At 40.6% G+C, this 114,818-nt stretch overlaps 5 protein-coding genes across 18 annotated transcripts; 1 reads left to right on the top strand and 4 right to left on the bottom strand.

Moving 5' to 3' along the window:
• Window positions 1-3,279: 3,279 nt before the first annotated feature.
• On the bottom strand, window positions 3,280-16,978 carry LOC121947007 (histone-lysine N-methyltransferase SUV39H1-like). Of its 4 annotated transcripts, none has more exons than XM_042491869.2 (6): window positions 16,858-16,978; window positions 15,733-15,878; window positions 13,368-14,027; window positions 8,450-8,596; window positions 5,221-5,350; window positions 3,280-3,927 (listed from the first exon to the last, which is right to left on the bottom strand). In XM_042491869.2, exons 1-6 carry the CDS (start codon window positions 16,874-16,876, stop codon window positions 3,794-3,796), a joined length of 1,236 nt encoding a protein of 411 aa, XP_042347803.1. In that variant the 5' UTR covers window positions 16,877-16,978; the 3' UTR covers window positions 3,280-3,793. The 4 variants fall into 4 exon arrangements, with proteins under 4 accessions (XP_042347803.1, XP_042347802.1, XP_087938816.1 ...); XM_042491868.2 differs by having other exon boundaries at window positions 15,733-15,881; window positions 16,858-16,974; XM_088082690.1 differs by lacking the exon at window positions 16,858-16,978 and adding an exon at window positions 16,675-16,839 and having other exon boundaries at window positions 15,733-15,881.
• A 2,026-nt stretch (window positions 16,979-19,004) lies between these two features.
• Window positions 19,005-30,854, bottom strand: LOC121946586 (organic solute transporter subunit alpha). Of its 2 annotated transcripts, none has more exons than XM_088082688.1 (8): window positions 30,791-30,854; window positions 30,592-30,691; window positions 28,257-28,408; window positions 28,036-28,109; window positions 24,861-25,016; window positions 23,730-23,838; window positions 22,907-23,159; window positions 19,005-20,572 (listed from the first exon to the last, which is right to left on the bottom strand). In XM_088082688.1, the coding sequence occupies exons 2-8, from the start codon at window positions 30,656-30,658 to the stop codon at window positions 20,145-20,147; spliced, it is 1,239 nt and encodes a 412-aa protein (XP_087938814.1). In that variant the 5' UTR covers window positions 30,659-30,691; window positions 30,791-30,854; the 3' UTR covers window positions 19,005-20,144. The 2 variants fall into 2 exon arrangements, with proteins under 2 accessions (XP_087938814.1, XP_087938815.1); XM_088082689.1 differs by having other exon boundaries at window positions 23,730-23,835.
• A 2,471-nt stretch (window positions 30,855-33,325) lies between these two features.
• On the bottom strand, window positions 33,326-53,408 carry LOC121946928 (protein-serine O-palmitoleoyltransferase porcupine-like). 2 transcript variants are annotated; one of them, XM_042491760.2, is made up of 13 exons: window positions 53,285-53,408; window positions 52,341-52,483; window positions 51,985-52,177; window positions 51,154-51,197; window positions 49,439-49,620; window positions 49,219-49,349; window positions 47,723-47,848; window positions 46,112-46,212; window positions 44,566-44,642; window positions 43,965-44,028; window positions 43,397-43,482; window positions 34,702-34,812; window positions 33,326-34,202 (listed from the first exon to the last, which is right to left on the bottom strand). In XM_042491760.2, exons 2-13 carry the CDS (start codon window positions 52,474-52,476, stop codon window positions 34,101-34,103), a joined length of 1,353 nt encoding a protein of 450 aa, XP_042347694.1. In that variant the 5' UTR covers window positions 52,477-52,483; window positions 53,285-53,408; the 3' UTR covers window positions 33,326-34,100. The 2 variants fall into 2 exon arrangements, with proteins under 2 accessions (XP_042347694.1, XP_087938813.1); XM_088082687.1 differs by having other exon boundaries at window positions 53,200-53,357.
• Window positions 53,409-63,035: 9,627 nt separating this feature from the next.
• Window positions 63,036-91,903, top strand: myt1a (myelin transcription factor 1a). 9 transcript variants are annotated; one of them, XM_088082684.1, is made up of 23 exons: window positions 63,036-63,320; window positions 64,744-64,827; window positions 64,921-64,975; window positions 65,766-65,808; window positions 65,901-65,969; window positions 67,057-67,301; window positions 69,170-70,255; window positions 71,873-71,992; window positions 72,368-72,458; window positions 72,914-73,027; window positions 73,143-73,360; window positions 74,894-75,096; window positions 75,218-75,433; window positions 75,517-75,665; window positions 77,595-77,657; window positions 79,247-79,315; window positions 79,594-79,656; window positions 79,749-79,832; window positions 81,907-82,128; window positions 82,221-82,312; window positions 82,601-82,704; window positions 83,449-83,592; window positions 90,790-91,903. In XM_088082684.1, exons 3-23 carry the CDS (start codon window positions 64,921-64,923, stop codon window positions 90,931-90,933), a joined length of 3,594 nt encoding a protein of 1,197 aa, XP_087938810.1. In that variant the 5' UTR covers window positions 63,036-63,320; window positions 64,744-64,827; the 3' UTR covers window positions 90,934-91,903. The 9 variants fall into 9 exon arrangements, with proteins under 9 accessions (XP_087938810.1, XP_087938811.1, XP_042347796.2 ...); XM_042491862.2 differs by having other exon boundaries at window positions 63,037-63,320; window positions 65,904-65,969; window positions 90,790-91,902; XM_088082685.1 differs by lacking the exon at window positions 64,744-64,827.
• A 1,259-nt stretch (window positions 91,904-93,162) lies between these two features.
• asxl1 (ASXL transcriptional regulator 1) lies at window positions 93,163-113,899 on the bottom strand. The gene is given in 12 exon segments (XM_042491441.2): window positions 93,163-96,166; window positions 96,259-96,308; window positions 96,311-97,266; window positions 97,580-97,685; window positions 100,121-100,217; window positions 102,635-102,801; window positions 103,392-103,476; window positions 103,646-103,815; window positions 104,984-105,185; window positions 107,195-107,314; window positions 109,831-109,914; window positions 113,520-113,899. Coding segments are annotated over 12 exon segments (4,659 nt in total). The 5' UTR covers window positions 113,577-113,899; the 3' UTR covers window positions 93,163-93,601.
• Between the last annotated feature and the right edge of the window lie 919 nt (window positions 113,900-114,818).

Raw genomic sequence — 114,818 nt, 5'->3', positions numbered from 1 at the left:
TTAACTGACAATTAGGTTTTTACAGTGAACTCAAGTAAATTGACTTTCAGCTGCTTTCAGCAATTACACATCAACTGATTTGAAAGAATTAAAAAGCTTGTGAAAAATGTCCAAGGTACAATTCTGCAACATAATTGTTTTTTTGTTTTTTTTCATTGTTTATTTTATTTGTTAAATAATTTTCAGATCATTTTCTTGCACTTTTTACTATTTCCTTGCTCTATTGATTATTATCACAGTTACATGTATATATTATAAATATTTTTTAAACTAATTTTCAGGTAATTTTCTTTTGCTTCTTATGAATTTCTTGTTCCAGTTTTGGTTCTTTGGTTGCTAATTGCATTTTCTTAAGAAATCAAGCAAATTTGCTCAGGTTTCAAAGGGTTAAAGAGAAACAGACAGAGACCAGACTCCCTCAGGTCACATTTGGGCATCAGTATTGTTATCAGAAAGACTTGGGTTGAGAAATCACTTGATTTTTGCCATCATGAAACACATGAAGAATAAGAGCCAGGCATTTTCCAAACTACCTGGCTGACACGGCCTGTTCACCTTCCATTGACATCCACCACCTGTGTCTCTTCACCTGGAGCTCAGGAAGTCCTGATCCTCCAAATCCCACAAATCCAAAGCAATCCCTGCCACATGAGGTGAGGCAGACACTCTTACGGTTAGATGGTTGACTTATACCAAGGACACACTGAACTCCAGTCTGGCCTACATTGTCAGCCAGTGCTGTCCTGGTAGCTGATGAGGTGGCTGCACTACCAGGCAGATGGGTGGGTTACTGAAGAGGAAGTGGATATTCAAATATATATTCCAGTGGGTTTTGAATGATAGTTGGGTATACTGTAAACGGCCAGAGAAATACTTCACTTCACTGCTGTTCTCATTGGAGGAGCTATGAGAGCTGCACTAACAAAACCATCATTAAGCTTATTGGCACACTTCGTCTATGATGCTAATCACCATTAGTTTACTCAAGCTCATCCACATTCAGTATGTACCAAACCACCAGATGGCATCCCCGATGGTTCCGGTAATCCATGGTTGCTGTTTGTGGAATGATTAAACTGCAATTTTGGGCTTCCGTTGTTTTACAGATTAATTACACATAATTTTTAAATATTGACACAATTTGTAAATGGTAAAATGGTAAATGGACTGCACTTGTATAGCGCTTTTCTAGCCTTTTTGACCACTCAAAGCACTTTCACACTACATGTCACATTCACACACTGGTGGCCGAGGCTACCGTACATGGTGCCACCTGCTACTCAGTAATCATTCACACACACTCACACTCCAAAAAAGCAGCATTGGGAGCAATTTGGGGTTCAGTATCTTGCCCAAGTATACTTCAACATGTTGCCTGGAAGAGCCAGGGATCGAACAGCTGACCTTCCAATTAGAGGACAACCCAGTCTATTTCTGATCCACAGCCAGCCCTGATGTGTTCTTCTTCCATCCTCTATTTCTAACCTGTAGAACATGACCCACCCACTGATGGAACCCTGCTATTTGTTGGTTCAAGCTAAAAACCAAGTCTTCAGGTTCTGAACCTATTTATTTTTGGTCGAAATGCTCTGAAGCGTCAACTTTTACTTAGCCCACCTCAGACATGATTTCAGCATTTTGCTGCTCTTGCCCCATGTTTTCTGTCCACCTTTTGTTCTGATAAATTATGTCAGTATGAAAATAACCAGTGTTTATGGGGCTCTTCCAGCAAACAGCAAGTAGTTAGAAACACTGTTTGCTGCAAGCATGATAAGTTCGGCAAAGAGTAATTTATGTCGTATCAACTAAACTAAGAAACTGCACTACTTACCATAACTTTAAGAGAATTCTCAAGGTCTGACTTTTAATCTGACGAGCACTTGTTTTTTTTTTTTTTTTTTTTTGGCAACTTTCTTTTTTTCTTAAAATGTTTTTTTTTTCTTTGAAAGATGTGGGCTTTTTTTTAAAAAGGAAAATACTTTTGACAGGTTTTTTTGCCTTTAAAATTTTGGAGCAATTTCTTTTCTTTTAATTTGGCTATTGTTTGCCTTAAACCAAAAATGACACCATTTATCACAGCTAGAACTGTAAAAACAAACACATCATGTGTTATTGTAGAGGTGTGTGGAACAATATTCCCAGTCCAAAATTAGTTTTTCAAAACTTTTCCAGGCTTGGAAATGCTATTCGCAAAGTCCATGACTTTTTCAGGTTTTTCATGACCTGAACCCCTATTTGGTGCCCTTGGCCAGACCACCCCCCCAGGGTCCACACACACACAAAGTGGCTTGCTAGCTTGTTGCTAACTTGTCTCATGTCCTTTGCCCACTGCAAGATTGTCAGCTTTGCATGGCTTTGGTATGTGTGACGTATTTACTGGACAGTTTTTGGGAAGGGGAAGAACTGCAATGTAAAGGATACTCTACAGTGAGCAGGTCATGATGTGAAATGAACCCTGCCAGGGTGATGCACGTCCGTTACACAGTAAAGGATACTGCATCTCCCTGAAGGGGTTTATTTACCCATAGAAACTGTTTGTTATTCATGGATGCAGTCTTTGTCCAACTGAGAATTCACAAAGCCATGTAATGAATACAGTGAACACAGTGGTAAAGCATGGAGGAGGTTGGCTGCATCTGTAAACTCATAACATGACTTTGAAAAGTATTGGTGGACTGATGCTTTGCTTCATTTTCATTTGTCATGTATTATTTTGTCATCCCATTTCATCTGCAGGGTCACCTGCCCTTCCTGAACATGTCTGCAAAACATCAATTAACATTTTCTACATTTTATTTTCTAATCATGTTTTATAAAGCAAGTGTCGTATTAGAACAGTTGACGTATTTTTGAGTTGTTCTACAAGAGCGTGTCTACAGGTATCAGACACTTTTTTAAAAAAAAAAAAAAGATTTAATTTTTAACCAAATTTAAGATCAATTTTTTTGGCAAATTGTCTCTTTCTTAGAAAGCATCCTAGGTAAGTATGGTGAGATGGCAGAGGCGGGTTTGGTATAGGAATATTGCTATTAGAGGGAGTTGGGTTCATCTACATTTTCTCACCAGGTACATTTGAGACATTAAGGACCCGCAGACACACTATACAAAGAAATAGAAATGCCAACAATTGTACTCCAGGAAGTGACTTCAAACACTTTCTGTATAATGTGCTAATAGCTATAACTGGTCAAAAGCACCACCCAGTGGTTAAAAGTGTTGAATGCTATTAAAGTGAGGATTAAAACGTTGCATGAAAGCACAAAAGTATGAAGGCGTCAGTTCAATATAAAGCCATTTATTTACATTGTTTTTGTTCTCCACCTATAAGAAAGTCACACCCTCAAGCACTAATAACTAAAATGTTTATATATACACACACTGTAAAAGAATCATCTATTTAATGTTGCAGAGAAAGCAACCACTGAAAATATTTGACTTAAAAAGGTAAATGGTTGTTTAATCTTGTGCTGCACTCTTTGGGGATGGGCTAATATGCATGCTCGCATATCTATTTTTATAGTAGATATTTTAAATTGTTGGAATAAGGAATTCAGATAATCCACTGATACAGCCTTCAATACATTAGAAACCAAGAAACTCCGCATTCTATAAAAAAAAATCATAAGACTGAAACTCTGGATTATGGTCTTGAATCATAAAGTTTGTTATCATAACGTGAGTTTTTGATGGTAAATTTCAGCATATAAAAAACAAAAAGGAAACAGAAATTCATATACAAATCAAACAAATTGTCCCTGTCTTCTCAAAGCTGACTGTTCTCTGCAGTTCTTTGTCAGAACAGGTATTTCCGACAGGAGTCCGATCCACACCGACACTCCACTCGAATTCTCTTCTTCGGGGAGCTGGGGAGCCCTGCCAGACTAAAACTGGAATCCATCTTGGTGCTCTCTGTGTCGACAGGGTCAACTGGAAACAGAAAGGAGTTAGGTTGGAGAGGGCTTAGCTGAAAAGCCAGCAACTTTGCTTGAACACGAGCCCTCACAAATGTATCCTCCCATACAGACTGCTGTTAAGGGCACAGTCTGGGTGATGGTGTCCTTTCCTTCAAGGCATCTTTACACACTCAAGAAGTAGAATTAGTGAATTCGGTTAAAAAACAAAAACTCCTAACTCTGTAACTATTACCACGGTGTTTAATGAAAATTAGTAATATTTTTTTATATTTTAGGGCTGAAGAGCCATCTACATGAGCTGTTCTCTCTGCCCGGCCTGAGCAACACAACAGCAACGGCATACATGAAACACTGAGCCATTACACTGTCCCCATAATGTCATACCAACAGTCTAATGACAGAGTTGAGCTGTTGATAAACTTTGGGTAACTTTAGCTGTGTGATGCTTACAGTTATTCCTGTCAGCTTGTGTGACAGTCACAGGTGCAGCGGCAGTCTCATGATAAACAGAGAGAAAGGGGGTGTGGGCAAATTGATACGCTAAATGTAGCTCTAGAATAAAATGAGATTTTACCCATATTAAATAGTCACATTTGCAGTAAAGTTGTAGTGACTGGACGAAATTGCAAGTTTGTGCAGAATTCACAGGGATTGGCTGAATTTGCATTAGTTGTTGCAACATTGTGAAATCCTGAAGGGACTGATTAGTAGATTTACTTAAGTAGAGGGTCTAGATACTTTTGCCACCACTGTCTGTCACTATCAACATCACCGGGCTGAGGGGACAAAACCCAGTCAAGTTCAGTAAAAAATGGCTCAGACTTTTGGTTATCTTTATTTTTGCAGACATCAGTCTATTAAAATATGCCAAGATCTGCCCAGATACTGATCTGGGATCAGCTCGGAACAATACTACACTGTTGTTAGTGAGACCTGCTTGTTTAGTGACCACAGTAGGAAGAACTGGATATCATTATTCCATGGGTGTGTAGTCACAGGACTAGACTGTGAAACTATTTATTTATTTATTTATTTTAGATTATGGTTTGGGCGTTTTTGCCCTTAATCAATGGGACAGTTTTAAGCATGAAAGGGGGAGAGAGAGGGTACAACATGCAGCAAAGGGCCAAGGCCAGAATTGAACCCGTGGCCACTGAAGCAAGGACACAGTCTCTGTACACGGGCCGCCCGATCCACCACTAAGCCACCAGGCGCCCCCTCTCTGACTGTCTCTTACAGCTTCTCTCATATCAGCTTTTGTGCCAACACTAAATTGAAAATAAATCAGTTCAATAAAGGCACTTACTTTGCATCTTGTAGTCAAAGGTGAGCTCCTCTCCTGCCCGAATAGACCGTGTTGAAAATAGGGCGATTCTTGGGAGCCTCTCATCAATGTTGTCGATGAACACATTAAAAACCTGCAGGTTGGGGTTACACTGCAAAAAGAACAAAAGTTGTGTCAGGGGCCTTTCCGACTATGCTTTCAAACAGAAAGTAATAGCATAATTCCGATGTGTAAGAGCTGCGGAGGGGATAATTTATGCACACACTGCTAGTAACGTCATCTACAAGTCACTGGAGGTTAGTCCTTTATTTGACATGCTGCTGTGCATCCAGAGACTTTTGATTCTGTTTAAAGACACAACTGAACAGATGTAAAATTCTCTCCAACAGGATGTATCCACATAAAAATAATCAAACAGACAAGGGACGATGGTAGGATGTGCCTGGGTCAGTTGTGACCAAGTTAGGTTTTTTTGAATGTCAAAAACTGAAATGATAAACATTGCCAAAAGATATTTTTTACTATATTAATGGTAATTTTTCAACAAACACAAATTAACAAAAACTAAACAACATTTTTGAATAGTGTAGTGGGTGATGAGGACAACTCTTGATAAGAAGATATTCAAATACCTACCCAAAACTGAAACTTCTTTTGGAGATTCCTTAGATGAACCTCGGGGTCAGCTAATGGACCTAACTGCCTTATTGAACTTACGACTCTTTTAAGCAGAACTAAATTACGTAAGATTTTATTGCCCGACCAACAGTTTGAGTTAACTTACGACTCATTTGGGGCAAGGAGCTGTCAACTGAGCTCCTGCAAAGACTCAGGGAGACATCAGGAGATCCCTACATCATAGAAACTGACAATTTATGCTTTTGTTTTGCGCAACCAACACGTGACATACCCACACATCTCCAGACTGTAAGAGAGGACCACATTAACAGATTTCGTATTCAAAGTAAAACATACTTTGAAATGTTGTGTGGAGGTCTCATACCTACAGAACTGGAACTTTGCTTACATGCCGATTTTGAGGCCAAACTCACAAACAAAAAGCTGTGCCTGTGTGTGTGTGTGTATGTGTGTGTGTGTGTGTGTGTGTGTGTGTGTGTGTGTGTGTGTGTGTGTGTGGAGGGGTGTGACCTTTCGTAACCCTCTGCCAGCAGCACTGCTACACACTGAATGGAAAGACTCTTATGCAGACTTGCATTTTGATATGCATCTTCTTTATCTGTAGCATAATTATCCTTCCTTTACACTGTTGTGTACAGATGCTGTATTGTTTTATAATCGTGTGAATTGTGATTTTCTAATTATAGGTTTTGTTAATAGACCTTTGGTCATATTAAGTACTTTCATACTTTGTTATATTTTGATGCTAGTACTTGTATACCTTTACTCAAATAAGATCTTTAATAACCTTTAATTATATCAGAGTGTTTTGATACCGTAGTATTACACTTACTTATTTTAACACATATTCATTATGTATGTTAAATGTGGTTATTACTACCATTACTGTTTTCCTTAGTTAATGATCTGCCAAAGAATTATTTGGTTTTCTCATAAGTGTTTGGTATCACTCAGCAGAGATCGTGGTTTTAAATATTGAAGATTTGAAAGCCTGTAGTGAACTTTGTCAACACTTAAGGAAGAAATTAGATCTAGACAGTTAAAACAGTAGAAGTGATAGAAGGGAGGAGTGTATTTTTCCTGTTTTGATGGTCAAGCACCACACCCCTTTTATAACCCCAGTGAAGATGAAGGACTTTAGCTCTTGGCGCTTTTTCGGCTTTGTGCTTTTGGACTTTTGCCCCCACCCCCACACCCCTACACCCCCTCCTCAAAGGCAGGGGTGTGGGGGGGATGCCTGCTTGTGCTGCAGCCTTGAGATGCTGTGAGCTGCTGTTAATCTACCTTGAAAGGAAGAACTTCTGAAACAGTCCGTGCTACACATGTTCTAAATGAAGATTTAGAACCAGAGGACTTTGTACGAGAGAGACTGTGAGACAAAGAGAGACTTCGAATGAAACAAAACCTGATAAGCTGTCATCATGATCTCATCTCAGCCACATGAGGTGTCAGAAGATGATCCAGCTGTTTATGGAGTGAGAGAGATAGAGGAATCGAACTCAAGCCAAGTTTGCAACGTTCAAACTAATCAAGGCCAGCCACCGGAACCACACGAGCGTAACCGAGCTGCCCGTCCAGTGTCCTCACAAAGGCCACACTGCAACTTTCCAGAGTGAACCTTTTCCCTGGCATCGAGACTTCTGAGGAAGGTGAAACGATCTTTCCTGTGCTTTTATGGGGTTGATGCTTTTAAATGATCGGGACACACAGGAAGTGTTAGACCTAGGTTAGGATCTCCCATTAATACGATTATGGGTTATTCTCTGATCAGGCCTCTTCTTTATCTTTTCCCTCAATGATTTATGGGATAGGTTGCCTCTCTGCTGTTGATCAATGCTTGACATTACCTTTTCTTTGATCTTAACTTTTCATCTGCTTGACCATCTTGCACTATTTCAGTGCACCTGATCAGGTCCAGATGTCACATCTAAATTCCTCCCTGGTTTTCATCCCCTCATTTTTATTTTTGCTTCATTTATGAGTTTATTTTTTATTTAGTCATTTTATTCACTGTTTCATCATTTATCTATACTTATTCTTAAACTCATTCAGTTGTAGTCTTTCTATGAGTTTTGCTGTGTAGTGAGTAGTTTAATAAACCTTTCATTTATAAAGACACTTGATCTTGTGATGTTTGTGTGTATAATGTCAGGTCCCCTGTACACCTGGAAAAAGAACTCTGTAGCAAACTTCAAATTATGAGACTAGATTAATTTAAAAGGCAACATGGTCTATCAACCTTTCTGTTTTAATGGGTGGTGCTCCGAGGTTTTAAACTCTAATTTTTAATGTAAACTTATTGTTCCTGATAGCCAAAGTTGAGTCCCATTACTCTACTTCATGTTTCTGAGTCATAATTTTGCAGTATGAGTTATAGTTACGTATTTTGATATTTATTAATTAATTAATTAATACTTTTAATTAATTGCTAATTAATTAATAAGTCCCCTATTTAAACTGCTACAATAGGTAGCTATAATGTCTGGCCCATCAACATTTCCTGGTTTTAAGTGCTGGCCCAAATGAATGTGAAATTGAACAGCCCCACCAGAGGACAAAGAGTAACCTCTGAACCAAGCTGCTACTCTGTAACCTGTGTAAAGACACTCACGCTGTGGTTGACAAAGTGGGAGATGTTGCCTTGGTGAGCTGCGTCCACTGTGTACACGTCCTCCACATAGTCCAGGTCAAACAGATAAGTAGAGCCTTGGCGGTCATACACGTGACCTCTCCTCTCTGCTTCGTCTGTTGTGATGATCTGGAGGACAGAAAACACGACATCACTGGAACAAAAGCGAAAAAACAAATCAAAAAAACATTTCCACTTCAAATATTTACTAGAACGAAATATGGACACTGAGTAACTACAAAAAAAAAATCTGTACATCTACCTGAGGAGCACTGCAAACAATAAGTCCACCTGTGTTGGGGGTTTGTTTGTGCTGACATATTTGTCAGAGGTGGTAAATTAACCGTGTATTGAATAGAGGTGGGCAGATCCATACCAAAATACAGATACTCTCCATACTACATTTTCATTATAAAAATCAACAGGATCGATACCAAAAAGGGGATTTGTTTCTCTCTTCTACTCTTTTCCTTCTCCTGCTCCCCCACTGCTCCATTGTTGTCTGCATTTAAACTAAATACAGCAGACCCAGCAACATCTTCTTAGTTTCATTTTCACCTGATGTCCGCAGGAGGAGGAAGGTAAAGTCGCCTCCCAGCCCTCCCGTTTATTGCTCGTGGCTGGCATGGACTCTCAACTGTACCATAAATAGAACCACATGCATGTCCGCAAAAATTGTAGCAGTCCGCAAACAGTCAATGCAGGAAGTACGCCCGAGCTAAGCGTCATACACGCATCACGGTGTGCACCCTGACTAGTTTAATCCAACACATAATAGCTGTGATAGCTTCATAAAAGAGGAATAAAATCAGGAGGAGAAAGCATGCTGCAAGAGAAAAAAAGAGAGGCGGAGCGAAAAGCCTGAGCATCCAGACTGCTGCCAGAGAGACAGAGTTCACTGACAGAGTCCGTTCACACAGACTTTTTTTTATTATATAAAAGTATCGTATCAGTAACGGTGATACTGACCCTGAATTACTTGTTATCAGATCAAAACGAAGGATGGGCGACATATACAGTATGTTTCGGGCATCGCGGCGTTTGCCACGTACGATACATAAAGTTACTATATTGCGTACATCAAGCAAATGTTGGGTAGTTTTTATAACATAACATACATATAACATTTATATATATATATATAGCCACCGACTTTTAGGTTCTCTTGCTCTTTCCTACGACTCTCTGCCTCTCACCGAAACACACACAAACCAGGACTCCAGACCGTGACTATTTAGTCACATTTTGCAACCATGGAGCACTGTCTGAACTGGAGAGCTGTCAGTTTGTTTCCAGCTTACAGAGAATACATTATCAAGTTAAACGGCGCTGTGGTAATAGTGTAGCTTAAGAGTACTGGTGGCTGTAGTGCGAGCAAGTGGGGCATGTTTGTATCTGCAGAGCTCCGATTGTGACTATTAAATCACATTTTGCAACCATGGAACATTAGAGCAACTTCCAAATATTAGTAATATATAAACTGGAGAGCTGTTAGTTTGCTGCCCGCTCACAAATGAATGAATGATTACTCACGGATTAAAGGTGCCGCGGTATCTGTTTCACTGTATCTAACGCTAACGTCCAACTGTAGAACGGAAGCTTCAAGTCCACAGCAAAACATCAACACTTCCTGTCTGAGGCGAACCGGTTCTTCAAAATAAAAGTACCATGGGTTCCGCTGTGATTTAATTATAACAACACTTTTTCAATTTTCATTACAAAAGTACTTTATGGAAATTCCTTGTAACTGCATTATGTTAAATGTTATTATAAGTTATTATTATATGACAATAGCTACTTTAACTTTATCGTAAATGCAGTCCATTCAATAGTTTTGTATTTTAGTAGTTAAGTAAATTTTAAATTATATTGATATATCTTGAATCCTATATACCCTTTAAATATTGTGATATTATTTCAAAGCCATACCACCCAGCCCTAATCGGAACCATTTTTTGTGTCATCACCTAGCTCAAGTATCGAATATATTCAAGGTATTTCTAGTGTGTTTTTCCCATCATTTACAAGAATGGGTAAAAAAAATATTAGACACACCTTTCCATAGAACACCTAACTTCTCTAAATAACCAATTACATCAGGAATTCTTCGTTTGATTTTGATCTTTTTTTATGTGGAAAATATCAGCCAACAAAACTGACATCTTGAAGCAGAAAAAAGGGATATATCTCAGTCAAGTTCTTTGCTCAAATCTAAATCAAATTTAAATGATCATAAATATTGATTAAATATGTATCTGACACACAAAGACTGCAGTCTTCTTAATTAGTCACATCTTATTTTTTCATAAGCTATTTGATCCTGAATCAAAACTACTACCTTGTTATGCTTCAATTATTGATGTAATACTGAGCAAAGTTTAACTTGAGGAAGAGAAACTGACATGAACAGATGAGGTAGAGAAGACCTACCCCTGTGTTGAAGCTGTTGGAACTACAGAAACATTCAGTGCACTCTGTGTTAAACAGCCGCGTATGGAACGAAGCTTCTTTTTATCTCATGAACAATCTTTGACTAAAAACAGACACCAGTTTGCAGGGAGCACAAAAACCCACCTGTCCTCAAGTTACTCACAGGGTTGTTATTTTGTATGAGCCCCTACTACTGGAGACCTTTGTTATTTTCACTCTCATAACAAGCGAACTGCTGCACTGTACAGCTGGGGTATGCAATTTTCTGGGCTTCAGAGAGCTGCAGACGAGCAGGTGTCAGGTCTGTGCAGAGCACAGAACAAAAACATAGTCACATCACCGACAGAACCATTATAACAAGTTTCACTCTCAGTGGGTTCTGTAAGATGAAACATATTCTTTAAATAATTGAAGTTACAAGACTCCAATGTATTCATGATTTCAACACGGATTAGTTGTTTACAATGTAGATATTTTCAAAAACTAAAAAAAAGTTTTTACTCATAAAATCAAAACTAGAAATGTCTAGTTTTATTCTTTGTCATTCTGGTCAAATGTTTGAGCACAACAAGCTGAGGCGCCATGCATATGTATAGTGAGAATAGGATGTTCACTAGCTGTGAGTCGACACACACAGAGGTAAGAACAAAATCAGCTGGAATGCACCTGTCCTGAATCTGATGGTAGTTTTGCAAGTACACTTATTTTATACACAGGATAAGAACGTTTCTATGCACATATTAGTAAATGAGGCCTATTTTAGTGATTACAATTGACAATCTCAGCTGCTATGATAATATTAATAGATGGATAATGGAGAAGTGTCTGGCAGCTTAGGTTTTCCTGAGTTAGGGAGACAATTACTGATCCCAACTCAAAATTACAAAGATGTTTGTTTGCCTCAAACCTCCCTGCCTCCATTTCAAAATAAAAGCCCTGTGATAACGTCTCTGTTGACAGAATCCCATCAGTTGTTGACACAAGTTTTCTTATTATTATTATTTTATTTTTATATTTGCAGGCTCGTGCTGTTGACAATGAAGGAGCTTGCATGACTTCATAAATGAGTGGAATTTGAGCTTATAAATGTGAATTTAATACTTTCACAGGAAATTTGATATATGCAATTAATTCTGTTTAATTTATCACAGAGCATGTTATTAGATTTTTTTTAATTGCTCGATATCCCTAATTTATTATATTTATATATTTAAGTACACTTTAAACTGTGAAGAGTTAATATCACATTCAATTTCAAGTTAAATTTGCCTTTACAAATAAAAATTTATTGTTATCCAGCATCTTTTTGTGCTTTCTTTAAAAAAAAAAAAAAAGTATTGGTTCAGGCACCACTAAGGCACCGTTTGAAAAGTATTTTATAAGCACTGGTAAAAACAAAAATAATAATAAACCATTGTCAGCTTTCATCATTATATCCAATAGGACATGTGTGAAATGTTGCCATAATTAGAGTGTGGATTATTGAGTAATGGCCGAAAACATTTTTATGAGGTCTCAGTGTCCTCAAGAAGTAAAGTTGTTGAGGAGACTTAAATGTATTTTTTGGGTGTTATAACAGTTCATGTAAACTTCAGGGATTGTTTTCACAAAGCTTCCTAGTACAAAGAGTTGCTCCTACTGACAAAATTCTTAGACAATTCTTATAATTGTGACATGTTCTAGGAATTTCTCCTTAAAGTTGAGACAAGGCCCTGGTAAAGATAAACCGTTATTCACAAAGCATCTTAGTCCTTTGAGAGCTCCTAAGGTGAAAACTGTTAGGAGTAGGACTTTTTAGAGACTTAGGAGTTTCTTAGGCAGAGGAGAAAATGGTGGAAAGAAAAAGAGGAAGGAGAGATATTCTCCAAATGCTGGATGGCAGTGAGTAAGAGAGATGACATCGTGCAGGAATAATGGCTGTAGGTGATCAGACTATCTCACATCTCTCACCCAACGCAATAAGGATATAATGCCTAAAATAAAGTGAGCACAACATAAAGATATCTGGTAACTATAAAAATGCAGCAGTGCAGCAGTGTGATCACATAAACAGTGTAGTCTCATATTGTGATGCAGTTTATTTTATTTCCACAGGGAGTCCACAACTTGCAGGCTCACAGAGGGGTGTGTTTGTGACAACCAATCACATCTTTAAAAAAAATGCATCACACCTTGCAGCAGGGTCAACCATACCTCCTTACTAAGATTAAAGTTTCTGTCCCTTTCTCACTTAGAGTCACTCTGAGAATTTTCTTAAATCTCTCCTACGCTAGGAGTCCTTGCCAGAAGTTTTTAGGCTAATTCAGAATGTTCTAAGAGTATTATCAGCATGTTTGTGAATACAGGCCCTGGACAGTTTGGTGTGTTTTATGACTTTGGATGGCTTTTGGGTGATTAGAAAGCTTCACTGAGCCAAAAAGTTAAAAATTACAAGACAGAATGACTTATATTGTGTCTGAGCAGGTCTTACCTCTCCCACGTACTCCATGACGAATGTGTTCTTCTTTATGTGCTGCAGCGTGCGGACACCCCATCCCCGGCCATTCTCTGTCTTAAAGATGCACAGGTCAAACTGAATGCCCTTCTGCACCACTCTGTTAGGACAATCGGGGCAACAGCTGCATCGGGAGTTACACTCATATATGGGCTGTCCCGGCCGGATCCGGACCTGCCCCTTGTCATTGTAGGCCATGCGGTGCAGGGAGGCCCCTGGGCAGCAGCCATTTATTGGCTCCTCTAAACAATTCTTACACTCACAGCCAACAGCCATCTCATCTAACACAATACCCGCGCCTACTTTGTAGTTGTTGATGTAGGTGAAGTCTTTTGGGGGGCCCTCAAAGTCCACTTCGTTGATGACAAAAATGCGACCTGGGTGGTTGCGTGTCTGGTTCAAATGGGCCTCCCAGCGCCGCAGTTTTTGACGGAGTTTGGCTTTCTGGAGCAGGAATGAGGAAACGTCCTTATCCAGTTTTTTAGGGATGCAGCGTCTCTTGTGGCGCCTCAGCTCCTGATCCAGGTCCAAGTGGAACTGTTTCATTAGTTTGGCACATTTGAGGTTCCTCTTGGGTTCCCAGGTGTTATCAGACTCAGGGAAGCCCCTCCACTTAACCAGGTAGAACTCCTCATCCTGAAACACACAACAACTTCAGTTAGGGGCAATTCTGGATTCTTTCTCATTTATGTATCCTTTTCTTTATCAACACAGACAAGCGTTGGTGGTGGTTTAACAACTCACAGCCCCAAACCAGCACACCAGGCTTAATATTTAAGATATCCGATTACAATGATTCAAACTATTAGTATTGGATTAAATGTTTATTTTTGCAGCATCTAATAAAATCCGTTTCTCTTTAGTGCACGGTTACTTCAGTTTCTGCACTTATCTCGCTTTGCCTACTGAAAGCTTTCACTCTCAACACTAGTTAATTTCCTTTAAAAAAAAATCATGATAAAGGGGCTGTAATGTTGCATTCCAGTTTAAGTCAGAGGTTGGAATTTTCCAGATGAAATTTCCAACTTCTGACCTCCAAGTGCTCCAGGTGCACGATGGCATAAAAAACAAAAGCATGGCTGACCATGACAAACTGATGTTTCTTTGGCAGGTGTAAACACAATAGAACTCTCGGCAGTGCAGCCTCTTTGCAAAAACAAGACAGAGGATGGAAAACGAGGCAGAAGGTAACAGACACTACGATACATTTTACATTACAGCACCTGGAATAGTTAGAAATGTTTCTAAATATTCCATTCACTAACCTAATACAAATACCGTAGTCCATATAACCCCCTTCCCTATTGACCAAAATGTACAAGAGAAGAATATAATATACAATTTAATACATAAACAAGTCTTAACATTGGGGCTGTCAAAGTTAATGCGTTAATTATATATAAATATATATATTATATATACGTATACATACATACATACATACATACACACACACACACACACACACACATATACATACATATATATATATATATATATATACATATATATATATATATATATATATATATATATATATATATATACATATATATATATATACATACATATATATATCGATACACTGGAGTATCACAATTTTATGTTTTGGGCTACAGTGTATTTGAAAATCAATACTGCATCACTAATAATAAGCTCACATGTGTGGTGTTTAAATCCCCAGCTGCTAAATAGCAGTGCTGTAATTCATCTTCAGTTATATGACTCTACCACTCCAACCTTACAATATATCACTAGCCTGTTACAGGGGCTGTGATAAATACACATCCTACTGTTCTGATTGCATTACAAAGTTAACCGTTTCTCCTCAAATCTTATGCAAATGGTGGTGTTCTTTATGATGGTTTTCCTTAAAATTGGATTTAAATATACCACAATACATTGCCTTGCTTACAGTATTGCAATATATTCCAATATACTAAATTGTAACCTCTGTGTTGTGATGTGTATAAGATGACCAGATTTATTCAGATACACCATCCATACAACAGCAAAGACGCAAAAAGTCAACAGCAAGGGCTGCTGCTTTCACAAGTAGTGCAAAGTTGATTTCCTTTTCACTAAAAATGAAACAGTTGCGTTTTTCATGTGTGTATTTGTTTTTTTCTGAACAACCAATGTGATGCAAGGAGCAGCTGGTCCCCAGGTATCTTCACATTCCCTAATCTGGCTCCTATTCAAAAAGTTTGGACACCTCTGACATAAGTCAATGCACAGTGCACAGGCTATGTAATGCATATGTCTTGCACTGACAGTGTACCATAAATGAGCAGAGCTGTTAGTAAACAGTCAGGTGGTATAATACTGATAGACATTTTACCTTCGTCTTCTTGTAGTCGCAGAGGAATTCCACATCATACTCATTGATGTTGGCTTTGTTCACCCCAAGCTCTTTACAGTGGAGCTTCTCTGCACGACACAGGGCTTCCAGCTCATCCCAGGACATCTTCCAAGGCACGCTGCATTCTGCTGCAACACAGTAACTCACTCAACAATAGTGACCAACGCAGCGAGGCTACACCAAACTCCACTTAAAAGTCAGTCGATTTAAACGGCCACTCTTACTGTTGGAGGCGCAAAGCAACATCACATGACTACTGACATTGCCTGGATACATGGGGAAATTCGGCGTATACATAAACCAGTGAGGAGTGCTTTAATTCTATAAAATCTAATTTTCAATCTGATAACTCCGCTTTTTAGCGCCAAACACGGCAGTTACGGATGGTACTGAGACAGAGGAGCGCAAGTTAAAAGCAGTCTTTATCAATCTAAGTGCTGCTTAGTACAATAACAGTTATGTTAATTGGCAAGAAAACGTTTGTCTCTGATGTACAACTTTGCTTTTCAATTTGTGAGGCTTCCTTATAAACAGAGAATAACCGCCTCGTGCTTTAAAGAGAAACGTCATTGGAAAGATGTCCCACAGAAGGAAACTGAGGCTTCAGCCAACTTTCGATGTAGAATGCTCGCATAACATTTCACAAACATCACCGAAGCATCAAATGAGCCCAACAAACATACATCTCCATTTTAACATTTCCGTGGTGCTGCATGGTGCCTGAAGCTTAACGTTAACAGTATCGCCCGCTAAAGCACGCAGCCAGCCCCTGACATGCAAAGCGCTAAACTAACTTATCCCTCTATGCTTTCTCAAACAGATATTATATTCCTGAGTTTACTCAAAGTTCACTCGCACATAATGACATCACAAAATAAGCTACATTAAACTGCACAAGTAACAATACTTCGGACAACTAACTTGGTTTCCTTGAGTCGCCATAATGTACAACCCCACAGCTCTCGTTCATGCTGTGTGAGCTCGAGGACAAGAGAGCGTGCATATTTGAGGTCTTTAAGGGATTTGCGCTTAAACTAAACCAAATAACAAAAGTAAATAAGCAAACTATGTAACATAAAATCATTTGTAGTCCTCATGAGTTACCTTTCAAATTTTCCGCCATGTTTTCCACACAGCCGCCAAAATAGGAGAATCAACATTGGTGGGGAGGATCCTGCTGCAGAGCAGACTGTAGCGGTTGCTGATTGGATGAGCGCCATTGGTCAGCCCTGTCATTTGTTCAGATGTAGTCAGGAGGGGTCTGCCAGAAGACGTAAAAGTTACGTCACGCCATGTAGGTCGGGTCTACCATGTTCCGAGTGCCGCGCGCTGCCGCCGGCAGCCCTTCAGTCCAAAAATGGGACAGTTTCCAGTGTGCAGGCTTGTGAGTGAGACCGCACCGGGGTCTGTCCAAAGCCCCGGGCTGCCGGGCTAGGAACGTTACCGTTTAAGTGTAAAAGGTTACAAAGTAGCCCACAAGTTACCCTAGTACAAAATGTTATAGGGTAAATAATGTAGCCTAACAATTTAAATTACTTCATCAAACTAACATAACTTATTAAGTTTGATCTATTTTTGATCAGTTCAAACTTCTTTATGAACAGCAATCAGCCCACACAGGTGGCACTGAAAAAACGAGGTAGCAGGCTCCCTCCAAGAATGCAATTTAAGTAGTAATAATAATAGGCTAATAATAATAATAATAATAATAATAATAATAATATTAACACCACACAAGTGGAAACCAAAAGTGAAACTAAATATAAGGATATATAGTAGTGCAACTTATAATAAAGGAAAAAATATAATAAAATATAAATCAGTTGTAGCATGATTACACAAAATTTAACAGGAATGTGCTGTTGTAAAATAAATAATTATGTATATGACTTTTCTAACGTATGTTTTAAATTTGACAATAAAGCTGAAAAATATAAATAGGCTACTCCAACACTGCAAAAAGATGGAAAGCTACAGAAAGTATTTTCCATGAGCTTTTTCTTACCTAAAAGAATACATCTGAATGCAACCCCTTTTTAATCACCAACACGTTTGTTGATAAGTTAATTACATATGTTTTCTCAGTAACTGCTACGATTACAATTACATTTATTTTGTAATTAAAGTACATGTAACTTTACTCCCCAACACTGGAAGGTTGTCCCGATATGGTTTAGGTTTTTTTATGCTTTACCACTGTGGAAGACATTAACACAGCATGGTCCTTGGAACATATTAGCCCAGTCCAAAAATTATTTCACACAGCGTGACCTCAACCCCACATCCTCTTTTGATGTCTTACTAAGTTACTTATTTCACCAATGGGAGTAAACAATGTTTGTATACAAATGTTCAGGCTCATAACACTGGTAAGCAAAAGCATCATTCTCATCACACAAAATATAGCGCTAGCAATGCTAGCTGTGGTCATGGTGAGCTGTCAGGCTGCACATATTGATAAAAATAAACTGATCAACAATCAGAAAAAGGGTTATCGACCCACACTCTGAGGAAACCACACATATAGTTACTTAGGCAAAACATAGGCAATGCCAAAGACCATGCTATCTGATCCTGGTCGGTAATGTTACACAGTGAAGCACAGCTGGAGAACAGCTGTGAAAAGATGGAACTGATATCTACAGCTCAGTTCCCACTAGTGGAAAAGTTAGTTATTGATTATTGATCTATAATGCAGTTCTAACTGGGGGAAATGTTCATTGTAGACATTTGCAAAAGCTTTTCATTACTGTAAATATGTCTCATATCATTAAGAAAAGGTTTTTCAGAGGACTGCAGGAGGAATACATCGCAGGGGAAGTTGGAGGCATGGAATCAGAGTGGGCCATGTTCAAAGCCTCCATTGTGGGAGTGGCTGCTGGGAGTTGTGGTGAAAAGGTTGTCTGTGCATGCCACAGCAGCAACCAAAAAAAACACTGGTGTACATCAGGGCTAAAAGAGGCTGTCCATCCAACTGACCAAAGAGTGGGGCCTCTTTTTGAGCTGCAACTTCTTTATGCATGAGATGCAGTATTGCTTTCTTACTATGGCAAAGACCTGATGACTTTCTTACATAGCCATGGCTGAAAAAAAGGAAGTGTTTGCTGTTCCGCTGTCTTTGGCAAACTAGCTCAAAATCATTCAACTAATGATTTCCTCTAAATGCATTCCATGTGTCCATAGTATGAGTAGAAACCTGTATTCTGGTGAGTGCAGACACAGGGCTTCACTGAACTAAAAAATACAAAATGTCAGTTTCTCTCTTTAGTGTTTTTTTCTCACAGGAGAGTACAGAAAATGTGATTTGCACAACTGATATGTATGCTGTAGCACACAAAACAAAGATAAAGGTAGAAGAAGGAAAGTAGAAGGTAGATATATTAAAAATGAAATTGCATTTGTCCTTGATCCTGCTACATCTTTGGAGTTGAAGGATGACTTGATTAAAACCAGCAGCTACTATGAAAATTCCATCCAGTTGCTCAGGCATGATGCTGCAGTGCATTTTTTGAATTTGCATCAGTCTTGTGTCCTTATAGATCCCACCAAGGTCCACCCATGAATGAGCCTCAATCACATCTCATCCACTCTATTCTCCTGCGACCGGACATTAGCCAGAAGAAGGTTTGGTAATGGAATGGCTCTCGCTCCAAGTCGGTTCAGCCTCGCCCTGATGTCAGCTCTCCTCCCTCTCTCCATCCAGCACATGCTGATGAAAGATAAAATTTCAGTTGTATTTGAAATGTTGAGTGAGCGTACAAACTGTCTATGCTTAGGGAGAGAGAACCATCATTGTCGTGTCACTGCACAGATGTGTGGCCTTTTCGCACACATTCACTTGAATGTCCAAAATGAATTTCTCCTGAGGGAGACAGTAAAGGCTATTCTATATATAAATCAAAATGTGGTAGATGCATTCATTGAAAAGTTATGAAGTGCTCTCCAAGCCACACATCAGTAAGAGGCAATGCAGCAATACAGTAAATCTGTCCGTCGTTGTAAAGGGTTTCCAAAGGACGACAGTTTCAAGTTGTTTGCAATCCTAGGTTATGTTTTTATGTATTCACTGTGCCTTTTATTTTACACAAATTATGTCAGTTAGTGTGTGACATAAGAAAACACTCACATTGTGATTAAAAAGAGCTAGAAGCAGCAACCTTTTCTCATGACTTTTACACTGATGAGACCAAGTGGTGAATATTTCCTTTTTCTGTTGCAGCTTTTGGCAGCAGTGTACAGTTCACACAGTTTCCTGCATGTTACAGAAGTATGTGTGTCACTCTTTGCTCCATTTAAGTCCTTAGGCTCCCTCAAACACTCAAGTCAATATAGACCTGCAGTGGTTGAGATGAGACTCTTTTAGTGCTTTATTAAACGGCTTCAATAGTTGGTCAAACCAAAGTGGCATCCTTAAAGTCCTCATAGTTAATATCAGCCCTGACAGAAATGTGGGTCAGATGTACAGCATGTTCCTGGGCAGACCTGGGCTCCACTGATCCTGGCCTGCCCAGCTGCTGGGCTCTGGCCTGAGGCTGAGGGAAGGGGAATCCATCCAGAGGAGCATGCTCTATCCTGCACAGGCTGTCCTCGCTGTCACTGCTGTAGCTGGGATTGGAGGCGCTGATGAGGCGGTGGCCGAGCGGGCCAGACTTGTGATGTGTCACCTGAACATCATCTGTTTGAACGGCCTTTTCTATCTGCAAGACAGTGATGGGCCCCTCCACATCCTCCAACACACTGGGCTCCACCTTACGGAAAGTGTGGCGGGCGTACAGACCGATGCAGAACATCTCCACAATCACACAGTAGTGGTAGATCACTGCAGTCAGACAGAGAACACAAGACGCAGGTTTGAAAGGCATCAACAGCCAATGATTACAAACAGTTTTTATAGAGGAAACTGCCGCATGTATCGTCTCAGTCTCAGCTTCTCTGGTAAAAGGAACTTCATAAAATTCTTTTAATTTGTTAACTGAATTAACCTTTTGAAATCTGAGCAACTTGGCATGATGTCTTTCAAAAACATGTAAGGAAGGCAATGAGCAACTTAACAAGAAGTAAATAAAATATAGCATATAGCATGTTTTCTTACTTTTCCCTTTTCTCCTAAAACATTTTATGAGTGGTCGAGACTGAGCACTCTGACCAGGTAAGAGAAAAAACATCTCATTTTCAAAGGCCACAAAATTTTGGCCAGCACAAGGCAAAATACGTGAAAAAATGCATGAATATTATTTAATCACATTTAGATTATATTTCAGAGTAATTAGAATGACTGCATTATTAAATTTGCAGGCTAAAAAAATACTACTATTCTTGGTCCACTGATCCCAGTTACTGTGATTTCAGTTACTGTGCATGCCTCTGACCAGAGATGGAGTGTAAGTGAGTATATTTAGTCAAGTACTGTACTAAAGTACAATTCTGAGAAACTTTTACTTTACTTGAGTATTTTAATCTCATGCGACTTCCCACTTCTGCTCCACTATACTTCAAAGGGAAACATTGTACTTTTACTCCATAACTATCATTAGATTACTAATTTACAAATTAACATTTTTGTGCAAAAAGTGTAGTGCAGCTGAAACAATTAGTTGATTAATTTAGAAATGAATTGGGAACTATGTTTTTTTTATAATCGAGTAATTCATTTTTCATGCAAAGTTATGCATGTGTTAGAATTTGCTGCTTTTCCTTTTATTATTTTACTTTTAATACTCAAAAACATGTCCCTGGTTGTACATGCAGTAACATTTTTAATGCCGAGCTTTTACTGGTAACAGAGTATATATACAGTGTGGTGTTTGTACTTTAACTTAAAGGATTCAAATATGTTATGTTATTTCCTAGTCAACCTCTACCAATTTCTTGCAATTTGCTCATTGCCTTTTCCCATGTTTTTGGAGAGAATTCAACCTTTTTGCTTAAGTGTCAAAGGTTAAAGAAATTTAACTAAATTAAATTAAATTGAAATTTTAGTTTTTAAGTATGAAAATGAGTGCACTGTCCTTAAAGGTGCAACATATACTTCAGTCAGTGATTTTCTACAATTTAAAGAGTGCCTTCTCAATCACATTTCCAGTGTCTGCATAATCATGAATTTTCATGTGATTGTTTTATCAGTTTCATCATCTGAACATTTCTGTTATGGTTTACATGGACTGTTGTGTGCAGCACAAAATGTATAACTGCAGATGCAGCGACTGCATATGTCCACAAAAGGTGTGAACACGCTAATGTCTGCAGACACTTAGTGTAGTGTATATAAGCACGCCTTGGTTTAACTAGAATGTATGAGAATAGACAAGACCATATGAGAATAGAATGTGAATGTGTGCTATGTGCCTTGGAATAGTCGAGAAGACTGTGTGTCACACAGGCTGCCGTCCTCCTTGAGCCATTGACAATAAAATATCAGGTTGGACACAAGTTAATTACATGTTCCTTGTCTCTCGATCTGTGTGTGTGATGATGAGAAACAGGAAGTATCCCATGATTGTTCCACTGGAAGGGATTGCTGCCTCAATAATGTTACATCATGTTTCAGCAAACATGCAATTAATGGCAACAAAAGACAGAAATACAGTAATATTTAAATTTGAGTTAACACGCTAATCATGATGTGATTAAAGGTCATACATAATGCTTTTTATTTTTTTTAAATCGGGCAATCATGGCTGACATTCCTGTCTTTAAGACAGCCTCAAGCAAGTCCTGTTGCCTGCAATATAGCACCTAGAATGATAACAGATAGTTGTATAGGTGGGCAGATGTAACCTCTGTCTCTGGCGTCAGATGTAAGCAGCCTCCATGATCATTCTCCGGCTGTCCACTGACTCCTGGTTGTTGAGTCAGTTGAAAGCTAGATTGTGGACCTTGAGGTGAGATTGTCACACATACTGATCACAAGAGTAAGAATGAACCTCTCTGCTCGTGCTGATGTGAAGTGCTTGGCTGTGATAGGACAATGCATGTAAAGTCCTCTATTGTACGCAAATTGGAATGTTAGGCTAATTGAGCATCTCGGAAAATAATAAGCTGGTTTGGAAAACCCAGTTACACATGATCTGCTAGTTTTTCTCCTAAACTTCAGATGGAGTGATAACAGGATTTGAGACTGAGGTTGAAGGACGCCAGATGTGCTGTGACTTACACTGGGACCTGGTCAGGACAGAGAAAGGAGGTGTGCAGGGGATAACATCCAGAGCACCCATGGTCTCCAAGATGCCACTCTGCAGGCCACACAGCACCAACACCACAATGATGCAGATGAACTTGGCTCTCAGTCCATATCCGTGTAGAGCACTCTTAGTGGCTTTGTAAAAGAGAAGGTGGCCGTAGAAGGACACAAAGGTTGACACACATATGATCCCATTCACATACAGGTTGGGGTTGACTGAGTCCACCTGGAGAACAAGAAGGAGCTGTTTGGAGCAGGATCTGCTCAAAAGTACACAGTCAGACAATCATAGCAGACAATTTCAATTCTTGCCCGTTTAAATGGAATCAGCATTATAGCTTCAGCATGCTGTAAGCAGGACTTCAGTCATTCAGTCAAGTCTTGTTTATGTTTTACCAGTTTTCACCTGATCAGGCTAGCTATTAAAGACTGAACATCATCACTAATGACAAGATGATTGTTTTTACAAAGGTACACCATCTACACATAACTTTAAACAAGTTATAAGTTATTTGCTAACCTAATATTTTGACAACGTTTTAATAAAATAATAAAGCACTGAAAAATCAATCCACTGTCAACTAGCAGTCTACTGGGGAAAAAAAAAAAGAAATAGGAATACAAGAATTTAGCAAATGCTTCACACAACAGCTTTCTTTAAGCAGAATGGGTAGAAAAAAGGGGCTGGGGAAAATTACAGATCCTCCAAAATATAACACATTACATCCCCACAGACTACAGCTTGACCAATTACTGCTCGATTAAACACATTTCAAGGGTTAAATAAATGACTTACATCACCATAGTCATACTGTTCATCTGTCCACAGGACCAGAGTGACAAAGAACAAGATACTCCGGACAACAGAGAGCTGCAGCACAGCAGCCATCATCCAGCCTCGGCTGCTGTTCACACAAGAGAAGGGACAAAGCTTTAATATGTTAGCAGCATGTCAGGTCACATGGCCCTCATACAATCATGCAACTAACAGGATTTTATACTAATATAAACAGTTAAAAATACATGTATGCCCATGCGTGCACTCAATCCATCCATTTTCTGATGCTTGTTTTATGTTTTACGGGGTTTCATCATTACTACAAATGCAACCGTAGGAAATATCTTACTACCACTATCCTATCCTCATTCATACTTTAAGAAGCTACAAACTATATTCAGCCACACAATAACAGGGTTCCTTCAGATTTAGGCCAGTTAGATTTAAGATCTTTTGAGACTTTTTGTAATGCCACTTGGAAGGAAATTTAGGACCATTTTCACAGCAACCAAAATTGAATTGAATTGTTTGAGGACAATTAGCCCAGTTTTTTTTATTGTGACATAAACATGAGTTTTTTGTGATGTTCATGTGAAAAAAATGGCAGATTTTAAATATTTATAATACTAAAATAAAATTAAAAAAAAATATTGCCAGTTATTTTTAAATTTTACAATGCAACATCAGGAAAAAAAACTGTCCCATTTCCCATAACTGAGCTTATACCAGTTAAGTCCTTATTTTAAGATTAATTAATTTGAAACCTTTTTTAAGACTTTTTAAGGATTTACTGGAACCCTGAATAAGCCTGATGGGTGCTGTGTTGTTGGTAATCAGTAATCATAAAACCATAAAATAAATAGGTAAATTAAAATCCAAAACATTGCATTAGCAATATAGATAGGACACTAGCACCTAGAGAGGAATTAGCACCAATATTAAACCATGCACTTGATAAAGTGTTTGCTTTTGAAAACGTCTGCTCTGTTGCACATTAATTTAACCTGCTGCGCAGCCCGTTGTGCTTTTGTTGTGAGTTTAATGTGGCATACAGCATCAGGATATGTGCTGTTTTTGATGTTGTTGTTTAAAAACATTGTTAGCAGGGTAAAAGTTTTCTTATGTTGGCTCCACACTCCTGGTGTGTACCTGTTGATGGCCACCATTGGCAGGCAGCAGCAGCAGCAACAGGGAAAGGGATCTGGAGATACCCGCTGTCCAGACAGGGCAGCCAGCATACGAGCTTTCCCTCCAAAGAAGTCTGTGATCAGTCCCATGAATTTTAGCAAGGTGATGGAGTGATACCTGCACAGACATACACCATCAGGCAGGAACAGTAAAGTACAACAGATGGGATTACAGTCTTTTATTACAGTTTTATATTTATGGTAGCATCCTATGGGAATGTTTGCTTTAATTACTTATAATTATGATTTATTACGGGGACATATTATGCTCATTTTTAGGTTCATACTTGTATTTTGGGTTTCTGCCAGAACATGCTTTAATGTTCCATAAACACATTATTTTTCTCATGCAGTCTATGCTTGACCATCTATATTGAAAAGAGTCTAAAACTGGGTTTAATCTTTCGAAAACTCACAGAGCACAAGTTTACAGAGGTGATCTGAATATATATGCAGCCCTGGAGTAAAAGTTGTCTCTCAGTCTGTTTGTTATGTTTTTTTTTTTTTTGTCCTGCAGTTTGCCAGACAGCAGCAGTTCAAACAGGAAGTGGCCGGTGTTCGTTATCTCTGGTTATGCTGTCTGTCTTTCTGTATGCTTTTGGTATAGAGGGTGGCCGGTTGTGGAAGCTTCATCGCAACAACAGGCTGCGCTGCCCTCCCCGAGCTGTGCAGGTCTTTTCTGTCAGCAGCTCTGCAGCTGGTGCACCACAATGTGACGCTGTTTGTCAGGATGATTTCATCTGTGCTCCAGTAGAAGTTTAGCAGCAGCTCCTGTGCCTGTTTCAGCTCCCAGAGGAAGAGGAGTCTTTTTAAACAGCAGTGAGGTGTTGATGGTCCACGTCAGCTGTTTTAACAAGGTGACTCCAAGGAACGTCAGGTTTTCCACAGTTTCTAATATCTCTCCGTGTGTGGAGGGGACGTATATTTTGCCACACCAAGCCTATGGTCAGCCGTCCGCCTATGTTGTGGCAGGGGACGAGCATCTGCGGCCCTCTTTGCTGAAATGTCCCCCACACCGTTGGCCCTCATTGACACTTGTCATCTTTTTTTCTGCTGATTCAGCATGTTAAATCGGCATAAAAGCCCATCAGTGAATTAAATCAGCACATCAGGTTCAGCGCGGTGCACAAGAAGAGAAATGGAAGTAAGAAATGCAACAAAGAGCTAAAGTCCAGAGGGAGTGAGGTGGAAACAAACTTGTTCTATAAGATCATATAGTTTTTCTTTAGCCATTGAGTTCTTTAGCAGAAACATGTCCTGATGGTTTGTGTTGTTGGCAAATATGTTTGTTCTTTCAACATTAGATTGTGTTGTACATGTGCTACCTGGCTAAGTAGCGTCATGACTTTCCTCTGGTTTCCTGTTTTGAAACAGCAAGGTTCCTTCAATGCTAGTTCACTGATGTGGGTTTGGTGTGTCACAGCCTTTAGCCCTCTGAAGTCTATTATCATCTCTTTTGTTCTTGAAGTGTTTAGGATCATGGTTGTGCTGTTGCTGTGATCCTGCCTGTGGCTGCACCTGGATTGTGGGTCTTGGTTGCACGGAGGCTGTGTTCCTACTCGACGCCAACTACTACTGCCATTATTTTTAGTTATTATTATATGCCTCCACTATAAATACACACATTACTGTTATTGCCACATACATAAACTACGATGTTTGCATGTTATATTATATGCTATCATAAATTACATTTACACAATTGTTATATGTATCCTATGTATCATTTTTTGTCTACTGTAATTTTACTGTTCTTTATTGCATCTATACGGTGGCTGCTGTTTCAGCCGCATTTAGTTGTGTCTTTTTCCCTGTTTTTCCCCTTCATGTTCTCCCCCTTCCTTTTCCCTCACTTGATCCTCCTGTGTGTCCTGTGTTTGTGTGTGTAAGTTGGTGGCCGTTACCCTGATTGGTGGTTGAGACGCACCTACTCCAAATCATCTCATCATTGGCAGCATCTAAGCCTGGACTCTCCACCACTTTGATGCCAGATAGTTCCGTCTCTACCGGTGACTCTCAAGCCTCCTAGACATTTTGATCGCCTGTGTTTTTTGACCTTGTGTTTTTGTCTTGTCTTGTGCTCACCATTGTCTTCTGTTGTTTGCTCAGTTCTCCTGCGTCTCACTGCCTGCCGACAACGCCACCGCTACCACAAACCTCCATGCCAATCATCTGCTGCAGGAGACTTCCGGTCCACCTCACCCAGCCTGTCCTCGTCTCCAGACCGCCTGACTGCTTCCCCCCTCGACCTACCTTCATCCCTTACTCCAATAAATCCTGTCTTTACTCCACCACTAACTTCTGTTTTTGGGTTCGCCAGAAAACAACCCCTAACATCTATTGCACGTCTGTCTACCCCTGAAGAGGGATCCTTCCTCAGTCGCTCTTCCTGTCACTAGACTGCCTGGTTTTATGTGAGGAGTCTTTACATCATTGAAATACTTTTTTAAATATATCTGTCAACACTCCAGCTCACGATCAGCACATGCTTTCAGTACCCAGCCAGGCGCTCCATCTGGGCCAGCTGCTGTGCTCACGTTGACTTTCTTGGATACAGTCCTCACCTGAAGTTGCTGAAGGAACCAGTAGGGATTCATCATCAACTGGGTTAGAAAGATGGCAAAGAACCGGTCAAGGACTCCCTGCAGTGTGGCGTCATCATTTGGCAGCCGATTAGTTTTGAAGTCCGTCTGTGCCTTGATGCCATTCCACAAACTACGAGATTTTTTGTCATCAAATTGTTTTTCACTGCACAGTTTGTATTTGCATTACATCTCCCTGATACCTCTCCAGAGTTTCCCCAGTGCCTCACTGTTGAAAACAAACAAGGTTATGCAGCAGATCCAGGCTGTCCTGACTGGGATGGCCAAGCAAGGCCCTCCTGTAGTGAAACAGCACCATAAATTACATTCATTCATGAAAGAAAGTCGATTAAAAAAAAAATTAACTCATTTGCCTAATAAGTCCCCTTTTATTAAATGTTTTGTCCTAAAGTGCTCACTATATGTGAGTTGGGTTCTTACTGTTTTTATTTTGTGTAATCTCCCCAAACAAAATTCCCATCAACGATGTTGCCATGACAATAAAACTTATAAATAAAAATTTAAATCTTTGAATCTCAAGACCTGTGAACTCACAGTGAGGCAATGAAATTACACAGCGAGGAGGAGCGTGGCACATACAGCGCTATGAGGGATGTCAAGGCAAATACCTGAGATAAAAAGAACATTCAAAGATTCAGACACAAGTGCACCAAAACAAATTCAAGGTGCTTCAGATTTACAGTTTTTTGTTGCACTGAGAGAAGTCCGGCTGTCAGAGGAGGAGTTATGTGTGAGAATAAGGAGGTTGATGTTACCGGGTACATTCCTAATATCCATAGGTAGAGCTGTTTTCGTCTGGACGAGGGAATGTTGCGCACGAAGAAGCCCACCTCCTCCAGAAACACTCCCAATAAAATGACGGCTAGGCCAGCCGGGATGAGGAAGAGCCACAGCTCATCTTTAATGGCTGAGAAAAGACAAGTCAAAGGCTGATCTAAGACATACTTTTCACCGTTTCCTACTGCCTGATAATCACGCTGAACCTTTTGTTTCACTTTCATTCAGCCTAAAAAGTGACATATCAAAATAGGAGCTGTGGTAGCAGTTTTTTGCCATGTTGTTTGAAGCAATATGTTGATATGGTAAATTAACTGCACTTGTATAGAGCTTTTCTAGTCTTCCGACCATGTAAAGCGCTTTTTTGCACTACATGTCACATTCACCAATTCATACACACATTTACTCACTGGTGACCAAGGCTACCGTAGAAGGTGCCACCTGCTACTCAGTAACAAATTGCATGCACTCACATGCCGATCATCATCAGTAGCAATGGGGTTCAGTATCTTGCCCAAGGATACTTTGACATGTTGACTGGAGGAGCCAGGGATTGAACTACTGATCACCCAATTAGTGGACGACCTGCTCTACCTCTGAGTCACAGCCTCCTTGGAGTTGTTATGTCCATGAAGGCATTCTTTTAACTTTTATTTTAGTGATTGTTTTATTTATTTCACTTAATTTCACCTTTTGTTACTCCCTCTAATGTCTGGCTCACTTTGTCCCATGTTATATAACTTTAATTTGCTTTTATTGATATTTTATTTTTTTTATCATTCTGTAACATTTTTTTGTTTCTGTAAAGCACTTTGTAGCTTTGTTATGAAAAGTGTTCTATATAATACAGTTTATTGTTGGAATTATTATTAATTAATTATGTTTTTTCCCATGTGTCTGTAGGCTTCCTGTTTTGTAGTGTAAGCTCGTTTACAGTGGTATACTTCCCTTAGGCATTCTAGTTCACTTTAAACACAATATGATTATATCATTGAACATGGCCAAAATATATGGCTGAACTTTTCTCCACTTTCCCCACAACACTGAGATGATGCTGATGGTAATACAAGCTGCACCTGTATTTTTATGGTATTTGTCCTCCACAATAGCTACTGACCCATTTATACAATACTAAGTATGGCTAAGAAAAATGGCAACATGATGCTCTGACATATTTTTTAAAATATATAGTTTGATATGTGTCCTTTTCTCCTGAAATACAGAGGTGGACAGGTGGGATCCAAGAGACTAATATTTTTACATCAGCATTGGGTTAAATGACTAAATTTGAAATGAATGGAAGGTTTTTACTCTGATTGAACATATAGCTATTTTTTTTAGAATAATGGTACAGAAAAAGTTTACAGAAAAAAAACTCTGAATTCTTCAGTTCAGCTGTTTCAGAAGAAAAGAAAACATATCAATCTATGGAACATAGATATTCAGATTATGTTGCCATTATTACTGAGCCCTAGTCCCACAAAATGTTTGAAACACTGTGAAATGGTGATGATGATCTTTTTTTTAATTTTCATTTTTATTCCTGTTTTAATTTAAAAGTAATTCCTTATGTGTCATGTCTTGTTTTACTCTCTTTGTGATGGTCTCCCTCAGCCTAATTACTTTCACCTGTCCCTTAGGAGCTTTGGCCTCCCTGACGCCCTCCCTTCCTTGTGTATTATACATAATCTGTGTTCTCCCTGTTTCAGTGTCAGATCGTCCGCGTTTGTTGCTGATCTTCCCTGTGTCCCTCATGTCATCTTGTTTGTTCCTAGTTTTTGAACGTGTATTATATTTAGTCTGTTCCTTCAGTTTTTGTTGCCTGCTGTCTCCCTCTCTGGAGCCAGCTTGTCATTAATGCTCGCTTTTTTAACTGACGTCGACCAACCAAAATAAGTTTTAAAGGTCCTCAACTTCTGACAAATTTTTTTTTTAAAAAAATCAGCAACCATTTACTTTAAAAACAAAAACACTAAAACCAAAAGCCACTAATATTTATGCTTCACATAACAAAATTCTGTTTCACACTTCCACTTAGTAATTCAGTGCAAGTCAACTAATAAAAACTGTAAAATAATAAGCTGATAAATAAGAGCACTGATAAATAAGATAAATCACACTAAAAAAGAACATATGTGTGTGCATGTGTAACAGATCTCCCACTTAAACTAGCGACATTTATCAAAATAAGCCAGGCTTTTCCTTTATCTGCCTTGATGGAATACCCTTCTGAAATTGAGATTTTTTATTAATCTGGTGAATGTCATCACCACTGATAATTCAGCTACTGCAGAGGCAGAGCGCTTCACTTACCAGAGAAGAATTGTGATGACAGAGGGATCTCGGGCCCAATCCAGCTACAGTTGGCCCCTTTTCCCATCCTCTAGATTGCGATGCACTCCACTCTGTCTACCTGTCACACAACAAACACAGACAAGCTTATGTTTGACAGTCAGCGTCATAAACCTGCTGTTGATCAATGACCAACTGAACGACACGGTACCAGACTAACCTTGTAACTGCACAGATGAGAGGCCTGGGTGTCTGTGACGCTTTCCACGCCAGTCTGTCCCGTTGTTTCCGTGTTGACGATTTCTGACTGGAGACATTAATGATTTACTAGATAGGGAAGTGGATGGGTGGGATCCAAGTCCATTCTGTAGGACACTAGAAGTTCTTCTAAGAAGAACAAGTCATTAAAAACCTGTATGGGTCAGTTAAAGCTTCAGATAATCCATATTTTAATAGAAACAATGGGTTAAATGACTAAAAGAGAGAAATAAGAAAAGCTTTTTAGTTTGATTGAGCATAGAGCTAATTGTTTTAGATTTATAGCACAATTACTGCAGCTGTTGTCAAGAAAAGCTCTGATCTGTACACTATCTGCTGGGCTGCAAAGACCACACACACACACACACACACAGTTAGAGGCCAGTTGCTATAAACCTTTGAGACCTTTCAAAAACATGGAAAGAAAGAAAGAAAGAAAAAGAAAGAAAGAAAGGCATCTGAAAGCTGCTATAAACCTTTAAGACCTTTCAAAAACATGCAAAGAAAGAAAGAAAGAAAGGCATCTGAAAGCTGCTATAAACCTTTAAGACCTTTCAAAAACATGCAAAGAAAGAAAGAAAGAAAGGCATATGAAAGTAGCACAAGAAAAGTGATTTTGATCCAGGTTTCAAGGGGTTAATTGAATTGTAACCATGCACTGCATTTAGCAGCGCACTCCTCATCACATGCTCAGCCCTCACTATGGCCAGTCGGAGCCAAAAGCACTACATGCTTTACTTTGATTCTACACTGAACAAAAAACTTAAACGCAATACTTTTGTTCCCATTTTTCAGAGATTTAAGTTCAGGATATTCAACTTTTTCATGCACTCAATAGATAGCCTATGTGTTTCTCCAAGTTTAGCCAAAAATATGTTAAAATTCATGTTAGTGAGCACTTCTCCTTTTCCAAGATAAACCATCCGCCTGACAGGTATGACACGTGGTGTTATCAAACTGCATATTTTAGAGTGTTTTATTGTGACCGTCCCCAGACACACCTGTGTGGTAATGATGGTTTAATCAGCCACATCTGTCAGCTGGATGGATTTTTTAGAAAAATGAGAAGAGCTCACTAACATGGATTTTAACATATTTTTGACCAACTTAGAGAAAAAACATAGGCTATTCATTGAGTTCATGAAAAAGCCCTAACCCTTACCTTAAACCTGTGAAAAATGGGAGTAAAAACCTAAGTATTTTAAAACTTCTGTTCCGTCTATTACTTGAGTCACATATGTTATATCTTATTTAGGTTAACCAGCAAATGGCAACCTAAAGCAAAGTACACTATTCAGAACTTGTTCACACCTCATGCTTGTTTTGCTAGCTGTTACCATGTGGCATGGAGCTTGACTGAGCATGTTAACTGAGGAGTTTTAATTCTTCTATTTCCAATTAACTTTATTGTAAAACATATTTTATATAAATGAGTTGAGCAGTTTAAACCCTAAGTTTGAACGCAGCCGGCAACTGTCAGCTCAAATTTGTCCGAGTACCTTTCCTCATGAGGTTATTGGTTGTCGTCATGGTTACAGCTGTCATGGTCATCTAGTCTCATCAGATGATAAAAAATAATGCAATTGAGGATTTGCATATGTTATGTTCTCAACAGTCTAAACATTCAAAGTCTAAAACTTTCAATAAATTGTCTTTAATTCAACTTATCGTTGATGCCTACGTAAGCACACTTCTAAGGTGCTCAGTGATGGTAGGAAAACCTCTTTGGCTGAGCACATCAGTTTCTAAATAAAACCCTCTTTGTGGAGGTCCTCTCACACAGCTCAAACCACACAGTGCCTGGCATCATAGTAATGTCAAGTTTTTCTAGAAGGATCAAACATGTTGTCACTGGTGATTCTTTAGCGCTCAGCAGTTTCCACTGTGTCACTGTTAATCTGTATGTTTTTCACTGTTGAGCTTTATGCATAGATTTATGTAAAGGCCCATTCGGCTGTTACAAACTAGCTTTGAGCAGTAACTGCAGTGCTGGGATGTAGCACTGATCCACAGATGGGCAATATGTTGATAGTAAAGTAATGTCATTTTCTGGACTTACCAGACTGTCATTTTATCCACATTACTGATCATTTATCAAAATACCATTGCATACATATTTTGTGAAAGCACCAATAACCAACCCTACAGTATCCATATCGAGGCATTTGGTCAAAAATCAATCTGATATCTGATTTTCTCCATGTTGTCCAGCCCTACTGACTGTAGAACCCCCAGAATCTTCTAGATTTAAAGATTGTCTGTGTGGGAGACAAGACCAAACTCCCATCTGAACACTCAGATCCTTCATACAGGAAGCATATAAAAAGCTGGCATAGCAAAGGCTTCTGCGCAAAGTATTAAATGGAATTCAGCTGGCGTGTTCATTAATTTTTACCTGTTGTTTGACTTTATGCACATAACTTTTTTTTATGGATTGAAATGTTAAGGTTTTTTATCTGCATAGATTTACTGAGTTAATACTAATGTCTGGTCTAAATTTCATTGGAATAGCTGAGATGGAAATATGTTTAATGAAAAAAAAGTTGACATGTTGAATACATATTTCCCTCTCTGTATACATTTCTGTAAAAATACTTAACTATGATAATTACTCACTTTACTAAGGGTTTTGTAATTGAGGTAGGTGATTAAAATTAACAACACAAAAAAAGGCAGAGCTTACACCCTGTCTTTGACAGTCTGATACCATGCTGTTTGCAGCCAACCACAAACCAGGAGCTTGTTTACCTTTACAGACACTGTTAGAGGAAAAAATACAACAACAAAAGTATTGGTAAAACAAGATTCGGTTGTAACAGAAGAACATGATCAATTACACTTATGGACCCTTTAAAAATCTACATGTATGTAAGCATGGCAAACTGCTGCCATGTTTTGGACATGGACATCGCAGCAGAACTATTCTACTTAGTCTAAGCATTGGATCCTTTGCTGCAGTTCATTTCAGTAACGATCATCCCGGCCTCATACAGTATAATGTAGCTATTTACTTTGTTCTCACTCTTCATCCATCTCTCCTCAACAGATGAGTCAGCATTTTAAACAGGTCTGAAGACATTTGTTCTCCATCTTCATATCTGAAGCAAGACCAGTCTGTGAAAACCACCTGAGGACAGATTCAGTCCTCCACCTGTCCCACCGTTCTTTCAATTTGAGCAGATCCTCGTCATTTGCTGCCATCAGATAACATCCTGATCTTCACCATCACAAACCCAGAGTTATGTGCAGTCTTCCCATCTGCTCCGATGACGTCACTGTATTAAACGGTAGATGACCCAGCAGGTGAACACAACCCAGTGGCTGGCCCAGTTGAGTTCAGACCACCTCTGGATGGTGTGGATGGCTGTGTAACCCTGCAAACAGGAGAGCCAAATAAGCATACATGATGGAAAATGTAACCCATAAACAACCTCTCTCAGCCTCATGTGTCATCATGTGCCCTGGAACAATAGTGAGACTACAAATCCCAGACTAAAACATATAGGAGGGGGAGGGGGGGGGGATGGGTGTCCTCATCCTGTGCGAAGTTTAAGGACAGAGGGATGTCATATGCTGTAAAGCCCTCTGAGGCAAACTGTGATAATAGGCTTTATAAATGTGATTTCTTATTCCACAGCATTTATTCCTTTAGTACAGCAGAGTCATGTCATCCTCACCACTCAGCTGCTCGCACTTCACTTATCTGACACAAGTACTGCTTTAATCACTAGATTTCGGCAGTCTCTTCAGTCCCTCCCTTTCTTTGAAGGCTATTAATTTCAAAAAACATGGAGCCATAGTCTCCTACTGTATCTTATTGACAAATAGGGTAATAAAAACTGAACTATTCTTTCGTCTTTAGGGTCCACTTACCTCTTCTACTTCCTGTTCATCAACACCAGGATCAAACATTGAGCCCAGATAGGTGAGGTGGAAGATGGTGAGGACACTGAAAACCAGGTTCAGTAACATCACCCAATACTCCTACAGAGCCAAGGAAAGGAACAAATTGTCAAACATCATGAGCATCTTCATAGCACCCCTCAATCTTTTTAACTCATCATTTATGGTGAACTGTGGGTGTGCAAGCAAGGATCATGCATGTGCAGCCACCACACAATGACTGAGAATCAGGCGTATGCATGGCTTTATAAATCTGACCAAAAGAATGTATACACATAATTCTGCCTTTGTGCGCACATACAATTTAAGTCGTGAATCTAGACAGAGTATCTGTCCTGTCCGACCAGGACAGTCAGCACTTTTCTGTCCTATTAAAATCAAGAGGGTCAAGTATATAACACAAACAACAGTACTAAACAACGACAACAGGTATTAACTGTATTAGTAGTCATGCCATGAGCTCTTAGAAATATCAACAGTTGCTATTAACTGCTTCCATGTTTTTTTAGTTGTTGAAATGGCAGCAATATCTACTGTGTATGTTACATACAATAGCCCTACACTGCTACAAAGAAGCATCCTCCCAGCAAAATGCTGCCACCAGTGTGCTTCAGGCTGGGAGCACTATGTTTATGATGAGTAACAGAGCGTTTAGACTGATGGCTGAAAAACTCAGGTTTGGTCTCATCAGACCACAGAGGTCTCCCACATGCCTGTAGCTGAGGTGTTTTTTCTAGGAGCTACACATTTCTGTTAAGCTGCCACTGGTGACTTGTGAGGTAACAGAAACACCAGGTCTTATTTAGAGGCCTCATAGCAAAGGGGGTGAATTCTTATGCAAGCACCACTTTGCACTTTATTATTTTTCAGATTTCTTTAATACAATTTTCTTTATCTTTTCACTTCACTAACTGTGACTATTTTGAGCCAGTCCATAACAAGTTATATAATGTAAAATGCACTCAGTTTTAATATTCTTAGATATCTAGAAATGAATACACGTCGGCAACTTAAATACTCTAAGTGGAAATATTAACTAAAAAATAGAACCAAATAAATCTGCTGCATGTTTACATGTCTTTGGAGCCATTTTGGGGCTTTTGTAATTTATTTCCTTATTTAATGCTTTTGAGTTTTAACACATGCCGTATCAGAATCCCACACTGGGTGGAGCATTATTTATGGGAAAATTGTATTTTTGCCTAGGTCAAATCAATAAGGTCTGTGAGTCAGTGTAACAAGATGTTCGTGAACGTGTTGGAGTATGACAGGCTGTGTCTGAGTAGTATTGACCATGTCAGTGTACAATTTTGTGTGCATTAGAATGTTTTTTTTTTCATGTCAATATCTGAGGAGATGACAGAGGGGGAAAACAAGCACATTAAATAAGTTTTAACTAAAGGTTGAGTAAACTGTGAAAGATTTTTCTAGTTCTATGCAGCAGAAATGTTACTGGCATTTGGCCTCCAGTGCCTTGACATTTGGTTGATTAACAGTCACCACACACATTTGAATTTACAAAAAAATAAATAATAACAATAATTTTAAAATAATAATAATAATAACTTGTTGTCTTTTGTGATTTAAATGTCTCTGAAAACAAAGTAAGCATATGAAAAATATAAAAAAGGAACATTAAATAACCCTCTAATAATGAAATAAATTCAAGCATTTGTCCTGCTAGTGTCAAGGTGCTTCCAGAGTGCCATTGGATGCTGCAGCTGGTACACACTGCTACAAGCATGCCCGAGAGACTCACTGTCCGCCAAAGCTGCATCAGTGTACCACACATCCATGGTGTACCAATGCCAGAGGATGTCAGAGTGTACCTCTACCTGCCACAGTGTGCCTCAGTATGCCTCTACCTGCCACAGTGTGCCTCAGTGTGCCTCTACCTGCCACAATGTGCCTCAGTGTGCCTCTACCTGCCACATTGTGCCTCAGTGTACCTCTACCTGCCACAGTGTGCCTCAGTGTGCCTCTACCTGCCACAGTGTGCCTCAGTGTCCCTCTACCTGCCACAGTGTGCCTCAGTGTGCCTCTACCTGCCACATTGTGCCTCAGTGTACCTCTACCTGCCACATTGTGCCACATAAGCATAAACTAAAGAATCAATTACAAAAGCCGCAAAATGGCTCCAAAGACGTGTAAACATGCAGCCAATTTATTATGTTCTATTTTTTAGTTGATATTTCCACTGGAGTATTTAAAGACATCCTATGCTATTATATCCTGACGTGCTGACGTACGGCGGTGAGCATTATACCTCACTTCCGGAGTATCTCTGTGCTGCTCCTACGAGCGATTCCCGGCTAATCTTCTAACTTGCTTCTTACTTGTCTGTAATTAAAACTCACTAAAGTTTTACACAAACACTCACCACTGTCTCCTCTCAGCGGTTTTTACTGTTTAATCACACAGCCGCTCACTCACTGTTATCTCGTTAACTACTTTAGCATTAGCTCTGGTTAGCGATGGCTTCTCCCTGCCCTTTTCCCTCTTCTGCTGCTCTCTCCTGCTCAGTGTGTCAGATGTTTAGTTACTCCTGTGCCTGCTTTAGTGACAGCGTTACCGTTAATAAGTGTAGTTTATTTGCTTCGCTGGAGGCGAGGCTTAGCGATCTGGAAGCGCGGCTCCGCATCGTGACAAATCCCTCCTTTACTGCCATAGTTAGCAACCCCCCTGTAACCGGTGCGGACTGACATAGCATAGCCTCTGCTAGCCGTCCCCCGGGAACCCCCGTGCAGCCGGGAGGCTGGGTGACTGTCTGAGCCAAGTATAGTAAGCCGAAGCCCACGGTATACCTCCCACCCCCTCTTCACGTTTCAAATAAGTACTCCCAGCTCTGCCACACACCAGCTGAGGACACAACCCTGGTCATTGGTAGCTCTATTTTGCAAACGTGAAGTTGGTGACACCGGCGGCCATAGTCAAATGTATCCCTGGGGCCAGAGCGGGCGACGTCGAGTCAAATTTGCTGGCAAAGGCTAAACGTAAATACAGTAAGATTGTTATTCACACCAGCGGCAATGACACCCGGTTACGCCAGTCGGAGGTCACTAAAATTAACATAGATTCGGTGTGAGTAGGCAAAGACGATCTCGGACACCTTAATTTTCTCTGGACCCCTCCCCAATGTGACCAGTGATGACATGTTTAGCCGCATATCTTCACTCAACCGCTGGTTGTGGAGGTAGTGTCCAACAAATGATGTGGGCTTCGTTAATAACTGGCTCTCTTTTGGGGGGAAACCTGGTCTTATCCGGAGGGACGGCATCCATCCCACTTTGGATGGAGCCGCTCTACTCTCTAGGAATCTGGCCAAGTTAGAGGCCCAAAGCCATGACAAACCAGAGTTGGGAGCAGGGTGCAGAGTCGCAGTCTTACACGCTTCTCTGAGCTTCCTCTAGCACAGTCACACACCCATAATCTAAATGTTACAAAAACGGTGTCTGTCCCCCGACCACTTAATTTGTTTAAATCTAAAATAAATAAAAGGGGAGTTGTACAAAAAAATCTCATAAAAATTAATACATCTCCTGTCAAACAGCATCATAACAGAAGAATTAAATGCGGATTCTTAAACATTAGATCCCTATCAACCAAAGCTCTTTTAGTCACTGATTTAATATTGGATAATCATATTGATTTATTATGCCTCACTGAGACCTGGCTTTATTCTGAAGAGTACGTTAGCCTGAATGAATCCACTCCTCCTGGTCATATAAACAGTCACATTGCGCGCAACACTGGCCGAGGAGGGGGAGTCGCTGCTATTTTTGATTCAAGCTTAGCAGTTCACCCTAAAGCTAAGCTAAACTATAGTTCATTTGAAAGCCTTTTTCTTAGTCTTTCTCACCCATCCTGGAAAACTCTACATACTGTTATAGTGTACCACGCCCCTGGCCCATACTCTGTATTTCTATCTGAATTCTCTGAGCTTATATCAAGTTAAGTGCTTAAATCAGACAAATTAATTATTGTAGGGGATTTTAACATTCACATGGATATTAGTAGTCATAGCCTTAGTTATGCTTTCTCCATGCTTTTGGATTCAATTGACTTCAGTCAGTGTGTACATAAACCCACTCATTACTACAATCACACCCTAGATCTAGTCCTTGCATACAGCATAGATATTGAAGATTTATTAGTCTTCCCCGAGAATCCCGCTCTGTCAGACCATTATTTAATAACGTATAATTTTTTACTACTCGACTACAAGCCTCTCAGCAAGAGTTACTATTCTAGATGTCTATCTGATTCAGCAGTGGCTAAGTTTAAGAAACTGATTCCTTCTGCATTGTCATCATTACCATGTCTTACAGTGACTGAGAATACCCTTACTAACTTAAGTCATTCTCAAATTGATTGTGTCGTTGATAGTGCAACTGGCTCACTGCGATCAGCTCTTGACTCTGTTCCACCTTTCAAGAAGAAACTCATGAAACGAAGAAAATAAGCCCCATGGTTTAACCCTCAGATCCGCAAACTGAAACAAACATTGCGAAAATTTGAAAGAAATTGGCGTTCAACCAACCTAGTCCCATTTAGTCTGGCTGGATAGTCTTAAAATGCACAAGAAGGCCCTCCGCCATGCCAGAGCAAACTATTACTCTTTATTAATTGAGGGAAATAAAAACAATCCCAGGTCTCTCTTCAACACTGTAGCCCGGCTGACTCAGAGTCTCAGTGACGTCTTTCTGACTTTCTTTAATGACAAAATTATAACTATTAGAGATAAAATCCTTACCTCTTGCCCTTAACTGATCTGAACCTGGACTCAGGTAGCTTGGATATGGCGGCAAGGCCTGGAATTTATTTGGACCATTTTTCCCCCATTGACCTTCGCCGACTCGCTACTTTGATTTCTGCATCTAAGCCATCAACATGCCTGCAAGACCCAATCCCAACCAGGCTACTCAAGGAAGCTTTACCCTTATTAGACAATTCTTTATTAGATATAATCAATGCGTCTTTATTAACAGGCTATGTACCACAATCTTTTAAAGAAGCTGTCATTAAACCTCTTCTAAAGAAGCACACTCTCGATCCTGAGATTTTAGCTAACTATAGATCAATATCTAATCTCCCCTTTATTCCTAAAATCCTTGAGAGAGTGGTTGCTCATCAACTCTGTGACTTTCTCCAAGATAACAGTTTATTCGAGGACTTTCAATCAGGCTTTAGACTTCATCACAGTACAGACACGGCACTAGTAAAAATTAATAACGACCCGATTGCTTCTGATTCAGGTCTGGTCTCTGTTTTAATCCTTTTAGATCTCAGTGCGGCATTTGACACCATTGACCATCAAATGTTGCTGCACAAAACTGAACAGTTAATTAGCCTTAAAGGAACAGCACTAACCTGGTTTAAATCTTACTTATCAGATCGTTCCCAATTTGTTCACATCAATGACCAATCGTCCGCACATACTAAGGTCTGCTTCGGAGTGCCACAGGGTTCTGTGCTTGGACCAATCCCTTTTACTTTATATATGCTTCCCCTAGGCAACATTATTAGAAAACACCATATATTTTCATTGTTATGCTGATGATACACAAATGTATCTATCTATGAAACCAGATGAAACTGATCCGCTATCTAGACTTCAAACATGTCTTAAGGACATAAAAGCCTGGATGAGCCGTAATTTCTGGATGATATTGTTCTTGGCCCCAAACACCTCAGAAGCTCCTTTTTTTAACAATGTAATTTCTCTAGATGGCATTACCTTGGCCTCTAGCACAACTGTAAGGAACCTCAGAGTTTTATTTGATCAAGATTTATCTTTTGCCTCCCATATAAAACCAACTTCAAGGACTGCTTTCTTTCACGCGAACAACGCAAAAATTATATATAAAATTATATATACATATCCTATCCCAGACAGATGCTGAAAAATTAGTACATGCATTTGTCACCTTTAGGCTGGATTACTGTAATTCCCTATTATTCGGTTGCCCCAACAAATTACTTAGGTAACTCCAACTGGTGCAGAACGCTCCTGCATGTGTTCTAACGGGAACTAAGAAAAGGAACCATATTTCTCCTGTTTTAGCTTCATTGCACTGGCTCCCTGTAAAATCCAGGACTGAATTTAAAATCCTCCTCCTTACTTACAAAGCTCTAAATGGTCAGGCTCCATCCTATCTGTCGCAGCTCATAGTTCCTTACCAACCCTAAAGATCACTGCGCTCTGAAAATGCAGGATTACTTGTGGTTCTTAAAGTTTCCAAATGTAGGATAGGAACCAGAGCCTTCAGTTACCATGCTCCTCTCTAATGGAACCATCTTCCAGTTTTGGTTAGGGAGGCAGACACCGTTTCCATTTCTAAGAGTAGACGTAAGACCTTCCTCTTTGATAAAGTTTATAATTAAGGCTGGCTAAGGTTGCCCAGACTTGCCCATAGTTAGGCTGACATAAGTTTAACTTGCCGGGGGGCTTTCTATAGGGCTCAGAGAGCAGTGGGGACAAACACTGCTCTCTGACCTTTATATTTAAGCCGTAATAGCAGTTTAGTGACCCTAGTTTTGTTAGTGTGTGGAGCACAAGTTTCTTGTGCTCAGTTGAAATCCCCGTCCGTGTGACGGGGAGGAGGGAGAGGTGGCAGAGCTTTCAGCCCGATCCGGCAGGGGTGGTTCTGAGTCCGTTCAGACCTGCCACTCTGGCTCTGCTTCCTCTTGCTTTCTTTCTTTTCTATTACTGCTCTCTGGCATTTATATGTCCTAATTGCTCATCAATGACTCTAGGATCCTCATTGAGTGCTTATCCTTTTTACTGTTCACCATCTTGGTTCTGTTGAACTGCACTACGCTAATCCCTTTGCCTCTCCGGAGCATTCCTGCTCCCTTGTTTCCCAGCTTTCCCGGATCCTGGCTGCAACCCTGGCTGTGCCTGATCGTTGTGATATCTGTACTGGTGCTGTGACCCTGCCTTTGGTTGTGCTCGTGCTGTGGCTGCACTGATACTGTACCCCCGCTCACCCTGATCGTGCTCATGGTCCTGGTTGCACCGATGCTGTGATCATGCCTTTGGACACCTCCGTATCAAGATATGCATGAGACTCTTATCAATATCATCATAGACCCACAATGACCCACAATATCATCATAGAGTGCATTTGATAATTTTGCACCTATGGTTTATTACTTTGTCTGATCGTTCGTATTGTATTATGACATGCATCTTATTTTACATCTTTTACATCTTAGTTTACATTATTGCTGTGCGTCTCTCCCCCTCCCCCCCTCTCTCTTTCTCTTTCCTTTTTACCACAATTGTATTTCATTTATTATTTACGACATCTATTGCACGTCTGTCCGTCCTGGAAGAGGGATCCCTCATCATCCTCTGCTGCTCTTCCTGAGGTTTCTTCCTTTTTTTCCCCCCATAACAGGGGTTCTTTTTGGGGAGTTTTTCCTTGGGTGATGTGAGGGTCTCAGGGCAGAGGGATGTCGTACACTGTAAAGACCTCTGAGGCAAACCATGTTTTGTGATAATGGGCTCTACAAATAAAATTGACTTGACTTGAAAACTGACTTAAGCTGCTGACGTGTATACATTTCTAGATATCTAAGAATATTAAAAATGTGTAAATTTTACATTATGTAACTGACTGCCATAAATATTTGTTGACTTAAGTTTCACTACAGTGCGCTTTGTTCCTTTTAATGTATTACGGGGGGAGCCAGTACCGCATGGTGGTGCTAGTTGCCTAGGTGCCAGGAGCTGCCACGGCAGGATGCCGCAGAGTGTCGCGATGCCACTAGATGCCATTGATCTATTATAAATCTGGATGCAGCCATGGGGACAGGGCCTCGTTTATTTCTCTGAGAGCTGTTCAGTGGCGCATGAAGCCATGGATCTATTATAAATGAAGCAGAGAAAGCTCTTTATCCGGGTTTAGAATTGTGTAAAATACCCGGATCTACTGGCCCATAGAGCTTGCGTAGAAGTGATTAACGGCAGCCGAATGCTGCCAAGAGCGGCCGAGCAGTTAACTCCTACCGGCAGTGTGACCAATTTCCAGATTAGCGCCTCACTAGTTTGAATGGCGGTCTAAAAAATTTGCAGCTTTTTTAGATTTTCCAAATGTTATCTAACCGGACGGTTTACATCCAGACACGGATAGAAGACGTTTCGCGGGGGTTTTGGTGTTCACAAAAAAGTATTTACTGATTTACAGACATCTCTTTCCTTACGTTAGCAAATGGGGGAAAGTCTTACTGGGCCAGTGTGCATCACGTGACTGACTCAAACGCTGTTATTCTACTTTCAGCCAATATGTAAATTTTGCATCAACACATGGCGCACTTCCTGGGGGCTTGCTTGATGCCAGGAGCTGCCACGGCAGGATGCCGCACAGTGTCACAAGATGCCACTAGATGCCAGGAGCTGCCACAGCAAGATGCCACTGATTGCCACAGCCTGCCAATGCCACTAGAGGGATCCCACTGTCTCTCCTGAGATCACTTCCCAAGGTGGTATATAAACATAGAAGACTAAGATTCATTGCATTTCAGCTGTATGTACCCACTGTGACTGTGAATAAAATTCTGTGGGTTACTCAGGTTGCTGTTAATATCTTGATGACTGTCTGTATGTTTATGTATGATATCTTGGCACTGCTCACACAGCTGAGTAGAGCTGAAACTGTACCTTCTTATGCTGATGGCTGCAATCAGGGGTGCAGGGCCTGGACAGGATGCAGGCACTGAAGATGGATGCAAGCTTCTTTCTCAGAACTGAGGATTAAAAAAAGCAAATCAACATCTTAGACCATTCACGTGTGAAAAACAGACTGACTAGCCTTTTTAACCCTTTCACAGTAATTCCACAGTACAACAGAGATGCTGGGATCAGATTGACCTGCTTTAGAGCAGACTTTGGTTGGCCCTCTCAGATGAAGTAAAAATGTAGTTTCTGCATTTTGTTCAGCAGTTTGTGCAGGCAAAGGTGACCATTCTAATCCACCTTCAAATGGTTCAACTGTCACAGTTCAATACTCGTATTATTTAATGTATTTTTTATTTTATTTTACCTATATTTAACCAAAAAGGTCAACTGAGAATTGATTGTCATTTACAACGAGGACCTGGCTAAGAGGCAGCAACAGGAGGCAAGTCAATACAACACATAGAGAAAGCTGGTAAAATAAAACAAAATTATACAAAATTATATATTATTAAACATTATCTATTATGTACAAGCTGATGTGTTTTCATACCATGTTCAACATATGTGATAAAGCCCAAAGAGAGCAGAACAGCTCCCAGGTGAAAGCTCAGACCCTGAAGAAAAAAGACAGCAGATTAAGTTCAAGTAGTGAAGGTCAGTCATTCAGCATCTCTCAAACACGGCTTTCAATTTTAAACAGGAAGTGCGTATTGGTTCCTTTGCTTGCAGTACTGACTCTGATGTTGCAATCCAGCCAAAAATTTAATGGAAATACATGCTAAGATGAAAAACAATAGACATAGGAGCAACTGTCATTCACTCAATATCCACAAAATTTGCACAGCTGGCCTCTTTTATCACAGCCATAAAAATGGATCCCTGTTTCATCCCATATCAAAACTTTCACAGATTTTTATTCTTTTTCTAATAAAATAAAACTTCTAAATAAAACTTTTAAACCTTAACATTCACAGCTTTTCTATTAGTGAACAGTCGATGCCACATGGCACAAATGGAAGGCATCATGTGTTCCCGTAGTGAAGTGAAAGAACATGGACTTCCAACAAAAGCATAATTGCCTCTAGCATGATTTTAGCACAATATCTCTTAAAATGGCCCCATGTACAGTGAGTGTGTGTCATCTTACTAACGTGCAGTAAGGCGCTGGCTGTGTATGTCACCAGGATGGCTGGAAAAGTCCCCAGTTTCATGGCATTCTTAAAGACGTCTGATGAACATGAAACAGAAGAACACAGTGAACACGTATTATGAATATATATATTCATTTTAAGTTTTTAAGTTGCATTTTAATATAACTTGAGTAAAGGCATATAAATGCAAAAAATACCAATGTGTTTAAATGTGTCAAACAGATGGTAGAAGGTACATTTATTGTTCATTTTTTTTAAACAAAGTATAAAAAATTAAATTACAATTATCCTTGATCCTGCTACATATTTGGGGCTGAAGACTGAGTTGATTAAAATCAGCAGCTACTATGGAGATTCCATTCGGTTGCTTGGTGATTTTGCTGCTGATGGCATCGTTCAATTCCTGCAGTGCATTTTTGAATTTGCATCAGTCTTGTGTCCAAATGGCTCCCACAAGGTCCGTCTATCCAGTGCAACAGCTTGATCAGGGATGTTAGGAGTTAACCATGTCTCTGTGAGGATGTGCGCAGAGCAGTCCCAGACCTCCTGTTGCTGAGTGAGCCTTAATCACATCTCATCCACTTTTTTCTCCTGGGAGCAGACATTAGACAGAAGAAGGCTTGGAAGAAGAACAGCTCTCGGTCCAAGTTGGATGAGCCTCGCCGTGATACCGGCTCTCCTCTCTCTCTTCATCTGGGTCCTTTGGTTTGTTTCTCCCCTCTGGTCTGACTCGCCATTCGGGACAGGCCACTGGTGGAGATCATCTTGTGGTCTGCTGCACTCAGTCCAAACCCCACACAACTTCTCCTGATGTTGATAAGTGCCACTCTATCGTAGAAAAGTCGTGCTTCAGTAGAAGGGGCCATGGTATCAAAAAAACACTAGACATACTGTGTAAGTTTACCATTAAGGCTACAACTAACTATTATTTTCATTATCAATTAATCTGACTTTTATGATTTAGTCCATGAAAAAAACTTGCAAAATGACATTCACAAGTCCAAGGCTACAGTCAGTCAGTCTTAAATCTTAAGATATTCTGCTTACTAAATTGCCACAGAGAAGCTGGAAGCAGGTAATATTTGGCATGATTGCTTAAAAATAGATGCCAAATAATTATATGTTGATTAATTGTTGCAGCTTTAAATACCAAACAAAGAGATGATACTGCTCACAACCTGCCACTCAACATTTAGAAACTACATCAAGACATATCATCAAGACATCTATTCAATACAATATGATTTTGTGGGACATCAAAGTCACTAAGGCCATACTACTTGAAAGTCAGATGTTGGTAACTTGTGTGTATAAGTGAAGAAGTTGGTCTGTTAATGGCAATAGAGGATATTTTAGGGGGAATCCAAAAAATATTTGAAATCATTATCTGGGAACCATGAATGTCTGGCAAATAGGTTGAGAGCTATCTCTCTCCATGAAGTGTTGGACGGATCAGTGATGAGCCTCTGGCAGGGTAACAACACTGTGGGCTCTGTGTTTCATATCTCTGGAGTGTTGAAGAGACAGAGTGGAGGCAAGGACTTACAGGTTTTCAGCCATCGGGACATGGGGATGTTCCAGGAAGTCACCACCAGCACCATGGAGCGAGGGATTTCCACACTGAGAGGTTTCACTACACTCATATCCCTGCAGAAATAACACAAAGAGGCATACTGCAGTATTAGGGTTCACTCATTCAACCCTCCATCTAGTCTGTATTTTCAGAAATGTGATTACTGTCTTCTTGCAGGCACTGTGTGGTGGGTTAGGGTTAGCCTGATTTGGCACAGCAGAGGTGATACAATGATTCTGTCACTGCTGCAGGGGAGCCGGTGAGGAGGTCAGCAAAATTCAACACTTCTTCTCCATGGGTTAACATGGGGAACCCAGGTCCCTCACCAACAAGGCAGGTGAATAAAGCACCTTGGTGGTCAGCCTGTTTGTTTACAGGGGGCACAGTTTGTTGTGCTGAATAGACACATGGCTAAATGGGAACAGACTGGATGGAAAAACAATTGTCCTGGGATTGTAGGGCATGACTGGGGCTGGGTATCACCACTGATTTCCTGAATCAACTAGATTTAGATCCATAAGGTCTTGATTTAATTTGATTTCAGGGATCAGGGATTTTTAAGTTACAATACCAGTTTTGCTTGAATGTAAGAGACTCCGAGAACTACTGCTGCAAATTGTAAAAGGAACCATTTTAAAAAAGAATACATTCAGAAAAGGATAAGAACTGAATATTATGTAACTAAATGTCTGTTTCTAGCAAAGCAACAATAATGTTGACAATGGCAATGTCATCTTATCTTAATGAAAACAAATCTAAACCATCAGTGAAATCATTCATATTTCATCACAAAACAGAGTGAAATTTAGAAGTACGGATGCACACTATGGATATTTTTCAACCGATAAGCCTTCTGCTCAGGCAGATAACTGATACTAAAGAAGAAAAAAAAAGGAGGATGAAAAGAAGAGGATAACCAGTAGTTTACGCACACCTGGGAGTTTGAAAGGCAAAATGTTGAAAGATGTTAGCTCACTGTTCACTCAGTGTTTGTGTGTGTCTGTGTGTATACACCAAAAAGTTAAAAAAGTAAAACAGCTAGAGACTCAAGAACCGGTAACAGCAGGGCTAATCAAAGCGAGCAAAACTGCAACCAGCCAGGAGCAGATTCTTCAGACTCTTTTTGCGACTTATTGCTCAGAGTAAACTGTCAGTCGCTCTCAGCAACACAGCATCTCTTCCTCTTTTAATTGTATGTTGTTAAAATTAATAATAAAATATTAAATCGTTAAGAATATTGTTATTGTTGTGTTATTGCAAAAATCCCCTGAACTATGGTAATATTATTTTACAGCCATATCACCCACTCATACTTACTACCTGCCGATTGTTGTGCTTGTTTACATTCCAGCATCTGCTGGTGAGCAGGAGTGACGGTCATCACAAACCATCACCACAGGACTTCAAACACATGATTCCAGCACCCTTGCAATGATCAGAGGATATTACAATTACGTCTTCCCCATTGAGTGTGATCAATGTATTGCCCATCCCCCCTTCATCACTTGGAGAACTCTCATACCTCACTGACCCTGTAATCTCACTTTGTGGCATTCCCCTCAGCTCTGCCCCAGCTGCACTTACCATCTGATAGTGTCTTTTTCTTCAGTGAAGCCTGCTCCAGCAAGCATGCTGGTGCCTTCGCTGAGGTGGCCCACAAAGTAGTTACTGAAGTGGAAGGATACTGCGTTCTCATAGGCACGAAGCCACCTGTGCAGCACACCACATACAGACACAGACACACATTATTTTTAGTTTGTTTCCCCACTCAAACACTATGATTATATTTTAACCACAAAATGATCCATTTGTTTATTTATTACTTATTGTGTGTTGTGTCGAATTTGTGAAGAAAACTTTGTTTTTCTCAGATACCTCTACGGTGAATAAAGAACTCAAAAATGTAGAAAATTCTTAATGACCAGAAGTCAAAGGGGGGTGGGGGGCATTGGGGCCAGAAAGCAGCAGGCATGAGTGAGTGACACAACTCCTTGCCAATTTCAATGCAATGCATGAGCAGAGTTCAGATGCACGCTCTTGGCCAGGCGTGCTACTCACTCGCAAGTGAGACTGTTAGTGCTTTATATTGTCATTTTTCAGTGAAAATGCTTATTTTTGTAAATTACTGAGCATACAACAATATTAGAAACTTGGATTATGATGCATGAGTTGTTGGAGGGTTTATGGACGGATGTTTTGATATAGTTTTGCTGTTCAACACGGCCGCCCTTTCCTTTAATTCATCAAGAATTTTCTCCATTTTTGGATTCTTTGCTCAGCATAAAGGCATTTCTTCATGAATTCAGGATAACAGACAGTGAGTAACAAACAATCAAATATTCCTTTGACCTCCTGTGAGTTGAAGTTGAGTGCTCTTCTGACACAGATCACTTACAGGCACTTAAATCTATTTATTACCACTAACATCATTTCAGAATCAGACACATACACAGGAAGTCTATATGGAGTCACTATGACAGAATATATACAATGGATCCACAAGTTGACACATGGAAAGAGACATGTCATCAGATGTGACCATATATGAATTCATATGTAAGTTATGTAACTTGTAAGCAGTTTAGATTTACTTGAATGATTGTGTAAAACTAACAGTATGAGCAATCTTCATTCATTGATAAAGTCTTGAGATGTAGTTGAAAGCTGCAGAAAAAGCTTGTCAGTGCCCCTTGAGTTCAGGATGTTTGGTCAAAGTACCTGCTTGATTAGAGCATCAGTAGTGTGATGTTACAGTAATCCACTATCAGTGTACTCTTAACTGACCTTTGGACAGTTCACCATGCATTTTCTAGCAGCATGAACACAGTAAATATTGAAGCTGAGCTGCACCATCCAAGTCATTCATTTTGAACACACTGCAGTGGACTCATGGAAGTCTGTGGAGGGGAGCAGTAAATTAATACCCTGAAAACAAGCCTTACCTTTCTCAAATGTATCTTGGAAGCAGGGAAAGAAAGACAAACAGTGTGTTCACAAACCAGTGAATTTCAAGAGCTGCTGCACTGGCAAAACGACCTTAGTTGCAGTAGACCAAAGACGTAAATGAAAATTTGCCTTACTTCTGTGTGACTGCATTTCCATGGATGGGTATTAACAAAGGGAAGAGGTAAGGGGCGATGCAGGTGGAGACCAGCAGACAAATCTGACTCGTCAGGAGGCTGAGGGAGGAACTATGCAGCCACGACCAGCTCTGTGGACCAAACCACCTTATTACCACCACAGAGCGCTACTTGAAGAAGAGCCTGCACACAGATGCAGCTGGAAAGATGAACCACTCACCAGTTTTTTGCCCTCAACAGCATTTTTATAACTGGAGAAACTGATCCAAGGGCCGAAGACAACAGTGCCCACAAAGAGAACATAGCCCAGGAACTCAGCTGGAGAGGGCAGGCTACCCACTGTTCCTCTGTCAAGGTCAAAGGCCAGAGAGATGACCTTCATGGCCACCACCATCTGAGAGCCTGAAAAAAAAACACACGACAAGACGACAAGACGCGACGCGACGCACGCACGCACGCACGCACGCACGCACGCACGCACGCACGCACGCACGCACGCACACACACACACACACACACACACACACACAATCATTGGCTTAAAAACACTGAGCATCTACCAGGACGATGGTGGGACACATTGAAAAAGTATAACGTTAAATTTATATCATTAGTCATGGGCGTGATTAAATATGCTCGCAAACACATTATATTATTTCAAAAGTGCAGATATACACTGCAACTCGCCCAATGTTAGTTCACAACCAAGAGTTGAACAGGAAACTGCGAGAGAGAAACAAAACAAAGAATGGCATTTGTGTGTATGGAACTGCAGCAAGCGCACAGAGCAGCTTCTACACACCAGATTTGTGCAAAACTTAAGCAATATTTTCAAAATTTTGATAAAACACAATTGCAAGATGACTGCGTTTCCACTGAGTGATATTATGCCACTTCTCTCGCAATGTTAGGCGACTTCCTCTCGAGATAACATTCTAGTAATCATGGCGATGGATGTCTAAAACATTGGCAGGTTCATTTCAATTGCAGCCACTCAATAAAGTCAATCTAATTTCTTTGTGTTGTATAAGAGTTGTATAATGTTTTCTGTGAAAATGTATCAATTTTTCCATGTTGAAAATAGTTGTTGGTGTTAGCCATCCACTAGCCATCCATGATGCCTATCCCAGCTTTCATCAGGCGGAAGGCCGGGTACACCCTGGACAGGTCGCCAGACTATCGCAGGGCTAGCATTTGGTGCACAATTTATTATTTTTATAACAGATAACAATTCATTAAATGTGTATATCTATGCATTTATTTTGGAAAGCACCGTCTCAGTCAAGCTGATGATGCCTTACACATAAACGAATGATCCCGGTCACGTCCACAGTGAGGCCTACAGCACTGGTTATGGATCAGTACTCGGTATCACCCGATACCCAAAATTCACTTGTCAGTACCAGGGCTGAAAAAGTCACATCGGTTCCTCACTAATTCTTCTGGCAGCGGTTCTCAGACTGTGCTTTGATTTACATGTATAGATGATAATTTCCTTTTTTGCTCTTGACCCAGGTTCACGTCAGAGGTTGTTATCAATCAGAGTGCACAGATTTCCACACTGTTTTATTTTGTTTTATGGTGTGGTAAACTTAATTCTTGTAGGTTTCATTTTATTTTTTTCATTTTTAAATATAAAAACAATTCAAAAAGATAATGGAAATTATTTTAGCTCTACACACACACTTACAGAATATGAAATGGGAACCTTTGTTAAATGAACAGTTGTGGGAAATGTTTAAAATATACTCAAAAACATGCTATGAATTGCTGCAGTCAATAGTGCCATTTCTTTTTATCTAACAGAGAAGCTTTCTTCTAGACACACGGCCGTAGCTATGGGAACACTGCAGCACTGTAGAAATCAACATTTCAATCGAGAAGAGTAAATAAAACACCTGAACAAAATTTCAGAGCAAATGATGGAATATTTACCTCTTATTTTATGCCAGGTCACCATGTCGATTAAATGCAACTCTCTGAAATGGAGAAAAAGAAATTATATTAATAACAATATAATATCAGTACATTTTGGAACACACCAACTTACCAAAAACGAATTAAGTTCCTGATTTCTATCAAGATTTTACATTTTAGAGGACACAAAATCATTTGAAATCGGCATAAAAAAAGAAGCAATGTCACTGCTCTGATGACAGTTATGAACAAAGACTGAACAAAGAAAAACTAAATAGTATATGAAAGTGGAGCTAAGCAATATATAGATATTATATTGATATGGTGATGGGAGACTGGATATCATCTTAAATTTTAAATGTGGTTTCATCATATTTCAAGTGTTGTCTTTCCTGGTTTTAAAAGCTGCATTACAGTAATGTTATTTTCTGAACTTTGCCAAAGTTCTGTTCTAGCTGTTCTTTTATTCACTATTTATTTTACCCATTTATTTATTATATCCACATTATTATCCACATGATTATTTATCAAAAATTGTGTGAAAGTAACAACAGTGAACCCTGCAGTATATATGCAATATCAATATCAGGGTATTTGGTCAAAAATATTCTGATATATGATTTTCTCCAATAACCCAGACCTATATTAGTGTGATGTTGAAGTTTGCAACACTGCTTCCCTGCTGCACACACCAGGGACGAGGCATGTTTTACCCCGATAAGAAGTGCAAGTGGCATACTGCTTCAATGGGCAGCTCCGAAACAAATCACTTTGTCAGTTTTCATTTGAAAGCTCCAATAATGAATTTTAGTTGCCACAAACTATGTGACTTTTGCAGTGTTTTCTCACCCAACAAGGAGGTAGATGAGGATGACCACCGAGAGGAAAAGGCCTCTGCTGCTGGAGTGTTGGCTGAGGAGCAGGACGAGGTAACAGAGCGCACTGAGCAACAGCACCCACAGCATGTGTAGCTCAAAGAACAGGAAGAGGCCGTACAGCCCCGCCAACACAGACACAACATGTTTCATATAGGACACACCTCCTAAAGAACACAAGCAGGGAGACATCAGAATGATCAAAACTGGATTTCAGTGTCACTGTCACTTTATGTGACAAGGCAGCAAAATAAACGACATACAATCTTCGACCAAAGTGGTGTAGAAAATGATCTCAGTATATCAGAACAGGCAGTGAGCGCAGCTCACCTAGTCTGAAGCACAGTCTGCACATGAAACAGAGCAGCAGCAGTCTCCACACCTGCTGCACACCCTGCACCACTGTACTGAGCCCACAGCTCTCTGCCAGGTCCCGCAACACCGCCAGCCGGCTTGACAGGTCCATCCTGCAACTGGACATACATACATACATACACACACACACACACACACACACACACACACACAGTTACCAGATGTGTTGCAAATTTCATAAACCTATGAAAATGACTGAATGAGACAAAGACAAATGGACAAATGAATTATTACAACTTGTTGAACGTTAGCTGGTGAAAACATATCTGACCAGCAGCAGGAACACCTCCAGCCTCTGCAGAGCTGAATAACACCTCCCTAAAGTGATGCAGAAGTGAACATCATCACCACAGCCTCCCTGCAGGCAGGACTTCCCGCAGGACTGTTGCATTAAACTAGATTTGTATCAGAACTAATGAACTGGACACCGCCCAGTCAGCACAGTCAGCCCAGCTGCAGACTCAAAAGTGCTCCCTCACCTTGAGGCCTGACGGCACCACCTTACTACAGCTTCATGATGTGAGCCAGCTCCAACTCACGTTAGTTAAGTAACGGCAACGTGCTGTAACTAACGTTACGCTGGCTAGATGCGTTGAGAAATGTCGCTTGCTAGAGGGAGCTGGTCGGGTTGACTTTGACTCTTTGTGCAGACAGATGAGCGCAGCCGGGTTCAGTTTGTCGGGCCTGTCAGCGGCTCTCTGCTCTCAACTCTGTGGGCTAAACACAGAGCTCACAGCCATGGCTAACACACACACACACACACACACACACATCAGGCTCCATGCAGCAGCTGTTAGTGAAGCAGGAAGCTGACCTGAGCTGTGAAAGAGAGGCACAGGCGGCGGAAGAAAGCGTGGAAAATACTCGCGGAGTAAACAAGAAAACCTTCAACTCGTCACCTTTTCTTCTCAATCTAGTTTTCTTCTTCTTCTCCCCGCCGCCAATTCCTTTTCCTAGGATGGCGAGGGCAGGACCCGCCCTACTCTCCCTCTGATTGGCTACTAGTCGCTGCCTTAGTTGTTTCAGTTGGCTGGTTTAGGCATGAGGACTATGATTGGTTAGCGTTAGAGACATCAAGCCAATCAGCCTCATTCATTTTCTTCTTCTTCTTCTTCTTTTTTCCTTCTTCTTCTTTTTCTTCTTGGTGGTTGAGAAAACAGTTTATTGGAGTATTTCCGCCACCAGCCGGACCGAAGTGTTTAGCAGCACTGTGAGCTGACTGCTGTCCTCACTGCAGGGATACTCAGCTTCCTTTGTGTGAGGTCACGTTTGCAAAATGACAGGAGGCCAGAGGTCAGTAGAAGCTGCTCCACACAGGTCAGGTGTATGTTGTTTCTTGGATTTGAGGACATTCAGGGCTTTGCCCTGACCTCTGTCAGGAGGTGCGGGGAATCCTCCTCTTGCACTTTTTCTTGATAAACAGGCTCTATTTTAATACCTTATTTACATTATATACATTACATAATATTTAAAAAAAAACCTTTTTGAATCAGTTTCTTTTCACTGTAAACTAGAAAATGGTCGGGCTGTAAATTAGGAATCACTGCCTTACTGTTTCTCCATTGAGAACTATAACGTTTTTTATTGTTCAAAGTATTTAAAGATTTGAGCAGCATTTCATTACAGCATGGTATCATCTGACTATTATGACAATGTTAGATTTTATCATGTCATGTCATGTCATGTCTTATTGATGTCTTTTCTGGATGTCATATAGATGTCTTTTCTTGATGTAGTATAGATTTCTTTTATGGACATCATAAAGATGTTTTTCTGGATGCCATAAAAATGTCTTTTCTGGACGTCATGTAGATGTCTTTTCTGGATGTCGTATACATGTCTTTTCTGGATGTTTTGTACATGTCTTGTATGGACGGCAGTGTATGAAGATGCAGCAGCCTGTAGATCCTCAAATCCTTGCTACTTTTTTGCTCTATTCTTCAATTTTTTTGACTCCATGGCCCCTTCTGCTGAATCATGACTTTTCTATGATAGAGAAGCACCTATCAACAAAACCAAAAGCTCCAGACAAAGAGGAGGAGAGCCGGCATCAGGGCGAGGCTGGCCCGACTTGGACCAGGACCTGTTCCTCTACCAAGCCTTCTTCTGGCTAATGTCCGGTTGCAGGAGAATAAAGTGGATGAGATGTGATCCAGACTCACTTAGCAACAGGAAATCAGACACTGCTCTGTGCACATCTTCACAGAGACATGGTTGAGCCCTAACATCCCGGATCAAGCTATTGCACTGGATAGATGGACCTTGAGTGGAGCCATCAGGACACAGACTCTGATGCAAATTCAAAAAGTGCACTGAAGATGATGATGCCATCAGCAGCAACATGCCCAAAGAACCAGATGGAATTTTCGTAGTAGCTGCTGATTATGATCAATTCATCCTTCAAGTCCAAACAGGTAGCAGGATCAAGGACAAATGAAATTTAGTTTTTTAAACTTTTTCTAAAAAATGACTAATAATTGTACCTTCTACCTGCTACCTTCCCTTTCTAGAAGTTTCTAGAATAGAATTTCTTTTCTGGACGTCGTATGGATGTCTTTTCTGGACATTTGCACGAAATTTTGTTTTACGTTTGCAGTAGGAAATTTGCTACATTTGTTTGAAATTCATTATGTTTGTGGGATTATCACAGTTAATGCTGCAGATTTGTATTACGTTTGTTGTTTATTGTGTTTGTGGGCTGTTATTACCTTTGCGGATGTTAAAGATGTAATCTTGCCCGCGTAGGTTGTTTTGGTTATATGTTAAATTCTGTCCTTTCCCACTGGGACTGCCAACTCTCATGCATCTGGCATGATTGTCATGTTCTGTCGGGCTCTGTCTCACACTCTCACGGTATATAAGAGAAATTAACATATTACAAACAACCTGTTAACGAAGCAAATCTTAAGCAATAGCAGAAACGTTGAACAAGCATATAATGCAGTGAATGACTCTTAAATGCAGCGCCGAGTATTTGAAAACTGAGCTGTATGTGCTTCCACAACGTTTCCATATGACAGATGAAACAGTTCAGTCCAACAGTAGCGCAGTGAGACAGACAGCCAATCAGAGTGGAGCTTCTCCTCACAGCACCAAAGTGTCTGAATGAACAAACAGACAAATATTCAGTGGTGGAAAGTGACTTCTTTAGACTTCTACAGACTACTTTGTTTTAGTTTCAGGTTCAGTCAGACTTTGGATGGAATTATATAGAATCACCAGGACGCATCGCTCCGTGTCCTATCAGCCGCATGAAGCAGCTCCATGTCGAAAACCAAAGCGACAAGCAGCAGCAAGTTTCACCAGGTTGAGCAAAGTCACTTAAGCTTGTTTAGTTCTGTCTAAAGAAGAAGAAGAAGTGAGACAAACACACAAATCTGTTTTTTATCTGTTTGGGAGCAAGAAAGAAAGATAAGATTTACTAAAGTTATTGTTGCAGTTAAACAATAGTTAGATCCACATAACTTGCACTTCACCTAGTGAGTAATTATAATGTGATATAAACTGCTGTCATTCATAAGACTGTAATGAACATATTGTTTGATATACAGAATAACTGTGTTTTAACCTATACTTTCACAACTATAATCTTACTGTAATATTTCTACATCATAGAAACTGACAATTTATGTCTTTGTTGCACAACCAACACGTGACATACATCCGCACATCTCCAGACTGTAAGAGAGGACCACATTAACTGATTTTCGCATTCAAAGTAAAACATACTTTGAAATGTTGTTTGGAGGTCTCATACCTACAGAACTGGAACTTTGCTTACATGCCGATTTTGAGGCCAAACTCACAAACACAAGCTGTGCCTGTGTGTGTGTGTATGTGTGTGTGTGTGTGTGTGTGTGTGTGTGTGTGTGTGTGTGTGTGTGTGGAGGGGTGTGACCTTTCGTAACCCTCTGCCAGCAGCACTGCTACACACTGAAAGGAAAGACTCTTATGCAGACTTGCATTTTGATATGCATCTTCTTTATCTGTAGCATAATTATCCTTCCTTTACACTGTTGTGTACAGATGCTGTATTGTTTTGTAATCATGCAATTTGTGATTTTATAATTATAGGTTTTGTTGGTAGACCTTTGGTCATAGTAAGTACTTCCATACTTTGTTATATTTTCATGCTAGTGCTTGTATACCTTTACTCAAATAGGATTTTTAACAACCTTTTTTTGACACCGTAGTATTACACTTACTTATTTTAACACATATTGGTTATGTTTGTTAAACATGGTTAATACTGTTTTACTTAGTTAATGATCTGCCAAATAATTATTTGGTTTTCTCATAAGTGCTTGGTATCAATCAGCAGAGGAGAGCGTCATGATTTCAAATATTGAAGACTAGCCTGTAGTGAACTTTATCAACACTTAAGGAAGAAGTTAGATCTAGATAGTTAAAACAGTAGAGGTGATAGAAGGGAGGAGGGTATAAAGGAGGAGGGGATGCCTGCTTGTGCTGCATCCCTGAGATGCTGTGAGCTGCTGTTAATCTACCTTGAAAGGAAGAACTTCTGAAACAGTCCGTGCTACACATGTTCTAAATGAAGATTTAGAACCAGAGGACTTTGTACGAGAGAGACTGTGAGACAAAGAGAGACTTTGAATGAGACGAAGTCTGATAAGCTGTCATCATGATCTCATCTCAGCCACATGAGGTGTCAGAAGATGATCCAGCTGTTTATGGAGTGAGAAAGATAGAGGAATCGAACTCAAGCCGAGTTTGCAACGTTCAAACCGACCGAGGCCAGCCACCGGAACCGCACGAGCGTAACCGAGCTGCCCGTCCAGTGTCCTCACAAAGGCCACACTGCAACTTTCCAGAGTGAACCTTTTCCCTGGCATCGAGACTTCTGAGGAAGGTGAAACGATCTTTCCTGTGCTTTTATGGGGTTGATGCTTTTAAATGATAGGGACACACAGGAAGTGTTAGAATTAGGTCAGGATCTCCCATTAATACGATTATGGGTTATTCTCTGATCAGGCCTCTTCTTTATCTTTTCCTTCAGTGTTTTATGGGATAGGTTGCCTCTCTGCTGTTGATCAATGCTTGACATTGCCTTTTCTTTGATCTTTTCATCTGCTTGACCATCTTGCACTATTTCAGTGCACCTGATCAGGTCCAGATGTCACATCTAAATTCAGTTCCTCCCTGGTTTTCATCCCCTCATTTTTATTTTTGCTTCATTTATGAGTTTGTTTTTTATTTAGTCATTTTATTCACTTTGTGTCTTTGCTGTATACACAGTTTCATCATTTATCCCTATTGATTCTTAAACTCACTAATTTTTAGTTTTCTACAAGTAGTTTTGCTGTATAGTGAGTAGTTTAATAAACCTTTCATTTATAAACACACTTGATCTTGTGATGTTTGTGTGTATAATGTCAGGTCCCCTGTACACCTGGAAAAAGAACTCTGTAGCAAACTTCAAATTATGAGACTAGATTAATTTAAAAGGCAACATGGTCTATCAACCTTTCTGTTTTAATGGGTGCTCCGAGGTTTTAAACTCTAATTTTTAATGTAAACTTATTGTTCCTGATAGCCAAAGTTGAGTCCCATTACTCCACTTCATCTTTATACCAATTCATGTTTCTGAGTCAGAATTTTGCATTATGAGTTATAGTTACATATTTTGGTATTGGTTTATTAATTAATTAATAATTTTAATCAATTGCTAATTAATTAATAAATCCCCTATTTAAACTGCTACAGCACAAACAGCTAGACTGAATGTACTGGAGTTACAGCAGACTGAGGTGGAGAGGCTAAAGCAACAACTTCAAGGTATTGCAATCATCATTGCTCAAAGTGATTTATAATAGTGCATTGTATGCACAAAATAATAGACAATAAAACTCTAATTGAGAAGACAAATTAAAATAAATTCCATATACTATACTGGTCAGGAAAATTAAGTTATATGTTTCAGAATTATACATTAAAATGCTTTTATCAAAAAAAGAGGGTGTATAATTTGAAAATATGCCTAAAAGGCTGGATAGCACATATTTACAGAAAATTTTGGTCACATTGCTGTTTGAAATGGAACAATTACATTGCTCTCTCTCTCAGTCAAACAGGTGGCGTTCTCAGCCTCTCTGTTGGCTTCAGGCGATGGAACTGTTTGACCATTTAACACACACACTTCTCTGGTCTTCAGATAAGTCATCACAAACATTGGAAATGCCTACAACCCAAACACAGGTATGCAAATTCTTAAGTTTAAATAATTAATTTGACTTTCTGGCTATTTTGACTACAACCTACTTCAGATGGTTCTGCAGTTACATTCAATGACAAAAAAACTGTCCCACATGTTTTTTCATTGCACAAGTGAGAGGAGTCTACCACTTTGAGTTTCACATAGGTGTAAATGGACATGCTTCACACCCATCAGGTGCTGTGTTAGTTAAAAATGGAGGTCATATTTGTATTGCATATTCATATCAGCCATCCCATTTTGGGAAATTGCCATAGCACCCTCAGTGGTCATCTGCTTTTCACCATGTTAAAGGGAAACAGTCCTTTGCTTTCTTCACCTGTATGATGCATACACACACTACAGCAGAATATTAGTGCATGATTATATATCATAATATTTAATCTTATCAAATATGTATGTTTTTGAGCTACATTTTCAGAGGTTTTAAGTAAATATTATTAGAATCTTAATCACTTACATTTGAGTAATGTTGTTAGACCCGCAACCCAAATATATAAATTGTACTTGTTACACAAAATATATAAACTACTCTGTATTATCTATTAACAAGACTATGGTAACCATATTTTTTAATGCGTACTATACAGTCCCTACATTTTGATCTCTCTGTCTTTCTGCCTGTTCATTCAAATATCAATTGTCATTGTCCTGGTGGATGCTAAGGTTTCCTGTATGTCCATGAGGGGGATACTCAGATTGTGATACATTCCCATGTTTATTTTACTTTTAACTGTACTTCTTTGATGTTCATACAGTTCAATACCTAACACAGTATTTACAATGGCTTAAGAATAGTAACTATTGTGTACTAGTTTGTAATCATGTTTCTGGCCACCTGGTAATCCAATATTCATTCTCTTTTTGCTGTTTGTGGTCTCTGCCAACTCCTGGGAGAAACAAACGGCTCTGTAGTTGGTTAATGCTCTACTGTGTTTGCCAGCTCTGTCTGTCTGTTGTTTTGTGACCAAGGGGGGACATGATATGGGATTGCTCAGATGGGGCTTTATGATGTTTAGATGACCTATCATTGATGTCTGTATTTCTACTTGCTGTGTATGCGGGTTAAACTGCCTGTTTGTGCTTCCCTTGGACACTCACAGCAGAGGTTGGACCAAGTCATTGTCTTGCAGGTCACAAGGAAGTGTCAAGTCTCTGCAGTCAAGTTCCAAATAAAGACTGACATGTCCCAAATCAATTCCCAATTCCTAAACTTTGAGAATGACCCAGAGATTTTTTCAATGATTTATTATACAATGAAGTTTTTTTTAAAAAATTTGACCGAAAAACTATACTTGATGTTTTTATCATTTTTACGGACATACGATACAATGACATTTTGATGATTTTTTTTTAACAGACTTACATTACTACGACATTTTTTAATGAGTACTTGATTTTTTGATTTTTTAAAAACATTTTAATGGCACTCTGAATTATGGCATTTTGATGAGTTTTTGGTCACCTGGCTGTACTATAATATTTTCTGATTTTTTTAAAATGTCATTTAAACATAATGTTTTTATGATTTTTTGGACCACATACTGTTCTATGAACTGGTTTTGGTTTTGTGAACAACATACCATACAATGACATTTTTATGATGTTTTTTAACAGGATGTTAGTACACCATGACATTTGTATGATTTTTTTTACCACATACTATTCAATCACAGTTTCATTGTTTTTCTGAGGAACATACTGTACTATATACTGTACTACACATTTTTTTTTAATTTTTAAACAGCATAGCATTCTTTTCTGTTTTTACGATTTTTCGAATGATTTGTCGAATGTGGAATGTTATTATTTCTATGATTTTTTTTAAACTACATACTATACCATGATGTTTTTGTGATTTAAAAAAAAAACAATATACTATACTATGAGATTTTTATAATTTTTGGAACTCCATATCAAACTCTGGTGATTTTATGATTGTTTAAGTGACATACTACGCTATGACATTTTTAGGAATTTTTGAAGAACATAATATAGTATAGCATTTGTTTGATTTATTGAATGATCATTTGTATGATTTTTTGAGCAAATATTATTCGATGACATTTTATGGTTCTCTGAACGACATACTGCACTACGCTGCTTTTATGATATTTTTTTTTTTAAAAAGGATAAAAATAATCTGATTTCTATGATGATACTATGACAATGTCATTGTCTTTTGAATAACATACTATATTAAATCAATTTTCTGATATTTTTGAACAACATACTATACTACAACATTTTTATGATTTTTTTTATGATATGCTTTTCTCTAAAATTTTCATGATTTTTTTGAACTACATACTATTCCACAACATTGTCATTGTTCTCATACCATAAGTTTTTCTATAAGATATTTTGGACAGCACACTATAACATGGCATTTTTTATGATTTTAACTACGACATACTATATTATTACATAAAATATATTGATTTAAAGACGTTTTAGTCAGTGTTTGACCAGCATACTATACTACCACACTTTTTTTTAGTACTAATACTAATACTATAGGTACTGTTACATTTTTAAGATTTTTTTGACCGACATACTATAGGATGAGGTTTTGATGATTTTTTTTTTTTTGTTAATTTAACAATAACAATAACATTAAGATAATAACATAATAATAACAATAACAATTTAGACCTCATGCTCATACTGACATTTTTATGCTGTTTTACACGAGATGCTATACTATAACTTTTTTATGATATTTTGGATGACATACTATACCGTGACTCTCCTTAATGTCATTTTGGGCGACATACTACACTATTAAACTGTTTTTGGCCTCATACAATATCATAGACGCGTGAGGGGGGGGAGTGGGCTCCAGCATTTGACCCCATTTGACTCCAGCACCCCCCTGAGCGCACGACCACCGCCGGTGTCATACCATCCTCTTAAGTTAGGCAAATGTTTTTATCATCTCTCCTGCACTGTGCATGCTCATTGGTCGGTCGGTCACAATAATATGCGCTGTTGGCGGGCCCGACTTCACTGTCTTAGTGCTGAAATGTTTCAACACCACTGACAGAGGTTTTTGTTATGTGTAGCGTTGTTGAAACAGAAGCCATGATGATGCAGCCTTTCTGAGGCAATTGCATGGTTAAATCAATAAATTTTGTTTTATTATAGATTATACCCTATCATTTAGTAAGTTTCGTTATTTTTTGTTCCTGTCACAGATTTGGTTGTGCGATGCTTTGCTTCAGATGAAAGCGGATGTATCGTCTCTGTAATGTTTAGAGTTGTGATTTGGACTTTTCTGTTCATTTAAATAATGCAGTTAGTGTTTGCTGCCTGATAAATGGCTTGTTAGTATGAATAGCTATTGTATATTCAGTTTTCGTATTTGACAATAAGTAGGCCTAAACTGTGCATTTTGTTAGTGTGTGTGTGTGTGTGTGTGTGTGTGTGTGTGTGTGTGTGTGTGAGAGAGAGAAAGAGAGAGAGAGAGAGAGAGAGAGAGAGAAGTTCAAACTTACTCGTCAATATTTTCGGATGGATGGTTGCTGTGTATTCACTTCATTCTCTCAAAGAAATTGTAAATTGTCGCTAGCCCTGACCGTTAGAAGCATATGATTATTCTTAGTAAGTATTCAGTTTTAATTTATTTAATCTCTGCTATCTCTGCATCTGTTATATGATGCTGTGCGCATTGCGCGCTAGTTCAAGTGCTTTATTGTTACCCAGCTGTGTGTCAAACTCGTTCTCTGATTAGGAAAAAGCCTGCTGCATTTCGTGCCTAAACTGTTTTTTAGTGTTTACATTTGTTATCTGTTGTAGTGTAAAATATTCTAAAACTGGGATAAACTGTTGACTTTTCAAATTAATGGAAAATCGGAGCACATGCATTTAATTTAAAATTCAAATACGTGTAATTTTATATGCTTTAAAACAATTAGTATCATATGAATATGATTGTTTTTGGGTTTTTTTGGGTTTTTGTTTTTTTTTTGTTGTTGTTGTTTTACTGTGGACAGTTTCTCCTCTTTCTATTGGCTGACCTGGGACGCAAGAACAAAGCTCAGCTCTCTGATTGGCTGATCTCTGGTGAACGGCATCGTGGCTGGCTGATGAGTTTGTTCAAGGGTTGTATGAAGATGACAGATAGCCTAAACAGTCCCAGTAGGCTCATTGGGTTAACGTTATAATAAAGTCTACTACACATGCAGTAATACTAGTTGCACATCGCTGCCCGTCGCTACCCGTCTTTCACTAGTCTGTTACTTGTGCTTTCTCGACTCAGCTGATTATAACTTATAGGGTGTTGTGTTGACTAAGGAGTGCGTTGGATGAGATTCCCCTCTTCCGTGCCTCGTCCTGCAGCTGCTCTTGAAACAACGCGCCACCAGCGGCCCGTGTGGAGCCGGAGCCCGAGCCCGGCCGGGCAGGGCGGCCCCTGCCGGAGCTGCGGCCGGCTGCAGCTCTCCTGAGCTCCTGCAGGAGGCAGTGCAGCGGGGTTTCTGTCCATGGTGCTGAAGATTCGGCTGTCTCTGTCCGGGGTGCTGAACAGCTCTGGGCTGCTGGGCTCAGCGTGAGGTTGCTGTCACACTCAGTCCGTCCCTCCGGCTCAGTTCTGCTGCTGTCCTGAGCGTCCAGTCACTGTGGAGCAGTACACTGAACGTCTGTCTATCGGTCCGGAGATGTCGACGCGGAGGGGGAGGGGAGGGCAGTAGTCTGAGCGGAAGGTAAGGCTTTATGTCTCTCTGACAAAGAGCGTGAAGCGCACTTATTTGTCGGTATTTTCCGGGGCCTTGGCAGCAGGCCTAACGGTGGATTCCGCACCGGGCAGGGGGAATGTGATGAAGCGATATGTAACGTTAGGCAAGCTCATCGCGACCGCTCGACAGCAATTTAGGCACGACCCGACTGCGCAGACGGTCATGCTTTAGAACGGATTTTTATTGTCGGTCGTTGTCTCTCGCTTCTACAATGGCGGCCCGGTGTCGATGCAGTCAGTTTACCTAAAAGAACGCCGGTGGCCTTTGTACGTCCTGTGTTTTGTCCGTGTGCCAGTTTGGAGGAGGAAAAAGGCCTCGTCCTGGTTAGCAGCACGGCCTACATCTGTGCTGTCAGCACACAAGAAGCCTTTTCGCTACTTGATGTTCGTACTTTGTTGTGTGTGTGTGTGTGTGTGTGTGTGTGTGTGTGTGTGTGTGTGTGTGTGAAATGTTCAGCCCGGTGAAATATAGAAACAGTCAGTACACATTGAAAATGCTGCTAGATCCTCCCAGCAGGCTGCAGTCACTTTACAGCTCTCCCAGCTCCTGACCCTGCGACCACTGCTGTCTGCTGTTAAACTGTCATGTGTGACATGCCTTTGTATTACAGAGCAGTGGAATCACCGAACTGAATAAAGTCTACTGTATTGAGATGGCTGAATCTATTTAAAAATACGTGGATATATATGTTCAATTGTCATACAGAACTGTTAATTAGACCCTTAAATATAATCAAATTAACCGTTTAAAACCTGAGCAAATTGGCTTTATTTTTTTGTGAAACACTGGAAAAAGGCAATGAGCAACAAAAGAAGAAATTACCCAAAAATAGCAAGAAATGTTAAAAAATTCCAAGAAAATAACTTGAACATTGGTTTACAAAAAAACAAACAACAAAAAAAGCAAAAAGGCTTGGAAAAGTGTTTGAAATGTATAATAATTTTATAACATAGTTTTTAAATATGTATCTGTGACATTTATAAATATATATATATATTTTCCCCTTAGCTTTTTACTTTTTACTTTTTTCCCTAGACATATTCCATAGCTTCTTAAAAATAATTTTCTAAATCTACTTTGTTTTTTAAATTTGTGAAGCATTTCTTACAAAGTTGCTCATTGCCTTTTCCCCTATGTTATATAAAAAAGCAGCACAAGAAAAGTGATGTTGGTCCAGGTTTCAAAGGGTTAAACAAAAACACTTTCCATAGTGTATGTCATGATCGTAGCAGGGTTGTAGCCAGGGTGAATTTCCTTACCCCACCCCATTTTCACATTATGTGAAAAATCAGCGGCTTTGCCCTTAAAACATGTAAAAAATGTGTGAAATAATGATTTTTCTTTCAGCTCAAGGTGAAGGAGTTGTTTCTGCGTGTTTTTCATCCAACAGAAAATGAGTTCAAAGGTCAAACATTGAGCCTGCAGTGGACCAGGGAGATCCAGTCATTCAGAGAGGACAAGCCTCAGCATCAAAGTATCTTTCTCTCTGTCTGTCTGTCTTTCTGTCTGTCCATTATCAATGCTGCACCTCATCACTTAATAATCCTGCTTCTCATTTTTTATTCAGATGAGCCAAGACACGACAGAGACACGAACACGTACCCGCTCCAAAGGCACCCGGGGTCGGTGTACACACATACACACACACACACACACACACACACACACACACACACACACACACACACACACACACACACACACACACAAACAAACACAAACACAAGCACATTCATCAAATTGGATGTAAAGTGACACTGATGTGATATTTGGTATTGCATATTCACGTAATCCATGATTTATTACAGTTTTTTTCAGTTTCTTTGGTACATTTTTTGGAAACACATCTGATTGTCAGGCTACACATTCTCATCCACATCACAACCCATCTTCCTTTGCAATGCAGTGCAATTCAGGACACCTTTACAACAGCATCTAATTAAAAAGTATTTTTAGTAGTTAGTAGTAGTTTAGTAGTTACTTTTTTGTCAAATTAATTTTCTGGTAAATTCGTAATACATAGGCTATGTATAAATCAAAATGATATTTTGACATATAATAGTCCCAAGACAAGGTAGTTATCATTGCCTATCATTTTAATTGTTATTGTGACTATGTGGCACTTTACCAAACAAATTTGCTTTTGGCAAATTAATAGTCTTTTTGGGCCCCTGGAGGTATGTGGCCCCACGGCAGTTTTCCTCTTTGCTAAGTTGGTAATCCAGTCATGCTTTCAATTTTCATGCGGACAAAAGGGACACTCATACTCTGGTAACAGGGATGAATGCTACAGGATGTAAATGTGCTCTGAGTTAAGCTGTTTCTTCACAGCTTTATTGCCTTTTTACACTCAGAGCTCTCATCTAATTTTGATTTGTGCATCTACTGACTCTCCTGCTGCTTTATTCTCAGTGTCGTCAGAACTCGTGGGGCAAGAAATGAAGCAGGAGTTAAGGTAGGTGATTTCATGCTTCAACAGAAGACTATCATGATGTATCAAGTTTGTCTTGTGTGTATGAAGCATGTATTTACTTTGCTGTATGTCAGTAGCAGCTGCCCCACACCTGGATGTGATGGCAAGGGCCACGTCAGTGGAAGATACTCACGACATAGAAGGTAGGATTCATACTGTATTTCATCAAACTGAATGTACAGCAGTGAGTAAGCCGAAGCTTTTTATAGGATAGGAAGGTTTTGGTATGTGACATCTGAGAAATAAACAGCATCATTCAATTCAATTCTTTACTGCAGTGTCAACACTGTCAATTGGAATTTGCCTAAGTGCAGCTTATACACACACGCACATACGCATGTAATTAAAATAAGTAAAATCAGAGCAGAAAAACAGTGATCTATACACTCAGATACACATGGGGGAACAGCAATTAATAGTCAACATTCAAATGAATTAAAGTGATATTCACTGTGAAAAATTCGACTTTTTAACAACATATGGTCATCTAAAAGAAATGTTATACGTTGTTGTTAGAATATAACAACACAACAAGCATTCAGCTCCAATATTTACATTGGTGAAATGTAACAAAGTAATAATACTTTGTCAGAATACTTAAGTATTTTTTTAGAGTTACTTAACTTGAGTTTTTATATTTCCGGCAACTTAACTTTTACTCCACTACATATCCTAAATGAAATGTATATACTTTACTCCACTACATTTCTAAGTTTTTTTTAAAAAAGCATTTTGCTCCATGTAATCCATGTATTTTTATGTCTTAAGCATTTTTGTTGCTTTGTTACTACAAAATAAAATCAAAAGGTTAGGCTAATCAGTGGTCTTAGCTTGCATATTGGATTTGATCACATAAGGGCCAAAAAACAGCCCTTAAAGCTGCCTCTGACCGCTTGTTTTTTATTACCAGCATTTACTTGTACTTTTACTTTCAAAACATAGGTACTTCACTATCATACAAAGACTTTTTATACTTAAGTACAATAAATATAAGATACTTTAAGACTTTCACTCAAGTAATAGTCTAATAGGTGACTTTAACTTCAACCAAAGTCATTCTCTGGTAAGATATCTGTACTTTTACTCACGTTTAGCTTTCAGGCACTTCATCCACCCCTGAATTTTCATTACATCTCACAATGTGTTGTGTTGGCCAGAACAAGCTGTTTCTGTTTATGTAAGTGTGTTAGATGTAAGCACTCACTGACAGAGCCTTCCTGCTCTTCTCAGCATCCTGGGCTGCCCCATAGTGAAGAAAAGGAAGCTGGAGGAGGCTGAGGCTGAGGCTGAGGAAAACCAGTCTGCTCCCAAGAGGAGGAACCAACCTGCCAAACACGCAGCAGATGAAGGCTTCACTGCAGACAGTGATGCAGCAGAAGAGGAGGAAGCACAGAAAGAGGAGGAAGAGGAGGAAGAAGATGACCTCAAAGAGAAGAAGAAAAACAAAACAAAAAACAGGCCAGAGTCAACAAAAAGTGAGTGAATTTACTGTGAAACATCAGAGCAGCATCAGCAGCAATGTGCAGACAGCAGGTAGGGCCTCTCTCTCAGGGAGCTATCATAAGACAACACCAAAGTACACCAAAGTATGATTTTATAATAATTCACCCCAGAAGCAAGTATTATAGAAACTACATAAAAAAACAAAATTGTTCTGTGTAGCAAAACAGTGTTGTTGGCTTTTTCTTATTCCATTAACAGCTCAGATCAAACTCCTGACCCAAAGCCTGAAGCTGGCCTAAATAATTAAGTTAATTATTGACATACATGAGCAAACAACAAAACAGTGTAAAAACCATCAGAATGCTTTCTAACAGGACTGAGAGTCCACAGACATGGTGGTAGCTCTGGAGGCTTTATGGAGGCACAGTAGTGCTTTGAGCTAAATGCTAATGCCAGCATGCTAACTTGCTAATGTTGACAATGTTTACATGCTGTTGTTTAGCAGCTAATGTTTACCTTGGCCTCCATAATAGTTTAGCTTAATTAACACTAAACAGTAGAGCTGAGGCGGATAGTAAGTATTTAAACTCAAACTAAAGCAGTGTTACTGTGACCTGATGCTGCAGATGGATGAAAAGGATCCCCAACATGGATCACTTGTTATTTGAATTCTTCCAGGGAGAAACAACTGAGATGGTGCTGGGCACTGCTGGCATGGCAAAAACAAACCTATAGAAAGCTGAGATCCATCATGTCTAAACCTCATAGTCAGTTTACAGCACTCACACTGTTGGAGACATGAGTGCTTTGCACTGCAAAAATATAAATCAGCAGCAGTAGAAACTAGTCTTTTCTAGTTTGTAGTTGAAACAAGGGAGCTTTAGTATTTTAAATTTCCCAAGAAACTTTGACCAGGTACCTGCTACCACTGCTGGGTACTAAGTACATGTACACATTTACTGTATGTACTGCCTACTACAGGTACTGCATACTACATGTACTACAGGTACTGTGCACTATTTGTATAATATTTCTATTTATTTACAGCACATTATAATATGTGTTCAACATTCATAATCCCCAAAGTAGCATCAGTAGCAGCAGTATTAGCAGTAAAGGCTGTAGGAGTATATGGTAAACAGAAAACACTAATATATGATGTTTACATGCTCTTTAAGCTCTGTCTCATTGAAACCTATTGTAAAAACCTATTGTGAAAACGGCTTGGTGAATCTCTGAGAAAATTCATAGCTCACCCTTCTCAATAATACCCCACGTTTGATTTTATGTGTGTTACCAACACTGCAGATTGAGTAGCACTCCAGCATGTTTAGAGAGGAAGAAGAAGAATGAGGAACAGAAGAATGTTTCCCCCCCTGCTTGACAGTAGCACCCTAAATAATATGCTGTGATGGGACTCTGATTTGTTGTCAACTATGACAACTATGCCAAATACCTTTGCAATCTAGACAGCAAAGCTGTTGTTTGGTGCTTAGGCTCCGACCTTGTCACTTCGCACACAAAACTCAGCAGGGGGCAGTGTCAATACTTCCTTCCCTCAAAGAGAATGTCGAATCAGAGGCCACAGGTGGACAAAAGGTGAAGGTGGGGCTTTTGAAATGCTATGACAGCATCATAGGTTTCAGGTAAACACTTTGGCAGCAAGCAGAGCACAGGATGAAAGGATGGTTTGGATCTAATGTATGTTGCAGGCGTGTGAGCATAGCAGCAGACTGGAGTTGACTGCCCCAATTAGCTTACTGGCTTTACTTAATTAATGCTAAACAAGCTGGATAAGGTCAACTACAAGGTCAGTCCCAATGCATTCTCCATTTACCACATAAAGATGACAAAGACAATCATCAGTGACAGTGACATTCATCTGTATTTGACTCCACAGCAGACTGTTCCCTGGTGACATCAGAGGACAAAGAACCAGCAGAAACAGTCGTTTGTCCTCTGGCTGAAGCTGCCAACAACGAAAGCTTTACCTCAGAGACTGAGAACGAGAGTGAGAAAACCTGCGAGGGACTGAAGCCAGTAACAGTCACTGATGATCATCAGCAGGAGGAAACAGAGACAAAGGAGGAGGAAGGTCAGCTGATGACAAAAGAGCAGTCATCAGAGCAGCCTGAAGAAGAACTTACTGAGCTTAAAGAGACTAAAGAAGAGGAGGAAGAAGGGGAAGAGGGAGAAGAAGGAGGAAAGGAAGAGGAAGAGCAGCAAGAGAAAGAACATATTGTAGAGGAGAAGGTAGTAGAGAGACATATGATCTGCCAGGAAAATTCTGATCACCAGTACTCCAGTGGAGATTACAACCATCAGGCCAAAGAAGGAACAGAGAGAAAGAGTGAGAGGGAGGAACGGGAGGAGGAGGAGGAAGATGAAGAAGAAGAGGAGGAGGAAGAGGAAGAAGAGGAAGAGGAGAGAGAGGTCCACCAAGAGGGTGACACTCCTTGCACTTTGAGTCCACGCACTCAGGGATCTGAGGCTGAGATGTCACTCAGGGAAGAAAAGATCAGCACCCCTATGACTGAGGAGGAGGAGGATGATGAAGATGAGATAGAAGAAGAGGACGACGAGAGGCATGGGAAGGCCATATGCGAGGTGGTGGAGGAGGAAGAGGAGGACCCAGACTCCAGCAAAGCCTCTCCAACTACAGTGGTTATAGAAGTTCGCTCTGAGGAGGAGGAGGAGGATGAAGATGATGAGGAAGAGGAGGAGGAAGAGGAGGAAGAGGAGGAGGAGGAGGAAGGAGAGGAGCAGGATCGTGTCTCAGAGGGCTCAGGAATCACAGATGACTCAGAGAACTGGGATATGACTCGGGGGAACCTGGGGCTGCTGGAGCAGGCCATCGCCCTGAAGGCGGAGGAGGTGAAGGGAGGACAGGAGGCGCGCAGCTCCCCAGACTACCAGCCATATAGCACGTCCAGCAGGAGCTCCGAGCCTGCGGCTGTGGCTCGCCGCACTTGTCACTACAGCAAAGGTACACTTCCTGTTACTACCACAAAACGCAGCAGCTCACAGCTGCTCCTGTCTGTCAGACATGTGGAACACTGCAGCTCCAAGTTCACTAAACGCCTGACATCATACTCGCTCCAGATATTAGTTTCAACAACCAAACCATGCAGTTTTTCTATATTTGTTGATTCAACCTTAATACAACTCCAAGACCAGACTATACTTGACAGCCAGAGCCAAGATTTAAGCCTCCACCTAAGTAAAAAAAGTGTACTAAATTACACTTAATTTCAGTACACTTAATATATTTCCCTGAGCAAATTTTTCATGTACAAAAATTGTGCTATTTTGAGCGGGCTAGTTATGTACTTAATATACTAAATATATGTTGCAGTGCTACTAAAGAAATACTAATACATCTAAGTGTACTTGACTATACTATTTGAGACACCATTTAGAAACACTTAAATATACTTAAGTACATCTCTTATTACTACTGCTATACTTAAATATACTATACTTAAATATACTTTATATATACTTTATACTCCAACAATGTTTCTACTTAAAATATTATAATTTAAGCACACATGAAAAACTTAACAAATCATACATACATTTTTTAAACATTTTACTTTAATTATAAATAAATGTATTATATATTACAAGTGTATTAACATTTAACTGAAAAGAATGATGAAAATAAACTTGAAGTGCAGCATTATTAGTCTAATAAAAGATGTACTTAACTATATTTAAGTACAGCTTAATTGTGTATAGAAGTCAGGTTTGCTTAATTGTATTTTAGTATGTTTTTAGTAGCACTAATGACATATCATTAGTATATTAAGAGCATTGTTAGCACACTTAGTATATTGCTAATAATGAATATATTAGGTGTACTTTGATTAATTCAAGTTCAGTATACTTTTTAACACAGGACTAGGTACATTGTAATTACATAACAAATAGCACACTTAAATACATTTTTACACTGAGCCTCAACTTCTTCACAAGATTTGATCCAACATCACAGGCAAATTCATTAATCAGATCTATTTATTTATTTCTTTTAATGCTCAGTTTATTGCCTGTATATTTTGTGTCATGATCTGCCCTCTCTGTTATTTTTCTGTTTATCTGATATGGGGCGTCACTTGTAAAGTTACGCACACTGAACAAAACAGCAACATTTCTCCGCATTTAGCTCTGAAAGTCATTTTTTAATCACATTTAGATTAATATTTGCGAACTTTGTCCGATTTATTCTTTCGTGAAAAAAATGTTCAAGATAATGTTACTGTAAAATAAAAATGTTTCAAATGAAATCGAAATGTTAAATCTTAATGTTATATGTTAAATCTAAATCTTCAATCTTAATGTTATATGTTCAATCTAAATCTTCAATCTAACCTGAATGTGTTTGGTGTATCTCTCAGTGGTGATGATGAAAATGTATGAATGATGCATTCAACTCAGCATAGCATGTTAGCTGCTTTGAATAATAACAAGAGAGCGAATATAAGTGATTGTGCCGTGAGAGTCAGAGGCTCAGTCTGTGGTATCACCCAGCTCTTACCTTCTCACTGATGTGCTTTCATTCACTGTTGTTGCCATGTGAATCACTCCATCCTCTATTTAGACAAGAAGGAGGTGAAGTGTCCAACCCCAGGGTGTGATGGGACAGGCCATGTAACGGGACTGTACCCTCACCATCGCAGTCTGTCTGGATGTCCTCACAAAGACCGAATCCCTCCAGAGAGTGAGTACTGGTTACCTTTCAGTGCAGCAGTCCAAACCTGATGATCCTCCTGCACATTCTGTCCCTGTCAGCAGCTCAAAGCCCACCCTGAGAGTCCCCACTGCTAACACACACAGTGCTTTTATTTTGACATTCAACATCATGGGAGCAAGGAGAGTGAAGACCTGCTGATATTTTCTTACCTTTTTATTGTCATATCTACCAATATGAGTATTACTACATTACTAAAAAAACACTGCACTAATACTACTACATTTATTACCACTACTGTTTCTCTACTACAATGTGTGTTGTAAAAATACTTGTATTACTAAATGCTGGTGATGTGAACGCTGCTACAGTAAACTACAGTGTGTATCTGCTGTGTGTCTGTAGTCCTGGCCATGCATGAGAATGTCTTGAAGTGTCCGACTCCTGGCTGCACAGGCCAAGGCCATGTCAACAGTAACCGCAACACACACCGCAGGTTAATAAAACACACACACACACAAACACACACACGCTGAACACACTGTAACACATACATATGGGCCTGACTAGCACAACAAATGCGGCCAATGAACATATGCACGATATTTGTAGATTGTATTTTGAGTCTTGAGATAATTATGAACATCTATGTCATAGTTTGGATTTCAGAAATGTATGCATAATGTTACAGATATGTCTTTCTATACAGTCTGTGTTATAGAAGAGTTTCACTGTTTTTCAGTCCTTCAGAGACAAATTCTGGAATAACTGAAATCAAAAGGATCCAAAATGAACATAACATATTCATCTAACACAACTAGCACGTACTTACACTGTCTTTAAAAGACTTATCAATAATTCAAACTCCTGTCTGCATGTTTGATGTCAACCTATTCATGAGAGTTTTGTTCCATGACTTTTTTTTTCATTTGGACATGTGTGTGCTGTCAGTCTGTCCGGCTGCCCCATCGCAGCAGCAACCAAGATGAATAAGAGCCAGGACAAGCAGGTCCATTTACAGGCTTCAGCCAGCGAACCCTCCTCCAACTCTGACCGAGTGCTCAGGTGAGACAGGCCTGCTCAGCATCGCTTTTCCAATTCACTTTTTGAATGCATCAATACGTAGACTTATGTCCATGTCACTGTGGGGATAATATAGAGCTTCTGACTTTCCCTGCAGGCCCATGTGCTTTGTGAAGCAGCTGGAGATCCCTCAGTATGGCAGCTACCGGCCCAACACAGTGACCACCACGCCTCGAGCCAACCTGGCCAAGGAGCTGGAGAAATACTCCAAGGTGTCCTTTGACTATGCAAGCTTTGATGTCCAGGTGTTTGGAAAGCGGATGCTCATTCCAAAGACGCCGAGCAGCACTGAAACATCACCCAAAGCCTTCAAATGTAAGAGCCACACACTTCACCTCCATATTCCACATCTGTACTCCATCCTGACCTGCACCGTCTTCAAATGCAATATAGTATAGAAATATATAACACAGGTTACATATTTGTTTTAGTTTTGAACAGAAACTCTAATGCACTGTGGCTGTGTGATTTTATCATTTGTCTTTTTCATGCATATTTGGCCAAATTCTGATGATGTTCCACTACAGTACATCCATATTAGAGCCCAGCCATTGTTGGAGATGTTGATGCTGATACTGTTATCAATATTTGTGGGTTAAAAAATCTGATAACAATGTATCTGCCTATATTCATTTTTATTTAAATTCAATGTTCATTATCTCAAACTGCATAATTCAAGTTCTCACTTAAATAATATGCACACAAGTAAACAGAACATAAAATGAAACACAAGTTGAAACTTCTATAGACGTCATGAATAATAACACAACTAAGGCAAAAGTAAATCCATGTTTGTCTGTCCTCTTCTTCTCCCTCCTGCCTCTTCATCCTGTTTATATTTTAAACAGACTGATGAAGTCCTGTGTTTTCACACTCTAATCTTTATCTTAATCAAAACAAGTATTCACGCAACTTCTAACCAAAATAAATGGAAAAGAAGATCATCCGAAAGAGACAAGAAAGAATTTTGAAGAAGCAGAAAGGGTAGAAGGCATCCCAGGGAGCCTAAAAATTCCAAAACAAAAAATAACAGTGGAATGACCACACTGTAAACATCAGAGGATGACGAGGACTGATGATGTTCAGGCTGTGGATACCTAAAATGATCCGCTTGGATCTGATGAAGGCTGCTTTAGATTTCAGAGGAAAATATCTGAATACTTTTCCCATGAAACATTACTGTACCTTAAATGTATTTTAGAATGTCAACAATACACTGAAAGCTTTTTTTCTATTTATTGGTATGTGAAATATAACTGTAATTTGAGAGCATGGATTAATAATTATTGTGTAGGATTTTTAATTTGGAGAGCAGGACTTTTGTCATGTGTTTGCATTAATGTTTAATTTGAGAGTACACTCTATTCATCTGGAACCAGATTGTTTTTTGACGTTGCTGTTGTTGTTTCTCCAGCTGACAGGCTGTTTAGGATTCTTTGAATCTTGGTGCTATCTAGTGAACTAGCTTGTGTTTCCACCAGTTTTGAGTGGAACCATTGAACAGAAGCAAACCATAGAAGCAAAATCATGGATGGCATTGATTACCTGCAGACAAGAAAGCATGGAACAACTATTAATGAGACCATTGCACTCTCTTTTTTCTGATGGTTAATGGACTGTACTTGTATAGTCTTTTTGACTGAGAGTTTACCTTCCCAGTGAGCAGACAAAATAATGCACGACTGCTTTGCTACAGTGCAGAACAAGCAGTCAGTGTCTAAAAACAAAGCTGATAACAGCAGCTATGTTAGCAACATTTAGCTGTAACGCTGCACGCATGTTGGCTACACCGTCGACTGCTCTGCTCTGCTTGTTCCAGTAAATTCATTATTTCCCTCTTCCACACAGCAAAATCATTCCCTAAGGCCTCCTCCCCCAGTCACAGTGTGTCAGGAGGCTTTTCTAAGAGCGCCTCATCCTCCAGTAGTTATGACTACAGCCAAGATGCTGAGGCAGCCCACATGGCAGCAACAGCCATCCTTAACCTGTCCACCCGCTGCTGGGAGAGACCAGAGACCATCAGCACCAAGCCCAGGGAGTCCTGCACCAAGGTACACTGACCTCCCTCACACACACTCTTCCTGCGACTAATGGAAAACGGCTCCGCTCTCTCTCAGATTTTTCGCTCACTTTAGTGACTCTGACTGTGTCTGTGCTCTTTGAACGCTGCAGGAGTCGGACATTGAAGTGGATGAGAATGGTACCTTGGACCTCAGCATGAAGAAGACCAAGAGGGAGGGCGTGCAGCCTCCAGAGCCTTCATCCTCCTCTTCTTCATCCTCTCAACACATCGGAGCCACCTTGTCTCAAGGCCACGCTCAGCCAGAGTGGGAGGAGCCACTGGACTTCACCAAACCAAGCGGAGTCAAAGAGGAGGACCATGAAGAGGTACACTGTCAGACATCTCATCTCTAAGAACACTCAGAGTGAGGAGGATCATCATCACTTTCACATGTTTGACCTCTCTGCAGGTGGAATACGCTGCTCCCTCATACACTTCCTCTGATGGGGAGGAGGAGAACCAGGAGAACCTGGAGGACAGGAAGTACCCCGGTGAGGTCACCACCAGCAGCTTCAAGGTCAAGTTTCAGCCCAAAGACAGCAAAAAAGAGGTTCTGGTGTAAGTCACAACTTTAAGCATACACTCACTCAAAACATTGTCATACTTTTGTAGCAAGTGTTCGTCAGAAAAGTCCTCCTTAGTTAGATGATATGTCTGGGACCCGTGTAGAAACATTATTATCACTGTCAGTTAAGCCAACAGATTTGGTCAAAAGATCAGAAGTCTAGTTCAAGTTCATCAGTCCATCAAACAATTAACAAACATTCTCCAAAAGGTCTTTCTCTTTCAACCTCGTGCTGTGTTCATGTCCCTTGCTGATCTACCAACTCCACTGTTCAAGCAAACAAACAAAATTTTACTTATATAGCAAATTTCTACGGAGCCCCTAAAGGGACTTGAAAAAGAAAGAAAGAAAGAAAAAAATTTACCTGAAGTAAAAAAAAAAGAAAAAGAAAAAAAAAATTGAAATTTTAGAAATTTAGTTTCTAGTTACCATGATAACGGATCGAGTGCGCATGACAAACATATTACTTGTTAAGAAACATATCATGTGTGCACGTGATAGTTTTTCATTTGCACTTGATACCGAGGTAATACATCGCTGCACCTTCAATGTTTACAGTCCTTCACCTGTAAAAACTGGTGTAGCCCTTGTGACGAAATAGTCCACAAGACTTCAGAATTTGTTTTAAATGTCATTTGGAGGCAATATAACAGTGAGGACTTGCTAGCAAAACACAATGTCCTTATAATGAAGTCCATGGTTGAAATAAAGTGCAACTAATTCCTGGACATTCATATCCAAACGGATCCAAACTGGTCAGCCTTGCCTGCTACATAACCTATAAACACCTGTTATGCTATCTCGTGCTAAGTAATACTTTCTCAAACGCACATGATACCTTTTCTGCACACGTGATCCGTTGTCATGGTAACCACAAACTAAATGTTTGTTTTTTTTATCCCCAAGTTAATTTTTTTTCTGTCTTTTTTTTCTCCCCATGTCCCTTAAGGGGCTCCATACATTCAATTCCAGGTGAAAGTACAATGTGCTGCAAAGTGCAAGTACAAGTTGCAGGCACACAACAAAGCCGTCAACTGACCATAAAAGTGTAGCAAATCCACTGAAACTTAAAAAAAAAAACTCATAAAATAAGATGAAGAATAAACCAATAAAGATACAAAGACATGTAAGTCAGAACTGATAAGAAATTTGTTAAAATTAAATAAAATGATAATACCAAAAGTAAACCATTAAAAGAGGATAATACATATAAACTAAAATGAATAAAATAAAAAGAATAGAATAAAATAAGATAAATAGTCCAATAAAATATGACAAAACATGAGTAAAACAAAAAAATACCAAATTCTAGATAAACCAACTAACCAGTAAAATAAAAAACCCACCTAAGTTAAAACCATTAAATTAAATAAATTATATTAAATTAAATTGGCAAACCAGACTACTGGAATGCAATGCTAAAAAGGAATGTCTTCCACTGAACTTTAAAAAATGATAGCGTTGGGGATCTCCTAGTGTCATCAGGTAACATGTTCCAGCGGCTTGGAGCCTAACACCTAAAGGCAATCTATCACCCGTTTTCGGGGCCAGATGACCGGATGGGGTCGATCAGTCATGTTTAATCATGGACTCCTGAAATCAATGGGCTTCTCCTCACATTCCCTTAGTCAATTTGTCACACTTTCAAGTCAGAAGTGACTGGTCAGAAGTGAGTTTTATGTATCTCTCTATATAGGTATATATATCAATCTATGTATCTATCTATAGGCACAGCATTAGGTTCACAGTCACCACTATGAAACATTTTGACAAGTGAAACTTAATGCTGACATCCAAACTTGTTGTGGAACAAAAACTAGTAGTATAGTATAGTCAGAATGTACACTGTAGTGTTTTTCCTGCCGTGTCAGCATTAGCATGGCCCTCACAGACTGATGTGTGAGTGTGTATCTTGGCCCTAGATGTCCCACACCAGGCTGTGATGGCAGCGGACACATCACTGGCAACTACGCCTCACATCGAAGGTAAGACCTGTACTCTGACTTGGACATGATAAGTGAAGTGTGTTTGCTTTATTAACTCTATATACTCTGGTGTGACTGCAGATTTGTTGGCTCTAACTGGAATCATTTCAGAAGGAAAACAAGATTGTACATTTGATTGCATTATCCAGTTAGATTATTTGTTTGTGGAAACATTAGGAAAAGTTGATAAAATTACAAGCTCTACTAAATCCCACTTCCTGGAAAGACTCAACAAATGTGATGGCAGCCTGTGGAAATGTAGATAAGCTTGTCGCAGAGTTTGAATCAGGCCAGTACTCAGCAGTACAGAGTGCTGCCACAGAGAGTACCACTATCGGTCATTCAGCCCATCCAGCCTCTCTCTGATGACTGCAGGTAGTCAGGCAGGTGTAGTTAGTGAAAGTGTTAGAGGCTGAAACCAGCCACAGGAGGCCAGATGAGCAGCTGTGTTAAGTACAATATGTTGGAAGTTGGAAAGCTGGTGGATAAGAGCATAGATTTATGCCTGAGCCTCTGAAAGCCTCTGTCCATACATCAGGCCTGCACAGAGGCAGAGGGTAGTCTTCATTCTTAAAATATAATTATGAATGTTAGTTACTACTTGTATTTATATTACAAATGAATAATTCTTTCACTTAATCATGCCCTCAAGTACTGCATTATCTGCAGGCTGTAAGACGAGTACAAAAATGGAGCACTGCATGTGGCTTCTCTCTGATATTGAACCCCTTTAATCCTTTGAATCCTGAATTGAATCAGTTTTCTTGTGCTGCGTACCACAAATTGCAAGAAATTGGTAATAGGTGACAGAAAAATTACTTTTAAATGTAGGGGATAGGAGGGGATGATTATTAGAAAATAATCTAAAAAAAACTGTATTTATAATTACAATGATTGCAAACAAGTTTACTCAAGTTTCAATAGTTAAAAAGACAAAAGCAGCAACTTAGTATTAACATTTGTCTAAAATGCATTTTGGCATAGGTCTTTCCTAGGTATGTAGATCTGCAACAATAAGCTTTCTTTAATCTTTGTGTCTCATAGTTGGAGGAACGTAACAGTTGGTTTAAAAAGAGCCAAACAGTTAAAAGATCATTTGATCTGACTGGAATTCAGATGACACGAGTCAAATTAAAAAAATCTACTGAAAAAACGTGGAAGATGTTTCACCTCCATTCAAATATGGCCTCTTCAGTTCTAGTGAGAGGGCAACTGGAACTGCAGTGTGTGCCCATTAGCAGGTACATGACATACTCTGTGTGCCATGTGACCTGGAAAACCTGTCATTAGAACTGTAGAGGGAGCAAAAACTCAGTGGGTTGTTTCATATCCACCAGAGATCAATCTACCAGAGAGACTGAGCTGACTCTACACACACACGTTTATCGTCTATTATTTTTCCTCTCCAACTCCTCCACTGCCTTATGAGATAATAAAAGCACTCCTGTCCTTCCTGTGTGTGTGCCAGTCTGCCCAGTCCTGTCTTGGCTCTGTAGTCCAGTTCAGGTTCTGGCTCTTCCTTCACTCATACTCAGACATCCTGTTCTCAGTCCGGTTTTCTGACGTTCTCTCTCTAACCTATCTTCCAGTCTGTCAGGCTGTCCTCTTGCTGATAAATCACTTCGGACCCTCATGGCTGCCCACACAGCTGAACTAAAGTATGTCTGCTTTCTCCTGTCTCTCACCTCCAACATGTTCACTGAGCACTCAGTCTGCAGCTACAGCTCTGTCCCTGCTCTCCTTTAACACTTCTATCAATACTCCAAATTAGTCTTCATTTAGTTCAATATTGAAAAATCCAAGGCAAAACAATGAGCCCTCATTATGTAGTGAGAACAGCTGCTTTGTACCTGCAGTCTGTGGATGATGTTAGTTTGTGGAGTGAAAGAACGTGTGTGTGTGTGTGTGTGTGTACACGTGTGTGTGTGTGTCTCAGGTGTCCCACTCCAGGATGTGATGGATCAGGCCACATCACAGGAAACTACGCTTCACACAGAAGGTAGGGGCTCCTCTCCTGCTCTGCCAGCTCTACCATCAGTCCCTCTGTGCAGACAGACACTGTGATTGGTCCTCTCTGTTTCTCTCTGCCAGTCTGTCCGGATGCCCCCGAGCCAAGAAAGGTGGGATCAAATCAACCCCCACCAAGGATGACAAAGAAGACTCGGAGCTGTTGAGGTGAGCAGCAGTAGTTCATTAGCTCAGCGGACACCTAATGTTGGATCGTCACTGTAGATGACATGGGCTTCATTGAAAGTCACCTAGAAATAATTCAGCGCTTAAACAGTAACCAAACCCTCAAACCATGTTTTTCAGTTGAAAAGCAATATATCCGGGTATTCATTGGTGTTATTGATTGATTCAGTTCCAACTCTTGATATTTTAGTGTAAAGGATTCAAATTCTACATATTGTGTATAAATATGCGGTAACACTTTCTATGAAGTCTCTAATGCATTATAACATATTATGAACATACTTAAAATGCAGTATAATGCCTCTATAATGCTGTATAATCATAGTTACAAGCACTTGTGGTTATTTAAAATGATTCATAAAAATGATCATAACTCATTATGAGTATGATGTCTATAATGAATTATGAACACACTTATAATGTGTTATAGTGTGCATATAGTTATAAGCATTTATAAATACTCAAAATACTTTTTAACAACAGTCATCATTCTGTAGTTTAAAAGTAGTGTTTCTTATGTCTCCAAATCCAAAAAATTCAGGTTTTTATTCTGAAAACTCTTTTCAACGTGAACTAACAGGGTTTCTGGGTGATTACTTTGACACAATCAGAAAACACTGTTTCGTTCCTCTAATTAACTGCTTAATTGACATTACCACCATTCACTTTCTTCATTCATTCTACTGCTCACTTGCCCCCTGTCTCTCTCTATCTCCCTTTTTGAGCTGGGGAGAAGTTATGCTTTTGAATCATAGTTGAATAATACAGAAGACAATCTTCCATCTTCATGCTCATATCTGTATCATTATCTCCAAATTGAGGCAATAAGTGTTATTTCGAATGTTCATCGTCACAAAGTTTGTACTGTGCGTACGTTCCTGTTCAAAACAATACGCTTCACAGCATATTTTGTGCTGTTCTTGCATTGACTCAATCTTATTCTTTGTCACATTCCTTAAGCAAACAAAGACTACTTATAGTGACTTATAACTATATGCACACTATAATACATTATAAGTATGTTTATAATTCATGATAGACATTGGCATCATGGTGAGTTATGATTATTTTTATAAAGTATTATAATGACTGCTTGTAACTATGATTATACACCATTATAGCATCAGACATGGGCTTCATAGAAAGTGTTAATATACGTAGTGACAGCCCTCCAAAGGTTGAAACCTGCTATTGCAATTAAATTTTGCTATTGGCTGATCCTTGTAGCAGGAGCCTGCTTTCATCACCAACTGACCCCCCTGTCACTGCTCTCTCGCCAACCGACAACTTCATGTGTGTGCAGCACAATTGGGTGACTGTGCATGTCTTACCCCCGCCCCTTCCAGCCCTGCCCATATTTCAGACTTTCTTTTCTCTTTGCTACTCCAAGCTCCTCCCGGATGTCTAAGCTCCTCACCCTATCTCTAAGGCTGAGCCCAGAAACCCTCCACAGGAGACTCATTTCAAGCGATTGTATCCGTGATCTCATTCTGTCAGTCACTACCCAGAACTCATGGCCATAGGTTAGGGTCTGAACATAGGGTGGACCAGTAAATCGAGAGCTTTGCCAACTCAGCTTTGCCAACTCAGCTCCTTCATCACCATGACAGTCCAACGCATCCCTGCAGACAAGACACCAAACCCCCTATCCATCTTATGCTCCATTCTACCATCAGTCATGAACAAGACCTTGAGATACTTGAACTCCTTCGCTTGGGGAAGCAACTCCCTCCCAACTCCCCCCAGAGGGGGCAATTCACCATTTCCCGGTGGGGAACCATGGCTTTAGACTTGGAGGTGCTGACTCGCACTTCATACTCAGCTGCAAACCACCCCAGTGCATGCTGGAGGTCACAGTGTGATGAAACCAAGAACCACATGATCTGCAAAGAGCAGAGATGTTCATTACTGATGTCTATTCTGACGCTACAACACCTCCTTCAGATTGATGTGTTATGTCCCCAGCTGAATAACAGATGTGTCTTTCTGATGCTAGACTCTAGACACCTGTCCATCAGTGAGAGTGGGACCTGTCTGTCTGTCTGTCTGTCTTCAGGTGTCCAGTTCCTGGCTGTGACAGTCTGGGCCACATCAGTGGGAAGTACGCCACCCACCGCAGTGCCTATGGCTGTCCACTGGCGGCACGCCGGCAGAAGGAAGGTCTTCTTAATGGCACTCCCTTCTCCTGGAAAGCCTTCAAGACAGAGGGTCCAACCTGTCCAACGCCAGGCTGTGATGGCTCCGGCCACGCTAACGGCAGCTTCCTGACACATCGCAGGTATTCTCAGTGTCTGATAGTTTAAGCACACAGAGACATGGGGGGGTGGGGGTTCTCGTTGAAATGTGATTGTGATCAGTTGCTCCTCTCAGTCTGTCAGGGTGTCCCAGAGCACTGGCCAACAAGAAGAGAGCCAAGTTCCCTGGAGATGAGTATATCACCGCAAAGTTCAGAGCCAGTGATGGTAAGAGACACTTCTGTCCCCTCTGCCTCATAATGTGTCTCTCACATGTCTCACCAACTACTCCTGCTACTGTTACATATCTCACCTACTTCTCCTACTACTGTTATTAAGACATGGAGACATGAAAACATAATGGGCACAACAACATAATCACATGGCATGCACAGACACAGAGACAGGAGTTGTTTTCCGTTAGATGGACTCAGAGATGTCTCTCAGAGGAGTGTGTGACAGCCACAGCAGGTAAGTTTGGCAGTTGTTTGCTTACTGTGTGTTGTTCTCGCTCAGTTCTGGACAATGATGAGGACATCAAGCAGCTCAACAAGGAGATCAACGAGCTGAGCGAGTCCAATTCAGAGATGGAGGCTGACATGATGAACTTGCATACTCAGGTAAGCTCAGCTGCTCAGTTCCCTGCACGCTGCCAGCAGGAGGGGGATCAGACTGACACCTGCTGTGTTTAAGAGCACGTCCAGGAGGAGACACTGCCATGGTGTTGGGGTGTTGTTGGTTGAAATTGATCAGAGCCAATAATTGACTATAGAGAAAACTGATTGAGATAGATGCTGCGCAGACCACCTTTATGGATACATAGGTAGAGCTGCATATGGTGCAGTGAGTCACTCTCACTGCTGCTTAGTCCCAGAGGCACCATCCCCTCCCTCCACCACCTCCTTATACGTGGGAGTGGCCACGTATGAGGGATTTCTGGGAGGTGATAGTCCACGATTTCACAGAGGAATTGTGGATTCAAAACGTACAGATGATCTGCTTAACTTTTGAAGAGTTATGCGATGCAAAGTAGTGCCTGCTGCATCATGCCCGAAGGAGCCATTTTCTATCGACAAGCGCACAGCTATAGCATCATGTGACATATAAAAGCCCAAAAAGTGTTTCCATTGCAGTTTTGCAAAATATGGCTTTGTCAAAGCGAATGAAATACCACCTCGTGAAAGTAAAAGCTTTTTGCAATAAATGGGACTTTTTACAAAAAAATTTAAAAATCCCCCACAGCCTAAAACATTTCCCCCACACACTGACAGTGTATTCTATTTATTTGTGTATTTATTTGTAGTTGTATTGTCTCTCTTTCTGTGTCTCTGCTTCAGGACTGTATTTGTCTGTCTTTATATCAGATCTCCTCCATGGAGAAGAATCTGAAGAGCATGGAGGAGGAGAATCAACATATCGAGGAGAGGAACGAGGCCTTGTTCCTGGAGCTATCAGGCCTGAGTCAGGCCCTGATCCGCAGCCTGGCCAACATCCGCCTGCCCGCTATGGTGAGTATGTGATGGCTCTCATTCAGAAAACAAAATCTCTTTTGGATTGTTTTAAAAGAGAATGACCAGAAGGAAATTATTTCCTCCTGGTCATTCTAGATATGAATGGAAAGCAGGTCAGAGTTGTAACTTTTTCTGTGTAACAGCTCCTTTGACAGGTGAATTGTAATAACTTATGACCTCTTGACTTTTCATCACACACCATCCTTAGGTCTCATGTTTAATGATATAGGGCCAAATACCTGAAATACCGGAGATTCACTGCTGAGTGCTAATTATCTAATCTTATCATACTAACATGCTAAACTTAGATGTGTTAGTGTTTATCTGTGCTAAAGTACAGCCTCAGAATTGGTAGCACGGCTACAGAGTACCAGCTTGGAGAATTTTTGCCATCACCACCGACTGTCAGTTAAGCCTTATTCCCACTGCACAAAAAACAGCAAAAACACCCGCTAACATCTGGCTTTTTAACGGAATGTGTACAAGCAGCATTCACACTTGGGTAAAATGACTCTGCAGAAAATACGGGTATTCATCAGCTCTGGCTCCATTCAGCATGGATGGAAACAAAATACCCAGGTGAATGTGTTAATTTCAGCCCCTTAACTGGTGAGATGCAATGACACACCGTCACTAATTACCAACCATCTCCACCTAAGCAGCGGTAAAACACTGATCCAAATTAGTCTGCACTGAGTTTGAGAGACTGAATAGGTAAGAGATATATAAAGAGATGTTTTCACAGACCTCTTTCCTTGTTTAAAAATGATTGTCACTTATGGAAAAGTAATGTGCCAATACAGATATCAGCAATTGCTTTTCCAAAATGTCTGACATATCATACATTCATACATACAGCATCATACATTTCAAATGTATGTATGATTAGTTTTAAAAAGAATAATAGATGTCTAAAATGTAATTGGTACTAGTACAAAAAGAATTACTGAGAAAGAGAGAGAAAGAGAAAGAGAGGGAGAGAGAGAGAGAGGTAACTTACATTTCCCTGGTGAAAGAGTGCCTGTGCTAGAGATGACTGTGTGGACACCTGTGGTGTAACTGGGCCAACTAACAACAGCATCTTTCCAGTGGTGTCTGTAAAGTCTTATTAACATTACAGTTACTGTTAGCCAGCCAAAAGGAGTGAGCTCAGAAAAAGAGACACAGCTGAGAGCAGAGGGACAGTACAAAGGCCTCTAAATTAATGGAGGCTTTCTCATGGAGAAAATCTGACCTGCTCCATTTATCATGAAAAGATAAGAGCACATCATAATGTAAAGTCATGCCTTCATCACACAACTTTTTTAAAACTAATATATAACTTGTTTTTTTCCTGAGGATGTCTTCAGACAGACAGTTTTGTTTTTACACAGACAGCTCAGAAAGAACTCTTTCGGCTAGTTTCATTTACTGAGTTGCGCACTGAGACAGATACTAAGTTGAAAACAGCACATCATGTGCTCATCTGTTGACAGAATGGCTACTGTGGTTCTCATTCATAGCATTCGTTTCAGTGTTTCACTATGGGATATGCTTCCCTGTGTGTACCTCTGAAGCATTTATCTCATTATGCCAATCCTATGACGATGCAGCATCATTCAAACATCTCTTCTTGCTTCAAAGCATTTCTCAACCTGTTGCATTGGCGAACGAGCTTAACTGTCCACAGAGTGTTTACTCACCTCACCGTTACGGTAGGGTTTTTTTTATTTATTAGCACTCCAGCAAACATGCGGTCATTCTCAGTTAGCTTTCCAGCTAATCAGGATGGACTGCAATGCTAATCTCCCCCTGACCAGAGAAGACGCAGACTCCGGGGCTCGACTCTGTGTTTACAGAAATGAAATTTCGAGACAAACAGCAGGTCTGCTCGTGCTGACTCGGGCTGCAACATGCCAGGCTGGCCATCAAAGCCCCTGGTTGCAGGCACTGCGCCTGCTTCACTGTGAAGAGCCTCCAAAGACAGCTAGAACACGAAGCTAGCTTGTCGGGGAAGGACCCTTACATACAAGGTACAAGGTACAAGATTTATTGCCATTTTCTTAAATGTGGTTTAAGAAGAAATTAAATTAAAGTGGATCCTAAATGCTGCTGCATCTTTTTGTACCATGTCTACCAGTCTGCCAACCAACAACAGGGACAAGAAGGGGGCTAATGAGGACGCTGGGCTGTGTGCAGGCTCCAGCTGGGGCTCTCAGCTGGACCCAGCCTCGGCCAATTGGACATGCCAATTATTCCTGACAGGATTTTTGGCACCGTTATGGCCTCTATGCAGCAGCGATGTGAGGCTACAAAAAGGGAGGATGAATGACAAATGACAAAATAAGTCTACTTTGTACCTTGTACCTTTTAGCTTGTAAGTCTGTCAGGCTGGGGCGGAATATACGAGGGCCAATTTGTCAGAGGTCTCTGGAGCAGCAGTCTTCAGCGCTCCCACATAAACTAGCAGGAGCTCTTAGCAGTGCTTCTCACCTTGAAACGTTTTCTTCATTCTTTCTCAGCGGGTATCATATGCTGGTGAGAATGGACTATACAACAACGGTGGCATATATAAACCCTCAAGGGGGTTAACATTGCGGTCAGCTACACACACCAAACTGATATTGTGGAGCAATAGGTGTTTCCTGTCTCTGAGAGTAGCGCATCCCAGGAGTTATGAACCAGGCATTAGATCTGCTGTCCAGGGAAACGCTGCTGTATGCAGATTGGAGTCTGCATGCAGCCATCACGAGGCAGGTATGGATGCGCTACTGCCGAGCCGCAGTGGATCTGTTCGCATCGACAGGAAACTCGCAGTGTCCTCATGGTTTTTTTTTTTGGTGCGCGATTTAGACACGCCACTCAGCATGGCAGCAATCGCTCACATTTAGCCGCGCACCCTCCTGTCTAGAGTGAGAGCACCGCCACATGTTGATTGTGATAGCTCCACACTCCACCAGCCAGTGCACTGCTGGCAAAGATATATCGACTCCTGTGAGGACAGCCATGGCAGCCCCCGCTACGCAGGGACATCCCGTCCCAGGTGTCAGGGAACATATTTCACCCGCACTCACAACGCCTGGCACTATGGGCCTGGCCCGGCTCACTGGTCCTCCATTTTAATCACTAGGGGAAGCCGACTTGAAACATCTGTCTCTGAAGACAGTGTTCTTGCTGGTTTTGGCTTCTGCTAAGCCAGTGACATTCACATACTCTCAGTGCATCCTTTCTGCACTCAGTTTGCCCCAGGGAATGTCAGGGTGACGCTGAAGCCTAATCCTGCCTTTGAGACAGGACTGAGCAGAGCTGCAGCTTTGGAGTTCCAGTGAAATCAGTTTTTATTTAAGATTCAAGAATGTAGTAATTACTTTTTTAAAAAAGAATATTATTATATTATTAAAAAAGAAAATTATATAGATGCCATTTATTACAAAAATACATTAAAATATTTCTGTCCCAGTAATACCAGTACGGGGGGGGTTGTCAGGGAAACCCACAGGAGGAGGAGAGTGAGGGTGAGGTTCCAGTGTGCTTCACAACCACCAGTGTTTCAGGAAGTACCCAGCTCAAGTCATCTACACTATACAATGCAAGACAAATATCACACAAGTTAGAACGCCACAGCAAAATCAAATGCAATTATATTCTCTCACCCCATCTACCCAAGAGAGCACTCACACTACTTTATAGCATCCATCTAAACCCAACAAGGAAGAAAAGAACCTCCACCCATTTAGCTCGCACCTGCTGGTATATAGAGTGGTGAAGTAATGAGTCCTAAAACGCGGAAGTCTGTTAGCTTTTTAGCACTTCTGGTTCCCTCGTCTTAAAGTCTATGGGTCTTTTGAATGGGTTTTCATTAAAATGCCTAAAATAAAGTTTGTGGCTAACACAGGCTAAATGTATTTAGACGTTTTGTTCTGCAACATAAAATACGTCCGTACAAACCAGATTTTTTAAGTTTTAAGGTTTTTACGCGTCCTTAAAAAGGTGGTTGCTTACAAGTGGCTAGATCGGACTACAGTGTTTGTTGGGCATGTTAGACGTCATCACACTGGACACAGAAACTCATTAAACCCACTTGCTCACCTTTACAGCTTAATAGAGTCACACTCAAACTTGTAGATTTATGTTTATAAAGTTTTTCAATCGTGTTTTAACATGTTTTTACAGTGTTTGTAGTTGTGAGGTTTAAGTCGTACGACCGCGATGTAGTTTGTGTATAACAATAGCTTTTTGCTTCTGGCGATTTCATTTATGCTTCAAAACACACAGAAGTAGTGTTCCTCTGTGAAGATTATCATGCTGAACAAAACGTGTCAAGTATCATGACCTCGTGTTCGTTACAGAGCTTATTTTTGGCGATAATCAAAAATCCCATCCAAAAATACCATATGGCTTTTGGGGAGGGAACCATGGAGGGAACCAGTGCAATGCTAACTTCCTGGTTGGCTTACAAAAATACATCATCCCTTCACCACCCTATAGCAACCTAACCTTCCTGCTACTGGCAGAAAGACAATTGCCACAATATCAGAACCTCCTCTTTCTCTGTTAGCCCATTAACAGTTGGTCTACAAAATACATGCACAATAAAATACAGGCCTTTTTCCCCTGTTACAATCTACAGTCTGTAAGCATTTCAAGTACAAAAAAAGGAACCCAGGGAAAATCAACAATACTGGAAATAAAAAGGGCAACATTAGTTTAACTAAATCACAAAAAATAGGTAATCAAAGATAGATAAAAACAAGGGAAACAAAAACAGCTGTGGCAAAAAATGTTCCTCCTAATAATGAAAAAGAATAAAAAAAGAAAAAAAAGAAAACTTATTCTTCTTTACAATAATGACAATGAATGAAGAGACATGAACTAAATTATTATATAATATTATCTTTACACAAGTTCAACAAAGCTAGGTCAGGCAGGGAGATAACATGTTCCTCCTTCCTACATGAGATGTAGGCTACATATTACTAAAAACATCGGCACATTGATGGTTTAAAAAACAACATCAAACAATGGTGTACCTTGGAGCTGCGTGTCGCGGTGGCCACTTGGCCTTTGCGGTGATCACTCTGCACACACACAACTGTACTCTACTCATCACGCAGTGCTGCACAAGTGTTGCAGGAAAAGCAAATCCCATCATCAGTAACCTCCAGTCTGCCTGCAAGTGGCGCCTGCAGTGATGTCATAGACACTAATACGAAACAATACGATATGATATACTTTCTGACAAGCACATTTCAACTGAACATTCGTACATGCACACTTAAAGAGTAACATGATAATGGCATATCTCACTCTCACTTTGTTGCCCTCAGCAGCAGTGACCGGGTGGGAAGAGTGTGGCAAGCTCATACTTAGCCACACATGGCTACTCTTGAAGTGGCACGCTAAAGCGTAAGGGCCACTGGCACTTAGTCAGAGTTATTACTAGTCGGGCAACTCAAAGAGGAGGACTCAACTATTACAAAAGCGAGGGTTCTCACACTGGATTGTGGGAGCAACTGCTCTAGCCCAGGGGTATTCAACTAAAATTCAAAGGGGTCTAGTTGCTAAAATTTACTCCCAGCAAAGGTCCGAACCTCATACCTAAAAACCAGAATCATAATTAATTGAACATTTTTACCTTGATTACAATTAATGAATGATTATTTTGCTTTTCCTTTTGTTGTGATTTGTTTTTTGCCCTTCTAGTTCACTGACAGTTTCATTTGACCATGGTGTGTTGGAGTGTAATAAACATATGATTTATTATTATTTATTAAACTTTCCAGCATTATATAAAAAAGCTCCGATCTAAACAAACTTCAGGTAAATTTAAGCACATTGTCCTGATAATTGGCCAACCTCTCCTGACTGCAGGACTCTGACTTCATCTTCTGTAAACTGTCTGTGCTATTACTGATTTTACTCAAGAAAAAAAAGGTGAGTAGGCCTACTTCTCCTATAGCTGCCAACAGCCTGCCAACATTCCCATTTAGTGTAAGGGTGAAAATAAGGTGATGTGCTTGTGGCCCCAGGCCCCCAAAACATTACATCTGCCCTGGTAATAAAATTGAGAGCTCAACGTGAGCAGCTGGATGAGACACAGAGCGATGCGTCCTGGTGTTTCTAAATAATTCATCCAAAGTCTGATTAAACCTGAAACTAACACAGTAGAAGTTTGTAGAAGTCACTTTCCACCTCTGCAAATTTGGCTGTTTCAGACACTTAGGTGCTTTGAGGAGAAGCTGCGCTATTTTTGTCTGTCTCACTGTGCTGCTGTCGGACCATCAGCTGTTTGATCCGCAATGATGAAATGCTGTGGCTGTCAAACACTCAGCTGTTCTAAAGTCAAAGTCGTTCACTTTTTTTACATAGTTGTTCAACATTTCTGCCCTTGCTGTGTTTTGGTGTGAGATTTTCCTTGGTGTCATAAGAACGTGAGACAGAGCCCAAAAGCGTGAGACGCATGGAAGATGTGTGGGAGTGGGCAGCCCCGGTGGGGAAAAAGTTAACAAAATTTTTAAATAACCGAAATACCCAACATGGGCAACATTATGTTGGTTAGAGGTTCTGAAAGTTGGTTTCGATTGTTTTTTGATTAATTGACCCGCACTACTCCTTAAAAAATATTCTCATTCTTACATTTTATTACGACTTGGCTACGGGTCGAGGCAGGACAAAGTTTTGGTCCAGATTCAGACCACAGACCGCGCCATTTGTTGATGCCTGCTTTAGCCTATATGAGCCAGGATCTGCAGCCGCCGCCACTGCGAGCTCATTCTAATCGTGACTTGGCTACATCCTGGGCCCTGTTTAAAGGGGTCTCTATCCAGGATATTTTGAGGTTTAGGTGGTGCTGATCTCACAGCCCTCCCTGGGACAGAGTGAATTCTGTGGAGTGCTAGTGGTTAGCTAGCTAGCTGAGATAAGCTTGTCTGGCTATACCGCATACTCCATATCCCACAGTGAGACATTGAAACGAATGCTTTGAATGACCGCTCAAGGTTACTTGCATTTTCAGAGTAGCATGAGTGAGATGTCTCACCAGACAACCCATCTTGCTGAGGTGAAGCCCGGAAGAGATGCTTATTTTGAATGATGCTGCATTATAGCGCAAGCTAGTGATAAGAAGTTTACAGCTCAAACTCTTTATAGACACAGGCTTACCTGACTTGACCCAAACTTTTTCATTTTGTGACTTTTGGACTTGTGTGTGTTCAGCAGGAGCCGCTGTCAGAGCATAACTTTGACAGCTATGTGGAGACCCTGACCCACATGTTTACCAATAAAGACTGCTACCAGAACCCTGAGAACCGGGCTCTGCTCGAGTCCATCAACCAGGCGGTGAAGGGCATTGAGGTGTGATGGGCAGGAGGAGGACAGGGGGCGGGGCATCACACTGACTACACCACTCTTTCTTTTCAGACCCTTTAGATACTGTATGTAATTCTTCTTCTCATTTGGAGCTGACATCTGTTCTCTGCATTAGTTTGCTGTTTGCATGTTGCTTTCTGATGGTATGAGCGTGAACAGATTAGGGTGTGGACATCAAGTGTGTTAGCACACTGGAATTTAACTGTTACTGTAAGCAAGGACCCCTGCAGGTCTACACAGTGCCCGGCCCAGAGTGCAGTCTACAGCCTGAGCTGAGCAGATCCTTTTAGTTAGTGAACATATCCATCTCCACACTATGATGTTGATAGTATTCTATATAAGCATAGTGATGTTGCACCTCCAGGACTAGTTTGTAGATTCATTCTTACTATTGCTGTGTAACTATTTAAGTCCTTTGCAAATGTTGGTTTGATAACTTATTCATTCATGTCTTCTGTATTATTTTTTATGTTGGCCTATTTATTATTCATGATCTATTTATTGACTTTTTTTAATTTCAAAATGCCACCTGAGAAGATTTTAAAGGGTAACCAAGATAAGGGAATCATTTCCTCTGCATTGTTGAACAAAGAGGAAATATTTTAAGATATCAACTATGAATTGTTTTATATATCTTATTATTTATTTAAAATACAGGAATCTTTTTAAGTGGAAATATTTTGTAACTAAAAGTTTTTTAATAATTTTCTAAAGATTTTTGTTTTTGTTGGTGCTTCTGTTTATATGATTTTCCTTTTTATTTTCACAAACTATTTTGAGTACATTGCAATACACTGGGAATATTTATTTGGTATTTATTTGGTGATGAAGAACAAAGTGATGGTGAATATTTATTTTGTATTGTCTGTGTTAACAATGGCTGTCTATGGATTAGTCTTTAAGTTGCTCTTGAAATAAAGGTTAACCCACAGTAAAGGTGAAGCAGACTCATTGTATTTTTGTATTGACTCAAACTTAGATGTATGATTTGGAAATGTAACAAACTCTAGCTGATATTTGTCACTGTGGACACTGATCAGTTATAACCATCTCACTGGTAGCAATGAAAGTTGCCACGTCTTTTACACACCCATAAGCCGATGAAGGACGTGCACAGCCTTTCACATACAGTGCCTGTGCTGCCTTGTTGTCACATGTATTACTGCCTGCCTCTGTTTATGGTTCCTTTCACTAGATGGAAGGCTTTGCACAGATGTTTCTTGGCCCTGTCCATCATCAGGGGTGCAGATCAGTGTGCTGTTCCAGCAGCTTGCATCCTTCATTTGAGGTTGGGCAGATCAATTCGACTGATACTCAGTGTTGTTCTGAGTATCAGTCTGATTAATACCAAAAGGCAAGTTACATTTAGAAAATGCACACAAACATTTATCATGGGTGTGATCAAGTAATTAACACCTTAAAGAGTAACTAAACCCCCCACTTTTGGCTTGAGTGCCTCCTCCCTGAAATGTGAACAGTCTCAAAAATGGGGGGTGGGAGGCGGGCTGAGACGCTTTCAATAACCCAATCATGCCGCCTCTTGATCCACAGCAACCCCCTGCCCCCCGCACACATACACACAAAGTCTGTTGGTGACTGGGTAGTGACAGGGGTCTAGCTTGGAGATGAGAGCAGCTCCTGCTACCATGATCAGTCAATAGCTAAATTCAATTGCAATAGCATATTTATACACAATATGTAGAATTTTAATACTTGCACTCAAAGGTCAAGAGTTAGACCTGAATCAATCAGCACTACTAAATGCCTTCCTTTTAACTGAAAAAAAAGTGTTTTTCAGGATTTAGGTACTTGCTAATTACAAGAAATGCTAAATATTTTGTAAATCATTTGGTTGTGATGTAAATATTGAGAAGTAGTCTACTGATGATAAATTCACCTGATAAATGACACACTGCTCTCCCCTAAAAGTGAATGCAGTTGTTTTTCATGATGAAAATAACTGGTATCAGTGATTGTGTCTGTCCTGATATTACATGCTATGGACCACTGCTATCTTCAACATGGACTTTGATAAGTAAATTCTACAGACTGAAGCTACAGGTCTGTCTGAACCTCTCACATGGAAGTGCTCAGTATCTGTTCATCAAAGGCTTCAGAGACCCTAGCACTGTTCAATTATCACTTTATTTGTTCACTGTACTTCACAGACAGGTGTTTAAGGAGCCATGAAATGAGTCAAAACACAAACCAATGAAACAATGTCATTTACTCAGTTTAATGGTTAAAAAAATACTTCTTTGCGCAAAGAGACAACAATACGTCCCCGTCTGCTGAGGAAACGAGGGACCAAAACAATGATGGCCACCAAATGATGACAGGTGGAGCAAGATAAGATGAGGTAAATGTTTTTGAGGAAAGAAAACAAAAAAGGCACAAGTTACAATCAACCATGCCCGAAATTCACAATTATAATAATGATAATTAATATTAATAACAACAACAACAATAACCATAATAATAATAATATATAAGTACAGCTAAAAAAAATCTGAAAATCTGCAACAACAAAAATACAGACCAATTATATTATACAAGGCAAATCTTGCCTGTCAGGCGCCTCTTGTGTGCTTCTATTGGCTGTGGAGCCCACCCAGTCCTGCTGCTCACACAGTACAGATAGCAGTTCCAAGTGCACATACTATCTGACCACCAGACATGACACACACAGTTTAGAGGGCCCGATGCAATCGTCATGGCAAAAGGCACCGCAGCCTTGGCACATGATCATGGCTTTGAGGCGGCACGAGCACTTGAGCGCCACCTCTTCAGCCGTACTGTCAGTAAAGGCCTGGATGCTGAGGGTAGTCTGACTGGAGGCCATGCGAGGGCGCAGCTGGAGCACGCTGTCCGCCATGCTCCGGGAGAAACTGCCGTTGTCCATCACTGACACATTGGCTGTGTAGCTGACCCCTCCAACACCAGCATGCTTAGGGAGCTTTCCATACAGCTGGAAGGGAAGGGAAGAGGCAGAGGAGGAGGGGGAGGGGGAGGAGGAGGAGGGAGAGCCAGAAGAGTAGCTCGCCTTGCTGTGTTCCTTCTTTGCCATCCTGGCTAAAGTCATCTCCATGTTGAGGAGTCCTTCCATGGCCCCTCCGCTCAGGTAGCCGTCCCTGCAGCTCCCGGGCTCCTTTTTGGTAACACTCATGGGTTTAATGGGGGAGGATTTGGCAAGGGCCTGGCAGGGGGGCCGCGCACCTCCTTCACTCTTTACAGTGGATGCAGGTGACAGCTGCTGTTGGTGAGAGAGAGGGAGATGAGACTGGGGGGGACGCCAGTTAATCTTAATGGTGGGCACCACCTCTGTGGGACAGGGGTCTGCGTGTGGAGGAGAGGGACCATTAGGCATGGTTCGGTGGGCTGACTGAGGCTTGTCTGGAGTGACCGCCTTAGAGGGCTGAGGACCATGAGGGTCTTTAATAACTGCAGACTCCACCGTGCTCTGAGAGCTGAGGTCTGACTTACTCCTGGAGGACAAGGAACTGGAGGAGGAGGGCAGAGATGTGATGACCGGGACTGCCCCGGGGGCCTGCTGGGACTGATACTGCGACCCAGCCGGGGCCTCCATCAGACAGGAGACTGGGTGAACTGTTGGAGACTTGTTAGTCTGAGAGGCTGCACTCAGTTCAGGGCTGGGGGACTGGGCTGAGATCTCAGGTCTGCTGCGAGGCCCTAGGGTCCGTGCCACCGGTGGTCTAGGTTGTGGTCCTGGCAATCGGCTGATCTCCAGCCTGTTGGCAGAGTGAGAGGGAAGAACTTTCTCCAGAGGCAGGCTGCCCTGCAGCAGCTGAGTCACCAGAGGGTTGTTGGCCTCTACGCTTGATACCGGCCTGGCTGAGCTGGCCAGTCTCTTGGAGGCAACTGCAGCAGTGAAAGAGGTCTTCAAACCTCCTCGACAGTCCTCTTCAGTGGAGCTCTGTCTGGACCCTCTGCAGTCCTCTCCAGGCTCCACTTTGACCACAATGTTGTTGTTCCTGATCCCCTGCAACTGGACTGGGGGGAGGGACTGGTGTTCGCTGTGTTGAGGGTGAGGCAAGCCATTGGGAAAGCAGGGCTGAATGACAGTCTGACCTTGGCGGCTGGACACGTGGGCCTGGATGACCGGCTGCTGGTTCTGTGGAGAGGGGCTGCAGATGACCAGCTGGCCGTTTCTTTGTATGCTCAGCTGGGGGCACCAGTCAGGCTGCGGCGCTTCATCCTCCTGGATGTCGTTTTCACAGTCGGAAGCTGTTTCTGTGGAGTCGCTATGTGCCTCGTCGTCTTTCTCTCCACTGAAGGAGTCTGCTTGTTGGGGAGAGGATGCTTCTGATTGCTGTCTCTCTGCTGCTGAATGAGAGAACACCTCCTGGGGCTCCACGTGTTGGGAGCCATGCTGGATAACACCTCCAAGTGCAGCTTCCTTCCCCTGGACCTGCTCTTTGGGCTGACAGGAGCTGGCCAGTGTCTGAATAACATCCACACCCTGAGCCCCAAACCTGGGGAGGGAATCTGGAATGGAAGTCGGGGCCAGTGAGGGTTTTTCACAACCCTGGTGAGCCGTCCCTGGGGGGGCTGCAGCAGGCTCACGCACCTCAAGCTTTGAAGAGGGTGAATCAGTTGCATTTTCTGTGACCCCGGTGGACGAGCTCTGGACACTAGCTGATGTTGTCTCTGCATCCTCTCCAGCCTCTGGCCTCCCAGCTGCCTCCTCTCGAGGAGGGCTTGGGGTCTGCGGGGGCTCTAAGGACATGGAGGTTGAGGTAGTGGACAGGGAAGGGGATGGCTGAGGTGTAGGATCTACATTGAGAAGCTGTAGTTGTGTTCCAGACGAATTAGTGCCTGAAGACGATCCCTGCTCCTCCATCCCACCACCTCCCCTTCTTCCATTTCCTCCACCTCCTCCTCCTCCTCCTCCTCCTCCTCCTCCTCCGGGCTCGATAGGTCCTGGATGTTCTCGTGCTCGTCGTCCACTGCTGCTATCCGGTAGCCCAGCAGCAGGCCGCAGCCGGACCCCGGCCGGCCCCGCCCTGTCGGCAGTGGCTGCAACAGCAGCAGCGGCCTCGCGCTGGGCACGGGCTTGCTGGGCGCGGGCTTTGATGTCCGCCAGGGTGCGCGCGCCCCCCGTCCCCGACCGCCGCGAGCCCTCGCCGGGGGGCACGATCCGGGGACAGATCTGGTAGGTGGGGTGACCTTTGACCCAGGGAGGTTTGATTCTGGACAGTTGAATCTGGGACAGAGACACACAGACAGTGAGTCAGACTTAACCTGTAAACCACTCATGGCTTAACAGGCAAAAAGAAATTGTGCACAAAGTCTTACCCGGATAGGCGGCACCTTGGGCTCTTCTGTTGTCGGCTGCGGCTTCTCGAACGGACACTGTCAATTGTGGTACGAAAGGACTGACGGTCGTCAAGCCGCGGCCTCTTTTCGGGGAAGCTGGAGAAGGCCTGAGTCTCATCTGGCCTTCTCTTCTGCTCCTTGAGTTGAGCGCTGGGTACAGGGGTAGTGGCTGGGCTGGCTGAGGGGCTGCTCTCACGGCTGCTGGTGGTGGTTCCCCCTGTGATGGAGGTGACGACGGAGGCTGTGTCATCCAGAGGATCAGCAGCCACTGCCGCACTGGAGGATCCTGAGGAGGATGAAGAGGAGTCCAGGCCTGCAGCAAAAGCTCCCTGTCTATCAGAAGGTGAGGAGGGTGAGGAGACAGGCGAGGAGGCAGATGAAGAAGAGGAGGAGGAGGAAGAGGAAGGTGAGGAGGTGGAGGCCAGTACAGGTGCAGCCTCCTCTGTGAGCAGGCGGGCCACAGCTTCTGGCTCTTCGTTTGCGCTGGTGGAGGCTGGGCTGGGGCTTGGGGTAGGGGTAGGGGTGGGGGTGGGGGTTGGGGTGGGAGTGGGAGTGGGAGTGGGAGTGGTGACTGGCAATGTGACTGGCTCCTGAGTGGGAGAGGGTTTCGGCTCTATGGAGGAGCTCTCAGCTGGAAGCTCCACGCCACACTCAGCCTGCAGCACCACCTCGTCTTGAACCACCGTGTTGTCGGACATGGGAGAGCCAATAGAGACTGCCGAGATGTCCAGTGCAGCACCGGCCTCAGCTGCTTCTGCAGACGGTAGGGCTGGAGAAGAAGCCTTGCAGAGGGTCCGACGGGCCCTACGACGCAGGTCAGCCCGCGTGCGTCTCCTCATTCTGCCGTCTCTCCTCCGCCGACCCACGCTGCGTCTTTTGGGGGCACCAGTTGCCACAACAGCCACATCACTGTCCAGCACACTGGCAGCAACTTCACTGGCTTCACTCATGGTAAGCTTTAGAGACTCCTCTTGCGTCAGGCCAGACCTACAGGGTCACAAACCATGTTTTAGCAAACTGTATAAACACAGGCATTTGGCAGCATACAAAAGTGGCTTCCAAACTACATGGAGGACAACAGAGGAGTTGGAAGAAGATAACTGAAAACATGGGACCAAAAATGAAGATGTACAACAAGGCTTCTCTAAATTATACTATTTATACTGCTGTTAACAAAGTCTTGAGACAACAAAAAAATGCTAAAAATAGACTAACTTTAGAGTAAACACCATACATATGACAAAAAAAAAAAATATGGCTGTTGTGGAAACTGTGAATTAGGACTCAGGCTGGGTCTTACTTTTGCCCATGGTACTCTTCGAAAAACTTTTCCTTCCATGCCTCTACCTTCTTCTCTTTCTCCATTTCCTGCCGGAAACGCACCTGCATCTCATGGGTGAACTCACCTAAACAAACATATGGGAAGGTTTAAAGGAGTCACGTCACAATGAGAGGTGGGCAGAGTGGCTAAAAACTCTGAAGCACTGTTACTTTACAAAATAAGAACCTATGTAGAAGTAAAAGTAGTCATCAAAATAGCAACTTCAGAAATTAAAAGAAATTAAGTATTTGATTAGATGTTGATATGATGGGAATTATTTCAACCACAGATGATTTTCCTCAGGTAAACAAGAGATTACAGACCTGTATCTATGTGTGATATAATGAGAAGACTTTATCTACTGATTAAATAACCTGCCACACATGTACCAGGACCCAGTTGGAACCCCTCATTGATAATAACTCCAAGTACACCATGAGATAAAAGGATTTCAAAATTACATTTGGCTTGTTGTCTCCTATATAATATCATGATTTGGCAAATAAATCAGCAAATCAACATGATCAATGTGATCATAGATCCAATCATGGTAACACAATCTGATTAGAGAAGTGGCCAAATTAGTCTTAACCTTTCTAAAATTGTCTCATATCATCACTCATTAAGACTGATTACTATCATCAGCAGTCCAATGAAAATAGATGTGTTCACTTGTTCACCTTGACCTGTAGAAAACCATCTGTGGTTGAGACATTCTATCAGTCATGTCCACATGAAGGCAAAGTCGTCTGTCCTGTTTTCAGTCTGTATTTGTGTCTCCTCATCAGGCTGCAGCAGTGAGCGTGTCACTGTCAGCTTGAATAGTTGGACCTACTGTACAGCACAGGAGGATTGGTGGCAGTTGATTAGCATGACATAGTGTTTATTTATTATTTAAATGCATTAGCATTGACACAACAGACATGTACTGCTCTATCAGCTCATTGTCAGCACAGTTCTCTGATGAACTGATTTCAGAGCAGCGTTCAAAGCAGGAGCCCGCTGCACTGTGAGCTGTCATTGATAAATATTAGCTGCTAGCCATTTGAAAGTCATACTCCTGCTGAAGCTTCAGCAAGTGCCGGCTCTAAACATGTGCAGGCATGGGTGCCGTAGCATATCAGAGTGCCAGCAGCTCTGGTACCAGCTTACCACCTGCCTCTTAACGGAAAGTGAATGAATGCATAAAATAATAAATAAATAAAGCTGCATGATGAATGCTTTCAAATGTAATGATGTTAACGTAATAATTTTGTTCTCAAATTTTACTCAAGTTAGAGTAAAAAATATCCTGCCTTAAAGCTATTTCAACAAGGGCAAAACGCTGCAACGCTTCAGTGCATGTAACGCTGTAAGTGGTTACTTGTTTTTTTGGGTCATCCCCAGCAAGCAGCAGGTTCAGTTCCAGGACTGTGCTACCATCAGGAGTATAAAGACAGGTCCCTGTATGGACTGACTGACTAAGACCATGCAGAGTAGGGATGGGCGTTATTAGGATTTAATGATGCCGATACTGCTTATCGATATCGGCAACTTAAACTTCATTCTTAGCATACCTATCAGCAGTTTTCTAGCATACCTAAACCAACTTCACTAAATGAAGGACTGTCTTTTATCATAGGCAGCAACCCTGTGACTTTCTGCTGATTTTTCCTGTGTCATCTGCCCTCGTTTCACGAAGGTAAATAGGTTGGATTTGGTTGTCTGACTTCCATCTACTAAGAACAAAGCAGAGACTGCTGCTTTACTGACATCATCAATGGGATTAAATAAATAATCTGGCAACATTACACTGCCTAAAATCAACAACAAAAACTGTAACACAGTTATAAGCTGCAGCCTTATTAGTGTTAATGAGTGCTGCCTGCATTTTTAGTTTTGCTACTCCCCGTAGCATTGCCATTGGAGCCATCGGGACTCGAGGTTCCAGCGCCAGACTAACATTAGCATTAGCTGCTTTGCCAGAGCTATCAAAGACACGGCACTGCCTCATATTTATGGACTACTGCACTTACAGCTACCCTTTGACACAAAGCGCATTTAGTTGCCCCGTCATGACTTTTATTAGAAAAGTGAGCCCACACTCTTGACTGCTCAGTCTTGTCCAGTGTTCGTCTTACTACTACTAAGAGCAGAGCAGTGAGCACAACATCATACGTCATCCCCTGATGCTTGCAGCGCCATTATCATGAGGGGCAGGTTGCTAGCTCTGTTAGAATCAGGTTAGATTGAATTAACACAAGTTATATCATAAATACCTATAGCAGCACCGTTTGTCATGGAGCTTATCGGTGCTTAAGTACACACCCAGTCACTTACTGGTACCAGTTGACAGCGGTTCTCAGGGTACTGAGAACCGCTATCATCTACCCCTACTGCAGAGGTGTTTGAAAGGAGGCCATAGAGTGTAGAAATCCCAAACAACAATCATACCACGTGAACCATGCTGGAGCACATCGTTTCCGTTGGCAAAAATTTCTCTGCTTGCATTTATGATTTCTTTGTTGACCAATAACTTACCCTCTGCCAGCCTCTCTTTCCAGCTCTGAGAGGCATGGGTGAAGAACTCATTGTTGAGAGCTGAGCTGCTCAGTCTGGCCATTCCATCTGGTCCAATCTGCCACAGAGAACATAATGTACAAACTGCAAGAAACAATAATACACCTTGTGGAATAGTGTGGCCCCTGTCTCACATGCATCCCATTGACCCTAAACATGGCTAAACACACAGTGTGAGCCTGAGCTCAGCTTCACATTATTTCAATTACAAAATTCAGAAATACAAAAAATAATTTGGCCAGCACACTGCAACCCACCCTAAACTGCTGCTAAGACTTGATTTTTTGTTAAATTAAAAAATGGACGTTTCTCTTGTTGCACTGTCGAACAATTAACAGACTGCAGATCAGCACACACATCAAAGGTTATACCCCAGGTAGAGCCGTCTTTCATGTTTGGGCCTTTTATGTCTTAATTAATACCTCACCCTTATAAGGGAAGGTATATTTTATATCTAATCTGTTAATAATGTTCACCTTTCCTGCTTATATATATATATATATATATATATATATATATATATATATATATATATATATATATATGTATGTATGTATTAAACTGTTAATTTATATTTATGTCATCTTTTTGGAAATGTATGCAGTCTGGACCTACTCATCCTCTGCTGTACTCCAACATTATTGAGTTTCATTGTCTACTGAAATGTAATATTAATGTTAAAAATGTGTACAGCAGAATTAGCATTGTTATTGCTTTTTTTTGTTGACCTTTTGTTGTGCACCTGTTGGATTATTTGTTAATCAGCACATAACCTTTATAAAGGCACAGCTGATGGCCACTGAGCACATAGGGGCTCAGATAAAGCAACATGCGAAATGTGTTGTTTGCTTTATTTTGTTTTGATGTAAACTGCGAATAAAATAAGTGTCACTCCTAGTATGGTGGTGTGTGCTTAACTCTAATTCCCCTGTGGTTCACTGTTGTCCTTTTTACTCCTGATAGTCCGTGGACTCGATTCGATTGGGGGGTGAAATTGCAACATTATTGCAATTTCAGTTGGTTTGGTTCGCTTTCACACTGCACATGCTCAAATGAACTCTGGTGCGGACCAAACAAGCAAACTCTGGTCTGCTTGAAAACAGGTGTCTCGGTCTGCTTCCAAGTGAAGCCTGGTGCGGTTCGTTTTTGGTGTGAATGAACACGAAACAAACACTGGACTTTATAATAGGAGAAATGTGATTTTAGCAGGATTTCTACACCTGCACCCTGTCAAATGAATCAAAAGGGGTGAATTGGAAAAAGGGAAAGTTTTTGCATTTGTCATCATGCATCATCAGGACCCACATGGGGAAATCAAATTATGTGACTGACAGTGAATTCATGCAACACGTGTTGCAAAGAGCAGGTAAAGAAATGGTGGAACCGATAGTAAGCATTATTAGGCAGCTATTTCTAGACTGCACATCTATCACGTTATCAGGGCCGCTGTGGGTGCGCAATCATAATTGCTTCGTTGTTATGCTTACATATTATAGAAGACAAATCACAAAACTCTATAAACTTTGCATATATGTTCCACTACAGATAACTATAAAACAGGCATTTTGCAGCAGCTGCTGGAGGCTTTACAAAGACACACATCTGCATCACCTGCTGAGAGATCGGTGATCAGGTCATTCATTTTTCCCCCGGGCGACTCCCCAGATTCTCCCGCTCTAATTTGCAGAACAAATTCCTTTTTTTTTCACTCTCTGCAGAATCTCCTCGCGCTAATAAGGACGTATGACAGCTTCTAAGTGAGTTCTGCAGTGACACTGATGACAGAGAGGCCAGTTAGACATTCCTGTCCTATTGTTTTAATAAACTTAACTTTTGAAAAACTTCACTCAGCAGAGGCATCTGACTGTTTTAATAACTGTCAGACTCAACTATGAGATTGCGGAAATATTACGTGATCAGCAGATTGATTTATTATTGATTCAGCTGTAGAAATCCTGCTATGAAGCGCTGTGTTTGGTTTGTTTTAATTCACACCACAAACGAACCACACTAGGGGTCAGTTGGAAGCGGACCGAGACCCTTGTTTTCAAGCGGACCAGAGTTCGCTTGTTTGGTCCACACCAGAGTTCGTTTGAGCTTTCACACCAGCCAAAATGAACGGGACAATCCATGGAAACGAACTCTGGTCCGTTTAAAGCGGACCAAACAGCTCTGGTGTGAAAGCGCCCTGTGGTTCATCGTGCATCAGCTGGCACCCAAAAGACACAGGGCATCTTCACTTCTGCGAGCAATTACTCCATATTTAGCTTTAAATTCGCAATAAGTAACTCTGACAGCTGCAGAGCAATGGTCTGTCATGTCGAGTCCAGCTACTGCACTACACTAAAAGTCCAAAGTATTAAATTGGCTTATTTTTTCACATTTAATTATGTGTGTGATGGTTATATTATGGTAAGCAGCATCACTACAGACATTAAAGCTGAGGATTAACTGTAAGGCAGAAACATGACATACCTGTCGGTCCACCTCTGGCAGCAGCTGCAGTAGCTGTTGCTGCGAGTGTGTGGGGAAGGCTGAGAAGGTCCGCACATTGATGAGGGCTCTGATGTTGGTGTTGACCAGAATAGAGCCTGGTGTTTCAAAGTCTACATCCACCCCACCCCGACTCCTCTTCATGGGTCCTGCCCCAGCAAAATATATGCGATTAAACACTCAGACAGCTACACATACACAAAGTGAAATTTTCTTGGCCCCTGTGGTTGCCTGTGTATGACAGGCCCGGGGGAACATCTTGCCTTCAGATAGTAAGTAAATGGATAAAATGAAAGTGAGATAAAGGCCTTTCATTACTGAAAATAAGTTTTGTCTAGAGTTGAATATTATAAGAGCTTTCCTTCATTTATTATTGGTAAAATTAACAAGCTAATTGTTTTCTGAAAAAAAACCCAAAACAAACAAACAGAAGAACTTTGTTTATTTGAAACAATACCAACTGCATTGTTTCCTCAATCAAAGCTCACAGCAACACATACTTTGACAGCATTGCATAGCCTATTACTAGATCGATTACATTTCACAGGTTTGATTAAATTCTTAATTACTGATTCATTGATTGTCATTTAACTGTCATCCTCCCTAATTTCATCTTCTCTGTATTGTTCCTTCTGGCTGTGTTTATATGAGAATGTTGAGGTCTAAGCAGTCACACCAATCAGCACTTTGATTTCTCGCTTCATTCCTGCTGTGTTGATGATGCTGCTGCAGATCTTACCTGAGGGGACATGCTCTCCATTCACTTTAAGAGGGGTGAGGACAACACGAGGCATCATGACTGCTTTCTTCCTCTGCCTTCCTGACTGTACAGGTGAACACAGTGGACAGAAGTACAGTCAGTATGTTAAGCAGTAGTGTTTTCTTATTTCTCAGATCAAATCTAAACACATGGCATGACAGTAAAACCCGGGTAATGACTTTATGTTGGAATTTCCATGATATATACATGGAGAAGCCAGTGGCTTCACTGACCTGTCTTGAGCGGCTCAGTCTAGTCTGGGTGTGTTGAGCGTGCTGGGCCTGCTGTGTGTCTGTGCGTCCCTGCTGTCCTGCAGCCCTGCTGAGGCGGGTCTGGGGCTGGCTGCTGGGAGCCTGCAGCTCTGTAGAGCAGGAGGCGCTGGACGAGCTCTCATCCACCGACGCTTCAGGTCAGAGAAAAACACATATACAAGACCAGGACACTGACTTGAACTTCTGCTCTGTGCTATTAATCATTTCACTTGGGGAAAGAAAGTTTTGAGCCGGCCTACTACTTCTATAGCTGCAAACAGCCTGCCAACATTCTCAGTTAGAGAAAGGTTGAAAATAAGGCAATGTGCCTGTGGCCCCAGGCCCCCAAATCACTACATCTGTCCCTGTGCAAGGCAGCTGATGAGACACGGAGCAATGTGTCCTGGTGTTTCTAAAAAATTCCATCCAAAGTCTGACTGAACCTGAAACCAAAACAAAGTAGTCTGTAGAAGTCCAAAGATGTCTCTTTCCACCGCTGAATATTTGTCTGTTTTTTCATTCAGACACTTTGGTGCTGTGAGGAGAAGCTCCACTCCCAGCCCGATTGGCTGTCTGTCTCACTGCACTGCTGTCAGAACATCAACTGTTTGATCTGCCATAATGAAATGCTGTGGAAGCACATAAGACTCAGCTGTCAAGTAATCAGTTGTATTCTAGAGTCAAAGTTATTCACTGCATTATATGATTGTTCAACACTTCTGCTGTTGCAGTGTTTTAGCTTGAGATTAGCCATGAGAGCGTGAGGCAGAGCCCGACAGAGCGTGAAACACATGGCAGATGCGTGGGAGTTGGAAAACCCGGTAGGGAAAGGATTAACAGAATTTTAGAAATAACTGAAATAACCGACATGGGCAAAATCATGTCAGTTAGAGGTTCTGAATGTCAGTCTCGATTATTTTTCCATTAATTGCCCAGCCCTACACTATAGGTACCAAGTAACTTCTCACCACTTGCAGAACTAGACTTGTGACGACACAGATAGTGGTTCTATTCCCAGGCTGGCACTGGGAAGAAGAGTGACAGATCCCCGCTTGCCCCGCCCACACTACCATCACTGTGGTAGCCTTGAGCAAGGTGATCCAGGTGGTAAGATTAGTTTTACATAGGGTAACCTATGCAAAAAGCACTATGGCACTATGGTCAACACCGGGGAGCATAGTGGGCTTCGTCTTTTAGTGTGCCATCACAACAGAAGTGGAAAAAAAACACTGTTTCAGGGCATGGCTCAACATGACTAAACCACCATAATGGAGAACCCTGTATGGGAGGTCTGTACTGATGTGTGTGGCGTAGTTTTACCGTCATTGTCTCCGCTGGCAACAGCAGTGGTCTCAGTGGAGTCGCAGCTTTCCTGCTCAGTGGCCTCAGTGGGGCCGTCCGGGGCCACACCAGTGCCTGCTGCAGGGTTGCTGCTGCTGGAAGCTGGGTGGACAGTGCTGCTGGCAACCTCTGTTGGTGTATCAGACTCTGCTGTCGTCTTCGTCCACTGTAGGGCATTTTTCTACAAAGTTGGGAGGAAGGCACATCACAGTTTTCTCCTTTTAATTGATTTTGTGGTCATGTAGTCAGAAAAACATTTGATTCAACAGATCCAGTTTACCCTGTGGTGTGGTGCTGTGTATTTCCCATACAATATATATTTTTTATATTCCACTGTTCAGGTACTGTTCAATAGTACTGAGAGGTGACTCACATTAACTGTCTGCCCTTGTTACTAACATTTCAACTAATTCTCCAATTGGGAAAAACATGATGACAGTATTTTTGAACAAACAATTTGTAACACTAATCATTGTACATTTACAGAATTAGACCGCAGAACGACATGCTGGGTACAGCCTGCTACCTTACAGTCCGTTACAATTTTTCGGACTGCTTTGGGACTATCTTCAAAGGATTTTTTTTTTGTTTAACTGTGTTGCATTGTTTGAATGTTTGGCTGGACCATAGCACGTGAGGCCAGCCCAATAAACAGGAAACTGTGTCTGTAAGTGAGTGAGTGAGTGAGTGAGTGATGAAGTTGCAGCATTGGTCAGAGTGACTGATGTCATGAACATTGCTGTTTCCCTATTGGCCACTAAAAAGCTGATAGATCTGTGGACACTCACAGTCTTGTATTACTATATTCCTCATTAACCAGCGTGACCTATGTAACATGGTAGCATGATGGAAATAGCAAGCTCGACAGCTAACGAACCATCCGCAGTTGTTCTGTCAGTTTTGAACAGAGGAGAGAGAGGATCACCTCATCAATTTTTTTGAGGAACACCTGTGTCTGTAAAACAAGAGCCATACATTTATTTACAGTTATTAACTAATATGTGTTACGGTGTCAGAACAGGTGGCGCTGCCGTTATAAAGACAAGAAGAAAATCAGACACTTATTAGATCTTTTTAGGGCAGTATGCAATAAAAATTGCATTGTGAGCAACACTGATACATTTTTATTGTTTGTAGAGGAAGGATGTGTTAATGACCAGAGGGTACAGCTCCAGAGAACACACATCTCTTCCACTGTGTGACTGTGTCTAATGTTAAACGTACTGTTTTCCATTTTGAAATATCTTTGGGCTACATGATTATTAGGCTGGACTATAACAACATGTTACATACACCTCTGGTTCCAACCGGGAAGTCTCAACCCCACTATGGGTCGCCAAAGCTTCCCAGTGGGTCATGAGGCCTTTTTGATTTTCAGGGTATTAGAAAACTTAAAAAATAAAATGAAACAAAATGAACAGTAGGCCTATGTCAGCATTTCATTAATTTCTGTTAATATAACTAAATGCAATTATTATTTTTTAAGTCTAAATAAATGTTAAGGACATACTTTTCTTTTTAGAATCTCATGGGGCACAGTGACGACTTGAACACAAGCTGTATTCAGAGCTTTCACTCAGCTAAACAGCCCTGTCCTGTCGTACAAACGATAGCCAAGCAAAAGAAATTTCTCAAAAGAGAAGCCTATCATTGTTGATTTCTTTCCTCAAAAGTACATAATACACACAGTCTGATTGTCATAGGATACAACCTTATAATCTAATCTCAAAATGTATCATAATAGCTAAATTATCACAAACTTCTGGCAGTTAGGGTTAATAGTACAGTTTATCAGTTGTTCTCTACTGTTATTGTTATGACTTTAATGTCATATGAAATATTCCTCCAATATGTCATTAAGTCAAGGCTCATCAGTTTACTTTCAAAAAGTACCTGAAGAAAAAAGGTTGGGAGCCACCGTTCATGGTCCAGCCAAATACTTGGTTATAACTTAGTCTTGTTAAAAAGTAGGCATGCTTGGACAGAAATGGTGACAGCAGTGTGCCATCAGAATTTGAAAACAGGCATATCTTAAAGAGGAGAATATGTATCATTATTTTGATACATATTGGATTGTTGATCACTGCATGGATAATCTAGATCGATGTATCATTGCTATTGATGTTTAAATTCCTTTAAGCAATTACAACCACCTATCAACACTGGCTTTGAAATGTTCACAGTGCATACCTTGAGAGTGAACAAGCTCATTCGTCCAGGCAGCTTGAAGAAGATGCTGTTCTTGACTCGGTCTCCTCTCACCTGGGAGTGCAGCATGGTGACCAGGCAGGCCAATGGAGCTGTACCACTGTGCATGCACACGCACACACACATACACACATGGTTACAATTGATGTAAGTGGACACAATGGACTGAAGACATGAAGCCAAATTCAGCAATAAAGAAAGTTAGTGCTACATCCCTACGCGGGCAAAACTACTGACAGTTCACGTTGGGTGATATGATGTTACACTGCATACTGGGAGACCATGTAAATACTGTCAGACATTTTGCCACACCATTTATACTGTTTGGTATCTATCCTTTCAATAATTCTGGCTGTTTTGGGAATTTTGGGTAAATCATTAAACATGACTTTTTAATGGCAATATTACATTTTGGCATCAGTGTGATCAAGTTTTGGCTAATCCAATCTATGCAGTTGACAATTAAGGTACTCCCTGGTCATTTAATCTATATAAAGTAAGCTCTACAATTTTGCATTACCTTAATTATCAATTGGGGTTGTCTGCGTTAATTGCGATGCGATTAAGGTCATAATTAACATGTTAATAAAATTTATTAATTTAAAATAATTTAAAATAAAAAAATATAAATAAATAAAATAAATAAATAAAAATAAATTTAAAATAAATTTTTAATTTAAAATTGCGTTAATCTCTGGCCTACATTCTCATCTTGAAGTGGCTGCACTGGGCTAAGTTTTATAACTATAGTGATGTCACTTTTTGCAAGTCCTATGCAGTTTTTTGCTGTCATTTAATTCCTAATCAAGACAATCTGGTAAGATTTGCTATTATAAACTTTTGCTTTGCAATTGCAATTAACCATTGAAATTTTGTGATTTAAAAAAAATGTTGTTTGATAGCACTATTATATATTTGTACTGATAATAGGGCTGCCCCCTGAAAGTCAGAGATTTGACTCATCAGTCTGAGACCCCTCAGTCATTTATTATTTGTTTGTTTTTTTGCCAGTCAGTTTGCTGTATACTTTCGGGAACATGTTGTTCCCCAGAATTAGCTGCAGAGTGAGCGTTCTTCACTTACACACTGCTTTTGTTAGAGGCGGCTGCAGACCTGGCTCTGAAATAACGTAATCTTCTGCCCTCTGCTCACGAGGTAAATTTACAGCTCACAGCAACCCAATACGAAATAGTCTCTGGCTTTTATTTGATATCTGTGTCTGCAAAAAATGTTGTTGCACATTTCCGATCCATCATTAGCGCAGTTAGCTTGTTTGTAATATTAGCTATCGGACATATTGTGTTGTTTGCCTTAATCATGAAAACATAATGCACCAAGTGCACAAAAGAGCATCAAAAACAGGGGTAGAGTTTATAGAAGTGAAGTAACGAGATTATGCAATAAAGGCAGAGGATCCTTCAACCTACCTCCTGTTTAGGCCAGCAGCAGGCAACATGGTCCATGTAGAGGGAAATAAAAAAAACCTCAGTTATGACCACATTGATTGACATGTTGTTGATGTGCGTGCTGTGTGATCAGTTCACTGAATACTTTGTAAGACCATCCTGATGACATCAGCTCAACATTCTATTTCTCTCTCTGTATCAGTCTGGACCCTCTGCCACCCTGAACACATTCCAGAAATTACAATCTATTCCGGCCAATCAGGAATCTACAACGTAGTTGTCAATAGCAGCCAAAAAGGGACTGCGTTGTAGGTGATGACATAAAATGCAAGCCACTGGTGCAGAACAGTAATGGTGGCTCCCACAGCAACAAGCTCTAACTCTAACATGAGCAGAGTAAACACAACGATTAAGGGAAGTTACTCCAGAAATACAGTCAATAATAACAATAAAACAGGAACAGGAGGATGCACTCATCGAGTATCTCTGAGGAAAAGCTTTTTTTGGTGTTTTTCTGACTGGATATGGCAAAAGCTTAATTTATTAACTGGCTCTGTTGGTGATGAAGAGGGTGTTCCCCAGTACAAATACCATGTATATTGTTGTTTGGCCACTGATTGGCTGATGGAGGAGCAGATACGAGAGGCTGCAAAGCTGGAGATCAAGGCCCTGCAGATCAGTGTTCACAAAGCTTCAGGCAGACAACAGGGATGCTGATAGCTGATATTCAGCAGTCCAGAGGCAGCTGGCTGCTTATGGAGAAATACTAAAATATTCTGGCAACGCTGGAGTGACAACCTTATGGGGACTGTTATTGACGAGGTACACATAACATACAAATGTTAAATATAAATAAACTGTGTTTTAAGATACAGGGAGAGAAACACATGTAGATGTGAACACACATGTTGAGCTCACATCATCAGGATAGTCTCACCAGGCTGACTAAAAATGCAAGAGAAATACAAAAAATAATCTGGATTGAATGATGGATAAATGCCAGATGGCCCAAGTCCGCTGTGTGACAGCTCTTTCTTTTTGTTAATCTTTTTTGATACTTTGGGTTTGTAGTTCTATATGTAGAAAGTATAGGAGTATATCACTCCTAACATCAGCTTCTGCCAACACGTTCAAGAAAACAGATGCATCTTAACAGTCTTTTCTGTTTCAATAATAGCAGCTAACACTGCTATTACACGTCTGTTTGCCTGACCTCATTTCCTTCAGCCCTTTGGTCTGGATGACATGGAGGATTTGTTTGGGAGTCATAGGTGCATCAGAGAAGTTCTCCAACACCTGGAAAAAATCAACATAAGGACAACACTGGTGTTACCACACAGACTGACCAATTACTTCTGCACAGTTGAGACAAACCCCTGAACACACAACAAATATCTATTTAGACTCAAGTGCAAGTGCCATTGCTAAGGCAACCAAGTTTCTCCTAATGATCTAACATGATAGACTAACTCAGAAATTGTCTGAGAGCTGTTAATAGTAGGCCTAATGTAAGCATTGAAAGGAAGCTAGACTAACATGTAGTAGAAAATATCAGGTGTAAGGAGTAATGTATGCAGGGTGTTCACTCCTGAAACACAAAATGCACAAAGATTCACAATTCAGATTGAAGCCCAACTGATACTGAACTGATACTGAAAGGCTATTTGAAAGTTGAAAATATATACAAACAATTGAGTTGTGACCGAGTGAATTTCCAGCTGTTACAATATGGGTGATCAATAACTGACCATCACCTTTTGGTCTGTATCCTTTATTTACCAGTAGACGTTTGGTTCTTCACATTCCAGCTATCACTCAGAGAGAGAAAGGTATATAGTATCCACAGGAGAGTCACTGAATTTAGGTGAAGAACCTTATTTTCAGACTGATTTTGATGCAGATTTGTTCATTAGCGGCAATGTAGCACAATGTGAAAGTGAAAGTAGTGTGCTATTCATTAAATTCTGGACAAACAGTTTTGAGACAACTGTGTTTATATTTATATTTTATATTTTGCATTGAATTCAGGTGAACAAGAACTTTTAAAAATCTTTTTTAGATGTAAAGTTAGTACATAGCAGGAATAAAGTGCAGCATGGAATTTCAGGAGAGCTCTGTTTATTTAAATATTGAATAAAAATATATATGTTTTGTCCCTTAAAACAATAAATAATCTTGATCTCATTAATGATTAAAACAATATTCACTTTGGCCATAATTGTGCAGCCCTTATTTCCAGTTTTTGCGTACTGCAATATTTCACCGGGAATAATCTGTTCATACTAAGGTTTTGGACGTACTAATAACTTTTGTAAATTCCTAATTATTATCCATCTTTCCCCATAGAGCAGCAATCAACCTTGATTTCCTTTCTACAATCTATTACTAACCTTAAAACAGAAACTGACTTCTAAAAGCTGATAGCAATCACCCACAACAACTCATCAGCAATATTCAAACTGGCCAATTTTTAATATTTTGCAGGAACTGCAATGGCGTCACATAGTCTACAGCCGCTATAGGGAATCCCTATTAGTTAATAAAGTCAATAACATAATCCCTAAAAAAAAAAAAAAAGAATCCCCAATGTAAAGAGAATCTTCAAATTATCTAGGTTGTCCGTGCAGCAAAAAGACACCAATACTTTTGAAATTATATGACCAAAGATAACAGAGAAGAAGATGCTTTTGCTCAAGAGGTAGAAAACTATGCATCGTGGCATTCCAGTCCAATAAACGCTCCTGCTAGTGGGTGGCGTAATTTGGACTGGTCTGTGTGACATAATGGTGGCCAGCCTAATTATGTATTCCAGTTAAACAGAAAGCTAAAACATGTTTCTGAAAACATTTGCGGTGAGAAATATGCAACTAAGAATCTGAATCTTGGTTTATATTTGATCAGTGCTGCTTAGTTTTACCGTTTGATCTCAATTTTTCCAGCCTCCATATTCACTGTGCAGGACGCAGTATGACGCCAACTTCCTGTTCACAAACTCTTGCTATGAAAACTAAATAGGGCAATAAATATGTTTTTCAAAACATATTAGGAGAAATATAGGCAGTGCACTGACATAATCTTGATTGATATGCAACTGTGATCAGCTCTGCCTAGTTTTGCTGTTTGGTCATATTTCAGTCCAAGTTTGAGAGACAGGGCGAGAGTGAGACGAGGGTAAGTCTCTTGATCCATCTCTTTACTTAGTGTCTGCGGTGTGGGCACATTTGGACGTCTGGCATGTTCATCTACATAAGCAACTACTCCTTGATGCTCACTACGGTAACCTTAAACTCAACAACAGAGAAAGAAAGCCTGGAGATGTTTTATTGTTGCAAAGAGTACATTTCAAGTATCAACAATGTAATTTTCAGAAGTAACACTTTTGGGCAGATTCAATAAACACAATGGAAACTAAAACTGTTACATGTCAATATAAACATTCTCATATTACGCCACTGTAAGCTAGGACTAGGACACTCAATTTTTATAGTGAAATATTTTAATTATGACAATAATTAATGAGCATGAAAAGATGAATCAAATGCATACATTAGTAAATAAATGGTTTTAAATACTGTTGTCTCTTAAAGCCTTTTTCAATGAATGCAGTTTTCATATGCTCTGCATTTAGTTAAAAAAATGTGTGTTTACATTTTCTGAGACAGCCCAGCCTTCATCATTTGACATTTAAAAAGAAATTCTGATATGAAATCAAATCCTGTATTTCTACTTTAACATTTGAACACATAGTTAAAGCACAGATTTGTGCCAACAGAATTTATAAATGAGGCCCAATAAACCTTAGCAAATAAAATAAGGGTGCACGCTAAAGAATACCCAGCTATTAGGCAGCACCTCCGTTTTTTTTAAGGAATCAGTGTTATTGAACACTGCTAAGAGGTAGTAATTGTGGTTTTCCTCTATCCCAGCTACTGTGATGTGAATAGAAAGCAAAGGCCTATCCTGCCAAAACAGACCCAAATGACCAGTGAACCCATTACCCTACCACTAAGGATTACACCAAACACTGTGGAAACCCGCACAACCATAAATTCACTTATCAAACATGTAACGTTATCCAGCTGCTCAGCTGTCCATGAGCTTCTTAATTAGTTAAATAATTATGAAGTAAAGTTAAGTTGCAGTGAAATAATCCCACCAGCTTGCCAGTGTTTAACGTTTGCATTTTAAATGTTTCCTGTTAACGTTATACCTCTTTCGTAAATATTCAATTTCTTCTTTGAAGTTGCGACAAGGTCAGGCTAACGATTACGGGACGTCTTTTATTTTCCTGAACCAATCCGTGCCAATCTTTATTCACAATACAGCTGGGTTAGCGAGTTGTTAACATTAGCCACTAGCTTTGCTATCAGTAGCGTGCATTGTGGTCAGCATAACGGTCTAATAGCTACCACTGCACAAAGTTAGCATTTATCTTAACGTTATGGGTTTAACATCGTCACGTTTCACTGACTGCTTTGATCATATTAACCGCATAAACGTCCGTTCGTTTTGCGTTACTCGGTTGTTCAGGTGGCAATTAGCATAGGGCTAACTTAGCTAGCTTTCTGCCTAGCAAACAAAGAGCTTAAAACAAGGGAGGTGGATGTTAGCATGCTAGCCAGCGTTAGCATGTTGCGATGAGTAGCTCTTTATGTCAGCGGCCACAAATCCACGCAACACATCTAAAATGCCCCTGAGTTACGTTTATTCCAAACATAAGCTGCCTGCTGGCTGGGCTACAACTGCTATGATAATAGCCAATCAATGTTAGCTGATATTAAAGCCGAGTAACGTTGCAGACAGTGGTCGTGAGGAGAATGAACACAACAACACATCTGGAGCAATAAGTTCACATTAATTCATAAATAATATTCATGCAACGTGTTAAATAGACTGTTTACCATGCGAGCTGCCTCTGCCCAGGTCCGCTCCTTCTTTCTCTTTTGTTTGTCCTTCATTTCCTCTGCGCTGGTGTCTGCGGCTAGCCTGCTGAGTGTCTACAAAGCAACCTCAATACGATGGCGGTTTAGCTTCTTAGCAAAATGGCTAACTACGTACTAGGTTAGCTGTGTAGTAGACCCAGAACAAGATGATCCTTTAGCTCGGGACTATGCTGTGGTGGCTGCTATTCTCTGCTAATTCTCGCTACTGTGTCCAATGCCTTGTCTAATGTAGCTCAACACACATCGTCTCTCTGTAGCACAAAAGCAGCGTGAGTGCAGGGCTGGCTGTGATGCTGCTGCAGATCAAGACTCTTTGGAATGCAACAACCAGGTCAAAGGTCAAACCCTCCGCAGGAATGCAACAAAACAACGTCCAGCCCCCTGCATGCAAATAGTTCATTTGAACAGATGCTGTATACAAATAATCTTATATGATACCGGTTTAGATTGAGCCTTCCACCATCCACCAAACAGATATTTTATATATCAACCACAACATATAGGCTATAACAAAAGAGTCCCTCTGTTAGAATACCAACATGTTGTGTATTTTATCATAATGTAACTGATATTGAGCTAAATGACCACCGGATAAATTTCTCTGCACATATTTGAAGCTGTTGTTGCTGCTGGGTGACAACAGGCAACACAGCAAAACTAAATGTGGGGCAAATAAACATACCCTAGAACAGCAGCATTTAGAATTCTATAACATTAAGGACATTATAAGTAATTAAATTATGTTGGCTGACAAACACCCAGGCCTTTTTTGATTCAAGCAGGACAGAGAGAAAGATTTCCTGCAGGCAGTGTATGTACACATTACACTGGCTGAAGGATGCTCTTTACTGCCCCACTCACCGCTGCATGGGGGTTTGATTGACCATTTCAAATTGTGAATTATAAGCATAATAATGTCAATATACTTCTGACTCAGTAACTTGGTATCAATAATGTTATGCTGCTTTAATGTTTTTATAAAATATTTGATTAAAACAACAGCTATTTTAAGAGTGAACTCTTAGGGTGAATAATATTAATAACAATTCTAATAGAAGTAATAAAGACAAACAAAGGGGATAAAGCAAATTCATGTTACTAGGTTAGTGGTTAGTTTGGGTTATTGTGATGGTTATGTTTTACTTTACTTTACTTTACTTTTGTTTTGTTTTGTTAATTTTGGTTTGGTTTAGTTTGTTTTTACATATTTTCCTCAAAATTTTAGACTTAATGACATAGTGGCTTGATTAACCCTTT

This window comes from Plectropomus leopardus, chromosome 9 (genome assembly GCF_026936395.1).
Source record: "Plectropomus leopardus strain MGB_pleo_1.0 chromosome 9, ASM2693639v1, whole genome shotgun sequence".
In the NCBI taxonomy this organism is placed as follows: domain Eukaryota; kingdom Metazoa; phylum Chordata; class Actinopteri; order Perciformes; family Serranidae; genus Plectropomus; species Plectropomus leopardus.
This window is presented reverse-complemented; position numbering and strand designations above follow the sequence as displayed.

Excerpts from the sequence above, each read along its gene's own strand:
- LOC121947007 (XM_088082690.1), bottom strand. The coding sequence starts at position 16,837 with ATGATTTTATGTTACATAGTTTGCTTATTTACTTTTGTTATTTGGTTT. Across the intron at positions 8,597-13,367 it reads TCATGGAGTACGTGGGAGAG|ATCATCACAACAGACGAAGC; the intron begins GTAAGACCTGCT and ends TCTGTCCTCCAG. Across the intron at positions 5,351-8,449 it reads CCCACTTTGTCAACCACAGC|TGTAACCCCAACCTGCAGGT; the intron begins GTGAGTGTCTTT and ends TTCTTTTTGCAG.
- myt1a (XM_042491867.2), top strand. The coding sequence starts at position 65,654 with ATGTGCTCTGAGTTAAGCTGTTTCTTCACAGCTTTATTGCCTTTTTAC. Across the intron at positions 70,256-71,872 it reads CACTTGTCACTACAGCAAAG|ACAAGAAGGAGGTGAAGTGT; the intron begins GTACACTTCCTG and ends TCCTCTATTTAG. Across the intron at positions 79,833-81,906 it reads GAAGACTCGGAGCTGTTGAG|GTGTCCAGTTCCTGGCTGTG; the intron begins GTGAGCAGCAGT and ends GTCTGTCTTCAG.
- LOC121946586 (XM_088082688.1), bottom strand. The coding sequence starts at position 30,658 with ATGGGAAAAGGGGCCAACTGTAGCTGGATTGGGCCCGAGATCCCTCTG. Across the intron at positions 28,409-30,591 it reads GTCATCACAATTCTTCTCTG|CCATTAAAGATGAGCTGTGG; the intron begins GTAAGTGAAGCG and ends GTCTTTTCTCAG. Across the intron at positions 23,839-24,860 it reads CCAATGGTGGCCATCAACAG|CAGCCGAGGCTGGATGATGG; the intron begins GTACACACCAGG and ends TTGTGTGAACAG.
- LOC121946928 (XM_042491760.2), bottom strand. The coding sequence starts at position 52,476 with ATGGACCTGTCAAGCCGGCTGGCGGTGTTGCGGGACCTGGCAGAGAGC. Across the intron at positions 44,643-46,111 it reads GTCCCGATGGCTGAAAACCT|ACGTCTTTAAGAATGCCATG; the intron begins GTAAGTCCTTGC and ends CATGTTCATCAG. Across the intron at positions 34,813-43,396 it reads GCAGCCATCAGCATAAGAAG|GAGTATTGGGTGATGTTACT; the intron begins GTACAGTTTCAG and ends TTGGCTCTGTAG.